The sequence below is a fragment of the Perognathus longimembris genome, chromosome 6 (assembly GCF_023159225.1).
Source record: "Perognathus longimembris pacificus isolate PPM17 chromosome 6, ASM2315922v1, whole genome shotgun sequence".
NCBI classification, from domain to species: Eukaryota; Metazoa; Chordata; class Mammalia; order Rodentia; family Heteromyidae; genus Perognathus; species Perognathus longimembris.
Window position 1 is genome coordinate 62,767,341 of NC_063166.1, and position 144,179 is coordinate 62,911,519.

General features: G+C 41.9%; 1 protein-coding gene across 4 annotated transcripts; it reads right to left on the reverse strand.

The window, feature by feature from the left end:
- Positions 1-23,344: 23,344 nt before the first annotated feature.
- Positions 23,345-85,726, reverse strand: Shld1 (shieldin complex subunit 1). Of its 4 annotated transcripts, none has more exons than XM_048348832.1 (3): positions 85,633-85,726; positions 78,459-78,643; positions 23,345-24,581 (listed from the first exon to the last, which is right to left on the reverse strand). In XM_048348832.1, exons 2-3 carry the CDS (start codon positions 78,634-78,636, stop codon positions 24,139-24,141), a joined length of 621 nt encoding a protein of 206 aa, XP_048204789.1. In that variant the 5' UTR covers positions 78,637-78,643; positions 85,633-85,726; the 3' UTR covers positions 23,345-24,138. The 4 variants fall into 4 exon arrangements, with proteins under 4 accessions (XP_048204789.1, XP_048204788.1, XP_048204787.1 ...); XM_048348831.1 differs by lacking the exon at positions 85,633-85,726 and adding an exon at positions 83,228-84,578; XM_048348830.1 differs by lacking the exon at positions 85,633-85,726 and adding an exon at positions 81,372-81,882.
- Between the last annotated feature and the right edge of the window lie 58,453 nt (positions 85,727-144,179).

Genomic DNA, 144,179 nt, shown 5'->3' on the forward strand with positions numbered 1-144,179 from the left:
ACCATGTGCTGTCTCCTTGTCACTTCTTTCTAGGGTAAACACCCACATTACCAAGTTTACGTCATCTTTCCCTTGAAGACCTGATTAACATCCCATTTATCAGATCCAAAAGTGTAGAAGTGATTTGCAAAAAACGTGTTCAAGGTGCTAATGAATGCTGGGAGGTTCCAAACTGGAATTATTATTCCTGGAGCTATTTCAAAACAGCCTAAAGTGTCCATGAGTAGAATTTCAAAATCAGTGCAGAGGATCTAAGGGCATGCTTCAATTAAGAACTTTCTCAAAGCCTGGTGCCAGTGGTTCATGTCTGAAATCCTAGCTACTCAGGAGGCTGAGATATGAGTATCAGGGTTCAAAGCCAGCCTGGGTAGTAAAGTCCATGAGGTTCTTACCTCCAGTTAACCACCAAAAAGCTGGAAATGGAACGGTGACTCAAACAAATAGACAACAAAACAACAAAAAGACATCAGACTTCAAGATACCTCTTAATATAAGAGCACATGGATGTTCTTTCAAGTCACTCAGGAAATGTCAACAGGGTGTATGCATATTAGACAGGACAAAAGCATTTTTGCATTAATACACATTCCAGCTTCTCTCTGACACTACCAAGTTGCCAGAGTCACTACTGGCATACCTCAGGTTAAATAAGCCCTATCCATGGTCCTGAAAGAATCTACTCTCCTCCCAGAGAAGAGAACCATTCTGTCTAGTAGGATTGTGGTTTTCTATCTATCCAAGGCTTGTCATGGACAGCACATCTACTTACACACCTGAAGGATGAGCATGAACCCGCTGCAGTGAATGCTGAGTGTTCCCTCACAGAACCCTTTGGACATTCACATTCTATGCACACCAGCCTCTCTTCCAACTGGCAACATTTATACCTTTAGGCTCAATGACTTTATCTAGTGGTCAAAGCCTATTCTGCCCATGCATACAGCAAGCTGAAAGGGCTAGAGAATTAGTAACCTCCCAGTTGCTACCATAGCTACAGATGGATGGGAAAATTGGTAGTTAAATGCCCCAGCTCCCACACTCCATGTGCAGGACAGCTCTGAAGCTTACATTCCACACAGGCTCTCAGAGGTGCCCCAGTTGCTCCTCCTAGTGACTAATTTGACAATGTACCTCTTATTGGATCCCTTCTCTCCCCTCTCTCTTATCCCCATCCCCCTCTGCAGATAAATTACTTGCACTTGAATTTGTACTTCCCTGTATTTCTGAGAGGAACCCTAACTAGATATGCAGGGTGGTGGACAAATGCCCTGAAGGCCCTTTGAGCTCATTATTTACCATGTTGAAATCTGTTAAGTCAAGTAGAAAGCAAGGAAGACAGAGGCTGCCAAGCACTCTTACTTCAGCCCTTAAAATTCAAGGACATCTCTTCCTGGTAACAAAGAAACTCCATACCTTTGGGAACAGCTGCGATAGTGTCAGCTCTGGCTTCATGTTACTTAACCACACAATACCACTCCCCATTATGGAACCTGAGAGCAGAATTTTCGCTGTTGCCTCACTGTATCTTCGGTGTACCCATTCATCTCTACCCCAGCCTTTTATATAGCAGTGTGGACTACTTTTAAGTGGGAGTCTAATCACGAATGGAATGTTCAGAGAAGTTTTAATGCTCTGGGAAGCTAATGTGCTCCCACTGAACATCTGAGCAAAAGTCAAGTGGACAAATTGACTTTGGGTTCTCTTCCAAAAACTGGGCAGGTAACAGTTACAGAGCCACTGAGATGGAAGAAGAAACTGTTTCCTCTGCAATAAGGTAGACGCCTTTGCAAAAATAAATGAGTGCTGCTTTTGAGGGGTGAAATGCATTTGAGGGAGTGTGATAGAAACTTCTTCCATTGGTAATTCCTATTGGCTACTACTGTGCGCTAACAGATGTTCAAGTGCAGAACTGGAGTGAGGTCATGGGACCAGTTGTGGATGGTTATTTAGCATCCAGGTGTCCTTCCTATAATGATGTGGGTCATGAGGGGATGCAGCATTTACTTCCTGCCGGAAGTCAAGACAGATGCTCTATGCTTGGTCCTTGGCTTTTGAAGGACAACTATATAATCTACAGGCAGAAAATCAAATGCTCCCACCAGGACTTTTTATTTAGACTCAGAAACAAGCTAAGAATGCTATAGCAGCAGTGGCACCTGGTTCCTGTGCTCGGCTGTAGCAATTGGCTCAGAGTGGCCCCAAGGCCAAAATTAGGAATTTTGACTATATTCCTGATGCCCAGCTTTCTGTAGATCATGCCTGATTTTAAAGCCTAAAAATACAGTTGGGTGCAGATGGCTCATGCCTATAATCCTAACTATTCAGGAGGCTGAGATCTGAGTATCACAGCCCAAAGCCAGCCCAGGCAGGAAAGTCTGTGAGACTCTTATCTCCAATTTTTAAAAAAGCCAGAAATGGAGTGGCTCAAATTGTAGAGGGCTAGCCTGAGTACAGCAGCTCAGGGACAGTGCCCAGGTCCTGAGATCAAGCCCTAGACCAGCAAAAGCAAACAAAACAATTCTAAAATCTACCCTACAGGTTCATTCTGTTAGCTACCCACTGTCCTTCTCTTAAAGTCAGCCAGATTCTTACTCTCATCTTGACAACCCAGAGCCCAAACTGGGGCAGAAGTTGATATTTCATAATATTTGATGTCTCCCGTGGGCTCATGTCCTTGGAGCACCTACATGGTTGTTGGGTCATTTGTCTCCTTTGTGTCAGGGGATGGGCTGCTTACTTACTAAGCTTGCTTTCCTGTTCTATGTTTCTACAAGAAGTGCTGTTTAGTGAAGGCTCAAAGCTAGTGAAGGCTCAGTGATGGATAGGAGGCATTCAAAAGTATGTCATGGGCTGGGGATATAGCCTAGTGGCAAGAGTGCCTGCCTCGGATACACGAGGCCCTAGGTTCGATTCCCCAGCACCACATATACGGAAAACGGCCAGAAGCGGCGCTGTGGCGCAAGTGGTGGAGTGCTAGCCTTGAGCGGGAAGAAGCCAGGGGTGGTGCTCAGGCCCTGAGTCCAAGGCCCAGGACTGGCCAAAAAAAAAAAAAAAAAAAAAAGTATGTCATGGTGTGAAGACCACAGATGCATCTGGGCCAACCACTCAACTGTTTTAAGTGGCTATTATGTATGCCTGGGTTTCAGAACAGGTGATTATACCTAGTAAACGGTTCCAAGGGCAAGAAAACGAACAATTCATTGACTACCAGTCACAGGGGACCTCTCTGTGACTCGATCCATTTGGCACAAAGAGAATCAGAGATGAGAAGAGAGTGAGAGGGACCAGCACTTTCCACACACAGAGAAATGGAAATCGTTTAGTAGCTCTGAAAACAAGCATGGGGGTGATGTGGGGTGTGGCTTTTAACATGCATAGATTGTGGGGATTCTTTCTTTTGGGGGGACAGAGAATCATTTCTATTTAAACTTATTCATAAGCAAAGAAAAAGTCACATTGTAGCACAATGCAAGGAAAAGAAAACAACTGATTGTGGTAATGAAGCCTTTCATAATTGATGGTAAAACAATCTATTTGGAGAATGGTCGTGAATCAGCTCTTAAAGGAGAGCAAGACTATTATAGGGGGTTGGAGGTGTGGCTTAGGTCACAGAGCACCAGCCAATGAGCAAAAGCAAGTGCCAGTACCGACTTCAGGTCTCAATCTCGTGCAGGAAAAAAACACAAAAGACTACTATAGTTTTAAAGATGCCATTGAGATAATCAACCAAATGCAGTGGTAAGTCTTTACTTAAGTCCTGATTCCAATAGCCTAACTATCAGAAGGCATTTTTGAGATAGCTACGAACAAATGAGCATGGCAGAAATATTAAATGATGTAAACAGGAATTATTGATGATTTCCTTGGGAGTATTAATGGTTTTCTGATTGTTTAAAAAAAATTTAAAGACCTTATCTATGAGAAACACATGCTGAATTTACAGATGCAATAAAATGCCTGGAGTTAGTTTTAGAATACTCCAGTGCAGAATGATTTCAAGTGTGGTCTATGCCCCGAGGCCCATTTGCAAAATGCGTACTTCTGGCTGCAATGAGTGCAGACATTGACAGTGAGTATTTCGGAGTTGTTTTAAGCCCTTGAAGTTCCACAGCTTCTGAACAGTACCTTGTGAACTGTCTCTTGACCTGTACAGAGACTAGCTTGTGATGTCAAATTTGCACAGTAAGCTATGTGAGGCATGAGCATGAGCTGTGTACCAACTGGCTGGCCTATGACAAATGGATCACCAAACCCAAGGGTTCCTGAGCTTTAGAAGAAATGTGTTATTGTGTACACACACGTGCACATGCACACACACATACACACACATACACATACTCCTACCTAGGGAGGAAGGCTGACAAAAAAGAACAAGAATCTATTGCTTGTTAAAATTAGGTGATGAGCTCATAATACAATTTTCTCTGCTTTTATGAATATTCAGAAATCATATCAAATGATATAGTAAAAAACATGTGCATGTGTGCGTGTGTGCATGTGTGTGTGTGTGCGTGTGTGTGTGTGTGTGTGTGTGTGTGTGTGTGTGTGTGTGTGTCCATCCTGGGGCTTGTACTTTGGGCCTGGGAGCTGAGCTTCTTTTGCTCGAGGCTAGAGCTTTACCACTTGAGCCATAGTGTTAGTTACTTCAGGCTTTTCCTGAGTAGTTTGTTGAAGATCAGAATCTTATGGAGGCTGGGAATGTGGCTTAGTGGTAAGGCGTTTGCCTAGCATGCATGAAGCTCTGGGTTTGATTCCTCATAAACAGAAAAAGCCAGAAGTGACACCGTAGCTCAAGTGGTAGAGTGCTAGCCTTGAGCAAAAAGAAGCCAGGGACAGTGCTCAGGCCCTGAGTTCAAGACAAAAGAGTAGAAGAAAAAAAAAAGAATCTCATGGACTTACCTGTCTGGTGTGACTTTGAACCACAATCATCAGATTTCAGCATCCTGAGAATTACAAGTGTGAGCCACCAGCACCTGGCACTTCTGAGCAGTTTTTGCTCAAGGCTAATGCTCTACCACCTGAGCCACAGTTCCACTTTCAGCTTTGTAAACAAGCTTGCCTGAAGTGGCACAAGTGATAGAGTGCTAGCCTTGAGCTGAAGAGCTTAGGGACAGAGCCCAGGCCCAGAGTTCAAGCCCCACAACTGACAAAATAAATAAGTAGATAGATGATAGATAGATAAAAAAATAAGCTTGCCAATTAAGATATTTGAATATATACTTTTTTGGGGTGGGGGGAGGTGTTAGTATTAGGGATTGAGCTCAGGTCCTGCACTTACTACACAGACACTTTACCCCAGGGCTGTGCCTCTGGTTTCAACTGTTGCTGGTTATTTTGAGATAGGCCTCCCCTCCTGGACAGTGTACACATTGAGCTATTTGTTGGAAAGGGGTCTAGAGAATTTTTGTGTCCAGGCTGGTCTGGGGAACTACGATTCTCTCAATCTCAGACACCCTAGTAGCCAGGATGAGAGATGTGAGCCACTGGCACCGGGACTTAAATGCATATATTTATATATAAACACACAGTATAGTTGTGTGTGTCTTTCAAATAAAATAACACAGAAAGGACACACAGAACCTATAACTCACATGAGGCTTAGAAACGATATTTTAAGTCAAACTTCATTTTACCCAAGAAGTTTTACGTAAGTAAACAGTAATTTGCCAGAGCATGAGCATGGTAAGCTTTTATTATATAATAAAGTCTGATTATATAATGAACTCCTTGAGGCCATGGATCCAGTGAGATGTTGCTTCTGTGTCTCCATAGCACTCAGCCCACGGCTTTGTGGAGTAAATGGTGCTTAGTAAATATTGTCAATAGCTGAACTCAGGAAATGAACTGTCATGGAAAGGATTTTAATTCTCCATGCTGCTTAATCAATTCGAAAACCATTCTCCCAAATCCACCTCCGAGATGTGTCACAGAATGGTTGAGTTTGAAGGGGATTTGGAGCAAACTTAATGTCCTCATTTTGCTGAGGCAGAAATGAGGTGCAGGCAAGTTAAACGAGCCTCTCTGAATACCCTGCTTGTTAATGGTTGCATTTTTGCCTTTCATGTCTTTTTGGAAGCTGCCTTCCTCCATGATGGCTCTCAGAGGGTATATACAAACCTCTCTCTTGCTCCAGCTACTTATTCTTAGTTTTAAAATTACACAGCAGCCAGGTGCCAGTGGCTTACAACTGTAATCCTAGCTATTTAGGAGGCTTAGATCTGAGGATCATGGTTCAAAGCCTGCTGGGGTAAGAAAGTTTATTTCAAGAAACTACCTAACATCTGGAAGTGGAGCTGTGGCTCAAGTTGGTCGAGCATTAGTTCTGAGCAAAAGAAGCTTAGGGGGAGCCCAGGTCCTGAGTTTAAGCCTTGGGACTGGCACAAAAATAAATAAAATAAAATAACAGGAGCTGGGAATGTGGCTTAGCAGTAGAATGCTTGCCTAGAATACATGAAGTCCTGGGTTCGATTCCTCAGCATCACATAAACAGAAAAAGCTGGAAGTGGCGCTGTGGCTCAAGAGGTAGAGTGCTAGCCTTGAGCAAAAAAGCCAGGGACAGTGCTCAGGCCCTGAGTTCAAGCCCCAGGACTGGCAAATATAATATTATTAATAATGATAATAACAATAATAATAAATAATAATATAGTAACATGGCTTCAGTTTTAGGATAGAAAGAAGTTGTTGAGCTGGCTGTACCATGCTGAACAGAAGATTTTTTTGTAATTTATTTATTAATTAAACAAAAATTTTTTGACAAGGTGTTGTGCAAAAAGGGTACAGTTACATAGTAGGGCAGTGTGTACATTTCTTGTGATATCTTACACCCTGTTTTTCTTTCCCTTCCCTAGGTCAGGTAGACATATATACAATACACAATGTACCAAGAACATATACAGTAGCCCCGTGGCCTACGCCCAAGAAAATTCACCTAGGACTTTAAATGTAATGTCGACATTAGACAATATGTCGACAGTAGTCTTATATGAACGTACATACATAGCTTTTGAGCTATTGTATTCCACTGAGAGGTCAATTTTTGACCTTTATATGTTGAGTAGTTGTTTGGTTTTAGTTACATAATGTTGGGTCGCTGACCCAATCCTGTGGGAAATACCATTTGACAAGAGGTTTTTGGTTTCACAGACCTGGTCTCTACTGTCTCTCCGTCACCCCATCTTAACAGTCATATATGAGGGAGATCATGCCCCTTTGTTTTCTGTGTTCTAGGCTTGTCTTACTCAACATTATTTGTTCAAGTTCTGACCATTTCCCTGCGAATAACAATATTTCGCCATTCCTAATCGCTATGTAGTATTCCATATTTTTTGGATCCATTCATCTGTGGAGGGGCGTCTGGGTTGATTCCTTATTTTGGCTATTGTGAATTGTGCAGCAATAAACATGGAAGTGCAAATGTCTTTTTGATATCTTGGGACCTGCTGTTCAAGATAGATGCCTAGGAGTGGTATGGCTGGGTCATAGGGTAGGTTTATATTGAGCTTTTTGAGAAACCTCCATACTGTTCTCCAAAGTGGTTGTACTAATTTGCACTCCCACCAACAATGGAGAAGGGTTCCTCTTTCCCCGCACCCCCTCCAGCATTTGTTGTTGCCTGATGAACAGAAGATTTGAGTATGGATATATTCATGGCATGATCAGTTTTACCCAACACTGGCCCATGATTAGATTTGATAAAATATTCAGAAACAATCTATCAGGGGAGGGAAATGTACATGTGCTAATACTTAAAAAGGTGACCCTGTGGCTGGGAATGTGGCATAGTGGTAGGGTGTTTGCCTAGCATGTACGAAGCCCTGGATTTGATTCCTCAGTACCACATAAACAGAAAAAGCTGAAAGTGGTGCTGTGGCTCAAGTTGTAGAGTGCCAACCTTGAGCAAAAGAAATTCAGGGACAGAGCCAGGGCCCTGAGTTCAACCCCCAGGACTGGCTGCCCCCCCCCCCAAAATAGATGCCCCTGATTTGTCAGATAAAAAGGGGAAATCCTGCCATCTCAGCTAGGAATTGGAGGCCCATAGGCTGCATTAGGATGTCAGGTCTAGCCTGGGTTAGGGAGAGAGAGGGTGAGGGGAGGGGGGTGAGAAAGAGAAAAAGAGAAAGCACGAGACTATCTCAAAAATTCAAATGAATAGTTGGGTAGAGGTCTGAGACAAGAGAAGGGGTGGAATGGTCTGAAGGTTCAGGGCAAGGATATGGAAAGGGCAGGACATCTGGCTTCTGTTTTTTAGATGAATTTGGGCCATGCTTCATCCTGTTGGTATTAAGGAGCTTGAGAGGTTTTTGTGGAGGAGGAAATGAGATCTCATTCGTGATTTGGGAAGATCAGTGTGGTGGCAACGATACGTGGGAAAGGCTGGGACAAGAGAACCTGGAGGATATTAGAGAGATGAAAGCCTGACGCTGGTGATTGCAAGTAGCAATGACAAATGGAAGGTTTTTACGGGTTGGTTTGTTTGACTTTAGGTTAAAAACACCTTGCTAAGCTAAGCCAGGCATGTTTTACAGATGAGGAAACTGAGGCACAATAAATCGAAGTAACATGCTCAAGTACACACAATGACAAAATGGCAGAGTCAAAATCACAACAGGAAGTCTGGCTTCACATCTCCTCTTTGAACCACCACTCTGTCCTGAAAGATAGTGAAATATTTATAAGTAAAAGTCATACTAAAGCCAGGCACCAGTGGCTCATGCCTGTAATCTTAGCTAGTCAAGAGGCTGAGATCTAAGGATCGTGATTCAAAGCCAGCTCAGCAGGAAAGTCTATGAGACTCAGATTCCCAGTTAACTACCAAAGAGTTGGAAGTGGCACTGTGGCTCAAGTGGTAGAGTGCTAGTCTTGAGCACAAAAGCTCAGGGACAGCACCCAGGCTCTGAGTTCAAGCCCTAGGATTGGCACAAAAATAAAAGTCATAATGAAATGTGACTATCATTGAGAGATTACGGATATCCAGGGAGAATATTAGCTGGTGGGGAAGCATCTATATGTGGATTTTTAAGATACACGTGGTTAAATGGATTTTTCTTCTGGGGCTGGTTTTGAATTGTGATCCTCAGATCTCAGCCTCCTGGGTAGCTAGGATTATAGATGTGAGCCTGGATGACCTGTTTTATTTTTTGAGACTGCGTCTTACTATGTAATCCATGCTTGTTCCAGACTTGAGACCCTTCTACCTCTACCTCCAAGTGCTAGGATTATAGGCATGTGCCTCCATTCCTGGTACTAAACTTTTTGTAGTTTAAAATTTTTGAACTTTCAGTTTTTACATAGGTTTATATTAATAATAGAGATCCTGTGCATTCTTTTTAAAAATTTTTATTTATTTTGCCAGTCCTGGGACTTGAATCAGGGCCTGAGCACTGTCCCTGGCTTCTTTTTGCTCAAGGTTAGCACTCTGCCACTTGAGCCACAGCGCCATTTCTGGCTGTTTTCTCTATATGTGGTGCTAGGGAATTGAACCCAGGGCTTCATGTATACGAGGTAAGCACTCTTGACACTAGGTCATATCCCCAGCCCCTGTGCATTCTTTACTCACTTTGCTCAACAATGTCATGATATAAAACTATAGTGTAATATCACAACCAGGCTCTCGCCATTGATACAAACAGATTCTATTCAGGTTTATCAATTTGACTTGGACTCATTTGTGAACCCAACTACAATTTGGCAATATGTGAAGGTTTTTATATCATTCTCGTGCAGAACAGTGATGTTGATTAATTATAAGGTCTGATTTTATTGTTTTAAAGAATAATTTGGTTTTGTTTGTTTTCATTGATTTTCTTCACATCTATTTTTCCCAGGTTCATTGGTGTCTAATCTTATTTGCATTGTTTCCTTTTCTTTGCCACTCCCAGGGCTTGAACTCAGGGCCTGAGCACTGTCCCTGGCTTCTTTTTGCACAAGGCTAGCACTCTACCACTTGAGCCACAGTGCCACTTCTGGCTTTTTCTATATATGTGGTGCTTAGGAATCAGACCCAGGGGCTTCATATATATGAGACTAGCACTCTACCAATAGGCCATATTCCCAGCCTGTTTCCTATTTTTTGCTTAGTTTGGCTTTATTTTTCTCTTATTCTCACTTTTTTTTTTTTTGTCTTGGGGCTTGGACTGGGGCCTCGGCACTGTCCGTGAGCACTTTTTTTTTTTTAATTGTCAAGGTGATATACAGAGGGGTGACAGCTACATAATAAGGTAGTGAGTACATTTCTTGTCATATTTGTTACACTCTCCCTCATTTTTCTTTCCCTTCTCTAGCTCAGATAAATATATATACAATATCCAATTGTTGTGCCAAGTCGCAAAACCACCACCAAGAAGACCACCGAGACTCAGACATTCCGAAATGCAAAAGCAAGGCAAGGCTTTATTTAAGCGAGCTGCAACTCGGGCCTCGTCCTACCCACCGACACAGCGGAGGTTAGGAGGGAGCCCCGATCTGTGATTACACAGGGCTTATAAAGGCAAAGAACAAAGTTACAACAATCAGGTGTTCAAGCAAGCAAGATTAGGACACAGGTACAAATCTGATTGGCTCAGGGTTCGAGGCATTCTAGGGGTGGTCAGAATTAAGCATTCCCAGCGGTTAGAGTTCTAGACGGACTGGGCCCTAATGGGCTTGTCCTGGGTCTGCTCACAGGGCCTACTTATCTCAGGTTCGCGTGGTAAAGTGGGGTTAGCGTGGTAAAATGGGGCCTGACTTCAAAGTCTGGCACTTCACAATGTACCACAATCATATACAGTGGCTATAGGGAATTCACCTAGTACATTAAACATAATGATAGCAATAAAATCCTCCTGTTTCCATCTCTTGGAGTTCATTTTGCTTAGCTTCATCTTATATAATTATATGTACATAGCTGTTGAGTTATTGTGATCCTCTGATAGGTCTATCCTAGACATTTTTATGTTTATTTAGTAATTGTTTGGTTTTAGAGACATGATGTAAAGTCGCTGACCAAAACATGTAGAAATACCATTTGAAAAGAGGTTTGTTATTTTACAGACAGGATCTCTGCTGCTCGCGCCACCCCACCCACCCCCACCCCCCGCCCTGAACATCCACATAACCTGAGCACTTTTTGCTCAAGGCTAGCACTCTATCACTTTGAGCCACAGTGCCACTCCTGGTTTTCTGGTGGTTAATTGGAGTTAAGTCTCAAGGATTTTCCTGCCTGGGCTAGCTGAGAAACACAATCCTCAGGTCTCAGCCTCCTGGTTACGGTGTGAATTATCTGTGCCCGGCTTTCTCTCACTTCTTAAAGTAGTAATTTATAGATTTTCTTCCCTTATTTCTCAGGCAAGCTCTACTACTATAATTTTCCCATTCAGAACTGTTAGCTACAACCCACTGTTGTCTTCTTTCCCTCTGTTTTCACTCATTTCTATATCTTTTTTCTCCTTTTAAGACTCTGTCCTTGGGAATTAATATTAACTGACAAAAAAAATAAATGCCCAAGAATGGTATTGCTTGATCGCAGGGTATCTACTCTAAATGAACAACAGGGAAAGATCAGCAGCTATTTCAGCCTTCCTTAATCTCCTTATTGGTTCCAATTCTCTTTTCTTTGATTTTGAAGGAAAAATACAGGATTACAAATAAAAGCAATTTTAAATTTATTTTTATTAAAAAAAAAACTCTGTCCTTGGCTTGTGGATTTAGAAGTTTGTTGTTTAATTTGTTTGGAAGTGTGCTGTCTAATTTCTGTTTGACGATATCTGTTGTCTTCAATCATCCATTTCCAGCTTGCTTCCATTACAGAGCCCTTTGGGGAAGTTCTGTTGGGATTTGAGGGGGTGACTGTTTTCCAGAAGGATAGTAGCTAGTAATCAGGAGCCCTCCCGTGGAGGCGGGGTTAGAGAAGGGCAAGGAATGAACGACTGTGGAATTACCTGGGTCAGCTTATAATTTCACTGCACCCTACAAATGATAAAGCATTTTTAGGCACAGATCGTATGCATATATATATATATATATATATATATATATATATGTCATTACCTTAAAAACCTCAGAAAGACTGAGACATAGCAATCATCTAATATCTATAATTTGTAAATTAGGTAACTCAGGTTCAGAGAGGCTGAGTGACTTGTCTGAGGGTGCACAGAACAAGCCAGATCTCACACATCTTGTCTCCAAATCCTATTATCTTGTGCCTTAGCTATGTCCTGGGTCCAAAAGATGGGAGCAAAAGGAAGCAGAGGAACTGGAAGAAAAACAAATAATAATTTAATAGTTGTATGCACGTGTGTGTGTGTGTGTGTGTGTGTGTGTGTGTGTAGTGGATTTGTATACATTTTTTTTAAGGTAAAGGAGACTTGGAATCATATGAGAGAAAAGGGGGAGGGGAGGGCAAAGCAGAGTGCTGATACAGGATGGCGAGGAATGTGAGGATTAAGCATTATTGCATCCTGGCTGTAGGGTGCATTTTACACGCAAAATGTTCCCCGTAGCCTTTAGAGAGCCTGTGCTGTCAAGCATTAAGAAGGATCCCCAATGGGACTGGCAAAGGCAGCTAAGAAACTTTCAGTATATAGAAGTAACATTCCTCTGAAATAAGGCAGAGCACTTCAGGCATATGATGCTAAGCCCCAGTGCTGAAGGAAGCAGAGAGAAAATAACCCAGGGCAAGAGTGTTAAATCTTGTCTTCATGAATGCACCCACACAGACAGCAATTGGAAAGGATTCGCTTGGGGGAATTTGGAGAGTTCTTTGTTTGGTTGCTGGTAAAACCAATATCTCTGATGCATAGCTCTCAGGGGCTTACAAGAAGGGCGATGAAAGAAGAAGGCCTGTGGATTTCAAACAAGCAAAGAGCCCACAAGCATATTTGATGTGAGAATCATTTATGCTTAAGGGACTATGGTTAGGATGGCTAAAATTTCTTCTCCCACTGAATGTGAGCTTGCTCATAAGCCCTGAGTTCTCAGATACATGGTGGCATGGAGTGGGCAACTTTCCCCTAGGGAAGAAAGCCACACACGGAGACATGTGCTATGCTATGAGGTGAGCTGAGAGCCCAGGACTGGAGGGAATAAGGAAATGAGTCCAAACACAGCAAAGAGGGAGCTGGTTTGACATTTATTTGGATGTTAATAAACTAGCTATGCAAATGAAATTGGTGATATCGGATTCATTTTTCTTCTTGTTTAGAAAAAGTAAATTACATTAAGACATTTTTATGTTTAAATCTTTTAGTAGACATTGAAGTGCCAGACACGTGAACCCCATTTTAGAATTAAACCCTGAGCCAATCAGATTTGTACCTGTGTCCTAATCTTGCTTGCACACCTGATTGTTGTAACCTTGTTCTTTGCCTTTATAAGCCCTGTGTAATCACAGCTCGGGGCTCCCTCCTAACCTCCGCTGTGTCGGTGGGTAGGACGAGGCCCGAGTTGGCAGCTCGTTAAATAAAGCCTTGCCTTGCTTTTGCATTTCGGAGTGTCTGAATCTCGGTGGTCTTCTTGGGGGTGGTCTTGCGACTTGGCACAACATTTGGGGGCTCGTCCGGGATAGCCCCAGAGACCCCGAGATCCCAGACTCCGAAGGTAAGAAAACAGCGCTGTTCATTTGTCTTGTCCTGTCTTTTGCTTATACTTGTAGGGCGCGAGTCAGTTTGGTTTTTGGCCGGACCAGGAGGGCCTCCTAAACGAGACTCAACCCGCCCACCTTGTACTTGGGTCTGCTCCTTCTGCTTATCTGGCAGGAGGTTGTGGGCCAACTCGGGTCCACTCCTTCTGCACCCTTGCAGGAGGTTGTAGGCCAACTCGGGTCCACTCCTTCTTGCAGGAGGTTGTGGGCCAACTCGGGTCCATTCCTTCTGCACCCTTGTAGGAGGTTGTGGGCCAGCTTGGGAGATCTCCAACTCGTAGCTTTTCTTGTTCTCAGGCCTGTGTGTTTTCCTCCTTTTGTATTAATTGTTTTGTTTTTTGTAGCCCTTTGGACTGAACATCTGATCAGAGCTATGGATAACGTTCTATCTTGAGGACCTCCATCTAGCCCCCTAGACTTGATCCTAGCTCACTGGAGGGAGGTTAAGGAGATAGCTGTACTCACCTGTCCTCCAGGGAGGAAGCACGGAGGAGGAAATGTTTCCCGCTCCATACTCCCCACCCCAGTTAACTCTACAAGAGGAGGACTCTGAGGAAAATGTTTCAGCTGTGCCCTCCACTCCGGAGGGTCCTGCCCAGTCAACTCGCCGGCGCCGACAGCCCAGGACACAGACGCATCAGCCCCAAGTCCAAGTCCTGACCCGCAGCCGCCGACGGGGTGGATGTAGGGCCAGCCCAAGCCACCCACAGGTGGCAGGGAGTGACCTCACCATGCTGCGCTGTCATTTCTGTGTTGTTTGTAAGTCTAACAGTCTCTTTTGTGTCAAACCTGCATAGCTCATTGGAAAGATGTAATTGCCATTCCAGCTTCTTTGTAGGTTTTTTGTAACAGTTTCCAGCAGGCCCACAGAGAAGCACAGGTGATTCCTACAAGTTTGTCAAGATCTAATAATAATAATAATAATAATAATAATAATAATATCTAATAATAATAAGTTCCAGGTAAGAGAGCATGCTTAAAAACTACTTCTGTGTGGACCACCTTGTTGCTTATCATTGGAGTAAAGTGGCCCCTTATAAGACTCATTGATCTGAATCTGCGGTTCGAAGCCAGCCCGGGCAAAGAAAGGTCCCTGTGAGAGACTTGTCTCTAATCAGCCAGCAGAGTGCTGGGAACGGAGTGGTGTGGAGCTCAAAAGTGGTACGGTGCTAGTCTTGAGCTCGAGAGCTGAGGGACAGCACTCAGGCCCTGAGTCCAAGTCGAAATTCACTCCTCCTGGGACAAAAGTGATGGAGCATCCAGAGGCAGTAAGCCACTGCTTAGGTGGCAGAGATGGTGTCAGATCCTAGAGTCACTACTGTTGGCTTTTCAAAAGTTAAAGCCGGGAAGTCCTAGAAGAATAGTTCATAAGCATGCCTTTCCAATGCCCATGTCTGTCTACTGGGCAGGAATTTGCCAGTCATCTGTAATAATGGTTAGTAAGGGTAAGTTTGTCAAATGAGAGGATAGCACTGGGGACGGATTGGAAATTGCATTGTGCTTATAGACCCCAGAGTTCAGGACAGGTAAAGAGAATGAATCGGACTCTAAAAGAAACCTTAACTAAACTGGCCTTAGAGACTGGCACAGACTGGGTGTCACTCCTTCCTTTTGCTCTGCTTAGAGTAAGAAATTCTCCCTATCAGCTTGGCTTTACTCCTTTTGAAATAATGTACGGGTACCCCCCACCCATTATCCCTAGCCTTCAGACTGAATTGCTTGCTGATTTGGATAATGCTGAATTTTTGTGTAAACTCGATTATTTGCAGCTCGTGTACAAGAATGTGACCCCAACTTAAGGCATTATATGATTCTGCTTCTGTCCCTACCCCCCATTTATTCAGACCAGGGGACTGAAATCCTAAGAACCACGGTGGAAGGGACCCTAGACGGCATCGCCCCTTGGGTTCATTGCTTCCACGCCAGGCCAGCTGACCCCTTTGCCCTGGATGACAACTACCATGATGGAACATGGGAGGTCTCCAAGCACCCAACTCAGCCGCTTTGCCTTCGCCTCAAGACTGAGACTAAGGTTATAGGTTCCTGGCTAGGTAAGGTCTACGCCCCTGAGTCAGCCTGAAGAAGTTACAGAAGATGGATGATCTTCACCCATCAGCCCCCCTTTAAAATCAAGGGACCAGAGTTGTTTTTGGGAAGATGAGGCAGGATAAACTAGAGGCATGCAAAACAGAGGTACAGAGACTATTCTTTTAAGAAATGGTGACAGGCCCTTTGGTTACTACATTGGGCCCTACTGGCCCATGCCTTACCTCTATATCATCCCCTAGACATGCAAGCCATTGAAATGGACAGAATGGAGCCATGATTGGCTCCCAAGGTACCAAAAAGAAAAAGGGGGAAATGAAGTGCCAGACACGTGAACCCCATTTTAGAATTAAACCCTGAGCCAATCAGATTTGTACCTGTGTCCTAATCTTGCTTGCACACCTGATTGTTGTAACCTTGTTCTTTGCCTTTATAAGCCCTGTGTAATCACAGCTCGGGGCTCCCTCCTAACCTCCGCTGTGTCGGTGGGTAGGACGAGGCCCGAGTTGGCAGCTCGTTAAATAAAGCCTTGCCTTGCTTTTGCATTTCGGAGTGCCTGAATCTCAGTGGTCTTCTTGGGGGTGGTCTTGCGACTTGGCACAACAGACATCTCTAAAAACAGAGCTTGCCTTCTTTTGGTGTGTGTGTGTGGGTGAAGATACAAGGTGAGGGGACATTCAATCCATATGCTTATTATATTTCTCTGGTATAATTATGAAGGCCAGCTCTATAGTGCTGTGGGTATAGATGGATCAGAGACCCTGGCTGGTGGACAAGGAAGGGAAGGGGTGAAGAGGTGGTTTGGAGGGCCTGCCTGAGGGAGAGAGCCTCCAGGCAAAGGAGCTACATATAGGAGTAGGCCAGCACCCTTCACCAGAGAATTAAGTATGGGTTTGGGGGGCGACTAGCTTTTCTGCACTTCATTTCCCAGTCTGTAAAAGTGATTGATTGGGTAATGCTAATGTTTGAAAGCAACCAATGATTCTATCTTAAAACCTGTCAGTTAGGCAAGCGGCCTATGGGCTGAGGCCATCACTAACCCAAGAACAGTGAGGAGGGACAGGGGTAGCAACAAGGGCAGGTCTGTATTTTTAATGTTTTCTGCTCCTTACTTAATTACAAAGGTGATATCCAATTTCCTGTTAGAGGGCACATCTCTGTCAAGGCCAGATATGACCCAATCTTTCAACTTAAAAAAAAAATCAAACACATAAATTGAAAAATGGCAGCAACTTTTAAAGACTCTGAATCTTTATGATACACTGGGTGGTTGTTCATATTTACTGCCAATCAGCATTTCTTTTATGGAACACCTCTTCCTTTTAAGAGGTCATTTAAATGTTTTAAATTATCTTTAAGTAGCTGTATAAAGAAGCCTCGATTCAACATGACAGTGTGTGAGTAGAGTGCATCTTGATCAATGTCACCCCTTTCACTGTTCTCTCCATCTGTCTTAGCCTCACCCATTCCCTTAAGTTACCTAGTTCCTTACAGGTCATTTTCTAATTCATTGCTCAAGTTTAGTATTTATTAATGGAAGTTCTTCACATAGTATGACACTACACTATTGATTATTAATGTCTGTGGCACATTTTCTCCACCTCTGGCTCTTTCAATATTGGTATTGGTATATGTGTGTCTTTATATATATATATGTATATATAATTATAGTATATATACATTATATATATATATATATATATATGAGATAAGGGGGTCGCATAGACTTTTCTGCTTGAGCTGGTTTTGAACTGTGATCCTCATATCTTAGATTCCAGTGGCTCATGCCACTGGAAGCCAGCTTTTTTTTTTTTTCCAGTCATAGGGCTTGAACTCAGGGCCTGGGCACTGTCTCTGAGCTCTTTTTGCTCAAGGCTAGTGCTCAACCACTTTGAGCTACAGCTCCACTTCCAGTTTTCTGGTGGTTAGGAGATGAGTCTCACAGACTTTCTTTTCTGGGCTAGCTTCGAACTGGGATTCTCAGCCCTCAGCCTCCTGAGTAGCTGGGATTATAGGTATGAGCCACCTGTGCCCAGCATTTTTTTGACAGTACTGAGTGTGAGCACCAAATTGTCCTGAAAAATATTAAACCAATCAACCTTCCCATTGCTCCTAGTCAGGCAGGATTTACATCTTCCAACTCTTTACCACTCTCCAAAATACCAAAATGAAGAAACAAAACAAACCACAAAAGACATCTTACTGGTATTTGAAACTTCTGTTGCTTCCCTTGTAGCATAATTAAACATGATTTCATTTTTACACACTATTTTTATATATACAGATGGTCACTGACTTAACAAGTGTTCAAATTTTTGAAATTCATGATAGTGTGAAAGTGATATGCACTAAGCAGAAACTGTACTTCAAGTTTTGAAGTCTTATCCTTTCTTGGACAAGTGATGGGAGATACTCTCTTTTTTTTTTTTGCCAGTCCTGGGGCTTGGACTCAGGGCCTGAGCACTGTCCCTGGCTTCTTTTTTTTTTTTTGCTCAAGGTTAGCACTCTGCCACCTAAGCCACAGCACCACTTCTGGCCATTTTCTGTATATGTGGTGCTGGGGAATTGAACCCAGGGCCTCATGTATACGAGGCAAACACTCTTGCCACTAGGCCATATCCCCAGCCCCGGGGAGATACTCTCTTGAGAGGCCAGGCACCTGTGGCAAAGGATAGCTCCTCTCAATCAGCCACACGTTTATGTTCATGAGAGGAAACCGCTCTGCAGTGCCCTGTGTTGCTAAGCTATGATGTCTGACAGGTTATGTGCGTTCAATGCATTTTTCACTTAGAATATGTTCAATGGGTTACCAAGACAGAACCACATCATAAACTGAGGAGCACGTGTGTTTGTGTGTGTGTGTGTGTGTGTGTGTGTGTGTGTGTTTTCTCCTAACTTCCCCTTCTTATCCAAAGCCAGTTTGTGTCCTTGGCTGTCTTTTTAATAATTTAAAATGATAAGAATGTTGTTTCTTAAAGAAAAAGTATCTGTTGTATGAATTCCAAGTAGTCTTCCTACTTTCAATCTTGTTATGGCCTTACCTGTGTAAGAAGTTTTATGTTTTGTTTATTGGTTTTGTTTTTGTCGCCAGTCCTGGGGCGTGGACTCAGGGCCTGAGCACTGTCCTTGGCTATTTTTTTTTTTTGCTCAAGGCTAGCATTCTACCTCATGAGCCACAGTGCCACTTCCGGCTTTTTTCTATATATGTGGTGCTGAGGTCTCGAACCCAGGGCTTCATGTATACAAGGCAAGCACTTTACCACTAGGCCATATTCCCAGCACAAGTTTTATGTTTTGAAGCAGCCAATTTCATTAAATTTTTCCTTTCAACAGTTTTAGTTTGTTGTGGTTTTTCTGAAAAAGATCCTTAGTGTCTCTCTCTCTCTCTCTGTCTCTCTCTGTGCATACACACATACACAAGCATGTATATGTAATATGTTTAAATATACTATTCATATTTTAGCTAGAATTTTCTATTATTTCTATTTTTTACTCTGAAATTTTCAAATCTTCTAGAATTCATTCTGTTTTTTTTTTTTTTTGTTTGTTTGTTTTTTGCCAGTCCTGGGCCTTGGACTCAGGGCCTGAGCACTGTCCCTGGCTTCTTTTTGCTCAAGGCTAGCACTCTGCCACTTGAGTCACAGCGCCACTTCTGGCCATTTTCTGTATATGTGGTGCTGGGGAATCGAACCCAGGGCTTCAAGTATACGAGGCAAGCACTCTTGCCACTAGGCCATATCCCCAGCCCCTAGAATTCATTCTGATGTAAGATGTGAATTCAGCCTTTTTTACTCTTTCCCCTTTAGTGAGGAGTTAATTATTCTAAGAAATCTTGCTAACATCTCTTACCTTTTCCTTGAAGATTTTGTTATTATTATTTTTGTTGTTCTTATCATTATTCAGTTCTAGGGGTCAAACCCAGGAGGTGTTTGTGCTAGGCCAGTGTTCTAGGGAATATACTCATATATTCCCTAGCCCCAGCTTTTGTTTATATGTATCTGTTTAGGGACAGAATGTTATTTTTGAGGAATCTATTTCTGTTCTGTTGCTGCTTCACTTATGGTGGGGTTAAATTATTTTAATTTTTGATAAGGCTATTTTTTTTGCTTTTTAAAAATAACCTGCATTGTGGCTGCACAATAGAGAGACAAAGATAGATAAGAGTGAATCCAATGGAATTACCCTTAAGTAATCCAAGAGTAGGGTCATGGGAGACTATAAGATGAAATGGATAGAATCTATTCTATTTCCAACCTCAGTCATTTCAAGGTATTGAATATTTAGTTTTTGAAGTATCTATACGTTACCTGCTCTATTAATTTTTTCAGTCTACTTTAAATGTATTTAATATTCCTGTTATGCTCATCCTACACAGCATCTGTGAATGCACGGATTAGGGGCAATTGTTGTATTTTTTTTTTCTTTTTTGGCCAGTCCTGGGCCTTGGACTCAGGGCCTGAGCACTGTCCCTGGCTTCTTCCCGCTCAAGGCTAGCACTCTGCCACTTGAGCCACAGCGCCGCTTCTGGCCGTTTTCTGTATATGTGGTGCTGGGGAATCGAACCTAGGGCCTCGTGTATCCGAGGCAGGCACTCTTGCCACTAGGCTATATCCCCAGCCCGTATTTTTTAACTCATGAAATGAATCAGCTGGCAATTAATAAACACTGTCTGTGTGATGCCTAAAGTGTATGGGCTACCAGAACCTTGAGAAAATGTTTCTGAGCACACTGCTCTTTTAAGGTTTGCATAGGAAAGCCTTCATTAGAAGGGGACCCCTGGGTTGCATAGCAACACATATAGGTCAGGCAGGATACAGGTTGCATTGGTAGCTGTGGTTCATGAAAATCAAGATGTCCACTCTAACAATGTAAGCACCTTCCCCTGTAACTATTATGTAATCAAATGATTTAAAAGCTTTAAAAATGTTTCAAGTATTGCTATATTTTTTGTGCTAATTACTGCTACTATGGTCTGTTTCATGTACTCTTTTTTTCTTATTTTGTTTTTTTTCCCCTTAGCTTTATATATATATATATATATATTTATTTATTTATTTATTTATTTATTTATTTATTTATTTATTATCAAACTGAATTACAGAGAGGTTACAGTTTCATACATTAGGCATTGGAAACATTTCTTTTTTCTTTTTTTTTTTTTTTGGCCAGTCCTGGTGCTTGGACTCAGGGCCTGAGCACTGTCCCTGGCTTCTTTTTGCTCAAAGCTAGCACTCTGCCACTTGAGCCACAGCGCCACTTCTGGCCATTTTCTGTATATGTGGTGCTGGGGAATCGAACCCAGGGCCTCATGTATACGAGGCAAGCGCTCTTGCCACTAGGCCATATCCCCAGCCCTAGATACATTTCTTGTACTGTTTGTTACCTTGTCCCTCATTCCCCCTCCCCCTCCACCTTTCCTTCCCCTCCCCCACCATGAGTTGTTCAGTTAATTTACACCAAACAGTTTTGCAAGTATCATGTACTCTTAAATAGGTTAGACAAAGAGGCTGGAGGAGTAGATCAGTGGAAAAGTGCAGGTTTAGCATGCCCAAGGCCCCGAGTTCTGAAAATAAAACTAATGAAATGAATCATACTCCACAAATTTAAAATACTTCCTAGAGTTTGATGCTTCTCTAAGGAAATTCATCCTCACCAAGGCCCTGGAAGGCCTGAAAGGGGCCTCAGATGATATCATAGGCCACTCACAATGTTCAGGGGATGATAAGACCTCTTAGAATTTATCTGTAGGCTGAAATTGACAATAATGCTAAAGGCCAGAGCCTCTATAGCCTTATCTCTTGGTCTTTATTAAAGGTTTACAAAGATAAATGGAAAATGTTATCCTATCCTCACAGAGATCTAATTAAGGAACTCCACAGCAGGGAATCAAATATCTTGTTCTGATCTGTCACAAACACTTACTCAGATGCAAGTTAAGTACACAGCAGTTTTACCCAAAGGTAATTTTGGCTTTTAGTCTTTCACACTCAGCTTTCAGAGTCCACGCTGAACACCCTCAACAATGATGTTAATGAAGGTTACACATTTGCTGGCAGTAAAATCTCCCTGAGAAATGGCTGCTTTAATCTCAATAGGGGATCCAAATCACTTGTATGTTTTGTCCCTGTGTGAGTATGAATGTGTGTGTCTATGTGCATGCGTGTGCACCTGTGTGCCAGTCCTGGGGCTTGAACTCAGGGCCTGGGCTCTTTCCTTGAGGATTTTTTTTTTTTTTTTTTGGCTCAAGGCTACTGCTCTACCACTTGGGCCACAGCCCCAATTCCAGCTTTAAAAAAACAAACAATCAAAAAAACATTGTAAGGGGCTGGGAATATGGCCTAGTGGCAAGAGTGCTTGCCTCATATACATGAAGCCCTGGGTTCAATTGCCCAGCACCACATATACAGAAAACAGCCGCAGGTGGTGCTGTGGCTCAAGTGGCAGAGTGCTAGCCTTGAGCAAAAAGAAGCCAGGGACAGTGCTCAGACCCTGAGTCTAAGCCCCTGGACTGGCAAAAACAAAAAAAAAACAACAAAAAAAAACCATTGTAAAAATAACCCAGATCCCTTCTGTGGGTAGCCATGGAGATTAATTTCAAATATTTAATTGGTGAGATGTATTAAAAAGGACAATGTTCTTCAAGGGCATCGAATAATATGACTCACATTAAAAACAACAACAACAATGAACCCACCAATTTTGTTTATCCTGTATGTTTTCAATGATAAATCCCACTGGTTTCAGGATTGGTGGGGGGGGGGGGGGTGGTGACTGTAGAAGAGGCAAATGATTACCTATCAGAAAAGTCTTATTTTCTCAAGTACCTCTCCTTTCAAAGGCCTGTTCATCCTTAGTTTCCTGTCATGGAGATTCCCTTCCAGTAGTGCATCTGCCCTTCAATTTGGAAGAGTTTCTTACCTCCGATTCTCCCTGAACTGAAAGCCTGAGGTAACCTTTTCTCTGGACCAAAGTCCTCAGAGAGGGCACATTCCCTTTTAATGTGCACTTTTAGGATGTCTCATTTGCATAATCTGCTTTCTGGAAAGCTTGTGGAGTCTTATGCCAATTAAATTTCACCGCAAGTTTCTCCAAATCTACTTGCATGGGGTTGGCCAGCTTTTGCTGTCTCCCCCCCACCTCCTCCCCAAACTAGTGGTATGACCTAAGTGGAATTTACCTAAGACGATACAAAGCTTCCAATTACAGTTTCAGAGAACATGGTGCCAGGTGATGTAATTCTATCAACAGAGTTTCAAACCAGGGTTCAGGACATGACCTGTGGAGCGGAGCATCTGCCAGTGTAATCCTGAAGCAGCTATTTAAAGATCTCCCTGGCAAGGCAGAACACAAGCCTGGAGGATAGGGGAAGAACGGCAGCCAGGCCTTGTTCTGGGCAAGCCACTTGCTGGAAGCAAGAAAAGGGCAGAAGAAAAAAGTACTATGAGGAAGAAGGGCTCTGCCTGAGTAGGCTCCTTACTCTCACTTTCTTTTTCTAAAAAATTAATTTACTTTATTGTTATTATCAAGGTGATGTACAGAGGGATTACAATGACATGAGTCAGGTACTGAGTACATTTCCTTTCGTACAGTGTCGTCTGTTCCCTTGCTCTCTCCCAGTCCCTCCCTCCTGTCTCCACCCACAAGTTTCAGCAGTGTCCAGTGAGCTCCATGGCTGCATTTTCCCTACCAATTTCCCTTTATTCTCATTTTCTTCAAGCACAGATTGACAGGGCCACATGATGTCAGCCTGCAGATCATACCTGTGCTTAGGTACTTGTGGCACACAATTGTCTCCTTGTCTTTCACATTGTCATCTGATGGAGGTGCAGAAATCTTTTGAATTTATGAAGTTTAGATGCTATTTTATGGCCCAAATATCCCTCCCATAGGTACTTAAAATAAATCAGAGAATTCTAACTGTGAGAGTTGCCAGTGATAGGATTATGCTTTCTGTTGTTTTAGGGCCTAAGTTCTCTATCACATCATCACCATTTTACAAGTTGGTAGCTACACACAATTTTATAGACTTCAAAAACCTCATTTGCCAGAGGTTTGTTCTCTTAGGTAGGGTTCTCCCAGGGGTAGACAGTAAATCAAGGATTCAGATATAAGAGGTTTATTAAGGAAAGGCTCCCTTGAGATACCCGTAGATGAGTAGAAAGAGGAGAAGGAGAAAAGGGAGGAATCCTGGCCTGGCTCCCAGGGACCACGGGTATAGACTGGGCTTTGGATTCCCAGATGAGCCAGCCAGTGGCCTTGGCCAAGCCAAGTGGTGGGGTAGCATGGAAAGTGGGGGACCACAGGGTACTTGTTATGGATTCTTTGGCTCTAGAACTAGGTCACAGGTGCCAGCCTTTAACTATAGACCACTTATCTTTGGGCTGGGCACAAATAGCTGGCAAGAGACCCTCAGGGGTTCTGAGGGAGGCATCCATGTCACCTGCAGTACTGCTTGCTCTCAGCATCAGCACCAGTTACGGGTCTTTCATCACACTCTGCTTCAAGAGATAACGAATGATATCTTTTGACAGCCCTGGGGTGGGCTCTTCATCATCCAGAGAGGCATCTGCTGCTCCCAGAGGGTAGAAGTGTGTGTGCTTGGAATGCTTCTGCAAGATTGAGCAGCCATCCTGGTTGAGGATGACCTGTGCCATCTGGAAGCAGCGGAGGGTATACTTCTGGCTCTCCTGGCCCTTCAGTTCAGTGATTTTCTCAGACAGGCACTGGCAGACAGATGCAGAGCGTGGATTCCCAGAGGCTAGCTGCAGATGTCCAAACACATCATAGAATCGATCTAGGGATTTCCGGAGTCCAGCATCCTCTTCATTAGTCTCTGCCTGGCCTTTCAAAGAAGGGTCTGGCCACAAGTTCTCAGAGGTCCAGGAGTCCTTCTGTTCACTATTCAGGCTATTGTTGCCTGCAAGATAAAGCACATTCCGATACTTCACCACACAATGAAAAATACCAGAAAGCAAGACAAGAACAGATGATGTGGGCTGGGAATATGGCCTAGTGGCAAGAGTGCTTGCCTCATATACATGAAGCCCTAGGTTCAATACCCCAGCAACAAATGTAGAAAATAGCCAGAAGTGGCACTGTGACTCAAGTGGTAGAGTGCTAGCCTTGAGCAAAAAGAAGCCAGGGACAGTGCTCAGGCCCTGAGTTCAACGCACAGGACTGGCAAAAAAAAAAAAAAAAAAAAGAACAGATGATGTCTCTTTTTCAATGCAATATGCATACTGCTCCTGAGTGACTGGCTGTGGGAAGAATCACATGATTCTATAATCTGTCCCCACCACTCTCCCTTCCTTGCTCCTGACAAGAATGTCCTATAACTCTAGGAAATGGAAACAAGAGGTTTTTACTTTTTTTTTTTTTTTTTGCTGTTTTTGTTTTCTTTCCTTTTTGTTACTTATAGTTTGTATATTTTTGGGAGCATAAGGGGAGGCACAGAAATGGAGGGACAAAGGGTGAACAAATGCAGCAGTTGAACTCACTGAACACTACATTGAAAATGAACTGTACAACTTGTGGGTATGGGATAGGAGGGAAAAACATGGAGAGAGCAAGAGTGAGAAAAAGGGTAGCACTATTCAAAAAGAAATGTACTCTTTACCTGATTTATATAACTGTGACCCTTCCCTACATTGCTTTTATGATGACAATAAAAAAGAATGTCCTACTTGAATACATCAGGGGTTCTTAACTTGGGATCCCTGTATTAAATTCAGGATGGCTGTGAACTTAGGTGGAAAACCCTATTTATTTTCACTAACTACTTCCTGAAAGTAAGCATTTCCTTCTATGATGAATGTAGGCAACAAACCACAGTATTAGTACCAGTCCCTGTGACCTGGTTACCAATGGATCACAGCTTTTTTATATCACATAGAGTGTGTTTAAGATATATATATATATATATATATATATACACACACATACACACATATGTATATATACATACATATATACATACATGCTTAAGGCTGTGCTGTAAAATGAATTATGTTCCCATTAAATTCATGTTTCGCTGAAACTCTAAACCCTCTTGTGACTATGTTTAGGAAGGACCTTTAGGAAGTAAATAAGGTTAAATGAGCTCCTAAGGAGAGGTTCTCATCCAATAGGGGAAGGGATAGGGGAGGGAGGGGCAGACAGATTCCAGCTCTCCATGTGCAAAAGCAGAGGCAAGACCATGAAGAAGACTGTCCATAAGTCAGGAGAAAAGTTCTCCCCAAAACTAACCATGCCAGTACCCCAGCCTTAGGTGTCCAGCTTCTAGAACTGATGCTTAAAGTAGTTATGGTATTTTGTTCATCAAGCTGAAAAGACTAAGATTACTTTGAAATTACCATTGCCATTAGTCCTGATAATAAATCCAATTACTGATGCAGTTATTTAAAAGAGCATATTCAAAATTTGAAAATTAAACCTATTGAAACTGTTGTAGGAAAGGAAAGGGGAAAGAGATAGAGGGGTGAGTTTGATTGGGGTATGTAATATGTATGTAGATAAATGTTGCAATAAAACCCCATCACTGAACTGAAGCCCTTGAATGGGTGGATGGAGAGGGGAAGGAGATCCTTTTTTTCTGGTTCTATATCAAAGAAACAGCAGAAGAAGACTTTCTGGCTTATATTCTTCACAAGTGCCAAATTCATGAAAACCAGGAGACTAAAGACAGACATGCAACGTGTGTTTTGGTTTTGGTTTTTGCCAGCCCTTAAACTCAGGGCCTGAGCACTGGTCCCTGGCTTCTTTTTGCTCAAGGCTATCACTCTACCACTTGAGCCACAGCACCACTTTTGGCTTTTTCTATATACGTGGTGCTGAGGAATCAAACCCAGGGCTTCATGTATGTGAGGCGAGCACTTTAGCACTAGGCCATATTCCCATCTTGCAACACATGGTTTTGAATGGCTTATTTTTCAATAAAGTGTTTTACTGGAACAACTGGACCATTGTGAATGGTATCACAATTAGATGGTAGTGATGTTCTGCTACTCAGTTCCTGTTTAATTCTTTTATATAAGAGAATGTCATTGTGATGAGAAAGACATTTGTTTCCACAAACAGCATACATAGAATTTCAGGGGTAAAAAGCATCAGGTAGATAAGTCACTCAAATAATTCATGAGCATGATATTGTTCTAATTTTTTAAAGAAAATTCCTGGAGAGATAATTGCTATAACTTTCTACTTTAAAGTAAAAAGTGTGTGTGTGTGGGGGGATACCATTGGCTCACACCTATAATCCTAGCTACCCAGGAGGCAGAAATCTGTAAATCACCACTCAAAGCTAGCCTGAGCAGAAAAGATAATCAAATTCCTATTTCCAATTAACCACCAAAAAGCTGGAAGTGGAGCTGTGGCTCAAGTGGTGGAGCATCATCCTTGAGTAAAAGAGTCAAACAAGCTATCAAGGCCCTGAGTTCAAGCCCCAGTACACACACAAATACCTAACCAATCAAAAAAAGTCTTAGCCCAGGGCTTGGAAAGTAGTATTTGCCTTTTAATGGTGTTGCTGTTTAAAGAAAGGAGTGAAGACTGGGGCACACAATGGCAGGATGAGAGATGAGAGGTTCCTTGCCATCTCACTTCCCACAGATGATCTGGTCAGAGACAGGAGGATGGGGACTGAGAAGGACAATGGGAAGGGAAGGGAGAGCAGAGAGATTCTTAGCAACAATGCTGGGGAAGTTGGAGAGTTCTTGAAATTTTGAAATTGCCCACCTGACACAGACAACCATTTGTATGAACTGTCCAAGTAGCATGGTATGTACGTCTAAGTAATTGGCCAATACATTTAGATATACTGAAGTGTGCGTGTGTATGTGTGTGTGTGTGTGTGTGTGTGTGTGTGTGTGTGTACATGTATATGTGTGCGTGTGGATGCACTGGTCTGGGGACTTGAACTCAGAATCTTGGTGCTGTCCCTGAACTTCTTTGCTCAAGGCTAGCACTCTATCACTTGAGTCACAGCTCCACTTCTGGCTCTTTGGTGGTTAATTAGAGATAGGAGTCTCATGGACTTTCCTGCTTAGTCTGGCTCTGAACTGAGATCTAGCCTGTCTCCTGTATTCTACATGCAAATGTCAAGCAGACTGCAAACCATCTTCAAAGAAACAACCCTTCCTTCTTCAAAAGGACTGTGACATATGGCTTGAGTCATTTAATGTAAGTTATTTTGAATACTGCCTCCAGTCCATTTCAGCCTTTAATTCCCTTTCAAAAGTGCTTTACAGCAAGTCCTAAGCTTTTCCTCTAATGGCATGCTGTTGTGGTCTTTGGAGTGTCATTCTTTCTTTACCAGCATATTTAACTGATCACTTTTACCTCCCTGGTGCATACCTAGATGGAGAGAAATGTTGGGTCTTCCCTAACTCAGTTCCTGCTCAGTGGTACATTCTCACCACTGTGTTCAAATCCCACTCTGCCTGTTGATTTATAGGTTTATAGGGTTTTCAACTAAGAACAGTCATGTCTACCCTAGGGTAAGTCTGAAGAAGTCTTTGTGTCAGAGATAACAAAGTGCTACTTTGGTGACTGAAGTCCAGGATATACACATCCCACAGTGTGCACAAGGCAGTCCCAAACAACAAAGAATCATCCTTCCCCAAAGTGCTGATAAGATCCCTCCTCTCCCCACTCCAAAACGGGAGATGAACACTGACTCAAAGGATGGATTCTGGAAGGAACTGGAAGTGAATTCTGAATCCCTACTGTGCTGTAATTGGGTGACTTGCCTTGAGCTCCCCAGGGAATCTTTGCTATGAATCCCCCTTCCTTGAGTACTACCTTTCTTACTACTACCCATGTACATGGTGCATTTCCCCTTCTCTGACTTTGAGATGCACCCCTCCCGCCCCAGTTCCATTCCCAAAGATTCTTGTATTATCTAAACTGGGAGGAGCTTCCCTTCATATTTCCATATGCTTTCCATCAGAAGTAGGATTTCTTTAGAAAGCCTAGTTGATATCATGACTTTGCATACATTGTTTCAAGGTAAGCTATTCATTAGAGCATACACGTATTACTTTTTCCTTTGCCCAGAGAAAAGGATAACAGATATTTTTCATTCTCATACAAGTGAAAATACTTTTATTTTCAGGAGGTGCAAATGCGAATTCAGTAATTCAGGACATGAATTCAGTAATGCAGGACAATCGATGAAGTTGGAACATTTGAGATTAATGGCTGTGGTTTGTGAGAGATGCCATTAGCCAAACCTCAATGGCTGATGGGTGATTCTTCCAGAGAATTTTACAAGGCTACTTCTGTGGTTAATAAATGCACAGCAGGTTTTTTTTTTTAAAATATCTCTGTCAAACATTTTAGCCTTTAACAAGTTGCTGCTAAATGGATTTGAAATTCAGAATTCTGTCTCCTTCGTGCATCTGTACTAATTGACGCCCACCTTGTCTTGTTTGTCCAGAGTTCCTTCTACCACAAGTAGCTAATTAGAGAGATCTGTGATTCAGGGCTGTACAAGGCCAAAAGAACAGAAGCCTTACTTTTAAAATATGAGAAAGCATATTTAAAGCTGGGTGCTGGTGGCTCATACCTGTTACCCAGCTGCTCAGGAGGCTGAGATCTAAGGATCGAGGTTCAAAGCCAGAGTGGAAAGGAAACTCTGTGAGATGCTTATCTCCAATTAACTACACACACACACACACACACACACACACACACACACACACACACACACACACACACCAGAAATGGAGCTGTGATTCAAGTGTTAGAGTGCTAGCCTTGAGGGGGAAAAAAAACAACCAAAAAACTTAGGGACAAGTCTAGGCCCTGAGTTCAAGCCCCAAGACCAACATACACACACATACACACACAAAAAAAAAAAAAAAAAAAAAAGAAAGGAAGGAAGGAAGGAAAGAAAGAAGGAAGGAAGGAAGAAAGAAAGGAAGGAAGGAAGGAAGGAAGGAAGGAAGGAAAGAAGGAAGGAAAGAAAGAAAAGAAAAGAAAAGAATTCCCTTACTGTGGTTGTACCCCTGCTACCACTATATCTCATCTGAATACCCTGGATTCTGTTTGTACGGGTATTAGAACTGGGGAAGGGAAAAGGAATATCAAAATTGAGAGACAAAGGACAAAAAGACAAACTATTCCAAAAGCAATACTTACTAAACCATTTGGGGTAAATCAACTGCACAACTCTTGGGGGGAGAGGGAAAGAGGGAGGGAGAAGGTGGGGGAAAATGAAGGAGGAGGTAACAAGTTGAACAAGAACTGTACTCACTGCCTTACATATGAATCTGTAACCCCTCTGTACCACACTTTGACAATAAATAAAAAAAGATTACAAAAAAAAGAGAAAAGAAAGAAAAAGGAAAACACAGGATTTTTTTTTTAATTTTTGCCAGTCCTGGGGCCTGAATTGTCCTGTGGCTTGGGCACTGTCCCTGAACTTCTTTCACTCAAAACTAGCACCTTATCACTTGAGCCACAGTGCCACTTCCAGCCTTTTTTGTTTATAGGGCACTGAGGAATCAAACCCAGGGCTTTATGCATGCTAGGCAAGCACTCTACCACTAAGCCACATTACTAGCCCACATAGGATCTTAAGAAAGAAGGAATACATGGCTTATAAGTGTCTTTCTATGTTATCTTGATGGGAGCTGTCCATCTGACAGGGTGCTGTACAACACATTCTTAAGTCCCCAGGCCCAGCAGCATTGTTTTGTCTGCTGGAGGTTCCCAGGGTTGCATGTGCCAGGGATGTGTCCTGGTCATTAATAGTCATTTATAATCACACTTTTGATGCACCACTTAATTGTGTGATGGAGTCAGACTTTACAGAGGCCTCACACAGCCCTGAGCTTCCACAGGCAACAAACAATACCATGTTAAGTCTATCAGAAACTAAGGCTCACAGGTCAGAGGTATGCCTGCTGGGCTGCAACTTCCTGCTGTGGACATTATTTTTCTTTTCCTTCCTAACTTTTCTGTTCCTCTTAACCCTGCTACCCACTCCACAGAGGAGTGAACAGAATCACTGTCTGCAGCATTACTGTGAGAAACCTTGTTTTTTTCCCCCCTGGCCCTTGAATACATCAAGCAAGCTCCTCTTTACATTTGTTCTTCTTCATGTGGGTAAGTCAGGGTTTTATTGTTGTTGCTATCACAAATTCCTGAGAGAAAACTTAGAGGAGGAAAGGTTTATGTTGGCTCCATTTCAGAGGTTTCAGTCCACAGTCAGATGGCTCGATTGTTATGGGACCATGGTAAGGCAGAACACGATAGCAGCAGAACTGGGTATGTAGTGCTAGTGGCAGACCACTTGCCCAAGTGCGAGGCTCTGGGTTCAATTCCTAGTACTATAGGAAGAAGAGGGAAGAAAACCCCAAAAAGCTTGTGGCAGAGAAAAGTTCAAAGGTATGCGTCTTATGACCCCTTTCGTCCAACTAGGTCCTGCTCTCCACAGTTCCACTACCAACAGTCTATTTAAATCTTGAATCCACCAATGGATTCAAGCATTGGTTAGGTTAAGGCCTTCATGATCTAATCTCCTCAAACCAATCAAATACATAAATACTTTCTTCACTTGTCTGTTTCCCTTATATTCTTTTGATGTCTCTTAAAATTTGATCTTTTTCAATGAGCTTTCAGTATCAGTCAGAATAGAACAGTTTATGCTACATGCTATATAACAAGTAAGCACTAGATCTCAGGGCCACCAAACAACAAAGGGTTAATCCTCATTTGGCAGAATTGTGTCCCACTATAAGTATACAGATACACAAATGGACCTGATCACCCTGAGCAGTACCCCTGGACCCAGTTTCATGGAGCAGCTGCTGTGTCAGCATAGCCAATTGTAACAACAGAAGGAAAAGGAGCCTGGTGAAGCAGGTGGTGGCTGGAGAAGCACTGCCACTGCTGTTCACCTTTCACTGACCAATGTGAAGTCATATATATGCTTAAGTCCAATTTCATAGGATGAACAGGGAAAAGTATCCTGTAGGGAAAAGCAGAAGGTACAGGTGAACAGCAATTTGTTTACTACGTCTTCCATGTAAAACTATATTTCCCATTTTTACCATAGCCAAAAAGTAGCAGCAATCCAGAGTCTCATAGTAAGGGAATAGCAAAACAAATTGTGGTGTATGCGCACAATGGAATAACATTCAGCCTTTAAAAGGAAAGATGTTCTGAAACTGACTATAGCATGGATGAATCTTAAGGACATTAAGTGAAATAGGACAACCACAGACAGTATGGAGTCTCTAGAGCAGTCGAGTTCACAGACACCAACTACCATCATGGTTACTAAGGCTAAGAGTGAGGAAAATGGGGACTTGTTAGGTGATGAGTAGTTTTAGTTTTGAAACTTGAGAAGTCGTTTGGAGATTGGTCGACAACAAGTACACTTAGCACTAATGAACAACAGGCTTTAAAATGGCTAAGACAGTAAATTGCATGTTACTACAGTTTAAAAAAAAAACTGCATGTTCCCCACTCCCCTATATCTGTCTCCCTTTCCTGCCTTACATTTAGCATATATATATATTTTTATCCCCCACTCAGGGATCTTTGTCTCTCTTGTCACCTGCTATATCTTGAGAACTAAAAAGGTGCTTAGCACAAGGTCAATACTCAGCTCATGAATTATTTTTTTCTTTTATTTGATGAGCTTCATTTTCAAAGACATAATTAGGGCTGGTGTAGAGTACTTGTCTATCATGAGCAAGGCCCTAGGTTCAATCCTCAGCACTTCCTGAAATCAAAGAACAAAAGACTTCTTGTTTCAAGGAAAAAAATTAAACTTTATTACTGTGTTTAATAAATCCAAGCTCAGGCTGAGAATATGGCCTAGTGGTAAAGCGCTCGCCTCATATGCATGAAGCCCTGGGTTCAATTCCTCAGCATCACATATATAGAAAAAGCTGGAAGTGGCGCTGTGGCTCAAGTGGTAGAGTGCTGCCTTGAGCAAAAAGAAGCCAGGGACAATGCTCAGGCCCTGAGTTCAAGCGCCAGGACTGGCAAAAAAACAAAACAAACAAACAATCCAAGCTCCTAGGCCCTAGTAATTTGTGAACTGAAGAAATGAGTGAATGCAATTGTCTGAGACACATAAGCAACTCAAGTATGAGTAGCTAAATTCCTACCTATTCCCAATCTGTGTACTATGCATGGACACTTCCTAAAGACTGACATGGTTTAAAGGGAGAAAAAACCCTTTATAATAGAAAAGTAGGGAGTTTCATATACTGTAAGAAATGGTGACTGGATAGCCATATACATCAACCTCTGTGCTGGGTGAAATAGCATTCACTAGTCAAATGTGCCTACTGAGTACCTATAACATATTACAATGAAGACGTAAGCACAACATCAAATCAGATCTCAAAGATTTATTTATTTTTATTTATTTATTTTTTTTGGCCAGTCCTGGGCCTTGGACTCAGGGCCTGAGCACCATCCCTGGCTTCTTCCCGCTCAAGGCTAGCACTCTGCCACCTGAGCCACAGCGCCCCTTCTGGCCGTTTTCCATATATGTGGTGCCGAGAGCTTCATGTGTAGGAGGTAAGCACTCTTGCCACTAGGCCATATTCCCAGCCCCTCAAAGATTTATTATATAAAAATAATATAAAAAATACTGACTGGACCGAAATGAAATGTTAATTAAATATGCCGAGTTAAAGAAAATATGTTGTAAAAAATAGTTTTTATTATGTGTTTAATTGTGGCTGATAGGAAAATTTAAGTGATGTGAGTGGCTCAGATTATGTTTCTGTTGTTGGATGGCTGATCTAGACTTTCTTTAGAGTTGTGATCTAAGAAGGCTTTGACTCCATAGTTACCTTTCCTGGAAGTTTATGCTGAAATTCTTGGAGATCAGGTAACATTCTAAAGGCAGCCAGGATGAAGATTCACAGTGGCATTGTATCAGACCATTTTGGTTGCTATAATTAAATGCCTGAGGCTAGATAACTTGATAAGAAAAGAGCTTTATTTATCGCATAGTTCTGGAGGTTCAAGGACCCATATCTGGTGATAGTCTTCTTGCTGGCAGAGATGGTGTAAGGTATTACATGGCAAGAGATGGGAAGAGTGAGTGACTCTGTGTGTGTGTGTGTGTGTGTGTGTGTGTGTGTGTGTGTGTGTGTGTTCCTGCCTCTCTCCCGCTCAGAAAACCACTAGTATTCAATTATAGGGGCTTCTCCATGAAGACTAGTCTATTCCTAAGCACCTTCAAATGGCCCCAACCTCTTAATACCATAGTCTATAAATTATGTTTCCACCCTCTTTACCCCTAGTCACTAAAGGAATTAAATTTCAACCCACGAGCCCCTGCATAACAAACTCAAACCATATCTAAACTGCAGCAAATGTGTTATCCCACCCTGTTCGGGAAGCATGAGATGTCCACAGATGCTCAGGTGCTGCATTGTCCTCCTCTGCCAGTTGCCCCTGGAGACCACTCTTGCAAGGAGCCCAGATGTCTCTACTTTCCAGACTCAATCAATGATTATAGAACATTTACCACCCGCGGCATCGGGTTTGTTCCAGTGATAGCTGGCTAATGCCCAGGAGGCAAATGCTGAGTAAAGCTGAGATGAACAGGTGATGCTGAGGCCTGAGGGATGTGTCACTTCCAGTCAGATAAGATGAGGAAGGAAAGCACACCAGCTGGGGGAAAGCCAGAGGAAGGCCTGAAGAGAGCAATGTCCAAAGGCAAAGGGTATAGTAGTCTGGTGGGGGAAAGGAATTCTTAGAAGGCAGATTGGGTTAGAGTCTTGAGGGCTTGTGTGCCTGGTGGACAAACCAAGTAAACGCTGCTTTTGTTTTGTTTTGTGCTGGTCTGGAGGCTTGAATTTGTTTTTGTGCTCTCAAGTGACTTACGTGCTTAGTGGGCCTCAGTCCAGTTTTTCTGCTGGTTAAATGGATATAAAGTCTCTTGGACTTTTCTGCCTGGGCAGGTTTCAAAGCACATCCTCCAAGTTTCAGCCTTCTGAGTAGCTAGGATTATAGGCATGAACTGCTGGCATCTGGCTGTAAACACTGCTGGTAACCAGCCAACTTCAGGCCATTTCTTACTGAAAAAGTATACTATTATTACAGTGATGAAGCCTTACTAGGGCAAAGGGAGAGGCGAATGGTCCTAGTTCATGCCTATTGTCCAAAGAGCATCCTCTTTCCCTCTGGAAAGAAGGGTCACACTGCTCCTTCCATGTGTATATGCACAGGGACACATTACACAGAGAACCTGGTGCTGGAGGTACACAGGAGACAGTCCTGCCTCACATCATCACAACAGTGGGGGCGGGGGGCTGGGAGGGAGCTGAGGTTGAGCCTGGAAATGGTCCCAGCCCATGGTATAACTATGTAAGTGACTACAGATTTTGTTTTCTGTTAAACCTTAGATTTATTCTACTCCTCAAGAGCCTTCTGTTTATTCCTGGTAAATAATGACCTCATTCCCTCTACCTCATTCACTCTACGCAGCTGCATCTCACTTGATTCCTCTTTCTGGTTTGTCCACTGTTCCCTGCCCACCCCCCCATCCCCTCTCCCCCACCCCTCCACCTCTGGTGCCCACCATCCGCCATGTAATAAATATCAGCCTTGGAGTTCTAAAACATCTTGTATGCTACCTTAATAATAACAAAACCAACCACACACACACACACACACACACACACACACACACACACACACACACACAAAATCAACATTGTCCTTAGAGCAACCAGGCAACCCAGTTTTTGAATTTGCAACTGTTCCTTTAAAGAATAAATTTCACAAATCCCTAGAAAAGAGGATATCAAGATATCAAGATATTTAATTCAAATTAACACTTCAAAGGGATGTCTGGCTTAGTCAGGTGCTTTTGAAGCCACAGCCAGAGACCATACTTGTTTACATCTGAAAGATAAAACTGGATGAATCACCCAGAAGGAAATGGCTTTTGCTTGTCACCCTTTATCCTAATGACAAATAGATGCAATGTGCAAAGGACAGAGTCTTCTGAGAGGCTAATATTAGTTGGGGAACAAAATGAAGGCAGGGAAAAAAAGCAATGATTATGTGACCTGTAAATAGCTCACAAATTAGGTGTGAGGGAAATCTGATATAGCAAATGTTCTGATTTACAAATTCTTATTTTTATCTTGGCAAATGTTACATTTTTGCTAAGAGATTAACATGATCTAGGAATCATAAGCTTTAACATACAAGTTCATAGTACCCCCCAACTGACAACTGACATACTGTCACATTTATTTCAAATCTGTTCTCTTATTAAAGATTTCAATTAAGTTAGCTGTTCCTTCATTGATATTAATTTATTTGTCTCCTTCTAGCCCATTATATATTTTATATATGAGTTATAAACTTACATGTAAATAATTTATAGACATACATATATATTATATTGTTGCTTTGTGTGTGGTGGTCACTTTAATTTTGCTTTAATTTTGTTTTAGTGACAAATCCCAACCAAAATAGCCCTCATAAAGTCAGCTTATCACTACCAAATGGTGACAATACTGCATTTCCATGCTATTTAATAAAGAAACCGTAAAGGATTTGGAAGGCATCTGACTCTACTGGCCCATATTTTCCATACCAAGTCTCCAGAAGCGCCAAGTAAAAGGATTTCACAATTCCAACATGAAAAGTTCTATTGGCTCACTCATTTTCTTAAGTCCCTGTGATCTTAAGATGGCTAGCCTTTGGCATATTAAAACCAGTGATAGATTTATCTGCTGGCAATGATAGGCCAGGCAGGGGAGCTCAAAAGTCTCCCTAAATGATTTAGATAAGGAAAGTTTACCAACTACCAGCTTAGAACATAAAAATGCTAAATAGCTCTGTGTCAGTGGCTCACACCTGTAATCCATGCTGCTTAGGAAGCTAAGTTGTGAAGATCATAGTTCAAAGCTAGCTTGGGCAGAAAAGTTCATGAGACTTTTACCTACAATTAACTACTAAAAAGCTAGATGCCAAGGTGTGGTCCAAAGGGTAGAGCACTATCTTTAAGCAGAAAAAGCTACAAGACAGCAACCAGACCGAGTTCAAGTTCTAGTACTGGCAAGCTTACCCAAAGTGCTACGCAATCGTCCTCATTGCTGAGATTGAAGTTCACCCAGAAGTTTCATTTAAAACAGCCTGTTTTTACATTTTGTCATATAAAGGAGTAACTAAATTAAAGGATTAGAATTTTATTTAAGGGCTGGGAATATGGCCTAGTGGTAAAGTGCTTGCCTCATATACATGAAACCCTGGGTTTGATTCCTCAGCACCACATATACAGAGAATGGCCAGAAGTGGCGCTGTGGCTCAAGTGGCCGAGTGCTAGCCTTGAGCAGAAAGAAGCCAGGGACTGTGCTTAGGCCCTGAGTTCAAGGCCCAGGACTGGCAAAAATAAAATAAAATTTTAAAAAATTTAATTTTTTGGTGGTGTTGAGGATCCACTGCTGGGAAGAGCCCATGGTGTTCCACATGCTCTCAGCCCTACAGATCATTATTTGATTCCTTAAATAGTCAGGAAGATTTTCTGGCTCAACTCTTCTCATTTTCTGGCCTAGACCTTTATAGCCAGAGCTGGAAGAACTGTGATTCCCTGACCCTACCCATATCCTAGGGAACAATGTCCTCTGGGAAAACAGCTCTGGGCACCTTTGCCCCGGAATCTAAACACAGGACAAGGGAACAGGAGAGATGGTTTCTTCTAGAAACCATTTGGAATTTGGAGCTTCATTGAAACACCAAAAGCAATTGTTTAAGATGTTTCTGCAGTAACAAGTTGAACAAGAAATGTACTCACTGCCTTACATATGAAGCTGTAACCCCTCTGTACTTCACTTTGACAATAAAGAAAAAAATGTTTAAAATGTTTTTTTCTCAAAAAAGTTTTAAGCTTTCATTTCATATAGGACATTTCTGTGGAGTTATTTCATATCCTGGCCTAGACAGTAAGAGCTCTTGTAAGCAGAAAGGGAAAGAAAATGATTTGGATATTGGTTGCTATGGTAACACTGCTTTTTTTAAAATTATGACTGTTGACTTCAGTGCAGTTAAACATCAGCCCCTAAGATAATATTTGAAACATTAACCTTAGTTATAAGACAAATACAAGCACTCTAAAAATGATGGTTGGCAAGAGTTATTATAATAAAACTATAATAAATGAATGCTTGAAATACCATAGTTTAATTAATACACACTAAAAAATGAGTGACAAGGGCTGGGAATTTGGCTTAGTGGTAGAGTGCTTGCTTAGCATGCATGAAGCCCTGAGTTTGATTCCTCAGCACCACATAAACAGAAAAAGCCAGAAGTGGTGCTGTGGCTCAAGTGGTAGAGTGCTAGCCTTGAGCAAAAAGAAGCCAGGCACAGTGCTCAGGCCCTGAGTCCAAGCCCCAGGAGTAGCAAAAAAAAAAAAAAAAAAAAAAAAGAGTGACAAGAATAGGCTTTTTTTTGGCTTTTTTGGTGGTGGTGGTGGGAGCAAAAGGATATTATTGAAGTCATTTACCTGCATGTATGAAAATAGAACAATGAAACCTGTTGAAATTGAGGAAGGGGAGATAAGGGAGTGTGACAGGTAGCAAGTTTGATGAGGATACATTATATATATTTCCATTGTTTATGATTAGAATACAGTATCTGAGGTATGCAGTATATATATATATATATATATATATACATATATATATACACACACATTTCTATTGTTTTTGGAAATGCTACAATGAAACACCTACCCTCACAACTAATATATGTTTATTTGTTTGTTTTTGCCATTCCTGGGGCTTGAACTCAGGGCCTGGGCACTGTCCCTGAGCCTCTCTATGCTCAAGGCTAGTGCTCTACCACTTGAGCTGCAGCACCATTTCCAGTTTTTTCTGTTTATGTGGTTCTGAGGAATTGAACTCAGGGCTTTATGCATGCTAGGCAAGCGCTCTACCACTAAGCCACATTCCCAGGCCGTATGTTAATTTTTTTTAAGTTTAAAAAACAACAACATTGCTTGAAGTGTTGCTAGACACATTAAATTTAGCAGGTAGATTGTTCCTGGGCTTGGGGAAAGCCAAAACACAATCCATTTTTCTTAAAGAATGGAGGGCTCCCACAGTCCACCCATACCACAGGAAAATAATTGGTGATTTTAACATTTAAAGAGGTACAGAACAAAAGTCCTAACAACACAGTTCCTTGCAGTGCTGACATTTGCAACAAGATTTCTCAAGAGAAAAAGTAACATCTGTCACAGGAGAAGTCTGACATTTCTATACTCAGCAGTTTTTGCTAGATGTAATAGTAATAGTACCAGTGCCTAAACTTGGTGCCTCAAGTTCTTGCTCAGCAACTGGTGTTCTTTTACTTGAACCATGCTTCTAGTCTAGCATTCTGCTGGTTAGCTGAAGAGAGAATCTCTCAGACTTTTCTGTCCCAAATCTTTGAACCTCTGTCTTCCAGGTTTTAGCCTCCTAACTAGCTAGCTAGGATTACAGGTGTGAGCCACTGGCACCAGGCTGCATGCAAATTTTTGTAAGCAGGCTTTACTCCCTGTCAATCAAGAAGTCGAGAGTTGAAGTATACACAAACACATCAGAATGTACTTCTACAGTTCACTGTTACTCCTTCACCCTTGTCACTGCAGTTTAGTGGTGGAGCACATGCCTAGCATGGGTGGTGGTAGGGAAAGAAGTCATCTCCCTAGGGAGCAAACTATTATTTGTAAAATACTGACTCAGCTCAGAGCATGTCAGGAATTGTCTTCACTTCTTCTGGAACCTTCTTCTGAGTGTCTCACTGGTAACAAATCTCCATGCTGAGGTCAGACTTGCTTTTTTTTTTTTTTTTTTCTGTAAGCGCTTGAACTCAGGGCCTGGGTACTGTCCCTGAGCTCTTTTGCTAAAGGCTAGTACTCTACCACTTTGAGCAACAGCTCCACTTCCAGTTTTCTGGTGGTTAGCTGGAGATGAGAATCTCATGGATTTTGCTGCCTGGGCTGGCTGTGAACCTCAATCCTCAGATATCAGCCTCCTTACTAGCTAGAATTATAAGCACGAGCTCCCAGCTCCTAGTGTAAGAATTGCCTTCATGAAAAATCTGGTAAGTAATGTGTGTGCTTGAACAGGTAACATCATACAGAGTAAGTTAAAAGCACAGTTTATCTATGAAGGGAGCTGATTTTCTTATGTTTCATAAGTTAATTTTAAGAGCAATCTTCACAAAAGAATTCCCAAAATCAGTTCTGTGCAATGCCAGGCAGTGCAGCTTCAATATGTACATACACTCAAACTGTTGCCCTGTAAGGTGAATTGAATTTCAGGCTTAATAAGTACTTACAGTCATGAACAAAAATCTCAATATTTTTGTTATGACCAATTTGCTAGCATGGATTTTAGGTTGTAGAAAACTTGAGCTATAGCCAGGCACTGGTGGCTCACTCCTGTAATCAATCCTAGCTACTTCAGGAGGCTGAGATATGAGGATCAGGGTTCAAAGCCAGCCCAGGCAGAAAAGTCTGTGAAACTCTTATCTCCAATTAACCTCTAGAAAACCAGAAGTAGAGCTGTGGCTCAAAGTGGTAGAGCACTATCCTTGAGCAGAAAAGCTCAGGGACAGTGCCCAGGTCCTGAGTTCAAGCCCAACAAATGACAAAAGAAAAGAAAGAAAAGAAAAGAAAACTTGAGCTATGTGACCTCGAGCAAGTTACTTAAAATCTCTGAATCTCATATCCTCACCTACACAATTGGGGTAATAGTAGCTTTTATTGCTTGAAGCTGTTATAAGAATTAAATGATATATTAGCATAAAATCTAGGACATATAAAGGCTCAAAGAATAAAATATATTTAATAACTATTACCATAAAGTTGTTATATCTATCTGTTAAGATGTGTGTCATTTAATATCTGGGATTTTAAAAAGTAAATTATGAATGCTCTTGTATTTCTATGCAGTGATAGATGCATGTGAGAAGCAGAGTGCAGATGAACAAGTATTTACGGTGACCGTAAGGAACATCACCTCTGCCAAGAGCTCCAGATCCATCCTGATAGCCGCAACAGCAGGGATGAATCACAACCAGCATTATGCATCGCACAGCCATAAGACTGCCTACAGAGGGGTCCCAAGTGCACCCACTAGGAAGCAAACATAATCCCAGTGCGGGTGGATCAGCAGGTGCCCCAGTGTGGGGGTGTCAGAGAACACAGAAGCCCAGGCTGCTAGAGTCCTCAGCTGTCCCCAAACATATGCCCCTAGGGGAGCCAGCACCAGCCTGTGGGTAGGACTGAAATGACTCAATTCCGAGAGTGACAGTGGTATCAGTTGAGAACAAGACAAATCAGGTAAAGAGCTTTGGGAAAAAAGTCTGGCCTTGGACTCATAAATAAACTGAAGAAGGCAAAACAGGTTGGGTTTTCTTTCATGTTTTCTTTCACTTCTTAGTTTAATGTTGTGAAATAAGGCAGCAAAGATCTGGCCTTTACAAAATGACTGCTAGCTGAGTCAGAATTGCAGTCATGAGTTAATTTAAAATGGCAAGATGAGACTTGGAAACACAATGACAATAGTTATGAGACAAGTCTCTACCCTTCTGGTACCCATTTGCAGTTGAACTTGAGAACAAAGCTTTGAATCCTTTCTTTCTCCATCCTTTACTCCCTCCCTTCTTTCTTTTTCTTCCCTCCCTCCCTTTCTCCCTTCCTGCCTGCCTGCCTGCCTTCTTTTCTTTCCTTCTTTCTTCCTTTCACCAGTAAGGCTTGAACTCAGGGCTATCCCTGAGCTTTTTCCACTCAAGGCTGGCTTTCTACCACCTAAGCTACAGCTCTACTTCTGGCTTTTTGGTGGTTAGAGATATGAGTCTCATGGACTTTCCTGCCTTGGCTGGCTTCAAACACAATTCTAAGTAGCTAGAATGAAAGGCACAAGCCACTGACTCCTGGAGATCTCAGTTTCTTAAGTGATCATTAAAATGCTAAATTTGATCTTAGCCAGTTCTCCCATATATCCAAAGTTCATTCTTTTTTTTTTCTTTCTTTCTTTTCGCCAGTCCTGGGGTTTGAACACTGAGCCTTGGACTCAGGGCCTGAGCACTGTCCCTGGCTTCTTTTTGCTCAAGGCTAGCACTCTGCCACTTGAGCCACGGCGCCACTTCTGACCTTTTCTATATATGTGGTGCTGAGGAATTGAACCCAGAACTTCATGTATATGAGGCAGGCACTCTTGCCACTAGGCCACATTCCCAGCCCCTCAAAGTTCATTCTTTAAGAGTACTTAAGGGCTGGGAATGTGGCTTAGTGGTAGCGTGCTTGCCTAGCATGAGGCCCTAGGTTTGATTCATTAGTACCACATAAATACAAAAATAGATTAAAAATTTTTTTAAAGAAAAACAAGGGGCTGGGAATGTGGCTTATCAGTAGAGTGCTTGCCTAGCACACATGAAGCCCTGGGTTCGTTTCCTCAGCACCACAAAAACAGAAAAAGCCAGAGGTGGCACTGTGGCTCAAGTAGGAGAGTGCTAGCCTTGAGCAAAAAGAAGCCAGGAACAGTGCTCAGGCCCTGAGTTCAAGTCTCAGGACTGGCAAAAAAAAAGAAAAGAAAAATGAGTGCTTAAAATAGAACAATAGTCATAGCACCTATGTGAAAGAGCTATATGGAAAGAGCTATATTGAATCTTGGAGCATTTTATTTCTTTGGTGTCATGAGCCTGTTTAGCTCACCAAGGGGGGTACCTTTCCTTCAAATAGTATTCTAATGCTAGACTTTTATCCAGGATCACATGAGACTACCTTCAAAATATAGTTCAAGTCCATTCTATATTTTATTTCTCAAATCCCATTCCATAATAAAACAATTTTGTAAAGTTATTCAACTTCAAAATTGTCTTAGGTTGATTTGATTTTTCTTTAAAAAATGTAGCCAGATATGGTAGTACACACCTATAATCTGAGTACATGGGAGACTGAGGCAGGAAGATCTCAAGTATTCATGTGCATATGAATATATATTCATATGTATATATTAAGCTATATAACATGATTTTATATATATATCAATATAGATGTATTATGTATATATACACATACATACACAAATGCTCTTGATGTTTTGCAGAAGACTTTTTCCCCCCCTCTGTAACCCACTATTTCCATTTCCTTCTCAAGCAATTAATAACTTTATCTTTCTAATTCAGCCCACACCTGCTACTCTGGTAGCCTCTGAGCCCCACCCTTGTTTGAAGTCATTGGTCCACAGAGCAAAATAGCTGATCAAACACTGCTTTGAAGAAAAAGAGAAACTGATTACTCTTGCTCTCCCATGATACTCACTGCCTTTGAAGAATGAGTATGCAAAAGCTTCATTTGAAGAAAGTAATTAAGCTTTCTTTTGGTCAATAAGCTATGTCAATCAACAGAAGATAAGCCCAGGCAGAAGTTAGCATTGTGAAGTTATTACGAGTAACTCTGGCTTATCAATAATTGTAGAATTTTCTATTACCTGAGGCCCTCCTTAAATTCATTTTATTCCATGTACAGATACATAAGCCTATAAAGGAGTACAAACTTGAAGGGAACTATGGAGAAAAAAAACTAGAAAAATAACCTAATTATACAGGCCATTCTAGATGATTAAATTTTTCTAATTAGCAAGACTTCTAATGCACTTGGAACTTTATCTCTTAAAATGAGCCTCCAAAATCCATGCACACAATCCATCTTCCATGAACATTTCTTGATGTAGGTAGTGGTCATGTGGGTATGTACAAATGTAAAAACCCACCAAGCCATAATACAACATATCTGTGCACTTCAGTTACATAAAGTGTAGCTCAATTAAAACATACCTGTATGGGGCTGGGGATATAGCCTAGTGGCAAGAGTGCCTGCCTCGGATACATGAGGCCCTAGGTTCGATTCCCCAGCACCACATATACAGAAAATGGCCAGAAGCGGCGCTGTGGCTCAAGTGGCAGAGTGCTAGCCTTGAGCGGGAAGAAGCCAGGGACAGTGCTCAGGCCCTGAGTCCAAGGCCCAGGACTGGCCAAAAAAAAAAAAAAAAAAAAATATACCTGTATGGGGCTGGGGATATAGCCTAGTGGCAAGAGTGCCTGCCTCGGATACACGAGGCCCTAGGTTCGATTCCCCAGCACCACATATACAGAAAATGGCCAGAAGCGGCGCTGTGGCTCAAGTGGCAGAGTGCTAGCCTTGAGCGGGAAGAAGCCAGGGACAGTGCTCAGGCCCTGAGTCCAAGGCCCAGGACTGGCCAAAAAAAAAAAAAAAAAAAAAAAAAAAAAAAAAAAAAAAAAAAAATATATATATATATATATATATATATACATATATATATATATATATATACCTGTACATACACACAGAGTATATGGAATAGAAATTAAGTTTTCCCAGATGGTTCTAATGTTGTTACATTGATAATCACTATCCTAAGGCAACTAGAACAAGTCTCTACTGGAGTACACCAGTCAGCAAATATGTTTCAGTAAATAGATAAATGAATAAGTGAATGAATGGATCAAAAATGAATAAATATCTATGTTATGCAAGACTGTAGGTATACAACTGACAGGCCAGAAAAAGCTTCCAAAATTAAAAAAAAAAGCCAAATAAATTTCTAAGCAGTTTAAATGTTGTGCCTTATTATATCTTGCTGTGACTTAGATTAATGGTCCCTATTGGTCCATGTATAATTCCAGGGGTCATTTGATTGGGAGCTGGAGAAACCTTAAGAGGTAGGGCCTTGTGGGTAGTCCCTATGTCACTGGTGGTAGGCCCTTGAAGAATATTGTGTGACTCTGGTCTTTCATCGTTTACTTGCTTCCTGCTCACGATGTAAACACTTGGCTCCATGATATGTTCCCATCATAATGTGCTACTCTTGCCAGAGGCCCAAAGAAATGAGGACAGACCTATGAGCCAAAATAAACCTTTTCTCTTTACAAGGTAATTGCTTCAGATATATCATTATAGTAACAAGAAGCCAATACAAATATCACTAAAACTCTATGAGGTAAATTGACTGGTAAAGGTTTTTGATATAACCAGCAAAAATCACAGTAGCTATTTTAAGCAGAAAGAAATAAGGAGTTTAACACAATGGACATTCTGTTGGGAAAATTATACAGACTTGAGGCTAAGCTTTTAGGAAGTACTACTCAAATTATTCAACAGCACTGGACAGCCAAAGGGCTTCTACTTTTACCACTAATAGGAACCTAACGAAGGAACCAAAAAGTGCTGTTAAAAACTTGGTTCGACTATCACAATTATTACCAAGATCTAAAACTTCTCATTCAGGAATCTGCCTGATGAATTAGGAAGCCATCAATAGATACACTTGCTAGTTCCAGGACCATGCTGTTCCTGCTAGTGTCTACAGTGGCTAAAAATTAAGGTTCTATGGCTGCTTCTCTTCCTATATAATCTAGACTTGAACTCAAGGGTTTATGGGACCAAGTTCTACTAGCAGACCTTAAATTATATCCAGAATGCCAGCTGTGAGGAATTTTGGGAAGGGAAAGTTCACATCCTCTATAAAATATAGTCATGCCAGAGGGTAGATGATGCAAACTGAGGCAAAGATTGGAAAAGAAAAAATAATGCTTCAAAGACATGCAGCTATTAAGTGGTAGAGCCAGCAATCAAACTGAAGAAGCATAGTCTCAAGAAGCTATAAAGCACTTGAGAATATTAACAGCACACAGGTGAGCTCATGGGAAGAAGTTTCCAGTCCTGACACATGCAAATTTTTCTACTCATAAACAGCAACTTAATTACTGTACTCATGAATCCTGATATTACTCCTAGGAGTTTAGTCTCAAACTTTCTCATCTTCAAATTCAAAGATATCAATTTACTTGACCATTTTATTTTTGGTGTAGAAAGTATTCTCAAGTATAATGGAAGCAGAGGGAAGGATCCAAAAGAGGTACAGCCTCACAAGGTGCCTAAAGGCATTCATTCCCATTTGCATTAAAAAAAAAAAAAAAAGCCCCAGGGTTGGGGGTGTGGCCTAGGGGTAGAGTGCTTGGCTAACATGCATGAAGCCCTGGTTTGGATTTCTTAGTACCACACAGATAGAAAAAGCTGGAGTGGCACTGTGGCTCAAGAGACAGAGTGCTAGCCTTGAGAAAAAAAAAAAAAAGGCTCAAGGACAATGCCCAAGCACTGAATTCAAGGCCCAGGACTGGGCCTTGAATAGTCCCCATCCCAGATCCTTACACTATTTTCATCGCACAAATCCAAAGAATCCTACAGTTATTTTAGTCCTATCTAGTGTGGCATCTTCCTGATTTTACTTTCTTCAATTAATTTGGAAAACTATGTTGGGTTCAACAAAAATAGTCATCCTCTTTTGGAAAAGTGACCATTATCTAGGGCTTATGGACTGGGAATCTCGAGAGGATAGCTTGATGGATAGTCTCAGTTATCTGAGACTGTAATTTCACACATCCTCACTAATGTTTTGCATATCAACCTGCCTATCCATCTATACACCCATACAAATACATATGTGGGTGGGCACTGGTTGCTCATGCTTGTAGTTCTATCTATTCAGGAGGCTAAGGTTTGAGGACCACAGTTTGAAGCCAGCCTAGGCAGGAAAGTCTGTGAGACTCTTATCTCTAATTAACCACCAAAGAGCCAGAAGTACAGCTGTGCTTCAAGTGGTATGGCACTAGACATGAGTAAAAAAGCTCAGGGAAAGTGACCAGGTCCTGAAGTCAAGACCCAAGACTGCCATCAAATATAGATGTTGTATGTGTATATATGTATGTATGTATGTATGTATATACATATATCTCACTAACACTTGGTTAATCAGAATAAAACATTAAGCTATTCAAATTAAATATACCAGTAAGTATAAGGCTATGAGGAGAGAGAAGAATGAGTACCAACTTATAGGATGGAAATGTTGAATGCTCCCCACAAAGGAGCTATTTTTTTACTGTTGTTTTGTTTTTTGTTTGTGCTGGTTCTGGAGCTTGAACTCAGGGCCTAAGCACTGTCCATTAGCTTATTCTTGCACAAGGCTGACACTCTACCACTTTTGGACACACCTGCACTTCCAGCTTTTGCATAGTTAATTGGAATAAGAATCTCACAGATGCGGTGGATCATTTGTTAAGAATGCTAACCTTGAGCAATGAAGCTCAAAGACAGTACCTAGGCTCTAAGTTCAAGCCCCAGGAGCTCCCCCGCCCCCCACCCACCTATGTATGCACAGAACAAGAAAGCAGAGTCATAGCATCCAGAAAGATTATAACAACTTTACCTTTTTGAATATTTCCTTTATTTTAGGCCAAAATCTTTTCTGAAATTCTTATTGTCACAAATAAATAAATGTTTTCTTTAAAGGAAAAAATAAAAAGAATCTCAGGAGATTCCTGCCCAGGATGGCTTAAATCTCAGCCTCCTAAGCCACTGCCATCTCCCAACATGTCAACTACTTATGTAAGGTAATTCTGAATTGACATCTTTCTGGAGGTGGAGGAAAGAGAAAAATGCTTCGATATGCCAAGTTATAACTTTAAATCTGCCAGTTTGTGAAGATAAATATTTGCTGCAGATTAAGTACATGGCAGAGGTGCATCATTAAATCAAAGTAATTAAAAATCTCAACTTAGTATCACATACATCTACTCAATTTTAATAAGCCTACAGTCTCAACACTATGAGCCATATTCTATCTGTCTCCATGGTGCAGCAGGAAGTGACAAATGATTCTAGCATGACTTCTCACAAGGTAAGTCTGAGTTAATTACTCTGTGTGCAACTGAAAATGGATTTGGTTAAAAATGAGCCTGCCAGACAAGTTCATTAACCACATATTGAATAAAATTTCCTACTAATCAAATGTATATTAAACTATATCTGTAACATGTACTCATGAGAAAGGCTGCTAAAAATTTTAGTTAATAACTAATTTTTCATTTTATCAACATAATAAATGCTTATAAATTTTAAGTCAGATGAGGCAACTGAAACCCCTTTGTATAATTATTTAAGATAATTTAAGGATTATATATAAAAAGAAAAAGTTAGATGAGGCTAAAAATCTTACAGTGAAAAAGAACAGTTTTTATCCCTTCTACTATTTTTTTTCTCATTTCTCTAGTCCATTTCAACTTACTGTTTTAGTTTTTAAGGTATTTACATGTCTAGACTGGCACTGGTGGTTCACACCTATAATCCTAGCTACTCAAGAGGCTGGGATCTGAGGATCTCAGTGTGATGTCAGCCTGGACAGGAAAGTTCATGAGACTCTTATCTCTAATTAACAACCAAAAAGCCAAAAGTGAAGCTGTGGCTCAAATGGTAGAATGCTACTAGCCTTGCATATAAAAGCTCAGGGACAGTGCCCAGGTGCAGAGTTCAAACCCCAGGAGGGGGGTGCACACACACAAAGAAATCCTTTTGTGTCTAATTAACATGCTTATATGATAATAGATAAGTTTTAGACATTATATGTAGTATCCTATTATGGAAGGTAAAAATGTAGGATTCAGACACACAGGCATCCCTTCTCCATTCTACACATCAATTGTTTTATTAAAGCAATACTAAGGCTGGGAGTGTGGCCTAGTGGTAGAGCGCTTGCCTAGCATGCAGGAAGCCCTGGGTTCAATTCCTCGGTACCATGTACACAGTAAAAAAGCTTAGGGACAGTGCCCAGGCCCTGAGTTCAAGTCCCAGGCCTGGCAAAAAAAAAAGCAACACTAAGTGTTTATATTATTATAACTATGTAAGTATTAATCACTAAGAAATGTACTAAGGATATTTTCTTTATTTACAATATCATAGCAAGTAGCTATTTTTCTTTTGCATTTGTTTTGCTTTGCTTTGTAACTACTACCTCAACTCTACCAACATCCTCCAACAGTCTTTCAGTGCCTTTATCCACATGTCAAACTGTTAGGATAAACCTTCAGTTCATGAGCTCCTCCTGAGAGCTTTCTATCCTCTTGCTCCAACTTACCTGTCTTCAGTTCCACAGCTATAACTCTGCTCTTTATGTATGTGTGTGTGTGTGGTCGTACGTGTGCATACCTATGCACACCAGTACTGGGGCTTGAACTCAGGGCCTGGGTGCTGTTCGTCAGCTTTCTTACTCAAGGCTGGTGCTCCACCACTTGAGCTACAGCTCCATTTCTAGATTTTTGCTGGTTAATTGGAGATAAGAGTCTCATGGACTTTCTTATTCAGGCTGGCTTTGGTCCTCAGATCTCAGCCTCATGAGTAGCTAAGATTACAGTTGTGAGCTACTAGAGCCTGGCTCAAATTATTTTTTGTAATACCTGATAGCAGACCCAGAAAATCACTATTGATTTCCTTTTGTTTAGTTAACCAGCCAGGCCAACAGTTATGTGAACATTTCTACCACGTTCAACCCTGGCTTTCTAAGGGTTCTGAAAAAAATAATGCATGCCTTGTAAACCTTATATTAGACTCTCTCAGAATATAATGTAAATCTCTACTGTTTCAATTAAACCAACACGTACAGTTTGTATTGTTGAAAAAATCCAAAGCCTAAAAAACAAAACAAAACCCAACCAGCCAGTTGTCAAGGCAACAAAAAAAAATTAAAATATGGCTTTATCTCAACCACTACCAGATTCAGAAACTGAAGGTTTACTTAACTCTGGTCAATCATTTTAGTAGATGGAGCATGAATGGGGCATCTGCAGCATGGAGTAACTTACTTAGAAAAAGCTAGTAAAGTGAAAATGAATTCTATGGTTTATAGGCTAAGGTAGGGAACTATATTCTTTACTTAAAAATGTTTCTGCGGGCTAGGAATATGGCCTAGTGGTAAAGTGCTTGTCTCATGTACATGAAGCCCTGGGTTCGATTCCTCAGCACCACATATGTAGAAAAAGCTGGAAGTGACTCTGTGGCTCAAGTGTAGAGTGAAGCCTTGGGCAAAAAGAAGCCAGGGACAGTGCTCAGGCCCTGAGTTCAAGCCCCAGGACTGGCAAAAAAACAAAACAAAACATGTTTCTGCAACTCTTCCTTCTCGACACAATACGGCAGAAAACTTCCATCTATTTACTTGACACTAAATGGTCATTACCAGAAGGTCAAATAACTTACTGGAGAGTTTCCAGACCCTTCTCCTTGACTGTCTATAATTTCAGAATGACTCAAGAGTTGGCTTTCAAAGCCATCTGTGCTCCTCTATCATATACTCTGCAGAAAGCTCCAACACTCAAGCACTGCCAAGCAAATTCCTGATTCTCCCCTTCTCTGTTTCCTCTACCTGGAAGCCTTCACAGCTCCTTAGGGACCCCATCCCTGAACTCCTCCCCATAAAGGGGGTGCTCAGTACATAGTATAAGCAGCTCTTATATCCTACTCAAAGACTGTTTGCTTTCTTAATCAACTCTATTTTAATGGCAGGGCCCTTTATAGTGTCTAGGCACAGGGCTATGCTAAGTATGTTTTAGTGAGTGAGAAAGAAATAAGTGTTCTGTCCTGTTTTTTTAAATGCTAAATGACATCCCAAATTACCATCCACATAATCAGCAAGAAGAATCTGGAAAACTGGTGACAGAGTAGGAAAAAAATGTATCTGAACCCAGCTGGGTTGGTGATTTGACTGTTGAACATGTCTCACTGAAATGTCCTCCAGATGTTAGATGGTGTTTGAACAAGAACAACAATAAAAGGGGGGGGGATCTCCATTTTTCTAACAAGCTTGAGAGTTATAGGGGGCAACTGCAGATGCAGGTCTCAATGTGGGCCTTCAAATTCACATATTGAAATCTTAACCCCAGGGTATTAGGAGGTGCTCTTTCCACCATGTGAAGACACATCTAGAAAGTGTCATCTGTGAGCCAGAAACTAAATCCTTACCACCAAATATGTGGCCAACTTTGACCTTGATCTTCTTGGCTTCTAGAACTGTAAGCAATACATTTCTGTTGTTTACAAACCATTTAGCCTACGGCACTTTGTTATAGCAATCCAAATAGACTAAGACATTGGGTCCAACACATTAAACATCTTTTTATAGCAGACCCTTACACAACAGTACCTTGCTCACAGAATTAGAGGATGGGACAGAGCAACACCAAGAAGTTCTAGGTATGCTGTATGCATCGATGTACACTGAAGTTCTATGTACACCTGTCAAGTTTTTCATACAAGGACAATAAAGTGGTTTTAACCTTTTAAAAGAGAAAGCTATTTCACCCAATGTACTAGTCAAATTAAAATGCAACCCTGTAGCATGAGTTTGTGATTTCTGCCTGGGTCATTTACAGATGGAACCTTTCTTAGTTCTTCCCATTCATGAAAACTCCATACCAGTAATTTTTCAAAAACAAACAAAAAACAAAACCCCTTCGATTTCCAAAGTTGTATTAGGGCTGCATTTCCAGCACATGGAAGGATGGCCTCCTGCAGGCAGCTGTTCATAACACAAGGAATGGTTTCCTTATAACAGAGTATGCCTTCCTGACAGTAAGCAGACATTAATATCACCACGATAAACTCACCCTCCAGTACACAGGTGGGTCCTGACAGTCACAAAGTCAAAAGAAAGGAAACACAACCATCACCTGAAATTTTGTTGCTCAGTGCTGAGGACCATAGAACACACCAGATGCTTAGGATTCAAAGAGACATGACTCCCAGATAACATGAGGTAACTGAGCATAGTCCGAGGGTAAGATTGACCAGAATGGTAAAAATACAAATCAACACTATATCTCTTTTGTCTTTTCTCAACCACTCTTCTGTCTCTCTGTCCCTATCTGAGTCTTTCCAACAAATGTATACATGCACTTGTGCACACATAGTGCACATGTACACACACACACATACCACACCATGCCACAGAAAGCATAGTATCACCTAGATAAACAGTTCAGAACAAGCAACAATTTAAAGCAACATGGTAAGGCAGAAGCCTAGAGACAATGCAAATGTCACAATGCCTTAAACCACTACAAGATAAACAAAACTATGTATGATTATTTTAAAGGTCAAGGGGACCCAGTCTATCAATGAATAATCTAATTTAAGGAAGTCATTTGAAAATTACAGGAGTCTAGAGTAGCATATAGGGACAAATCTCAGAGAAATTTGGAAGGAAAAAAAACCTGAACAAAGTCAAGAAGAGATGACTATGCCAGGTACTGGTGGCTTACACCTGTAATTCTTGCTACTCAGGAGGTTGAGATCTAAGGATCATAGTTTAAAGTCAGCCCAGGTAGAAAAGTGAGATTATATCCAATAAACTACTCAGAAAAAGCTGGAAGTTGTGTTGTGGCTCAAGTGATAGCTAGCCTTGAGCACAAAGAGGCTCAGGGTCAGTACTCAAGCCCTGAGTTGAAGTCCCAAGCTGGGGTTTGGCGGGGGGGGGGGGGGGGCAGAAGAGATGCCTAGGAATCTATTTAAGGAGAACCTCAAGAATCTATTTTTAGGAGGTAATGGGGAGAGTTCAAGCACTAGGGTTTGTGAGGACCCAGGAATCACAGGCTCTAGGTCAGAACAAAGAGGCCAGATCAGCCACAAATGCTAGCCTCCTACTTTGTGGGTTCAAGAACATGAAAATTAGTGTGTTGAACTTCCCAGAAATCCCAGTAGAACCAAGATTGTAGGGCAGAGTCAGGGATGATGAGAATGCAGAATCTAAAAGCTGCTGCTTTCAAGAGAGATTTAGGATGAGCATTAGTAAGAAGCACAGTTCTAAAATTTAAAAAAGAAGCACAGTTCTATGCTAGAAGAGGTTAAAAGCCAGCTCTCAGCCTCCTGGGTGGTTAGGGTTATAGGTATGAGCCACAGGTACCCACCTAATCACTTAATTTTCACAAGCTAAATACACCTAGAACAGTCAGTCTTGAAACCCAGAACCCCAGCTCCTCTTGGTCTCCCTTCCAATGAGGCTCCTACAAGAGTTACCACCATGTTGGGTTCTGTCCCCTACATTGCTTTGCCTACATTCAGTGTGTACATGGAATCAGAAAGTACAAGCTCTTTGGTATCTAGACTCTTTCACTCATCTTCCTGTTTGTTCACCTTGAGAGGAACTGCCATTCTGAGGAAGCATCACCACATGCTCCATTCTATGGGGGACAGGCATTTGGGTAGCTTCCAGTGAAGGCTGTTATCATTAACACCACCATGTCCCTCCAGGAACATTTTAATGGGAATAGAGCTGGGAGTGAGAGCCGTGCATGGTGAAATATGCATATTTCCAGCTTTGGGAAATACTACAAATGGGTGTGATAGCTTCTCTGAAAACTAATGTCCAGTTCTCCTTCTGCATGCCTGCTAACAGTGGTATCCTTTGCTAACAGGTACTAAATCTGATCTTCTGTCACCTAGGATTAAGAGCCCTGTCCAATCTATTTCCATCTACTTAAAAAACATTAATTCTACAGATATTGCCAAGGCTATGGTTCCTGGAGAAGCATCTATTAGACATGAAGGACAGAAGAAATTATATTGTAGTGAAAAGTAAATTATATTATAAAGGACAAACTGCTTAGTAAAACATGATATCATTACAATTAACTTCAAAATAAATCCAATTATCCATATACATCCAACCACTCAATGGCAAATTAATGAAAAAATATGTCAGTATTGAGCTTTTAATTGCTTCTGTTACAAAACCCACAAACTTACGCTTAGCTTATCAGGCAGACAAGAGGCAATTAGTGGCAAAAGATGTGTGAGTACAAACCTTCTAGAACACAGCTCCAGATTAATCTTCCCCAAGTTGATTAAGACCATCTGACCTTTTTTCCACCAAGTTTTCATTTTAACTATCCTGGACAATCCTTTCAAACTAAGTGATTTTCCTTCTTCTGTTTTAATCAATAGCTTTCCTAATAACCCCAGTTTGAAAGCTTCAGAAGGGCTCTGTTATCTCAAATGGCAAACTTAATTTCCTTTCCATAAGGCTTTTTTTTTTAATATTCAACCTCTGAAAATAGCAGATGAAAAGATTATTAAACAGTGCAGGCTTAAATAAATTAAGGCTTCCAGGCTATGTTGTTACTTCCTGTTCCCAAAAGGTAATCTTCTTCAGGTTATTAAACATCATTTATGGCCTTTAAAAAGAACTCCCTGAAGTCTTCATTAATAATAAAATTTTGTTAGCCTACCACAATAGTGAATTATAATATAATATCAATTTTCAATTATACCTATTCTAAATTACTAATAGGTTTGAGCTGGTCCAAATGATCATAGAATATATTTTACTTGGCATCACAAACTAACAAGCTACAAAATAAGCCTAAGTGGGACGGATGAGAACTAAAAGGAAAATAATTATGAAAGATTTATTATATATTATATGCAGTTCTAAGGCCTGGTGATTACATGAACGCCACAAAAATGGCCCCACATTTACGAAGCTAAAGTTCTAGATGATAAGTAAACCAAGAGAAAAACAATTCTACAGATGAATCCTAATAAATGACATCAAGATACTCTCAAAAGATTTAACAGTGGCTAAATGGGAGTGCAGGAAGTGATATGGGGGAAGGGCATATCAGAAGTTACTTGGTTGTGTACATGTGATACAGTTCATGAGTGTTAAAAATGCTGAATCTATGGGCTGGGGATATGGCCTAGTGGCAAGAGTGCTTGCCCTGTATACATGAAGCCCTGGGTTCAATTCCCCAGCACCACATATATAAAAAAACAGCCAGAATTGGCGCTGTGGCTCAAGTGGCAGAGTGCTAGCCTTGAGCAAAAAGTCCAAGGCCCAGGACTGGCAAAAAAAAAAAAAAAAAGCTGAATCTACTGCTCATAACTAACAGACTTTAGCTGGCCAAATGCTATTTATCTCAACATCAGTTATTTCAGTGCAACTTATTTTTTGAGCACCCATTTTTATTTCAACTACTTGGAGGCTCATAAAGGAAGGGAAAGAGCTACATTAATCTCCCCAGACAGGAGTGCATGACATAATCTACAGGAGAAGCAGTCTCACAAAAATGACCAGCAAGAGCACATATATCTAATGACATATGACATATGTCTAATGAATATGACATATATCTAATGAAGTGTGCACAGTCAGCGACAAGGAAACCTGACTCAAAGCACAAATAAAGACTATTGGGGCTGGGTATTTTTGGCATTTCTCCAGGCCTAAAAAGAGGGCAGGGAACTCCTGGGAAAGGGAACAGGCATGAAGGGGTGAAGAGGGATGCAAAGGTCATAGTTACTTGGTGAGCAACTTGCAGACTAGCAGAGTTGTAAAGGAAGAGACTAGAGCAGTCTTGCCCTCTTGGCCATCTGTGTGGATAAGTGAAAAACAGAAACTTGGAGAAAATATGGCTACTTATACAACCTCTACATCAATGACAATATAATCTTGTATAGGTAGCAGAAGGGTAGTAATCTTCAACTAAACAATTATATCCAAGTAAGTTCTTTGTTCTATAAAACCTTAATTATGTTCCTAAGAAAGCACATTATTTTTAAAAATGTATTAAGTAAAAGGATACTTGTGGTTGCAGAGATGACAAAACTAGGTAATTTTTTCCAGTACAGTTTTGACAATAAAATTTTGAGTCACTCGGGGTGCTGGTGGCTGATGCCTGTAATCCTAGCTATTCAGGAGGCTGAGATCTGAAGATCACAGTTCTAAGCCAGCCTGGGCAGGAAAGTCCAATTAACCAGCGAAAACTCAAAAAGTGGAGCTGTGGCTCAAGTAGTAGAGCACTAGCCTTAAGCAAAACAAACTAAGGGACAGAGCCTTAGCCTTGAGTTCAAGCCCCAATATCTGTGCGTCGTGCATACACACACACACACACACACACACACACACACACACAGAGAGAAAAAAAGTTGAGCTATATTTTGTTACCATCTATAAATAATAAATAGCTTGATCAAAGACCAACAAAAGAGAACCAACAATAAAACCTGGACAGCATAGAAAAATAACTTGCAGCCAAATTCATACCCACTAATGGTAAAGAAACTCCACTGCCGCCAGCTGGCCTCCAGCGAGGCACAGTGCCAGGATGTCCCTTGCACACAGGCAGTGCTTCCTTCCTCTGGGCTCAGGGCTCAGGGCTCCCTCTGGGTGCTCACATCATAAGCCCATCACAGTGGTCCAGAACAATCAGACTCTGCTCTCCACTCGGTCAGTGGCCAGTTCCCACAATAGTCAGTTCTCAGAATGAAAATGTATGCTATAAGAAGAATACTAAATAATAAGGTTTAAGGTCTTTTACAACAGATAAGATCCTGAAAGCAACAGTGTTCTGGGAAAAAAAAATGAGGAAAATTAGTGAGGGCTGCTGTATCCAGGTAACCACATCCTAAGTCTGGCTGCCTTGAGCCAAGCCATCATGCCTGTTAACATCAAAAATACTGTTCATGGCAATGTCTTTTATCTCCTTAAGGAGAAGGACAAGATGGAGAAAATGCTCCAGATCCCTATCTTTCTTTGGGTTGCCAAATGTTGCAGCCTAGCCAAGACTGCAATAACAAGAAGAATCCAATAACAAGCTCTTAGAAACATGGTCAGGGCCTGCAGCCACACAGGGGGTATTTGATAACAGTGAGTGGCTGTATGAACTGGCCTTGACCTCATTCTACTCTTTCTGAATATCATCACACTGGGTTCCACACACAGTCACAACTAGGCAAGAGAGAGAAGAGGTCATTGCTGCAGTTGTTCTTAGCATTAAAGGCCTGTTGCCATGATTACTTGCACAACCCAGCTTTTACAGGCATCTGGTAGATAACATTTGCTAATTAGTGATATTCTATATACTCATATTAGTGGATATAAAAAAAAGTAGGTACAAACTGAAACTTGTTTTAAAGAAATGTACCATCTTTTTTGGGTACAGAAGAAGGTGAGATTTAATAAAGTATTTTGAAAGGGACATGGGTAGGCTAAGTAATTCTGTAGTTTTGAAAGGAAAGCTAAGATCTTTCATGATTACAGTGGTCAAGATATGTATATAAACCCTAAGAATCAATCCACTTTAGATTTTAAAAAATAATCTATGGGCTGGGAATATGGCCTAGTGGCAAGAGTGCTTGCCTCATATACATGAAGCCCTAGGTTTGATTCCTCAGCACCATATAGATAGAAAAGGCCAGAAGTGGTGCTGTGACTCAAGTTGGCAGAGTGCTAGCCTTGAGGAAAAAGAAGCCAGGGACAGTGCTCAGGCCCTAAGTTCAAGCCCCAGGATTGACAATAAATAAATAAATAAATAAATAAATAAATAATCTAAATGTTAGGAGTTGGAAAAGGCAATATAAATTTAAGAACCTGAAGTAAAACTGACAAGAACAAACTTTAGTCTACATTGTAAAAAACTAAAGATTTTTGTCATAAAATTGTTTCCTGGATACTGTTTTTTTTCATTTAAAAGTCATCCTTCACCTTCTCACTGAGAATGAGATGATGTAGGAAGTATACTTTGTGGTCTGTTGTTTTAAGCTCTGTCCCCATAGGTGGCACCTGCGCCATCCAGAGCTACCAGTGGTTCTTGTGTAATTCTTCAGTTATGGTTGACAGAGAAGAGACTTGATTATCAACATCTTGCTCCATTCTATTTTAAGTAGTGGCTCTGAAATGGTTTCTCTTTTTCACTGTGACATTCTACTGCTTGTTCCCCCTGAAATCTGACTTTCTTTTCTTTGAACTAAGCTGCATTTCTACCAAATGTGGCCATGTGACTAAGTCATCTTTGCTGGAATGCAATCAGAAGTGACACATGCCCCATCCCAGAATGTCCAATAAGACAAGCAGTTCACTCTTCTTTGTTCTTTGTGGTTGTCTGCCTGGTGTGAATAATGATGAGGCTAGGAAGCCGCATGGTGGAAGGAACCTGGGTACCTAAAGAGGGTACCACCTACCTGCCTAGGAGTTTTATGTGACCAAGAAACGAATTTATATTGTGGGGGGGGGGGGGGGAGTGTATTCATAGTCTAGTCTAGAAAAGCTAACAAAGTTTAATAAAAGAATAAAAACATGTTACATTAGAAAGTTAATAATTACCAGTTCAAAATTCTATTCATCAATTTCCCCAGCTAGACATTTGGAAAAAACTGTATAGAGACAAGAGGGTCAGTGGTTGCTAAGGGTTGAAGAAGAGAGAAGGATGAGCAGGTAAAGGAAAGAGACTTTTCAGGACAATAAGACTATTCTGTATGATATTTGTTGTGGTATGAGTATGAAATATCCCTCTACAGTCTCATGTTTTTGAATATTTGGCCCCCAACTGGTGGTGCTGTTTCGGAAGTCTGTAGAAACTTCAGGAGGTGGGACTTAACATGGAGGAAATAGTCTCCTGGGAGTGGCCTTTGAAAGCCACACCCCCATCTAGGTTCCTTCTGCTTCTGGTCTGCCTCTGCCCCATTTTCTTGCTGTCATGATGTTCTTCAGAAGAGCATGGGCCCAAGCATGCATAGATGGAACCCCTGGAAACCATAAGCCAGATTAAATCTTTCCTTCTTTAAGTTCTTTCTGTTAGGTACCTGGTCACGGTGACAAGAAAGAATAAAAACAAGCCAGGTGCTGGGGTCTCATGCCTACAATCCTAGTGACTCCAGAAGCTGAAATTTAAGGATCATCTAGGCAGGAAAAGTCCATGAGATACTTATCTCCAATTAATCACAGGAAGCCGGATATGGATCTGTGGTTCATGTGATAGAATATTACCCTTGAGCAAAAAAGCTCAGGGTAGCACCCAGGCCCTAAGTTCAAGCCTCAGGACTGGCATGGAGAGAGAGAGAGAGACAGAGATGGTGGATATGGTGGATAAAAGTCATTTTATATTTGTACTAACCCATAGACTGTGAGCTACTAACAGTGAGCCATACTGTACACCATGTACTTTGGATGATGATATGTCAATGTAAGTTCATAGATTATATCAAATAGACCACTATAAAAAAATTCTGTGTTGTCAAGATGATGTACAGATGATGTACATACTTAAGGTAGTAAATACATTTCTTGTCATATTTGTTACCCCCTTCCTTATTTTTCTCCTGCCTTCCCTCCCCCCAACTCATCCCCCCTTGCTTTCATCATTTTTTTAAACCTTCCCAATGATGGACATAGTCATTCTAGTCTACAATGCTTATGAGCTCTATGAATATTAACAATAAAACAATTCCTTCCAGGTCAGGTGGTATGTACATTTCTTTCCTTTTGCTTAGTGTAATCAGTTCCTTCTTTTTCTCTCATTTCCTACCCCCCCGCCCCCCTCCCCGCCCTTGAGTTGCTTAATTTGCTTTCATCAATGTCCATTGCAGCTGATGGAAACCCTCTACCTCTACTGTACTTTTTTTTCATCCGCTTTCCACTGATTCTGTGCCCTCCTCCCAACTTCCCTTAGATGTGCCTAAGTATACACCATACATGAGGTAAATAATATAGGGTCCTCTAAATACTATAAGACTAATTAAGAAGAGGTCCTTTGCTTCCTTATCTTTGCAGTTTTTTTCAGTCTGGATATTTTAGGTACATATGAATTAGTGTTTGGGTTCTTACTTTTTGGTGTCTTTCTCCCAAGACTGACCTTTTTTGGTCTCTGTGAATTGGTATCTTGAGTCCTGTTTTCTTTGTTATGTCTCTCTGTTATTTAATTAAGAAAGTGAATTTTAAATTTAATTTAATTGTATTCATTTTCATTGTAATGTCCTTACATAACTTGTGGCTACCACATAGCATAGACTGCCCAAGAATCTCATGGTTATTCAGCTCAGAATGGAAATGGGATAACCTAGATCCTATTTCGGATACCTAGCATACATAGCATATCATTTACATTTTCTATCTTGAAAACTTGGGTTAGAAGCAATAGCTGGCACTTTAGTGGTTTCTGGCCTAACCACTCGAATGTAAGGGTCCTTATTTCCAAATGACTAAAAATCTCCTTGCATAGAATAAAATATAAGACATTAATTGTTCCATGCCTTCTCTTACTGTCACTGGTTGGTGTGTGTGTGTGTGTGTGTGTGTGTGTGTGTGTGTGTGTGTGTACATTTCAGAGTACTTTCCTTTAAATATTGCCTAAATAATTCTACTATTTAGGAGTAACTCCGAGCAAATAATGTGAGAAGACATTCTAGAGGCAGGCAGCAAATGTATTGAAGATAGAATCATTTAAATTCACAATGGGTGATATGGATGACAATACAAATGATTAACAAAGGCATTTTTGGGTAAGATTTTCAGCATAGACTGTTCTAGTAATAGTTCAACAAATGAGTTACTGGGAAACAAAAAGAACTGATTTATATTTTACTTCAATACTGCCTGAAAGTAAAAACCTTATTTCATCTTTAAAGCTTTAAAAAGTTACTCACCTAAACTATGCAGGCTTAGCATTAAGGTAATTTTACTTATTCATTTGTATTTGTTTTTGCCAGTCCTAGGGCTTGGGTTGGGTGCTGTCCCTGAGTCTTTTTAGGCTCAAAGCTAGTGCTGTGCCACTTGCACTATGGCATGACTTCTGGCTTTTTCTGAGTAGTTTATTGGAGATAAGAGTCTCACAGACTTTCCTGCCTGGGCTAGCATTGAACTACGATCCTCAGACCTCAGCCTCCTGAGTAACTAGGGTTACAGGTGTGAGCCACTGATACCCAGCTTATTTAAGGTAATTTTTAAAAGTTATATTTCATATTATTACTATGAAGTTAATATTTGTGAACATTTATAACGTGATCATCTTTCAATAAAACCTTTATAGATTAAATAGGTTGTCAACACTGGGCTCTAGTTGCTCACACCTGTAATCCTAGCTACTTAGGAGGGTGACATCTGAGGATCACCAGCCTAGGCAGGAAAGTCTGTGAAACTCTTATTTCCAATTAAGCACCAAAAAAAAAAAGTCTGAGTGGAACTGTGGTTCAAGTGGCAGAGCACTAACTTTAAGCACAGCAGCTCAGGAACAAGCCCTGAGTTCAAGGCCTAGGTCCAGCACACATACACAAAGTTGACAGATACTGGTGGTTTACACCTAAGCCTAAGCTACTTAGAAGGCTGGTGTTGAAGCCAGTATGGGCTGACAAATCTGTGAGATTCTTATCTCCAATAAACTAGCACAAAGCCAAAAGTGTAGCTCAAGTGGTGAAGCACCAACCTTGAGTGTAAAAGTTGAACATGAGCATGAGGCCCAGAGTTCAAGCCCTAGTAAAAGCCAACAATAAAGAACAAAAGGTCACTGTGGCTATGGCTGTAAACTTCATCAAGAAGGGTGGGTATAGACAAATTAAGCAAAGCTTTCACGGTGTTTTGCTATAAAATGGAATAAAGAAATGATGCAGGATCCAGAAAGAATCAGAAAATATTTTTTTAAAAAAGATAGGAACTATTATATCATCTTCTATGTCACTGAGAATGAGCCAGTGAAGAGAAAAAAATCAATACTGCAGGAGGAAGGAGGTAATTGTAAATATGATGGTCGATATTCGTGATTGGGAGACAGGAAGTGGGATTAATAGAAGGCCAGCATTCAGATAAGAACACATTAGGGGCTAGGAATGTGGCCTAGTGGTAGAGTGCTTGTCTAGCATGCATGAAGCCCTGGGTTCCATTCCTCAGCACCGCAATCACAGAAAAAGCCATAAGTGGCGCTGTGGCTCAAGTGGTAGAGTGCTAGCCTTGAGCAAAAAGATACCAGGGACAGTGCTCAGGCCCTAAGTCCAAGCCCCAGGACTGGCCAAAAATAAATAAATAAATAAATAAATAAATAAATAAATAAATAAATAAAATCCTCTATCTAGTCACTTTCCAGTTTTCCCTAAGAAGAGCTGGGGATATGACAAGTGGTATAGCTCTTGCTTAGCCAGTGCAAGGATCTGATTCCTGCCAAACCCCAGTCCCAACAAAATAAACCAAAAATTTCCCAGGAACTCTTCCTATTCAGTGAGAAAAGTACTCATGTTCAACAGTAAAGTAGGATAAGGATATTTACAAAGAATTCACATGTTTAGGGGCTGGGAATATGGCCTAGTGGCAAGAGTGCTTGCCTCATATACATGAAGCCCTGGGTTCGATTCCCAAGCACCCCATATATAGAAAATGGCCAGAAGTGGCGCTGTGGCTCAAGTGCCAGCCCTGAGAAAAAAAAAAGAAGCCAGGGACAGAGCTCAGGCCCTGAGTCGAAGGGCCCAGGACTGGCCAAAAAAAAAAAAAAAAAGAATTCACATGTTTAAAAAGATGAATGGGTGGGCTGGGAAAGTGGCTTACTGGTAGAGTGCTTGCCTAGCATGCATGAGGCCCTGGGTTCAATTCCTCAGTACCACATAAACAGAAAAACCTGGAAGTGGCGTTGTTGCTCAAGAGATAGAGTGCTAGCCTTGAGCAAAAGAAGTTCTGGTATGGGGCTGGGAATATGGCATAGTGGTAGAGTGCTTGTCTCCTATACATGAAGCCCTGGGTTTGATTCCTCAGCATCACATATATAGAAAAAGCCAGAAGTGGCACTGTGGCACTCTCTGGCAAAAAAAACAAGCAAACAAAAAGAAGCTCTGGGAAAGTGCTCAGGCCCCAAGTTCAAGCCCCAGGACTGACCAAAACAAAAACAAAAAAAGATGAATGGTCATTGCAAATGAAAACATTGTATTTTGTCTATAGAGAAAGAGGATAGATCGTGGATATCAGGGGTTGGGTCAGGAGGACCTGAGCAGGAAGTGTCTGTGCTATAGCACAGAGTTTCAGTTTGGGAAGATGAAAAAGTTCTGGGACTGGGTGGGGGGAATGGCTAAACAATTTGGTGAGTGTATATAATGACACTATATACTTAAAACTCATTAGTACTGAACTGGGTGTAATAATGTACATCTTTAATCCCAGCATTCAGGAGGCTAAAGCTAGAAGGACTTGCAGTTAAGGCCAGTCTGGTCTATATAATGAATCTGACAACATCTTAGACTATGTAGTGAGTATGTATCTCAAAAACAAAGCAAAACAAAACAAAAAAAGAACCAAAGGCAGGTAGATTGGAGCAGTGCTAGAATTCATGGCTGACATTTTGGAGGCCCAGGGTTCAAACCCCAACATAAAACAAGCAACAACAATAGCAGAAAAAAGATACATATATATGAGTAAATCACAGGAAAATAAAGATGTCTAACAAAATTATATGAAGTAATGCTCAACTTTAGTAATAATGACAGAAAGGCAAATGAAAACACTGAGTTGTTGGTTTTGTTCTCATACATTTGTAGCATTTACTTTCAGGGAGTTATCAGAAATTATCTGAGGTATTTGGAAATGTACATGTTCTTTGATATAACAAGTCTTATTCTGGGATCCTGCTTGAAAGAGAGAAGAGCAGAGGAGTATGGTTCTGTTCTGTTAATTAAAAGTGACACTTGGGCTGGGAATATGGCCTAGTGGCAAGAGTGCTTGCCTCATAAAAGTGACACATAAATCATAAAAATGGTAACAATGATTCACTCTAGGTTTCAAAAAGGTGACTATAATCCCAGTACTCAGGAGACTCAGGTTGGCCTCAAATCTTATTTCTTTTCTACATTGCTTTTATTTATTAATTTTTATTTATTAATTTGTGTGTGTTTATGTGTGTGCATGCATACACACATGTGCACACGTGCTGGTACAGAGCCTGAACACTGTCCCTTAGATTTTTTTCACTCAAAGCTGGCACTCTATCTCTTGAGCCACAGCTACATTGAAGGTTTCTTGGTAGTTAACTGGAGATAGAGTCTCAGGGACTGTCCTACATGGGGTGGCTTAAACCTCAATCCTCAGATCTCAGCCTACTGAGTAGCTAGGACTACAGGCATGAACTGTTGGCTTGGTGCCTGGCTACCCAGAATTCCTTACCTTGGAAACTATAAGATGATCAGCATGTATCATTTTAAGCCACTTGGTTTGGTGGCAATTTGTTATGCCCAAGAAGTAACCAACTCTTTATTACTCCACATTTAATGTGCTATATATAAAAAGCACAAATTTTACAGGTTAAAATTTGTTTTGATCAAAGACTTGCATGTAATTGTTAAAGCCTCATGACTATTGTTTAAAATGGAGGGACTCAGAGTTTTTCTTCTCAGCTGATTAAAGTAAAATGCTGAAGGGTTTTTCAAAGGACTACAAGTTGCTGCCGTATGTCAAAGGTGGGGAAGCTTTGAGAGAGCTGCCACCCCAGCAGGCTGTCCCTGAGCTGTCAGCTGGGAATCTTTTGGGCAGCTCTAAGAGCCCTAGACCTAGAACAACTCATCAAACAGCCTGGCTAGCTTTGTCATCCCTGGGCTCTTTGTTCCAAAACATTTAAATCAAAGATGCAGGCTCAAGCTTATGTCGAACCCAGACATGAAAAAAACAAGACCAAAGGAGATGTTGATAAAATCTTTCCCTGTGAAACAGTATGGCCAGTGGGCTTGACTATCATTTCATATCTATAGGAAATAATACTTTATTTTATGAGCTTTCCTTGTCTTTCACAATTGTTCTTTTTAAAAACTTCTCCAAGGCAAGGCACTAGTAGCTCAAACTTGTAATCCTAACTACTCAGGAGACTGATCTCTGAGGATTGTGGTTTAGCCAGCCTGGGCAGGAAAGTCCATTAGACTCTTTACTCCAATTAACTACCAGAAAACCAGAAGTGGTGCTGTGGCTTAAAGTGGTAGAGTACTAGCTTTGAGTTGAAGAGTTCAGGGACAGCTACCAGGCCCAGAGTTCAAGCCACATGATTGACAGAAAAACAACAACAACAACAAAAACACCTTCTCCATGTGAAAATATTATTGTGAGAAAGAAAATTTTGGGGGCTCACTTCTTGAGTTCTATCACTGGGTAGTAAACTCCAAATGGCAGAAACTTCATTTAATTTACACTTTGTTATTGAAGAGCTAGTACAGTACATGGTAGGTACTAATTAACATGTAATGAACAAAGGCGGTGAATTTGCTCTCTAACTCTGAAAGCCTGTCAAAGAGCATCTTTGGTCAACTGGCACCTGTTGAGTGCACTAGCTGTGAGGGGAAGAGTGCAAAGGAAGGGGTGACATTGTCTAAAAAGAAATGTACTCTTGCCGAGCTCATGTAATCCTAGCTACTCAGAAGGCTGAGATCTGAGGATCACGTGTTGAAGCCAGACTGGGCAGGAAAAGTCTGTGAGACTGTCATCTCCAATTAACCACCAGAAAACCAGAAAACCAGCTGTGCCTCAACATGGTAGAGTACTAGCCTTGAGCAAAAAGGCTCAGAGACAGTACCCAGGCCCTGAGTTCAAGCCCCATGACAAAAAAAGTACTCTTTACTTGACTTATGCAAGTGTATAACTGTAACCCCTCTGTACATCATCTTTATAATAATTTAATTTTAAAAAATAACAGTGTGGCATATATGTAAAGACTTTCAAGTCCTCAATGCATATCCACAGAAACACAGTATTAGGCATAAACACAAAGGTACGTTTTTCTTAGCATGTTATATGATTTTCAAAACTTCCACACAGTTCCAACACTGCCTGAAATCAACAAGCATGAATTTAGTACTTCATGAAGGCAAAACAATTACAAAGATGAGCATTACAGTTAAAAAGCAAAGTTGTATCCAGGAGCTGGTGACCCAAGGCTATAATTCTAGCTACTCAGCAGGCTGAGATCTGAGGATCATGGTTCAAAAACCAGCCTGGGCAAGAAAGTAAAAAAAAAAAAAAATCAGAAATGGAGCTTTGCCTCAAGTGACAGAGCACTGGACTTGAGCATAAAAGCTCAGACAACACCCAGGCCTTGAGTTCAAGCCCAGGACCAACACACACAGACACACAGACACAGACTCCCTCTCTCTCTCTCTCTCTCTCTCTCTCTCTCTCACACACACACACACACACACACACATACACACACATACACACACATACACACACACACACTGCACACAGAGCAAAACTGGAACTGGAAATAACAGATAAGGGCAAAGGTAGAGTTTTTTTTACTTTTCTTCAAATTAGTATCTTCAAACTCTTTTTGGGTATTGCATTTAAAGTCAGAAGAAAATAAGTGGTACTCTCCTGGGGTGGAAGGATGTAGAAAAGTGAAAAAAAACATTAGTCAGTTAAGTCAACAAAAATCAGTGCAGAAAAACACAACACCTAACAGTACTCCTAATGATCGAGGGCACAGGCTTTGAGATCTATAGATTGGATTCAAATCTCGGCTTTGCCACCTGTTAGTTACGTCATTGGACAGGTCACTTTGCTTTCCTGGGCCTTGGTTTTCTTTTCTGTAAAATGAGACACAACTTGAGAAATTCATGTATAAATTCTACTGGGTCTTTTGCTCAGCACGAAGGCTGGAGCTAGCTCAAGTAGAATGGGAGAGCACCTGCCTAGAAGCAGGAGACTCTGAGGGTCAGATGACTGGCAAGTGGAAGAGACAGATTTGATACAGTATGGTTTTAATTCCCAAATACATGTTCTTTTATCTACATTCGGGGGCCAGAGAGAAACCAGTTTAGTTGTAATCTTAGTACATAGTACTAATCCTGGTGGATAACTAAGGTGAGTGTTCTCAGTAACAACAACAAAAAGTTAAATGAAATTGTGAATTGGTGGCTCATGCCCCAAATCCTAGCTACTCGAGAGGCTGAGATCTGAGAATCATGGTTCAAAGCCAGCCCAAGCAGGAAATTTTATGAGACTCTTATCTCCAATTAGGTACCAAAAAGAGCTGGAAGTGGAGCTGTGGCTCAAACGGTAGCATATTAGCCTAGAGAGAAAAAGGAAAGAAGGAAGGAAGGAAAGAAGGAAGGGAGGAAGGGAGGGAGGCAGGGAAGGAGGGAAGAAGGAAGGGAGGAAGGGAGGGAGGCAGGGAGGGAGGGAAGAAGAAGGGAGGGAGGGAGGGAGGCAGGGAGGGAGGGAAGAAGGAAGGAAGGAAGGAAGGAAGGAAGGAAGGAAGGAAGGAAGGAAGGAAGGAAGGAAGGAAAGAAGGAAGGAAGGAAGGAAGGAAGGGAGGGAGAGAGAGAGAAAGAGAGAAAGAAAGCAAGCAAGCTCAGGAACAGTTCCAAGCCCAGAGTTCAAGTGCCATGTCAGATACCAAAAAAGAAAAAGAAGAAAAGTTAAATGGATTTCCATAGGTTCTGTAGCCAATTAGAAGCAATAACAAGTTTAGAACTCCTATCTCCTAATTGCCACCTAGCCTAATGCTCTTATCATCTCATCATAATATCATTGGTCCCTTAGGTTAGTTACTCTGAGTCTAGGATAGTCTATTATAGAACAATTCAATATTTGGCAAAAGCATAATATGTGATACACTAGGTGTGCCCGAAAATTAGAATTGCGATGAGATCAGTTTCTGATATCCCTGGGCCCAGTCAGTGGGGTTTCATAACCTCAGCATGCCTGGGATTGGGCTGGATGGTTGTTTAGAGGGTGGAGGATAAAGCTGTGGGAGATGGTCAGGGACATTCTTGGCCTCCACTTACTGCTTCCCAACAGCACATTCAACGTAGTAACACCCAAAAATGGAGTCCAAACTGTGCCAAGTGGCTCCTGGGAAGCAAAATTGCCCCTGCGTGAGTTTCCTACACAAGTGAGGGCAGTTTCCAGCTGAAGCTGCAGAGGGCAGACTATGCTGGGTCATTCTTGAGCTCTGGGAAGTGGGGACTAAGCAACTTGAGATAGCCAGCCTTTCCTAGCTGGAAGCTGCTAATCAAAGACCTGGCTATAGAGTGAAGGACACTGGGAAATAGAGGATTTAAATCAGACTTGGGCTCTGAGCAAATAAATCTAATTGGAAGGATTTACTTCAGGTCACTCATATCGACTGATACTGTCAAGATTCCCTCTATGCAGCAGTTAGTATTCCTTTTGTGGAATGAAAATGTTTCCTATTTTTGTGTAAACATGCATAGATTCTTTCTACTATTTGGTTCTTTAGTACTTTTTTTAAAATCTGTCATTTTATTCACTTATAAATAGAGCTTTAGAAAGAGAAGTCCACCCCCAACATTTCTCACCTCCCCCTGTGAGAAATGAGTTATTTTTTCAGTTTCACCTCTGGAAGCAGTGCTAATGCTAAGTGTGCCACAGCTCAGTGCCTGTCACTACAGCAACTAAAAACGCTACTGCAACCCTTAAATTCCTACGCATGGTGTAAATGAACATTTACCAGAAAGTAACTCCTAAAAAATAGGATTAACAAAACTGGCTCCTAAATACTTCTACTATCCATAAACGTATTTCTTGTACTTTTTTTTTGGTGTCGGGCTTGAACTCAGGGACTGGGTACTGTCTCTGAGCTCTTTCACTCAAGACTAGCACTCTACCACTTTGAGTTATAGGATGATTAGAGGATCATGGTTCAAAGCCAGCCCAGTTAGGAAAGTCCATAAAATTCTCATCTCCAGTTAAGCTCCAAAAAGCTAGAAGTGGAGCTGAGTGCTAACCTTGAGCAAAAAGCCCAGGAACAGAGCTCAAGCCCTGAAATCAAGCCCCAGGATTGGCATGCGCATGCGTATGTGCATGTGTACACATGTGTACACACACACACACACACAGAATAAATTACTAAAGCTCAAAATTTCTAGGCAGTCACTACTTACGTAATATTGGAAGAAAATTATTTCCTCAAAATTAAACCAAAGCAAAAGCATTGGTTAATAAAACTGACTTTATAAAAACGTAGTAAAATCTCTGTACATCAACAAACCATGGCATATTTATGTTTAACTCTGCAATCTTGGAGACAAACTAATGGCCATTAATAGTGGGAGAGTGTATTTATACTCTGGGGTATTATGCACACGATCAGAGACCATGGTGCTGCTATCATAGGATGGTTATATGCTGGAGGCGTAGCTCAGTGGTAGACTGCTTGCCTAGCATATGTGAGGCCCTCACATAGACCCCCAGCACCACAAACAAGACAAAACAAAACAACAACAAAATAATACAGACCATGAATAGCCAAAATGATTTTGAAAAATAAGAACAAAGAGAACTCACACTTCCTGATTTCAAAACATAGCTACAGTAACCAAAACAGTGTGAACTATCATAAATAACAGTGAAGTCAAGAAAACCACAAACAAACTCTCATTTTATATTTATGGTCAAATGATCTTTAACAAGAATGCCAAGATACTCTATGGAGAAAAGATCTCTTTACCAATAGTTTTGAATATCCACATGCAAAGAATGAAGTTGGACCCTTATCCAGTATCATTTATAAAAATTAACTAAAAGGGGGAGGAGGGAGGGGGGTATGAGGGACAAGGTAACAAACAGTACAAGTAATGTATCCAATGCCTAATGTATGAAACTGTAACCTCTCTGTACATCAGTTTGATAATAAAAATTTGAAAAAAATTTAACTAAAAATGGATTGAAGATGTAAACATAAGCACCAAAACTGTAAAACTTCTAGAAGAAAACAATGTGTAGACATTGACATAGGACTTGGCAATCATTCTTGCATGTGACACCAAAAGCACAGGCAACAAAACCAAAATGGCTCTAAATTAAACTTAAGCACATTTAGGTATCAGAGGGCAAAATCAACACAGTAAAATGGCAACCTACAGAAAGAGAAAAAAAAAATCTTTGCAGACCACATATCTGACGACAGGTTGATAGGTAGACTATACAAATATCTACAACTCAACTACAAAAGCATGAATAACTTGGGCAAAAGACTTCAATAGTCATTTCTCCAAAGATTATATATGGTCAACAAGCACATGAAAAGATGTTCGGTATTACTAATTCATCAGAAAAATCCAAGTCAAAGACACAGTGAGATATCCCCATGAATATGGGTGGGGAAGAGGGGTCTCAGGATCAAAGGGCAAAGGGCTGGCACTTGTTCTGTTGGCTCAATCTGATTTCAGATGCTTCCCGATCACCTGGGTATCACTTAGCAGAGGAAGAAAATCTCGAGCCCAGTTGAAGACTCTTCCTGACTGCCAGCTGCTAGGCCTTCCTAGTAATGTTGAAAGGACAGTCAGTCAGTCCTGGGGAGAAATGAGTCTACACGGACCACCTTCTTGTTACCAGGTTGTAGGTCATGGTGAACTGGATCTGAGTGACTTTCTTCAGTTGGGTAGCAGGACATGTGACCCCCTAATGCTATGTTGTGCTTTAATCCTGGGGACCCAACCCAGTTCATCATCTCACAACATCTCCTGTGGTTCTCTTGCATTTCCAGGGTGTGGATATGTACAGGATAGCTCAGAGACTAGAGGTCACAAAAGATTTTGCTTTCATTTTTGACTATTTGCAATGGTACTATTCTTGCTATATAGCCCATTCTGGCCTAGAACTCACTGGCCTCAAACTTGTGATGCTCCTGCCTCAGCCTCTTGAGTGATGGATTACAAGCATATGCCACCACATGGAACAATTTTTTTTCTAAGTCTGTCCTTCAATGTTACTTTAATCTTATTTTTAAAAGAAAATTTAAATTCTTTGTCCTTATCTCTAAACTGTTTTTCAGTAATGGGGATTGAACTCAGGGTCTTTTAGTTGCGATGAAATCAATGTACTACTTGAGCTGTGCTCCCAGCCCTCTTTGGTCTTATCTTTGAGAAAAAAAAAGCATCATTTTTACTTAGTAAACGTTCAAAGAATAATCATGCATCACCATTTGTGTATATATGTTAGATTGCCACCAACCAGGCAGGATAAATAAAGTCTCCTTGAATTATGTAAATATGTGTGCACTAAATATACCTAATAGTGGTGACCTTAAGACAAATTAGTTTCTTATATTTCTGGGATAGATGTTGTTTCTTTTTATTTTGGGATGGTTCTGGGGATTGAATTCAGCACTAATCTCCTTCAGGTTTTTGTTTTATTTTGATTTTTGTTTTGGTTTGTTTGATATAGGGTCTCATTAACATTTACCCAGGCTGGCCTCAAACAGCAATCCTCTCATTTCTGCCTCTCAAGTGCCTAGGATTACAGGTGATTATCACCATATTCTGTCTAGCTTCTCTCAGTTCCACTGTATAAAATAATTTTTCAGAAACTTTCCATTTTATCCCCTTGAGCACAGAATCCTACACAAACCAGAGAAGCTTGGTGTAGCTCAGTGGTAGACCTCTAGAGACCCAGGGATGCATCCCCAATATTTCAAGGGGGGAAAAACATTCATACTTTTAAATTCTTTTACTGAGAAGGGCTCAAGTGTATATCCAGTGGCCACTAGAGGACAGTAAAACCAAACTCTGCGGTATAAGTCATTATCAGAAGCACTAGAGGCACTGTGTGATTAGAAATGGTAAGGAAAGTCAGGTCTCAGTGGGTGGCTTCTCTTCTAATTCTAGCTACTCAGGTTGATGGAGAGTATCATTCAAAGCCAGAGTGGGCAGTAAAGTCTACACAACTCTCACCTTCCACTAAACAGCAAAAGGCCAGAAGTGGAGCTGTTGCTCAAGTGGTAGAGCACTAGCCCTAAGCACAAAAGTTAAAGGACAGTGCCTAGGCCCTGGGTCCAAGCTCACTACCAGCAGAAACATACACACACACACACACACACACACACACACACATACACACACGTATGAAATAAATAGAATTTTCAGAGAACAAATATGAGAAATAGGAGTAAGCATTTGCCAAACCAAGCCAGTAATCCTAGATATCTGGGAGGCAGAGAATGGGAAGATCATGATTTGAGGCCTGAACAGAAAAGTCTGCAAGATCCCTCACAACCTGTAACTGGCCAGAGTGGCCAGCACCTGTCATCCCAAGCTATATAGAAGGCTGAGATCAGAGGATCAAAGTTCTACAACAGCCCAAGCAGAAATATCCACAAGACTGACTCCAAGGAAGGTAAGTTGGACATGGTAGTGCATGCCTGTGATCCCAATGAGAATGGAAACCTAAAAGTAGGTAGATTGTGGTTCAGGTGTGCATAGGCAGGAAGCAAAAACATATCCTAAAAATAATCAGTGATAAACAGGCCTGCAGGCATGGCTCAGCAGTATTACACCAGCCTAGCAAGAATAAGGTCCTCAATTCACATAAAAATGAAGAGGAGGAGGAGAAAGAAGAAGAAAAAGAAGAAGAAGAAGAAGAAGAAGAGAAGAAGAAGAAGAAGAAGAAGAAGAAGAAGAAGAGAAGAGAGAAGAGGAGGAGGAGGAGGAGGAGGAGGAGGAGGAGGAGGAGGAGGAGGAGGAGGAGGAGGAGGAGGAGAGGAGGAGGAGGAAGGGGAGAAGAGGAGAAGAGGAGGAGGAGAGGAGGAAGAGGAGGAGGAGGAGGAGGAGGAGGAGGAGGAGGAGGAGGAGGAGGAGGAGGAGGAGGAGGAGGACAATGGCAATGACAACAATGAGGAGGAGGAGGAGGAAGAAGAGGAAGAGGAGGGAAAGAAGGAGAACAAGAACAAGAAAAGAAGGAGGGAAGGGAAAAGAAAAGAAAAGCAAGCATTTACTCTTAAATGTTTCCAGGGGTGGGAGGTATGGTTCCATTGGTAGAATGCCAGCCAATGAGCAAAGTGTCAGGTACTGAATTCAACACCCTGTCTTGGACCCCCCCCCCCCCAAAAAAAAAGTTATGCTCCCATAATCTGGGTTTTATAACTTCAAGCATGTCAGTATTTATATATCAAACACTTCAGGGAAGGGCTTGGGAGTGTTGCTCAGCAAAAGATTGTTTATCTAGAATGCACAGCCCTGGGACTGATCCCATTCCCACACACTCAAAAATTAACTAACACTACCAGGAAGCAAAAGAGCAGTCACTCAGTAGACAAAGAACAACTGCAAAGGGCAAAGAGTCACCAATAAGAATAATTCTGGAGCCAGGTGAAAAATCTGTTCTAGGTAGAAAAAAAGGGTTTCATCCATTACAGTAAACAGAGTCATCTGAGTTCCTAGTTGTTTCTTCCCTAAGTTTTACCAGAATAGGTGATTTATTTCTACCTGGTGTAAAACTAAACTGAGAAGGCAATGCCTTCTCTCCAGTAGCCTGCAGTTTGAATGCCTTCCACAATGGAAAATAAAGATTGAGAGCTCACAACACCAAGCTCCATGAGCAAGAGGCAGAGTTGCCCCTGAGAAAGTGCTGATCTGTATTTGTCCATATTCAGAGTTAGCAAAAAGAAGCTAGCAGTATTAAAGATTAAGCAAAGCTAGCAGTATTAAAGATTAAGCCTTCAATGCCAACACTGAAGGCTTACTGCTTCCTACATGGCACTTAATCATTTGTGGTGTTTGAATTTCTTTAAAGTCCTGCCTTTGAAGTCAGCCTGGCCCAGATCTGAGTTTCAGTCTTCCAGCGTGCCTTGGGAAACATATTAATATATAACCAAGCTTTCTATGGCCCTCTTTCCTCATAGAGAAAATGGGTACCATGATAGTATTTATTCTTGGAAGTGGTAACATACAATAAATGGCAAATGTTCAACCTTTCTGTTTTTCCTTAATTGGGTATCATCATGTCTTTTTTAAATTAATTAATTAATTTATTTATTTATTTATTGCCAGTCCTGGGGCTTGAACTCAGGGCCTGGACGCTGTCCCTGAGCCTCTTTGTGCTCAAGGCTAGCACTCTATCACTTGAGCCACAGCACTACTTCCAGGTTTGTTTGTTTTTATTGTCAAACTGATATACAGAGCGGTTACAGTTTCATACTTTAGGCATTGGATACATTTCTTGTACTGCTTTTTTTTTTTATTAGTTTATTGGAGATAGGAGTCTCACAAGGACTTTTCTGTCTGGGCTGGCTTCGAACTGTGATCCTCAGGTCTCAGCCTCCTGAGTAGCTAGGATTACAGGCATGAGCCACTGGTGCCTAGTTTCATCATGTCTTATGAAAGGGTGGTAGTAGGGGTGATAAGGGTTTGACAACATTAATCAAATTGTTTTCTCCCACTTTAAGGAAAGAGGGTTGAGTGATGAGTCATGAATGAAGGCCCACTTGGAGTTGCTGCTGAGAAACCAAGTTTTATGGAACTACAAAGAGATATCATATGAATTATACAGAAGAAAAAAGACAAACATACTTTTCCTTCAATATTAAATTCCCTAGATGTAATGCCTAAATATGCAAGTTATAAATGGCCTTTGAAGACTGAGATACTAACAGATTCCCACAGAAAAATAGGGGAGCATTGAACCATTATTTACTTTAAAACTGCCAGCAAGGGCCTTTAATCATCAAAGACTTATTGTGTTTAACATTCAAATATGCTGTATACATTCAACTCATTTCCTCAACAGTGTTCTCAGGCAGAATTTCAAGTTTAAGGAAAGGGCTGAGATTTCCTGTATCCGTATTGCAATGTCTAAACAACTTCAGAGAAACTCTTTGTCCTAGAATTCACCTTGGGTGCTCTCCAGGAAACAAGGTTCCACAGTCCTGAAGAGGTCACAGGACCTATGTGGAGTTCCTCTCACTACAGCAGTATACTGAGCTGCACCCAGGACACCTATGACCTTGCTTTTGAGAGGTTTAACTCAGATCCTTTATGGCTTAACATGGCTCTTCCATTTGGTATATCTATGCTTCTCTTGAGCCCAGAAGCAAATGAGAAAGCAAAGAAAGAATCTCACAGGTGAAGTTCCTCAAGTCTGGACCAGGGACTGATAGATGGATTCAAATCAAGAGCCTGAGGAGTGGACTGGAGTTGATCAGGGAGGAGAAAGCACATTCCGCGGAGGAGGAAAGGCAGTTAAGGCATTAAGGTTTGGCTCAGCCTAACATCAGGAGTAGCAAGCCTGTGTCAATGAGTAGTTAGATACCACCAGAGGCTTGTGTTCAGCTGCCGTGCACCTGAGCAGCCTTGCCAGTTAAAATATTTTGAACAAACCCTGGCCACCAGATTTCAGAGGATCCTGGGAATTAGGCAGAGGAGCTTTGACTGCAGCTGGTGGGAAAGAACTACATGAAAACATCTCAGAGGATATAAACAGAGGAATGTGATGGAAATGGTGTCCCAGGACACTTTATCTCACCAGGAAGGGCAGAGAGGAGGAGTTTCACAAACTTACCCCTGGCTGTCCTGACGTTTTGTTTACTCCACCAGCCCTTCAGGAGAGGTGGCTGCCCTGTAATTTCAGGACAGGCACGTGTTTATTAAGATATATTATGACCCACCTGTACCTGCCTTTGTGTACCAGATTGAACTGATCAAGGCTTTTTAGGTTTTTCTTATCAACCTAATGGGTTTTTTTTTTTTAAAGTGCTCTTAAGACTCAAGCCTCCTACCAGTAATATCCTCCACCCAGGCATAAAGAATGCACTAGTATAGGTACTGAGGGCTCATGTCTATAATCCTAGTTATTCAGGAAGCTGAGACCTGAGGATCACAGTTCAAAGCCAGCTGGAGCAAGAAACTACCAGAAATGCAGAACGTGGAGCTGTAGTTCAAGTAGTAGGGTGCTAGCCTTGAGCACAAAAGCTCAGAACAGTGCCTAGGCCCCGAGTTTAAGCCTCAGAACTGGCGCACACACACACAGAGACACAGACAGCCAGATACACACACACACACATACACACACACACGCACACACGCGCACGCGCGTGAGTTCACTAGGCAACATTGGATACATAGGACAGAGAACTATCCACTGGGTTTGGTGCTCCGGGAAGATCATCAGCATCTGAGCAAAAGAGGCTTAGTCCTAGGCTTGGGGGAGGGAGGCCATGTACCCGAGAATAGAGGAACAATCATGTGATGAAGCAGAAAGAAGAAGTAAGACTGGAGTATAACCCATGAGACCCTGGGTTCAACCTGGAGGGGAGTGAGGAGGTGGGCAATAATTGATTGAAGGCAACCTCTTTACAAAGAAATCTAGTTGAGAAGAACAAAATACAGCGAAGCCATAGCTAGAGGCAGCTGTGAGGCGAAATAGGAAATCTTTACAAAAGTGAAGTTTAAGCCTGGGTCTACATTCTTGCCACCTGGCATTTGCAGTGGTCCCTAGTGCCTCCTAAAACCAAGGCTGGCTTCTCTCACCTACCGCCTTTTCAGAGGCTTGGACTATGATTACCAACTCCAACCTTGAAAATGGGACCAACTACCTGCATGTGCCTGCTACTTGCTTGGATTTCTGAGTTCTCTCTCTGGCTGCCCTATAGCTACAGCAAGCTGTACACTGATGATAGTAGGCTTAAGAAAGAAAAAGGCAATTGTGTAAATATTTAATGCAAGCCTGAGATAAGGCTTTGGCTAGAGCTATGTCCATAGAGTAATGGAGATAGAAGCCAAACTAGTAAGTAGGTTTTAGGAGGAAATGATGACTGAGGAATGACTTTTTTTTGCCAATCCTGGGGTTTGAACTCAGGGCCTGGGCACTGTCCTCTGAACTTCTTTTGTGATACTGAGGAATTAAACCCAGGGCTTCATGCATGCTAAGCAACTACTCTACCACTAAGCCACCTTCCCAGTCCAGGAACGACATCTTTTAAAAGTCTAGAGAGAACTATGTAACTAAGAGATCTTAAGTCAAGACTTGGGTATTCTTTTAAAGATGGGCGATATTACAGTGTATCTGCATGAAATGATCAGGAGGAAAAGGAAATTGAGGGCTGGGGATATGGCCTAGTGGCAAGAGTGCTTGCCTCATATACATGAAGCCCTGGGTTCAATTCCCCAGCACCATGTATATAGAAAAGGGCCCAAAGTGGCACTGTGACTCAGGTGGCAGAGTGCTAGCCTTAAGTAAAAAGAAGCCAGGGACAGTGCACAGGTCCTGAGTCCAAGGACCAGGACTGGCAAAAACAAACAAAAATAACAACAAAAAGGGAATTGATGTGGAAGGGGATTGCAAAGACAAGGACAGACATGAAGATGAGGAAGAGAGCAGACAGGGGACATGGAAGTAGGAAGAAGGAAGTTGCTTGTGTGTAGTACAAGCATGTTCAGATTCTCTTCTGTTTCTGCTTTATTTCTTTCTTATTTTCATTATTCATTTATTTCTTTTTGCAGTACAAAGGTTTGAGTCAGATCCTTGAACTTAGTAGGCAGGTGCTTTATCATTTTAGCCCTATATCCCACTCCTTTTTACTTTTGGTTATTTTTCCAATAGGGTCTCACATTTTTGCCTGGGACTAGACTGGACTATGATCTTCTTATTTATGCTTCCCATGAAGCTAGAATTACCACCGCTCCCCTATTTTTATTGGTTAAGATGGAGATCTCACTAACTTTTTACTGGCCTCAACTTATGATTCTTCCAATCTCCACTTTCCAAGTAGCTAAGATTACAGGCATGATCTATTGTGCTCATACCTATTTCTGTGTTCTTAATCAAATAGACCAGATCATCATCTGAGAAGCTAAAAGAGGAGGCAATGTAGTTTGTAATGAGAAGACAAGAAATAGTTAGGAAGGTGGGAGAGTAAGCACACTAGAAAAGTGATTTGTGATAGACGGAAGGGTCCATTGGAGCAGAGAGCAGACACTTAAAAAGAAGGTGGTCAATATGCGCTATGGACTAAATGTTTGTGCCCTCTTCTCCACTAATCTTCAAGCTCATGTTTAAGACCTAATCTCCAATTTGATAGACTGTGGATTCTCCTATGTATACTTGCTACATAGGCATATGCTACCATATACAACTTTTTTTTTTTTTTTTTTTGCCAGTCCTGGGCCTTCGACTCAGGGCCTGAGCACTGTCCCTGGCTTCTCTTTGCACAAGGCTAGTACTCTGCCACTTGAGCCACAGCGCCTCTTATGGCCGTTTTCTATATATGTGGTGCTGGGGAATCGAACCCAGGGCTTCAGGTACATGAGGCAAGCACTCTTGCCACTAGGCCACATTCCCAGCACCCATATACAACCTTTTTTGTGTGTGCTAGTCCTAGGGCTTGAACTCAGGGCCTGCATGTTATCCCTGACCTTTTTGGTCAAAATCAGCCCTCTACTACTTGAGCCACACCTCCACTTTTGGCTGTTTTTCTTTTCTGGAGATAAGAGTCTCAAGGACTTTCCTTTGCTGGTTGGCTTTGAGCCATGATCCTTAGATCTTAGCCTCCAGAGTAGCTAGGATTGCAGGCATGAGCCACCAGCACCCAGCTCACATACAACTTTTGTTGGTGAAAATGGTATCTTACAAACATTTTACCTGGGCTGGCCTTGAACTCTGCCTGTCTCAGCCTCTCAAGGAGCTACGATTACAGGTATGTACTTCCACACTGGCTTCAGATTAATAAAAAATAACAAAGTCTGAGCACCCATATGTGGCAAATACAATAAGTATATCTTTCCCTAAATTAAACCTAACCCTCATGGGACAGTCCAATTGGCATTTTGTAGATGATTCTGAAACTCAGGGGGGTTAGAAACATGCTCCAAGTCCCACAGCCAGCAAGGAACACACCAACTGGATAACTAATGGGAATGAGATGTGCTTTACAACTAGACATGGTTACTACCTGACTGAAATGGGGAATGAACATGAAATACAAATAATAAGAGATTTTTTACTGATTTGGTTAAGAAAACCTGTAGAAAAGTTGTCATTTAAATCCAGACTGTTTTTTGTAATAGTAAGATCTCTATTATTATTATTACCCATAACACATAACAGGCTCACACTGCTATTTTCCAAAGTTTTAAAAGAACAACACAAAACACAACCCTACTCTTTCCAAGTATTCTCCAGCTTCTGAATGCATCTGGATGGAGATCAATCAGAAAGGAACCCAAGATTACAAAGAGACCTCCAGGAAAGGGCTCCTCCTGTAATTCCACCAGAGAGGTTATCCTTTGAAGTCTCCCTTCATCACTTTGCCTGGGTTAAGGTATTTTACTACATAAGACAATAAATGATCCCTTTGAGATCTGCTATTGGGAGAGGGAAAAATGAACACACCCCTGTTTATCAGCTAGTTGTAACATTGGTTTGTTTCTAACTCTGCTTCTTACCTGGATCCACATCAGAAGAGTAAGGAAATGAATGGGCTTCCACAGAACTAAGTGCCTCGCTGTTGGCCTCCTGGCTGGGTCTCTGTAACACATAATCTCTTAGGTCGCAAGCTGATGGTAAGTCCAAAGCACAGCTCTCCCCTGACTGGCTGTCTGGAGTGGCTTCCTGGGCTGCCATAGTCCAGCTATGGGGGAAAAAAGCACTATGAAGCAGGAGCCTTCATGAGTTCTTCATTGAAGAACCTTAAAGATATTTTCCCTGTTATTAATGGTTGTCATTGACTTTACTTTAGATCCAGTATTTATCACCATGTCTTCTATTTGGGGGGGGAGTATTTATCACCATGTTTATCTGTGACATAGTATCACTATGTATTCCAGGCTGACCTCAAACTCATGATCTTCCTGTCTCTGCCTTCCTGAGTGCTAGAATTACCAGCATGTGTGACCATGCTCAGCTACCACATTTTCTTCACCATTAAGAAAGACTTTCAGGGCTGGGGATATAGCCTAGTGGCAAGAGTGCCTGCCTCATATACACGAGGCCCTAGGTTCGATTCCCCAGCACCACATATACAGAAAACGTCCAGAAGCGGCGCTGTGGCTCAAGTGGCAGAGTGCTAGCCTTGAGCGGGAAGAAGCCAGGGACAGTGCTCAGGCCCTGAGTCCAAGGCCCAGGACTGGCCAAAAAAAAAAAAAAAGAAAGACTTTCAGTTGAAAGAAACCACTAGTAATTTCAGCTGAAAAATAGGTCCTGTGTCTAAAAATGGGAAAGGTTTAATCATAGAGCAATTCCCCAGGGAAATACTATATAGATCTATAGTTCAAGGGTTCTAAGAATATGTGCTGAGAAGGAAAAATGTATATAATGTTAAATGTAAATAGGTTTTAGGTAGGGCTTTGTTTTATAAAATACAATACTGTGTAGGGTACTGGTGACTCACACCTGTAACCCTAGCTACTAAAGAGGCTGAGATCTAAGGATCTGGGTTTGAAGTGACACTGGGAAAGAAAGTTGGTGAGACTCTTATCTCCAATACACTACTCAGAAAAAGCCTGAAGTGGCACTGGGGCTCAAGTGGTAGAGCAAGAGGCAAAATATTAGAAAGCGTAGGTAACAAAGGAATGTCAGTGACTATCTGCGATGAGAGATTACAGGTGACCTGTATTTTCCCCTCTGGCCTAGGAGCCTGTTGATTAGGTGATGTACCAGGCTTGGTGCCAGGTACTGGGAATACAAAGGTTAGACCACTCCTTTCAAAGAGCTCATAGTGTGGGGTGATACAAACACATGTTACACAGCAAGTTAACCTAAGTGTCATGAAATATTAGGAGTTTAAAATAACAATCAAAGCCAGGTGCCAGTGGTTCACTCTTGTAATTCTAACTACTCAGGAAGCTGAGATCTAAGTATCAAGGTTCAAAGCCAGCCCAGGAAAAAAAAAAGTTAATGAAACGCTTATCTTTAATTAACCACCAGAAAACCAGAAATGGTGCTGTGGCTCAAAGTGGCAGAGCACCAGCTTTGAGCAAAAGAGCTCAGGGACAATGCCCAGGCCCTGAGTTTAAGCCCTACTACTGAAAAAATAAAGAAATAAAATGACAGTCAAGGCTCAGCCATGCACTAAGGAACTAGACAGAGCCAAACTCTGTGGTCTTAGCTGGACGGGTGTGGTGCCCACCTCCTCTTTCATCAGCTCTGGCATGGACAGCAAGGCCTCACTGCTGCCAGTAACCTAGATAGAAACACCCTCTAGCTGAGGGTTGCTTGGCTCTGGATACTTCAAAAGTGGCTAGCTGGGTTCAACGATTGAGTATTTGCTTAAAACTAGGTATTCCCTACCCCTCGGCCTATAGCTACCAGTGGGGCACTGAATTCTCAACTGGAAGACTCTCCAGCCCCATCCCCTCTATGGAGTAATGATGGACCAAGGGATATCCTGGACACTCTGCTCATTAATACATTGCATATAGCCAGTATCAGGCATCATGAGTGCCACCACGCTGAGGAGTTACATGGTACTACCTGCAAATTTGGTGGACAGATAGCACATGACTGGCAGGTCAGAAGCCTGCTGAGTTCTACAGAAAGCAATTTTACAGAAATGCATAAACCTGTCATGCTCTAGGAGAAAGAACATATGAAGTAGTCCAAAGCCCCGTGGGTCAAGAATAAGGGAGAGGGCTGGGGATATAGCCTAGTGGCAAGAGTGCCTGCCTCGGATACACGAGGACCTAGGTTCGATTCCCCAGCACCACGTATACAGAAAATGGCCAGAAGCGGCGCTGTGGCTCAAGTGGCGGAGTGCTAGCCTTGAGCGGGAAGAAGCCAGGGACAGTGCTCAGGCCCGGAGTCCAAGGCCCAGGACTGGCCAAAAAAAAAAAAAAGAATAAGGGAGAAACTAAGACAGTATTTAAGACTTCTTCTCAACCCACAAGCTGGGTGTGACGGCATTGCATCTGTGATTCCCAGCAACTAAGGAGGGATAAGTAAGTGGATTGTAGTCTGAGGCCAGCTCCTGGCAAAAATTCAAGATCCTACCTGAAAAAATAAAGCCAAAAGGGAGTTGTGAGCATGATTCAGCTAGTAGAACATGAGCCTGGAGAGCATGAGGTCCTGAGTTCAAACCCTAGAACTGCCAAAGGAAAAAAAAGACAGAAATAGATTGAGGAGGATGTAGTACTCCAAATTAAGGAATACTAGGCAGCTGTCCAAACAGAACTTGAAAGATCTCAAAGATATGTCTAAATAAAAAAAATTCAGAATAATGTGAACAGGGCAAGAGTTCCCATGTACTGAGTGCTTACTTGAGCAGCCTGTGCTAAGGGATTCATTTGCAGTTAACTCTAAGCAGCAGGTCATCCTATGATCCTATTTCCAGTCAGACCCACATACACAGAGAAGTATCTCACCCAAGGAAATGTCTACCAAAAGCAGCACCACAGGAAAAGCCCAGCCTGAAGGACCTCATCTCCTATGCCTGTGTCTAAGCAGCCTCTAGGCTACAGCTTATGCTACCCAAGGAGGCAAAGACAGAAAACAGAAACAAATCAGTATCAAAGGCTGGCAAGAACTTTCTAGTCTGAGGACACCCAGTCACACACTGTTGTGGACATTCCCTTAGGCAAAAGGTGAGCCAAGATATCAGCTGATTGCTCCTGAAAGGAGGGGAATGATCAAGGTCCCCAAAGAGCAAGAACACCCTGTCTTTTCACATGTATTAGCCAACCAAGTCTGAGGTTTCACCAACTACTTCTGCATTAGGCTCTGGCTCCCCCCTCTTCCCCTGTTACCTAATAGTGCTCTACAGGTTTCTGGAAGGGAATAAGCAGATCTTTGGATTATATCAGCATATCCTGCCAGCCTTTAAAGATGCCTTCAAAGAACCAGGGATAGTCATGGCATGAAAGGAAGCCTTTTCCAAAACAAAACAAATGGTGTGCTGTTGTCATAGCTTTATTTTTAGATTCACTTGTATTAAATGCTAAACACATTCCATTTCAAACTGTTTTGAAAATAACAACAAAAACTTACTACAGAATCATTATCCTTTCCTTTTTTTTTTTTTTTTTTTGCTAGTCCTGGGGCTTGAACTCAGGGCCTGAGCACTGTCCCTGGCTTCCTTTTTGCGCAAGGCTAGCATTCTACCACTTGAGCCACAACACAACTTCTGTTCATGTGGTGCTGAGGAATCGAACTCAGAGTTTCATGCATGCTAGGCAAGCACTCTACTGCTAAGCCACATTCCCAGCCCCCCTTTCCTTCTTTTTATGTTTGTTTTTGGTTCCCTAAGCTTTTTTGCACTAGGCCAGTGCTCTACCCCATAAGTGACAGTTCCATTTCTGTTCTGGTGGTTAATTGGAGATGACAGTCTCACAGACATTCCTGCCCAGGCTGCCTTTGAGCCCGGATCCTCACATCTCAGCCTACTGAGTAGATAGGATTATGGGCCTGAGCCACCACTAGCACCAACCCCCATATCCTTTCTATTGCAAAATAAGTACCTAGCATCTCTTACTAAGTGGTTGTGATTTGTTTAAGAGAAAGCAATGGGATAGAGGAGGCCCTCCCTGTGATCTGAAACAACCAGGGCAACAACTATCCTTTGCCCCAAATCCTTTTTATTTTCTTGGTCATGGGGCCATAACTCTTAGCCTGGGCACTGTCCCTGAGCTATTTTTGCTCAAGGCTAGTGTCTACCAGTTTGAGCCACAGCTCCTCTTCCAGTGTTCTGGTGGTTAATTGGAGACTTTCTTGCTGAGGGCTGGCTTTGAGCCATGATACTCAGATCTCAGCCTCTTGAGTAGTTAAGATTACAGGCATGAGTCACTGACACCTAGCTGCCCCAAATGTTTTGATACATGGTTCAAGTTCCTTTTCCAAAAAGTGCTAATTTTCCGTGTGTGTGTGTGTGTGTGTGTGTGTGTGTGTGTGTGTGTGTGTGTATGTGTGTGTGTGTGAATGCGCTGGTCCTGGGGCTTGAAATCAGAAACTAGACACTAACCTTGAGCTCTTTAGCTTGAGGCTATTACTTGTACCACTTGAGCCACAGCTTTACTTCTGGGTTTTTGGTGCTCAATTGGAACTTTTTCTGCCCAGGACCCATAGGTATGGTATCAGTCTCCTGAATAGCTAGGATTGCAGGTGTAAGCCACCAGCATCCTGCTTCAGTTACTCTGTTACTTTGGGAAGGTCCAGTCCTCTTAGGTGCATGTTGGGTCAGTAAGTACTGTGTATACTCAGTTATACACAAGGACCCAAAACTTACCTAAATCCCAACTCTCTGCTTATTGTGAGGAAGTCTCCAGCCAGCCAGCCAGCCTCTCTGAGCCTCTAATTCCCCATGCACAAAGGAGAACCATACTCCTTCCAGAGCTTGGCATGGTACAGGGCAGGATCTCAGTCCTAAGGATGGTGGTCTTGCCTTCCCTCCTCAAGCCAGAGGCTAAGATTAAGAGGCATCATTCTATTCAGAGGCCTCTACTCATCAATCAGCAAATTATTAGACTGGACTTGGGTGTGAGTCCAGCAGACACAGTAATGATCACCCACAATCACAGTCCTAGCACTGTGGTAGAGGCGGAGATCTGCCCTGTCCTCTATGATAGTCTGGCCAGGGGGTCCCCCCCTAGGAATACATACAGGGGGGCACTAAATTCCAGGACCTATGTTCTGGATCTGTGGCTCTCCTCTACCAAGCAGTAGCCTCGCCTCCCACAGAGGAGACAAAGCTTAAAGGAACTTATGTCCTTCCCCTTCTCCCCAGAAAAGGCCCAGAGACCCAAGCCTTGCAGAAGGGAGGGACTGAGGCAGATGGCTGAGCCATTCTCAGCTTCCATGAGAGCAGACTGAAGGGCAATGAGGCAGCTAAGGTCAAGATGGAAATTTACTTGCTTTAACTTCATACAGCCCACAATGAAAAAGATCATTCAGATAGCTGCCGCCATATCTGATGGCTGAATAAACCATTTACATTGATTTTTAAAAAAGCTGTGACTCAAGTGTAGCACTAGCCTAAGGGTAAACATATCAATAGACCAATGAAAAACTGCTAGTCTCAAGGTGAAATCATACTTATGAGCAATTGATTTGTCACTCCAAAAAACAGCTTGGCAGTTCCTCAAAAGATAAAACATTGAGTTATACTTTGACCTGGCAATTCTATTCCTAGGTGTAAGATAAAAACATGTCTCTCTAATAACTTTACACAAATGTTCATGACAGCTTTACTCATAAAAGCCCCAAAATGAAAGATGTTCATCAAGTGATTGACAGATAAACATGAACTAAGCATTCAATGGAATAATGTTCGTCAGTAAAGGAAGTTCTGATACAAGCTCAAAGGACAAGCTTTGTAAACATCATCCCTAGGGAAAGAAGCTAATCACTTATTGATTCCATTCATGTCAAGTGTTCAAATTATGAAGCTATAGAACAGAAAGTTGGCTAGTAATTTCGTTGGTGGGAGGGGGGTAGTGTTGAATTAAGACTGAGTAATCCACAGTATTACTGTGAACAAAAGGATTGTTTTGTCAGGCACCTGGTGGCTCACACCTGTAATCCTAGCTACTCAGGAAGCTGAGATCTGAGGATTGAGGTTTGAGGTCAGCCCAGGCAGAAGTCTGTGAGACACTCATTTTCAGTAAACTACTCAGAAAAAGCTAGAAGTGGCTGGCTCAAGTGGTAGAGCACTAGCCTTGAGCTGAAAGAGGATCAGGGACCATGCCCAGGCCTTGAGTTCAAGCCCCAGGATGGACAAAAAAAAAAAAAAGTATTGTCTTTGGGGTGATAAAAAAAAAAAATATATGATCTAAAATTAGAATGGGTGATGCAGGCCCAATTTTGAAAATTTACAAAACTCACTGGAATTTTATACTTTAGACAAATTTTAGCTGTATGTCAGTGGCTCCACCTATAATCCTAGCCACTGGGTGAGGGGGTGGTGGTGATATCTGAGGATTTTGGTTCAAATCCAGACCAGGGAAGGAAAGCACGTGAGCCTCTTCTTCTCTCCAATTAACCACCAAAAACCCAGAAGTGGAGCTGTGGCTCAAGTGGTAGAGCACCACCTGAGTGAGAGTGAGAGGTCCCGAATTCAAATCCCACTGTCAGCATAAAAGGATTTGGGGGGGAGGGTGGAAAGGTAAATTTTGTTCCGATTAACTTTCCCAAGAAGCAACGGCACTCACTGGACACTGTGTTGAAAATGAACTATACAGCTTGTGGGTAGAGGTGGGAGGGGAACAATGGAAGAGGGAGTGAGGAAAGGGGTGACATTGTCCAAAAAGGAATGCACTCTTTACCTGACTTAGGTAACCGTAAGCCCCCTGCACCTCACCTTTATAATCGTTTTTGTTTTTTAAGTTTCACAGGAATCTTACATTTTAATAAAGAAAAAAATAATAAAAGGAATGAGACCCGGAGTTTGTAAGTTCCAGAGATTCCCAAGGCGGGGTCCGCAGCGGCCCGCGGTCGGGGTGACAGGGTGGGGGTGGGGGCCGGAAATGGAGCTGTGCCTGAGAAAACCACCATAACGTAATTAGGACGTTATGGAAAACCATCGAGTACCCCGCGGCGGCCGCCTTACCGCACCTCCCGCCTCCCTTCCCACGGCACTCCCGAATCCACGGAGAAAGACGCCCTAAAACCGCCGGCGGCCGGGGCTCCACTCACCGGCCTGCAACTGCAAAATCCCGGAACCGGAAGCGCTCGCCGCCATCTTTGTTGTGGGAAAAGTGAAGTTTGAAAGGAAGTCATTGGCACCAACCTGGCCGCAGGCTAACAAGAGCAATGGGAGACACTAGCAGCCATCTTAACTGAGGGCATTGGCCCAGTCTCGGGAAGCTTGCCAGACTTGGGTAGTTCTTGCGACTTCTAGAGACTTTGTGTTTGGTGGACCCTAAAGGAACAGGGAAAATAGTATGTCAAAAGCTTAATGTCTGCTTGACTTATGAAATGGTAACCCTTCTGTGCAATATCTCTTTTTAAACCTTTTTTTTTTTTCCTTTTTAACTGTTATTATGAAGGTGACATGCAGAGTTGGGAATGTGGATTAGTGGTAGAGTGCTTGCTTGCCTGTCGTGCATGAGACCTCGGGTTCGATTCCTCAGTGCCACATAAAGAATAAATAAAAGAAATAAAATTAGAAAAGGAAAAAATTATTTTTAAAGGTGATGTGCAGAGGGGTTACAGTTACATAATGTACTCTTACAAAATGTACAGTTATAATGTACAGTTACAAAGTGTACTCTTTTTTTTTTTTTTGGCCAGTCTTGGGCCTTGGACTCAGGGCCTGAGCACTGTCCCTGGCTTCTTCCCGCTCAAGGCTAGCACTCTGCCACTTGAGCCACAGCGCCGCTTCTGGCCGTTTTCCATATATGTGGTGCTGAGGAATCGAACCGAGAGCTTCATGTGTAGGAGGCAAGTGCTCTTGCCACTAGGCCATATTCCCAGCCCGTTTTTTTTTTTTTTTCTTTTGCCTTTCCTGGGCCTTGAACTCAGGGCCTGTGCACTGTCCCTGGCTTCTTTTTGCTCAAGGCTAGCACTCTGCCACTTGAGCCACAGCGCCGCTTCTGGCCGTTTTCTGTATATGTGGTGCTGGGGAATCAAACCTAGGGCCTCATGTATATGAGGCAGGCACTCTTGCCACTAGGCTATATCCCCAGCCCCCAAAGTGTTCTCTTAATACATTTCTTTTTGGACAATGTCACCCTTTCCCTTACTCTCTCACTTTTTCCCTCTCTGTACAACATCTTAATAACAATAATAAAAATTTATACATATATATTTAAGCTGTCTACATTTGTTTTTTAAGTAAAGAAGCTGGGAATGGTGTCACCTAAATGATTAAATCTTGGTGCTTGGGAGGCTGAGACAGGATTATGAATTGCCAGCCAGTGAAGGTTACATAGGGAGTTCTAGGACAGCTTTAGCCACACATTGTGATCTTATTTCAGCTGGAGAATGAATTAACAAAAGAGGTCAAAAGTATTTTAATATATATCAGTGTCTTTAGGTAGCTATACACAACTACTAGAATTGCAGAACAAGCTGTTAGAACAAATTTAGCTTAAAGATCTAAAAAGGTCTGAAGGAAGTAGAAAGGAATAAAAAGTGGGTTTATTGGTTCAAAGCTAATTTCCTTATAGGATTAAAACAGAGGACTTTTTTTGTTTGCTTTCACTGTCAGGGTGACTGGAACTGTTGGAAAAACAGATACATTCCAAAGTTTCTGTAAGTGACATTTAGCACAATTGACCTCATTTTGGTTTAGTCTGGTGTGCTGAAGCCTATTGCAGGGGGATATGTCCAAAATGCTATTGTTTGAGAAGACTTAAGGTGTTTTTCCTATTTAATTGTCTTCTTGAAGAAGCCCTGTATATTCACAACCTTTGATAGATGCCTATGTTTGGAGAAGAGCCTGCAAAGTAGGGCTGCTGCACTTAGAATGATTGTTAGGGCTTTTTGTTTTGTTTCGTTTTTGGGGATTTTTTTTTGTGTGTGTGTGTAGGATTTTTATTTATTTTTATTTTTTTGCCAGTCCTAGAACTTGAACTAAGAGCCTAAGTGTTGTTCCTGAGCCTTTTTGTGCTCAAGGCTAGCACTGTACCACTTGACCCACAGCTCCACTTCTGGCTTTTCTGAGTAGTTTATTGAAAATAAGAGTCTTACAGCCTTTTCTTCCCAGGCTGGCTTCGAACTGTGATCCATAGATCATAGTCTCCTAAAGAGTTAAGATTATAGGTGTGAGCCCCAGCACCCAGCTAAGATGAATATTTAAAATAATACTCTCTGGCTAACCACTTATCAGCTGCATCTCTATCCCAATGTTATACCTATACACTTTTCTTTTTGTTAAATACTCCATGTTTTCCCTATCTTGCCTGAGGGTTTTTTATTTTTCCTTACAACTTTCTTCCTTAGGAACACCCTTTGTCTCCTCTTTGGTCTTTGAAATTCCTCAGATCTCAACTTTAGAAGATTCTTCATTCAGTGTTCTCCCCTGACTCCTCAAATAGGAATTGGTGGCTCCTCTTGGGAAAACTCACTTTCCTCCATTTACTCTGATTATTTTAAATTCCATTACTGTTTTCTTCTGCTTTTCCCATAAAAAAATGTGTCACAAGGGCAAGGACCTGTGCTATCTCTTGCACATTTCTATTGCAGAGCACAGCTCAGTGACTCAGAAGGAGTTGTGAAGAGGCACAAATAGTTAAGTGACTCTCCCATATATTCCCTCATTCCCCAACCACATTCCATTCCAAGATTACACCCTCCAAGAAATCCTAAAGCATGATTTTATAACCTATTAGTGGTGAAGCAAACCTTGAAGCCCTTTACCTTCATCACATTTGGTTGAAACAATTTTCATAGCTATGTTAATGCTCACGTATTCTTCTGTGATATTTCTATAACGAGACTTATCTTTCTTATTGGCTTCTTGGAGTTAATTTCTGAAATCTAGAGTAACTTTCTGTGTCATGTAGCATGTTTCTGATTGGGGAGGTTTTTTTTTTTGTGGGGTGAAGGTGTTGTTTTGTGTGTATGGTGTATGTGCCTGTCCTGAGGTTTGAACTCAAGACCTCTTGCTCTTGCTTGACTTATTTGCTCAAAGTTCGTGCTCTACCACTTGAGCCACATCTACACTTCTGTACTGTGGTTCTAACCACCCTCTTTTACTACCTTCATTGAACAAGAACTGGAGATTAATGGAAGTAATTATCAAAACAGAATCCGTGTGTGTGTGTGTGTGTGTGTGTGTGTGTGTGTGTGTGTGTGTATCAGTACTGGGGCTTAAACTCAGGTCCTAAAGCTCTCACTTAGCTCACAGCTGGCACTCTCTCATTTAAGCCACACTTATAGTCCTAGCTCTTTGTTGGTTCATTGGACATAGGACTTCCCCAAACTGGCTTCAAACTTTGATCCTCAGATCTTAGTCTCCTGAGTGGCTAAGGTTGTAGGTGTGATTGTAGGTGCTCAGGGACAGCACTCACCCTGAATTCAAGCTCTAGGAATGGCCAAAATAAATAAATAAATAAATGGAATAAAATTTATCTTAAGTGCAGCAGGCACTAGTGTGCCTGCTTCAAAACAGAATCTTGAATCACATGGGTAGATTAGGAGTAGCACATGCCTGTAGTACCAGCATTCAGAAGACTGAGGGAGAAACAGTTGAGTCTAGCCTAGACATTGTAGTAAAATGCTATCTAAAAACAAAAACAACAAAAACAAAAACATCCAGGCACTAGTGGCTCATGCCTGTAATTCTAGCTACTCAGGAGGCTGAGATCTTAGGATCAAGGTTTGAAGCCAGCCCAGACGGGAAGGTCTGTGAGACTCTTATTGCCCATTAACCACCAGAAAACCAGAAGTGGCATTGTGGTTCAAAGTATTAGAGTGCTAACCTCAAGAGAAAAAGCTCAGGGACAGCATCCAGGCCCTGAGTTTAACCCCCGTGACCAACCAAAAATAAAAAAAAAGGAAAAAAAAAAAGAAAAAGAAAAAGATTAAACCAAAACTAAATGGGAACAGGAGGGAAAAACTGGGAGAGAGCAAGGGTTGGGGGGACATTTTCCAAAAAGAAATATACTCATTATCAGATTTATGTAACTGCAACTCCTCTGTACATCACCTTTATAATAACAACAAAAGAAATAGAAAAACTCTTATCTCTACAGAAGCAGAAAAATAAAAGATTGTTAAGCTTAGTGCTAGTGGCTACACATGTAATCCTAGCTACTCAGGAGGCTGAGATCTGAGGGTCATGGTTCGAAAACAGCCCAAACAGGAAAGTCTGTAAGACTCCTATCTCCAATTAACTACCAAAAAACTGGAAGTGGAGCTGTGGCTCAAAGTGGCTGAGTGCTAATCTTGAGCTCAGGGACAGCACACTGGACTTGAATTCAAGCCCTAGGGTTAGCACAAAAAAAGAAAGAAAGAAAAGAAAAGAAAGGAAGGAAGGAAGAAAGAAAGAGAGGAAGAAAGAAAAGAAAAAGGACAATAGAGTTTGTTGAATTCCAAAGGTAAAGTATATATTTAGATTATTTGTTCTTTTGCCATTGATTATATAATATCTGTGAAAATTGATCTGTGTTACAATTTTGTATTTGTATTTCACGGCTGATTTTTCTGCCATAAAGCTAAGCCAGTTAGTTTAGCCAAATCTCAACAGAAAGAAGTCATTTTAGTTGAAAGGTCAGACTTGCTCTTTCAAAATCGGATAAGGTTATGTGAAATTATCTTATCTTTCTTTGTCATGCTGAACCTTGATCTATGTAATTATTCTCATTTGAGGAACTGGCTTTTAAGAAGGAGAAAAGAAAAATACCACAAAAGTTCAAGGGTTGCATAACTAATGAACCTTAAGGCACATTATGACTTTTTCAATTGCACAGTATTCTAACCCTATAATGAAGTAATGAGTTGGCAATCAAAGGAATAAGGTCAGATAGACTGGGAGCCTTCATCTACAGAGAAATATCTTTTACCAATCAGCTGGCTGTGGTCCTTCTGCTCTACCCATAAAGGAAGCCTGGGTAGGTGAAGAGAAGCTTTTCCAGTGCTAACAGTTCAGAGTCCTTGAGTACTAAGGCCTGTGAGCTGGCAGAACTAGAGGCAGATAGATCCAGGCTCTGAGAGATGGAGGAGTATTGCTCCAAACTTGACTCCTGCCTGTAATCTTAGCTACTTAGGAGACTGAGGTCTGAGGTTCACTATTTCAAGACAACTGGGCCAGGAAAGTCCCTGAGATTCTAATTTACTAGCAAGAAGCTCAAGTGGAGATGTGGTTCAACTGGTAGAGTGCTAGACTTGAGTGAAAAAGCTCAGGAACAGTGCCCAGACCCTGAGTTTGAGTCTAGGACCAGAACAAAAAGTAACAAATTATGGATTAACAGTAAATATACTTTTATCTGTCAATTAAAAAATATTATACCCAAGCACCGGTGGCTCATGCCTGTAGTCCTAGCTACTCAGGTGGCTGAAAACTGAGAATCAGGGTTCAAAGCCAGTCCAAGCAGAATAGTCTCTGAGAGACTCTTATCTCCAATTAACCAATCAAAAACCAGAAAGAAAGCCATGGCTCAAGGCAGTAGCTTTGAGCAAAAGAGCTCAGGGACAGCACCCAGGCCCCAAGTTCAAGCCCCATGACTGACAAACAAAAACACATATAATATGTTATTACATATTATATATACATATATAATAGAAATTCTTCTTCAAAGATACATGATTTCACTGTATTTTTGTATGCACCTATCCTGAGGCTTGAACTCAGTGCCTGGCTGTTGTGTGAGCCATTTTGCTCAAGACTAGTGCTTTAGCAGTTGAGCTACAACTCTACTTCCATCTTTTTGCTGATTAATTGGAGATGAGAGCCTCGTGGACTTTCATGCCTTGACTGGCTTTGAACCATGTTCCGCATATTTCAGCCCTGTCTGACTTCAAATTTGTGATCCCCTTCTCTCTGCTTCCTGAGTGCTGGCATTACAAGCCTGTGCTACTGTTAGAATATATTAGACTTTACCAGAAACCACATAGGCATCCAGGTACAAAAGAACAAAGGAAAGGTTTATTAGCAAAGGGACTGGCAAGACCCCTTCTCATAAGGGAGAAGTGAGAAGAAGTGCTGTCTGTTGTCCAGGATGACCTATATAACCTAGGAGGTCTTGGAAGCAGGGATCCTAGTGTGGACATGTGGACAAGGGGCTTCATCATGGCGGGCTAGGATTTATGGCTGCTATCCAAATGGTAGATAAGGGGGCCTGCAGCTGCCCAGGCCTGAAAAACACTCTAAGGGCATCTTGTTGCCTGATATGGTTATTATTACCCCAAAGGAATGCCATCTCAAGGTAAAGGGGGTGTGTGTTGATTATTTACTGCCCTCACCAAATGGGCCTGGTGTTGCTTAGGAAAGGAGCATGTTAAGCTATGGGAGAAGAGGCTATTGGGCTTATAGCTACCACGCCTGATATTCTCAAAAATAGTGTCTCACTGGCTGCCCAAACTGAACAAATACATAGGGGACTTGTACTTGCCTAATGGAATTTGCCAGCAATATTGGCTTCAACTGGTTGTTATTGTATGTTTGTGTGTGTGTGTGTGTGTGTGTGTGTGTGTGTGAGTGTGTATGTGTGTGTGTGGTATACAAAGCCCTTTATGTTTATTGATTGATTGATCTTATAAAGGTGATATACAGAGAGGTTACAGTTACATAAGTCATGCAATGAGTGTAGTGTCACCCCCTCCTTTATTTTCTCCCAGTTTTTTCTTCCCTCCCCACCCCAAGTTATATAGTCCATTTCCAACATAGTGTCTAGTGAACAACTCAATCAATAAATGGACTAAGGACTTTGTTCTTTTTTGTTGTTGTTGTTGTCAGTCCTGGGGCTTGAACTCTGAGCCTGAGCACTGTCCCTGGCTTCCTTTTTTGCTCTAGGCTAGCACTCTACCACTTGGGCCACAGTGCCACTTCTGGATTTTTCTATATATGTGGTGCTGAGGAATCGAACCCAGGGCTTCATGTATTCGAGGCAAGCACTCTACTACTAGGCCATATTCCCAGCCCCTGGACTAAAGACTTAAAGAGAGACTTCTCCAAAGAAAAAAGAACGGCTAATAGACACAGGAAGAAATTCTCAACATCTCTGGCCATAAAAGAAATGCATATCCAAACATTGGGATTCCACCTCACCCCAGTTAGAAAGATCATGATCAAGAAAATTTCAACTAGATTTATCAGTAACTTTTAAATCGCCAAGTGATTTTGACATCCTCATCTTTAATAATGACCCAGTATGACTTAAACTACAGATTCAAGTACATCAAGATGATTGAGTGCCATGGTCCTCCTCTCACCGCCACACACTATGACCTGTGTAGGATGCCTGAAGTATGCAGTGTACATACCTGTGCAGGTTGTGTGATGTCCTCAGCCTGAACTTCCCCTTTTAACTAAAACTAGCATTTTTCACAACCCTGAAAGCATTTGAATAATGAATCACAAAGTTGTATACATGTTTCACATTTTTTCTGGCCAGGCACCAGTGGCTCACACCTGTAATCTTAGCTGCTCAGGCTGAGATGTGAGGATCAAAGTTCAAAGCCAGTCCAGGCAAGAAAGTCTATGAGACCCTTATTTCTAATTAACCACCAAAATATTGGAAGTGGAGCTGTGACTCAAGTGGTAGAGTGCTAGCTTTGAACAAGAAACATCTTAGGGACAGCACCCCAGCACCTGAGTTCAATCCCTAGGACCAGAAAAAGAAAAAAAGAAGAAGAAGAAACAACTTGAGATGTATGCTTCTAGGTTTTTCAATCCTGATAAGTGTATTCCTAAGTCATCCTGGTAACTGGGAAGATCTTTGAGAGCGTTATACAAAATCCAGCAGGTATGAGGAAAAGAGTGAGGGTTTGACAACATACAAGATGTGAAAGATGCCTGTTATAGTTTGACACTGATGTGTCCCCACAAAGGCCCATGTACAGAAGGCTTGGTGCCCAGGGAAAGCAGAGTTAGATATGAGGCTTTGGAGAAATAAATGGATTATGAAGGTTTTCACTTCACAAATGGATTAATCCATTGATGGATTCGTGTGTGTGTGTGTGTGTGTGTGTGTGTGTGTGTGTGTGTGTGTGTGTGATGGGGCTTGAAATCAGGGCCTGGGTGCTGTCCTCGAGCTCTTTTGCTCAAGGCTAGAGCTCTACCACTTTGAGCCACAGCTCCACTTCTGGTTTTCTGGTGGTTAATTGGGGCTCAGATTCTCAGGGACTTTCCTGCCCGGACTGGCTTTGAACCACAATCCTCCGATCTCAGCCTCCTCAGTAGCTGGGATTACAGGTACAAGTCACCAGTACCTGGCTGGACTTATAATTTTATGGCATTATTGGAAGTGTTAGGAAGTGAGGCCCAGTTGTGCATCACGAGAATCATGCCTTTGAAAGATACATCATATCAACTGCAGGCTCCTTTGTCTTGATCATGCTCCTTTCTGTCTTCTGGCTGTCTTGAACAGTTACACATGTTTCCACTATGATGTTGTGCAGAACTCACAGGACCAGAAACATGCAAGCAGCCTGTTATGGACTAAAGCCTCTGAAACTGTGAGCAAAACAAATCTTCCTCCCTTGAGTTGTTTCCACGGGGGAATTTTGTTGCAAGGATGAGCCACTAATTTATTTATTCCTTTGGTTAAATTCAAAATCATTATAATACTGCTAATGCTTTCTAAGCTTGGTAGAGTTTCATGGGTAGTGCAAAAGGACACTAATTACCTGCATTTCCTTATTTTATTTTTATTTACTTTATTGTTATTACAAAGGTGATGTTCAGAGAGGGATTACAGTTACAAATTTTCATATTTAATCCTTGGAACAATAAGGCACTACTGTTATGCCCATTTTACAGAATAGCAACTGAGAAAAGAAACCTTTTACAGAAGAGAAACTGAGACATAAAGAATTTAATGAGCAGTGACAGAGTACATAAGTAGCCAAAGGAGTTAAAAAGGCAGTAAAAGACATTGTTGTGCCAGGTCACGAGATGACCACCAAGAAGGCCACCGAGACTCAGACATTCCGAAATGCAAAAGCAAGGCAAGGCTTTATTCAAGCGAGCTGCAACTCGGGACTCGTCCTACCCACCGACACAGCAGAGGTTAGGAGGGAGCCCCAAGCTGTGATTACACAGGGCTTATAAAGGCAAAAAACAAAGTTACAACAATCAGGTGTTCAAGCAAGCAAGATTAGGACACAGGTACAAATCTGATTGGCTCAGGGCTCGAGGCATTCTGGGGGCAGTTAGAGTTAAGCATTCCCAGTTGTTAGAGTTCTTGACCGACTGGGCCCTAATAAGCTTGTCCTGGGTTTGCTCACAGGGCCTGCTTATCTCAGGTTCATGTGGTAAAGTGGGGTTCGAGTGGTAAAGTGGGGCCTGACTTCAAAGTCTGGCACTTCAACATAATTTGTGAAAGTGCTATTACCCCCAAAAGGAATCCTAATTATAGCTATCAGTTACATCTTTTTGTTTATTTTTGAAACAGGGTCTTTCTGTTTAGCCCAGCCTGGCCTTGACCTTGAACTCATAAGCCTCCTGCTTCAGCTTCCTGAGTGCTGGCACTACAGGCATGTGACACAACACCAGTTTATAGCTTGGGTGTTAAATGTCCCCTAAATGCCTATATAAAGGCACATAACACCATTCCTGCCTCTAGCTTTCTTCTTAAAATTTGATTATCTCAGGCATATTGTCCCAGTGAAGAAAAGCTGACCAGCACAGTTACTATTGTCAGCTTTAGAAAATGATTTAAAAGTAAGTTTCTTTTTATTTTTTTATTTCTTATTTTTTAATTTTTTGGCCAGTCCTGGGCCTTGGACTCAGGGCCTGAGCACTGTCCCTGGCTTCTTCCCGCTCAAGGCTAGCACTCCGCCACTTGAGCCACAGCGCCGCTTCTGGCCGTTTTCTGTATATGTGGTGCTGGGGAATCGAACCTAGGGTCTCGTGTATCCGAGGCAGGCACTCTTGCCACTAGGCTATATCCCCAGCCCTCTTTTTATTTTTTAGGTACAAGACTGAAATTCAAACTTGGTACCTGACATTTTGTCTCATTGGCAAGGTCTCTACCAACTGAGTCACACCTCCAATCCCTAAAAGTAAGTTTTAAAGAAAGAATTGTATTAGTGCATACTGAAAGAATTCCTCATGAATTTCTTGGCTTTCTCTTGTTTTCCTCTTTCTCTTCTCTCTTCCTTCCCCCCCCCCCCATTCCAGTCCTGGGACTTGAATTCAGGGCCTGGGCACTGTCCTTGAGCTTCTTTTGCTCAAGGCTAGCACTTTACCACTTGGGCCACATTTCCATATCTTGCTTTTACTTTTTGTGTTGTACTGAGGAATCAAACCCAGGGCTGCATGAATACTAGGCAAGCACTCTACCACTAAGCCACCCTCCCAGCTCGTTCTTTCTTTCTTCCTTCCTTCCTTCCTTCCTTCCTTCCTTCCTTCCTTCCTTCCTTCCTCCTTCTTTCTTTCTTTCTTTCTTTCTATCTTTTTTCTTTCTTTCTTTCTCTCTTTCCCTTCCTCCTTCCCTCCCTCCCTCCCTTCCTCCCTCCCTCCCTCCCTCCCTCCCTCCCTCCCTCCCTCCCTCCCTCCCTTCCTTCCTTCCTTCCTTCCTTCCTTCCTTCCTTCCTTCCTTCCTTCCTTCCTTCCTTCTTTCTTTCAACATGGTCATACTATAAAGCCCAAGGCTGATCTAGAACTTCATATGTAACCCAGGCTAGTCTCAAATTCATCATCTTTCTACCTTTGCTTTCCAAGTGCTGGGGTTATACATGTACTCTGCCACACCCAGCTTTATGGATTATTTGTTTATTTATTTATTTTTGTCAGCATGTGGCTTGAACTCAGGGCCTAGATGATGCCCCTGAGCCCGTTTGCTCAAGGCTAGTGACCTACCACTTTGAACCACAGCTCCACTTCTGTTCTCCTGGTTAATTAGAGATAAGAGTCTCATGGAATATCCTGCCTGGGCTGGTTTCGAACCATGATCCTCAGATCTCAGCCTCCTGAGTAGCTCTGATTACAGGTGTGAGCCACTGGCATCGGGTGCATTATTTCTTTAAAAACACTGCAAGGACTGGGAATGTGGCTTAGTGGTAGAGTGCTTGCCTAGCATGCATGAAGCCCTGGGTCTGATTCCTCAGTACCACATAAACAGAAAAAGCCGGCAGTGGTGCTGTGGCTCAAGTGGTAGAGCACTAGCCTTGAGCACAGAGAGGCTTTGGGACAAAACCCAGGACTTGAGTTCAAGCTCCAGGAATGGCAAAAAAAAAAAACAAAAAAAAAAAACAAAAAAACACTGCAGACAGCTTATGTTGATTAACTGTCGCTTGAGAGTCTCACATTTGCAAGCTGGTGAAATAGTTTTCTTAGATAGGAGAGAAAGAGAAAAGCAAAGATTTATTAGGATGGTTTTACAAGGGAGAGACGGCAGATGGCTAGACAGGAGTAGAATATTGCTGCTGCTTCACAGCCATAGTGCCGGGGAAAGGCTTTTATGGAGTAACTTTGGGTTTTGCTGATTGGCTCTCTCTTTCATGGACCTTGATGAATGGTCACTTCTTTCTCAAGCCATAGCTTGAATTTCACAAGCTCAAATGTTTTGTACACATAGCCCTATCTCGTTTCACCTGGCTCTTGGCATTTTGTGCCACTATATTCCATAGGAAGGTGCTTTGCTCCACAGGACCCAAGTCCTTTGTACATTTTAGAACCATTGCTTGTCTGTGCAGTTGGAGAGTCTCATTGCTGAATTGGCTTATTTAAAGAAAGAGAGGGGGGAAATCCCTAATAAAAGTAGAAAGAAGGAGAACTGTGTAATCATGAAACTTATATGCCTCTAGACGATTGATGCAGAAAATAAACATCCCTTGCCCTGGCTTGTTATCTTAAATTGGCTCCTTTGTTGTGGATGGCTATAAAGATTCTGGAGAGAAGCAAAGTGCTAACCTCATGTCTACAGTAGAACCCTGAGTGGCCAAAACTGGCTTCTGCTGCTCCTCTAGTCCCAGCAATAAAAAGGAGGTAATAAAACCAATCTTGCATAAGTACTTGAAGGCAGAAGATTTACAAGATGTATTCTCTCTCTCTCTCTCTCTCTCCCTCTCTCTCTCGATGACAATAGCGCATTCTTATAATCCTAGCTACTCAGGAGGCTGAGATCTGATGATCATGTTTCAAAGCCAGCCCAGCTGGAAAGCCTATGAGTCTCTTATCTCCAAATAACCAACAAAAAGCCAGAAGTGGAGCTGCAGCTCAATAGATAGAGCACGAGCCTTGAGTAAAAAAGCTAAGGAACAGAAAACAGGCCCTGAGCTCAAGCCCCTGGACTGGCACAAAAGAAAGAAGGAAAGGAAGGAAGGAAGGAAGGAAGGAAGGAAGGCAGGGAAGGCAGACAAGGAAGGCAGGCAAGAAAGGAAGGCAAGGAAGGAAGGCAAAGAAAACAAGCAAGCAAGAAGCCTAATCTCCCTGTACTACCAAAAGGACTGTACTTTCAAATCCATTATCTCTGAGAAGTACAGTACTGCTTCCTGATCACATTTATTATAAATCCCATTGATAATATCTATTATAACTCAACACTCATTATCAAGAAGTCCTTGCAACTGCCTGGAACTGTGAATTTCCAAAGACTGCGAATCTGTTTCTGAAGCTTCAAAAACCAGGCCAACCTCTCAAAACAGTATGAAGTGGGAATTATAGGAAGTCATCATTTTTGGACTAGGTTCCAGCCTTCGGTCCCCCACCGACTTGGCTAAATTTCAGATGAGTCGATTCACATTTAAGCTAGAGCTAAGCCACGGAAGCACTCTTCTAGTCATCCAAGAAAACAGGATTAAAGACAGAGAGAGCAGCACATTTCCCCAAAGGGCCAGTTTCATTTGGCACCATAAAGAAGTTCATTCTGTCATAATCCTCACACATAAAAGGTGACCTGAAGTTACCTGGTGTTATTTTTTTTCATTGCTCTATCTCCTTCCTTGTACTTAAGTAAAAAGTAAACAGTAGTCTAGCTTTTGTTCTGGATCTGCTTTCTTCAGGCCTTTCTTGTCCATAAAACCAACCTCTGCTTTATGGAATGAAGTGCTGACAGATTCTACAGTTGATAATAAAGTTAATTTAGAACGTTAAGCTAAAAGGTTGTAAATTTGAGCTAGGTGCCAGTGGTTCATGCCTATAATCTTAGCTACTCAGGAGGCTAAGATCTGAGGATTGAAGTTGAAAGCCAGCCCAAGCAGAAATGTCTACAAAACTCTTATCTCCAAGTAACCAAACAAAATGCTGGAAGTTAAAGTGTGGCTTAAGCAATAGAGTGCTAGCGTGCTAGCTTTGGGCAAAAAAAGCTAAGGGACAATGCCTAGGTACTGAGTTCAAGCCCCAGTACCAGCACACCTGCACACACACACACACACACACACACACACACACACACACACACAGAATCCCTTTAAATTATGAAGAGTCCCTCTTTCCAAATGGGAAGACTTTCACATTAGCTCTCCACAGTAGAGTGTTGGGACCTACAAGCGATGCCTCAGGGAGTCTCAGAAGGCTCCTCAGAAAGAAGACAGAAACCATCTTGCTTGAAATGAGCCCTATGATTCTGAGAAGTATCGGACTTCCAGGTAAATATATCCCACATAAACAAGGCCAGGCTGACCATCTGGCCTGCCAACTACCAGGAAACCTCAACATGGGCTGGGTTCCCTTTGACATCACTGCTCTCCCCACCCTGAAACAGCAGCGGCTGTTTCCCAACAAACAGACGCCATGCAAAACAGATGGGTGACTCACTGTCACCGTTTCTCTCTTCTGGTTTGAGGCCTTGCAGACAGACCCAGGGAGCTGGGTTTTGCCTATGAAATAGATGCAGGTATTAGCTTTCCAGGCAGGACTTCTCTCATCCCCACCCACAAAGATTGGCCTTTTATTTTACTTCTCCCCCCTTTTTTGACAGTATTGTATTGTCATTACAGATATTCTAATCTTTTCCATGAGGAATGAGTCAATATTCTGCTCTGATTAAGACTTTCTCCTCATGTTTTTCCCCCATTGGCAAAAGAACTTTCTATGTGCACATTTTTCTTTTACCATGTAATATTCCATCTCCTAAACTCTAGTCCTGAAGTCCAGTCCTACCAGCCCTGAGATACATTTCCATCCCTTTCAGTGTGTGTGTGTGGGGGGGGGAGGGGATTGAGGGTGTATGCCAGTACTGATGCTTGAACTCAAGAGCTTGGGTGCTGTCCTTTAGCTTTTTCACTCAAGGCTGGCATTCTACTACTTGAGCCACAGCTCCACTTCTGGCTCTTTGGTGGTGGTTAATTGGAAATAAAAGTCTCAGACTTTCCTGTCCCAGGTGGCTTTGAAAGGAGATCTTCAGATCTCAGCCTCCTGAGTAGCTAGAATTACAAGGGCTGGGCAAGTCTGCACATGTAATGTACAGACTGAAGGATCTAGGACTGTAATCTGAGGAGTAGAACACCTGTTTAGCACATGGTTCAATCCCCAGCATAAAAACAATAACAAAATCTTTGTGTGATTGGGTGTGGCAAGGAAGAAGCTCACAAATTGTAGGTGTTTGAATGTCTGATGTACCCAGTGGAGAGGCTAACAACCCACCCCTTTCAGAAAGTCAGAGATTAGTTGCACTAGGACTTTGTACTTGAGTAAGAGTTTAGTCACCTTATCATATTAGAAAAAGCAGTGAAAACATCTGCTGAATTACAGGACAAGATAAACGTAAGGGGGTTGGAGGCATGGCTTAGTTGGTAGAGGACTGGCCAATGATCAAAAATGAGAGTCCCATTCTCGAGCCAAAATCAGTAAAGAAACATAGAGTTAGTCTTCTGACAGTAGTCCCTCAGATTCCTCTCTGAAACTTCTGGGATTCTCTGGCTCTTTATGTCTAACATCCTTTTACCTGTTGAGTTTGATAGATTTAATTTGTTGAATATAATATTTGTGATTTAAATTAAACTGCCTCATGCTCGCTATCTCTTCTATTCCTCCTTCATTTTGGATCTGGTCAAAAGAAGAGAGACTTCTTTGCTGAGAAAACAATAAAAAGTCAAATATCTCAGTTCTTAAGAACTAGCACTGAAAAGTCACTCATGGGGGCACAATAGCTTCTTTGTAGATCCCTTCTCGCCAGCTGTCCTCATTCAAAAGGGTCTGGTCATGGCCCTGGTCATGCTCATGCCCCTGCTCAGCACTGACTCCTCCCTCTACCATAATTATTTCATTTTTTTTCTCCTCTTCTCACTTGCTGATTTATTTCCAATGCTACTAGGTCTGTCTAGCCTCTACCTATTTCTAATCTCTTCTTGAAACATCCTCTTTGCTTTTAGAGACTCACTGCTCTAGAACCATGAGCCAAATAAATGTTTATTCTTCATAAATTATCCAGTCTTAGATATTGTGTTACAACAACAGAAAACAGTTTAAAATACCACCTTTCCCTGTAGTCCATCCAGCCCAGCTCAGCCTCTGTGTGTGTGCGTGCGTGTTCACGCATGCATGCTGGTCCTGGAGCTTGAACTCAGGGCTTGGGCACTGTCCTTGAGCTCTTTTTGCTCAAGGCTAACACTCTACCACTTGGAGCCTCTTCTGGTTTTCTGGTGGTTAATTGGAGAGAAGAGTCTAACAGACTTTCCTGCATGGGCTGGCTTTGAACCATGATCTTCAAATCTCAGCCTCCTGAGTAGCTATGATTACAGGCTTGAGCCACCAGCACCTGGTTTCAAAATGTTTTTAAGAGCTAAGCATGGTGACATACACCTATAATCCCAGTCCGTGGGAGGCTGAGGCAGGAGGATCATGAATTTGGGACTGTCTTGTTATGGAGAACTCACAGATGTCTCAGCCTGGGGTAACTGTCCATTTTTTAAGTGGTTCTCAAGCATGAGCATGCATCTGAACCCCACTGGAGAGCTTATTGAAACAGATCCCAGGCTTCCCTCCCCAGTTTTTGACCCAGTGGCTTTAGGGTACCACTTAAGAATTTGCTTTAGTAATAAGTTCCTAGAGAGCCACTGCCTCTGGGGAGGTTTTCTTAACCTTGTCATGGGGATGGTTTAAGCCAGGCAATTCCTTATCATGGACGTGCCCACCTGTGCTTTCTAGGTATCTATAGCACCCCTGTCCTCCACTCATTAGCTTTCAATTAGGAGTCAAGGATTTAGTTCAGTGGAAGATCATGTACCTAGCAAGTTCAAGTCCTTGAGTTTGGTCCTCAGGTCTGAGAGAAAAAAAAAAAAAAACAACACCACACTAAACAGAACCAAAACAAATCCCAAGGCAACTAGATTTCCATTAGGACAAAAACGTCTTCCAGAGTATGAAATTGCCCTAGGTTGAGAACCAATGTGATGAAGTCATTGGACAGCCATGAAATTTAGAGATGAAAGAAGATGAATAGATGTCAGAGACCTTGATTTTCTATTCCTAGAGGGGATGACTGCATGGCACTTAACAGGTGTTGGTTAAAAAAAAGAATGAATCTTCAGGGCTGGAATTAATAACTCCTAGCTAACCCTAGCTACTCAGGAGGCTGAGATTTGAGGATTGTGGTTCAAAGCCAGCCTGGAGAGGAAAATCTATGAGACATCTATCTCCAATTAACCACCAAAAAATTGCAAGTGAAGCTGTAGTTCACGCTATAGAATGGTTTCTTAGAGTACAAAAAGCTCAAAGGATAGCAGAAAAGCTCAAAGACAGTGCCCAGGTCTTGACTTCATACTCCAGTACCAGTACTTTGGGCGCAGGGCACGGTACAAATGCTCCCCAATAATAGTATCCTATCAGGAGCTGCCTGACATTCAGAGGCCTGACAGGCAGATTTGGAACCCTGGCCGACTGCAAGTAGGAGTCACCAGGTTTGAGGAACTGGTGCCACAACCTGCCCTGTTCATACATATTTGCCTCTCCCATCTCCTTCCTACTGCCCTGTATCTTCTCTAAATCTTCTTCTCCCACTAAGGTAACTAGGGACTAAATTGTTCCTTTTTAGAATGTCTGGGCCCACAAGCACCTAGTTCTATGTGCTCCCCTGGCCTTTAGGCCAGGTATGGTAAGTGCTGGAGGGTACAGTAGTTGAAGTCTTGCTGGTCACCTGAAGGGAGATTACTAACCACTGGCCTTTCCAGGCTATGGAGAAGGACATTCTTATGAGGGGTGTAGTAAAGCAGAACTTTCTGGCTCCTTGAGTAATTTTTATGATGCTTTTCTGGATTCATTTTATGATGCTTTTCTGGCTCCTTGAGTAATTTTACAATGCTTTTGTGCAATGTGGAATTAAGTAGCTGAGCCAGCTTGAGAGACATAGAGGCACTTAATGAGGCACATTTCATAGACTAGGAGTGGGATATAGAAGGGCTTCCAGAAGGCAGGGTGCCTAGAACAGGAAGCCAGCTGCCAGCTCTGATTCTCTTGCCCTTTCTCCTCACTTCCTGCATACTGGCTTTCTCTGCTTAGGGAGAGAGAGTCTCATGGTATAAACTGGGCCCGGTAGCTCTGGGTAGTAAAAGGAGACTGTGGGAGTCCATCCTAAAGAGACAAGCAATCACTAGATATACGGGGCTGTCTTAGACTGGGTTCATGCAGAAGCAAGCTCTAAATTAAGGATGTTGCTCTTTTTCTGTTTCCTCTTGTTTTGTTTATATTTGGGAGGGTAAGACAGGTGCACAGAAAAGGTGGGACAAAAGGCAGACAAATACAACAGTTGTACTCACTAAAAAGTGAACATGGAAAATGAACTGTACATCTTGTGGGTGGGGATAGAAGGAGAAAACTGGGAGAGAGCAAGGGAAGGGGAGGCATGGTACAAAAAGACTTGTACTCATTTTACCTGATTCATGTAACTGTAACCCCTCTGTATATCAACTCTACTGTAACAATAACAGTAACCCATCTGTATATCAACTCTACAATAAAAATAAAAAATTTAAAAGAATGTGAGTATTCATCTATTTGGGAGAAAGCTAAGAGAATCCATAATCTAACTATACCCTCATCATTCTCTCTGATCACAGGCCAAGACTCTCCATCTACCCAAGTCTCAAGAAGCTGGATTCGGGCTGAGATCTGAGCATCACATTTCCAAGTCCTCCCTGCAGACAAATTTGAGAGACCCTTATTTCCAATTAACCAGCAAAATGCCAGAAGTAAAGCTATGACTCAACTGACAGAGCACCAGCCTTGAGTAGAAGAACAAGAGTACAATGCCCTGAGTTTAAATCCCAGTAATGGCATTAAAAAAAAGGAAAAAATGTAGGTTAATTTCTTTGGGCTGGTTGCACACTGCTTACAATGAACCTTCTAAATTATAGCTGTAAACAGGTACTGATGACTCACTTCTATAATCCTAGCTACTCAGGAGGCTAAGATTTGAGGACAGATGTTCTAAGCCATTCCAGACCCCCAAAAAGTCTGTGAGGTTCTAATTAACAAACAAAAAGCTGAAGTAGAGCCATAGTTCAAGTGGTAGAGTGCCAGTTTGAGTTCAGAAAGCCAAGTAAAAGTGCAAAGCCTTGAGTGTGTAAGCCCCAGTACCAGCAGAAAAAACACCAAAACCCATTAATTTAGTACTATGAATATACCCTGTAGTACTAGTGATATAACACTATTAATATAGCCTTGACTTATTTGTTTATTTAATATTTTCAGTGCTGGTAATTGAATTTAAGACCTGTGCATTCCAGGCAAGCATTCTACTATTAAGCTGCAGCCAGCTTGCATCCTCATTTTAAAAAGGAAATTGAACCTCAGTTATCTAAAAACAAAACAAAAAACCCAAACAAAACAATAAATTTGTCCAAGATCATAATGAGTGGCAACGTCAGAATTTGAACCCTGAACTCTGGCTACAAAGTTCATGCTCTTGGTCATTATAATACATTGCTAATAAGAGGTGAGAACAAACCACAGGTGCATTTGGTCCCTGTCCTTGGCTCACCTACCCTCTAATCAATAGTTACAAGCAATGATTCCAGTCTTTTGTACTTAATTCAAATCCAAGTGGAATTAGGACATCGTGTTTTGGTAAACCCGCTAGAACTCACTAGATCTGGTTTGCACCACATTTTCCAGTGCAGCTGTTGGTTTTTCAGAGGGCTGCCAAGGCTTACAACAGTCATACCAGAAATATGTGAAGGGTGGGTATGTCTAACTCTTCAGAAACATCTGAGTTAAAGTGTGAAGGCTTAGATTGGTCCCTCAAAAGTAGTCTGTCATTCCATCACATCCCTCATTATAACTTTTTTGTACCATCTTGGTGATTATGTGTTTATGTCATAGACCAAGGGAGAGCGCTCAGATAATTACAGGTTAACATCACTTCACTTGGATTATCAACATTAGCTGGCTTGTTTGCAACACTCTTCTTAAACATCTTCAACATTCCTTTACCATCACCATTCCTACTACTAACCACACACACACACACACACACACACACACACACACACACACACACACACAGTCGGAGACAGAGAGGTAGAGACAATATATTGCTGATTCTCACATCTGAAGATGGAGTCAATTTTTTAGTGACTTGAATTTGGTTGGGCTTGGGTAGGTAAATTACTTGGTCTAGTAGGATATTAGAAAATGGGATGCAGGTTTGAAATATACTTGTTCTGGAAGCTCTTTCTGCCACCATGTAAGCCTCAGTCTTACCAGTCATGTCCTTCAGGGGTCTTCACTGTCCCGCTCTGGCAGAACCTCCTGAGTTGAAGATTACAGATGGCATAGTGTGCTGGGTATCTTCCAATTTGCCCTCTAGATCCAATCTCCACTTTTCTGGTTCTCTCTTTGGTACTGGGACTTGAAATCAGGGTTTTTCACTTACTAGAGAAGCACCTCTACCACTTGTGCCACATATAGCCTCCTCCTTTTATCCACTCTTTTCTGGGTCCTAGATGCTGATTTCAATGGGCTACTTCAATGATCCATTGCCACTGGCTTCCTTTGAGTTTACTAAGAAGAATTCTGCCAGAGGAAAATAAGACAATAGAATTTATTTTCTTGAAGTCTTTCCTGAAGATTGCTCCAAATTGGTTATGTCATTCTGCTGGAAGCCAGAGCTAACAAGATGCAATTCTTTAGCTGTTCTCTATTGGGAAATAGGCTGGACATTAAAAATGGGTACTAGTTTTCCTTAAAAGAAGACCTGCTGTCTATGAAGACCTACTGCTCTCAACCATTGGTTGTTGTTTTTTTATATATGTAAGCTGTCAAGAACCCTAGGCAAGACGAATGCACCAATATCCACAGTGTTACTTTATTCTAAAACAGATCATATAATCAATTCCCATTTCCTCCAAAACTAACAACCACCACATCCAAACAGTCAAAAGCCCAGGATTAAACAACACTGGGTTCTTCTGGTCCAAGTGCGTCATGTTACTGAGGCTGCCAAGTCCCTGCCGAACTGTCACATGTTGCACTTGAATAACCCATCCTTTTCTGAACCTTTGCCCAGCTCTGAACTCTGGGTACCCAATCCTTAGCACAAAATCTGTAGCACCTTTGTCAGAGATGATGCTTTATATAGGCTCTGCTCCCTTAGCCTCTCTCTGTGACATGTAGATTATATATTCATCATATTTAATTTCAAATTTGTTGCCCAAATAGAGTATCCATCAATGTTATTAGATGCTTTCTTTTGCATCTTAAATTCTTTGGAACAATTAAAGACAGAAAAGAGGAAGAGAGTATGGGTGTCTGGTTGCTTATCCCTGTAATCCTAGATACTCAGGAGGCTGAGATCTGAGGATCACAGTTCAAAGCCAGCACAGACAGACAAATCTGAGAGACTCTTATTTCCAATTAACCATCAAAAAGCCACAAGTTGAAGTATGGCTCAAATGGTAGAGTTCCAGCAATTAGTAAAAAAAAAAAAAAAAAAAAAAGCAAAAAAGCTCACATAGCAGATTCTGCTTTGTTTCATTTTGGTTTTGTGTGTGTTTGTTTAGAAACAAGATCTTATTGTATAGACCAGGCTAGCCTCAAATTTTCTCTGTAGCTCAGGCTGATCTCATACTCATGAGTGCTAGGATTAAGCACTGTAGATTCTTTATGTGAAAGCTCAGAGTTCCCAAGGCAGGTGTTTCAGTGAGTATGGCAAGAACCACGTGTGTGTGTGTGCATGCACACATGCATGCTGATCCTAGGGCTTAAACTCTCAGTCTCATGTTCTTGCTTAGCTTCTTCCCTTAAGACTAGTCCTTTGCCACTTGATGTACACCTCCACTTCTTGCTCTTTACTGGTTACTTGGAGATAGGAATTTCATGGGGTTTTTCAGCCACTTGAGCTCCACATACCTCTACAGGAAGTAGAGTAGTTAGTCGGATATAAGAATCTCACAGACTCTTCTGCTTGAGCTGACTTTGAATTGCCATCTGATGTTGGTTTGCTCCATTGCTATGGGTTTATGATAAGGTGAAGTTCCATGGGGGTAGAGGCTATGCACCTCATAGTGGACTGGAAGCAGAGAGAGAGAGAGACAGAGACAGAGACAGACAGAGGCAAAGAGAGAGACAGAGACTGATAGAGACAGAGACACAGAGAAAGACAGAGACAGAGAAACAGAGAGAGGAACAGGATCAGATCCAGCCCCCAAGGATATTATGAATCCACCAAGGATTCATATTAGATCAGAATCCTCATGATCCAATCACTTCCCCAAAGCCTATCAGTTGGAAAACAAACTCTTAACACATGAGACTTCCAGTGATGTTTCTGATTCAAACCACAGCAGCATATCATAACTTAACCTAGACCTGGTCCTATCCCACTGGGGATCCTCTGAGAAATTCGATGAGGTACTACATGGAAGGAGGGAGAGGCTGAGATGTTCACACACTGTTGTGGACTGAATATCTGTACCTCCGCTGCCCCTTCAGACACTGAAGCTCTAACCTTCAATATGGCTGTATTTGGAGTTGGACCTTTAAGGTTAAGTGAGATTACAAGTATGGATGATATAATTCAGATATTTATAAGAAGAAACAACAAGAAGGGTGCAAATGGCTTATGCCTTTAATCCTAGCTATTCAGGAGGCTGAGATCTGAGGGCCACAGTTTGGGCAGGGAAGTCTGTGAGATTCTTATCTCCAATTAACCACCAGAAAACTGGAAGTGGCGCTGTGGCAATAAGTGGTAAAGCACTAGCTTTGATAGAAAAAGCTCAAGGACAGGGCCCAAGCTGAAGAAGACTATGATAGAACCCCCCCCCCCCCCGCCCCGCTTCCCCATACAGTGAGGAAAGGCCATTTGAGGATATAGCCATGTGTGGCAGCTATCGGCCAACTAGCAATTATCTGCAACTGAATAAGCCAGGATATTGGTCCTGGGCTTCTGGATTTCAGAATCATGAGAAAAATAAATTTCTGTAATTTAATCCATGAAGTCTGTGGTAAAAAAATAATTGTTTTTCATAACAGCATGAAGAGACTAACACATGTACTATATTCTACTCTCATTGGTTGAGGTTTTCCCTTGAGGGTATTGTAACAGACTTGAGGTGACAAGTTTTGTCAGTACATCTAGAACTTTCCTCCCTGGCTGCAGACAAAATCGGTAGAAAGCCAAGGAAATATGGAAAAATCACACTGTCTACTGTGCCATTGTTTTCCATCTTTAGTTTACAAATACTGCTATTGACTGTCATTCATATGACACTTTATACATTATATCATTTTCTTAAAGGATTACATCAATTTACTTTCCACTGGCAACTTACTTTCTTTCCACTGTTCTCCACAATCTTCCTGACATTTAATCAGACATTTGGATCTTGGCAACCTCAAAATAGAACACAGCATCACAGCAGGATTTTTATTTGCAAACTCCTTTAACTCAGTGTAATGGACTGTGAGGCAAAGGTGGTGAAAAGGAAGTCATCTTGTATCATTGGCAACCTCTGCTCATGTGTCAGATCTTCATATCAGAGACATGGCTATGATGTCTTAGGCCTTGTTGAAGCAGGAAGCAAATCTCCATAAGCAGAATCTAGCTCAAGGATTACTTGAACTCAGTGGTAGCCATGGTAATGCTAACAGTGTTAATGGAGTCAGAAGAAGTAGATTCATAAGCATCAAAGATTTTCTTTGACTAGGTCTTTAGGTATGTAATTTTTTTTTGTCTATTGTGACACTTGAACTCAGAGCCTGGGTGCTGTCTCTGAGCTTTTATGCTCAAAGCTAGTACTTTATCACTTTGAGCCACAGCACTGTTTTTGTTTTGTTTTGGTTTGCTTGGTTCGTTTGTTTTTCTGGTGGTTAATTGGAGCTAAGGGTCTCATGGACTTTCCTGACAAGGCTAGCTTCCAGTCACAATCCTTAGATCTCAAACTTCTGAGTAGCTAGGATTACAAGTGTGAGCCACCAGTACCCCCTTAGGTATATAATTTTTTTGGGTCAATTGTGGGGCTTGAACTCAGGGCCTGGGCACAATCTGTGAGCTCTTTTGCTCAAGGCTAGTGCTCTACCACTTCCAGCTTTTGAGTGGTTAATTGGAGATAAGAGTTTTACAGGGACTTTTCTGCTTGGGCTTCAAACCACAATCCTCAGATCTCAGCCTCCCAAGTAGCTAGGACTGCAGGCATGAGCTACCAGTGCCTGGCTAGATTTGGAATTTTTTTCTCAGTTCTGGGGCTTGGGACTCAGGGCCTGAGCACTGTCCCTGGCTTCTTTTTGCTCAAGGCTAGCCTCTACCTCCTGAGCCATAGCACTACTTCCAGCCTTTTCTGTTTATGTGTTACTGAGGAATCGAATCCAGTACTTCATGCATGCTAGGCAAGCACTCTACCACTAAGCCTCATTCCAGGTCCCTAGATATGAAATTTTTTTTTTTTTTGCCAGTCCTGGGCCTTGGACTCAGGGCCTGAGCACTGTCCCTGGCTTCTTCCCGCTCAAGGCTAGCACTCTGCCACTTGAGCCACAGCGCCGCTTCTGGCCGTTTTCTGTATATGTGGTGCTGGGGAATCGAACCTAGGGCCTCGTGTATCCGAGGCAGGCACTCTTGCCACTAGGCTATATCCCCAGCCCTAGATATGAAATTTTTAAAAGACAGAATTTCATAGTTCAAGCCAGCCTCAAACTCATACTCCTCCTGCTGAAACAGGTAAGAATTGCCAAAGGACCGCAGGAAATAGAAGACAAACAGATTCATAAACCAAACACTTGTTAGAAGCATGATGTTGTTATATACATGTAAATTATCTGAGAAGCCACATATTGAAGGATTGAATCTTGGAGTTTTTATTAGAGCATCAGCAGTCTGAAGGCAGCCAGTTGTTACATAGCTGTGAGAACTTGGTGGCTTACTTAGATCTTTCCCTTACTTCATTACCTTACTCTCTGCTTTCTCAATCAGCCATCAGTAAAAAGACCCTCAGCCAGATCATAAGACCCAGACCAATCCATGAGTCCAGGACACTAATTCAAGGTTAGGCATGCCATTAAAAACAGAAGAAACCCAAAAATTCCTTGGATAAGCCATCATTCAAAGTTTATGCACAAAAGATGCACACAGCATCTATTGAAGGTGTGTCCATTAATAATGTGGGTTTTTTTTTTAATAACAAAATTTTAGGTCACACCAGAAAATCAGCAAAAGGCTGCTCCTCCCTTTAGTCCATCTAGCAGCCAGTTTAGTCTTCTTGGCTAAGAAAGTCAAGCTGAAATGGAGCTGTGGTGATGTGGTAGAGTACCGGCCTTGAGCAAAAAGCTAAGAGACTGTGCCTAGGCCTTGAGTTCAAGTCTCACTGCCAGCCTAAAGAAAGAAAGAAGGAAGGAAGGAAGGAAGGAAGGAAGGAAGGAAGAAAGGAAGGAAGGAAGGAAGGACAAAAAGAAACTCATCCAAACTGAGTTTAGATATTAACAAAGGAGTCTTAAAGGTAAACGCCAGTGGCTCCTGCTTGTTATCCCAGCTACTCAGGAGGCTGAGATCCAGAGAGGATCTTTGGAGAGAGATGCGATATCAGCCCTCTGAAGCATTTCTGAGACTGCAGTTTGTTCATTCCTGGAAGTCTCTGTAGGTTTCTGGCCCAAAGGATCACCTTCTCTTTCTTGACATATCTAATTCAGTCTTTGTTTCACACTGATCACATTACTGGGGTATTCTATTTTAGGTTAGCTTTGAACAACTTGGTAGATTTGTTGTTGCTATTGAGACAGAATTTCACTATGTATCCTTGAACTTGTGTTGATAAAGGGCATGTATATATGTATTGTGTGTATGTGCCAATACTCAGACTTGAACTCAGGGCTTAGAAGCAATCCCTTACCTTTCTTGCTCATGACTGGCACTCTACCACTTGAGCCACAGCTCCATTTTTTTTTCTGGTTAATTGGAGATAAGAGTTTCATGGACTTTCTTGCCTGGGCGGGCTTCAAACTTCCATCCTCAGATCTCAGCTCTTTAAGTAGCTAGGATTAGGTGTGAGCCAGTGACACCCAGCATATTTTTAAAGCTAGCTTATTTTTGTCATATCCTATAGTGGAATATGAAATTAATAAAACAATGGCACAAATCTGCAAAGTATGGTAACACATGCCTGTAATCCCAGCAGCTTGAGCCCCATTTGAGTCTCTGTGGTATCCGAAGCCACAAAGGGCTGGGGATGTGACTTAAATAGCATAGGTTTTGCCAGCAAATACAAGGATCTGAGTTCAAACTTCAATACCAAAAAAGTAAAAACAAAACAATAACAACAAAACACACAAACTCAATTACCCCAATTTAACTCATGAATCTGAATGTGGTGCAGGATAGAATAGGAAAAATAAGGCATGGTGAATGGTAGGCAGGAATTTAGATGGTGTATTTTAGAAACACAGCTCCATTTTCTTTGTTCTAACCCTGGTACTCCTTCATAAACTGCAGCATTAACACAAGGAAAAAGAAAAGAGCAAGAATAGTTTTATCCATCTGACCTTGCCTCCTGGCCCCAAACCATTAGTGTGCTCTGAAAACTGAAAGAAGACCCTGAACCCAAGTGGCAAAAGTGGAACACCAAGAGTGATTAGGAGCAAAGGTAACACCTATCATTCATTGCATAACTTTAAGTCAGACCCTGCATATATCATAAAAATACATCCCCATGTTAAGAAGTTCAGTATATTTCACTTTGAGCACCCAAACTCTGTGAGAATGTGCCTCTGCTTTTCTGCTTGCTTGCTTACTCAATAAAATTCACCCACATTTTCTTACCATTGCGACTTGTCCAGAAATTCCTATTCTGTGATTGAAGTCAAAGACCCTAAGTGAAGAGTCCCTAATTTTTTTGTTTTTGTTTCTGCTAGCACCACATTTATTCAAACTGACATCAATGGCTTCTGTCAATATATGCTGAGACATGCATAGATGGCAAAGAAATGTTAGACCAACTCACACTGAGGAATATTCCACAAAGAAACCAGTTTCTCTTCAAAATGCCATGCGATTAAACACAGAGATGCTGAGGAACTGCCGCCCTACACTGAAGGAAATGAACAACACCATCGTGACATCTATAAGGATTCTCTACTTTTAGAGGGAGGACAAGGGACACACAGAGAACTCTAACAGGCCATATTGCTATCTGAGAGACACAGCATTGCTATTCACTAGGTCAGGGGCTCAGATGTCAGAGTTGCTGCTCTCCATTCACCGGCTGGGAACCCTTTCATCTTTCAAATCAGATACCTGAAAAGAGGCACCTTCTAGTTTGATTACCTCCTGAGTCAAGAGTGTCTCTCCAAAACAAAGAACAACAAGCCAAGTAGAGAAGCAGCTGGCAGTGCTTTCAGAGGTGCTCTTTACAGCAGACTTGGTTTTTAACTCTTGCTGCTGACTCTTGCCAGCCCTTACTTGATCACTTCAGTATCCTAGTTTGGGTCTCAAGGCAGAAATTCAAATGCAAGAACTTTATTTGGCAGATGATCCAGAAGTGGCTATGGAGAGCAGAGGGGAGAAAGCAAATGAGATCAGAAAGGGAAGGCAGACACAAAAGAGGAGATGGGCAGGGTGCAGGTGGCTCTTGCCTATAATCCTTGCTACTCCAAAGGGCTGAGATCTGAAGATTTCTCCAAACCAGCCTAGAAAGGAAAGTCAATGAGACTCTTATTTCCAATTAACTATTAAAGCAAGAAGTAAAGCTGTAATTCAGATGGCAGAGTGCCAGCTGTGAGTGGAAAAGTCAAGGAACAGCACCTAGTGATGGAAAACAATGAAACTGACTTAAACTGCAAACACTCATTTCCCCCTGATTGCCATCTTAAAACTGCCCTTGCTGCAGACCTCTCTGAACCTTCTCCCCTTCCTTCCCTCTCTCCAAACATATCCTGTCCCTGTAAAAGAGATAACTTGTGAACTGAGGACCAGACTATTTGTTGATATGTCTGCTAAAAACAAATACTGTAAAAGATTCTGTCTCTTCAGGAAAAGCCCCTTCCCCTTCCTGCCCCACTGCCATGACAAACTACCCCAGACCCCTGCCCCACCTGGCTTTACTCTCTGCCTAATAAAAAGAAACCTTAAGTGGGGTGTCAGTGGCTCACTCCTGTAATCCTAGCTACAGAAGAGGCTGAGAATCACAGTTCAAAGCCAGCCGGGGGAAGAAAAGTCCATGAGACTCTTTATCTCCAATAAACTACTCAGGGAAAGATGGAAGTGTCATTGTGGCTCAAGTGGTAGAGCACAAGCTTTGAGCACAGAGAGACTCTGAGACAGAACCCAGGCCTTGGGTTCAAGCCCCAGAACTGGTGAAAGAAAAAAAGAAGGGAGGGAGGGAGGGAATCTTAGCTGTAAGGAAATTTGCATTCTTTCTTCTCCTGCTGGACTGAAGAACACTTGGACTCTTTTCTCAGATTTGGAGTCCAGTAAACCTGTTGGCCTGTCAAGATTGCCTCTGCCCTTTTCTTTATTCATACTTCTGGTATTCAAAATATTTCCTTAATGTTCCTTACATTTGGTGCCCAAACCTGGGACTCAAAACCCAGGACTTTAAACCTAACCTCTGATTTCAAGTCCTAGTATCAGCACAGAAAGAAGAGGAGGAAGAGGAGGAGGAAAAGAACAGCTAATACAATATATTTCCTATAAGCCAGCACTAAGCACTTTAAGTATGTATCTCACTTCTTTAATCCTTAGTGTAGCTTTATTTTCTGCATGGTCTTTAACTCATTTTTGCCAGATCAAACGTCCTTTCAGAGTTCTTACTTAAAGGTAAATAAAAACTTCCAACATTTCCCCAATGCAGATCCAATCATTTGCTGGAGCAAACACCTGCTCATTAAAGCTTCAGAGCCCAGCCAACAGAAGAGCAAAGGCGGGCTGACACAGCTTCACTTGAGTCAGACTGAATAAAAATTGGCCATGGCCCCTTTAAGTGTGACTGATTTCAAATGGATGCTTCTTATCCTTTGCTGTTTGCTCTGGCTTAATGTCACCATTTAATTATGCAAAGAAAGGCCTGAAAGTTTTTCCTGTAGAAGATGCAGCTAATATCTTACTTACATCCACTTTAGTGATGAGGTTCCCAGATGGAGGTAACAGAAATGTCAGTGGTGTGACATTCCTGGGAGCCATTCCCTCAGCTTGGCAAGGAGAGCCAGACTTAGGTCTAGAGTTATTTGGAGCCTGTAGTTAGTTCCTCACTCACTGTAGCCATATGTCAGAGAACTGACTGGAGACCCTAGGCCAGTGACCCCTTTGATGCGAATATGAATTCGCCCTGACTAGCACAGGTGTGTCTGTGTTCTGGGAAAATTCCTAAAATTTGGAGAATCTCAAATAACTTGCGGATCAATGTCATCATATTAGCACTCTTTCTCTCCCTCCCTCCCTCCCCCTACTTTGTTTCTCACTCTTTTAAAAAGCTACTACATATAAGGAATAAAAGAAAATTAGTGATCACTTCATTTAAGAAAGTAATGTAACTTATCCCCTTAGGTAGAAGACCAAAAATTTAGGTACAGATTATTAGCACCATAAACACAGGAACCAAGTTTATTTTAAGCCACGTGTGGGTGGCTCATACCTATAATCCTAGCTATGCAAGAAGCTGAGATCAGAGGTTCCTGCCAACCTGGGCAGGATTTGTTTTTAGTTTGTTTGCTTTTAGTTGTATTTTTTGTTGTTGTTGTTGATGGTCTTGGGGCTTGAAGTCAGAGCTTGGGCACTGTCCCTGAGGCTTATTTTGCTCAAGGCTAGTGCTTTACCACTTGAGGCACAGCACCACTTCTGGCTTCTTTTTAGTGGTTAATCAGAGACTAGTCTCCTAGATTGGACTCTCACCTGGAAGCCAAGGCTGGCTTTGAACTACAATCCTCAGAACTCAGCCTCCTGAGTAGCTAGGATTACAAATGTGAGTCACCAACATCCAGCTCTGGTTTTGGTGTGACACAGAGAGAAAGGGGGGGGGAGGAGGGGAAGGGAGAGGGGGAGAGGGAGACGGACACAGACATGGACATGGATGGACAGACAGACAGAGTGCTGGTCCTGGGGCTTGGACTCAGGGCCTGGGCAGTGTCCCTGAGCTATTGTGCTCAAGGATAATAGGCTAGCCCTTGGAGCTACTGTTCCATTTCCAGCTTTTTGGTAGTTCGTTGGAGATAAGAGTCTCATGGGCTTTCCTGACCAGGCTGGCTTTGAACCTTGATCCTCAGTGGGAGAGCCACCAGCCTTGAGTGAAAGAGCTCAGGGATAGCACCCAGGTTCAAGCCCCAGGACTGGCACAAAAACAAAAAGGGAAAAGAGGGAAATGGCTGGGTATAGTGGTACTTGTCTATAATTTTAGCTGAGGCAGAGGAATGGCAAATTCCACGTGACCAGCCAGTTCAAGGTCAGTCTAGGTTATAGTCTAGAATCTTCTTCCTTCCCCTATTACACACAAAAGAAGTAAAGAAAAGTATTTTATCTTTGACCTTTTAAACCAGGGGTGAGAAATGTTTTTTTTTTCTGCCAAGGGACATTTATATATTTATAAGTTCATTCATGGCCCATACCAGATTATCAATACAGGCAGATGGCTGCAGGCAGCTGTGTGTCTGTCCCATACTTTCTATACCAAGTGGACTAGAGGTGCTCTTACAAACTTTTTTACTAGGCTGACTTTAGTCATCAATCCTTCTGACCTTCACCTCCCAATTAGCTGGAACCACAGGCATCTGTCACCGTGATGGGCTGTTTATTTGTTTGCTTATAATACTGGGGTTTTAAACTCAGGGTCTTGTTCTTGCTAGACACTCTATTATTTGAGCCACTCTCCTAATCCCTAATTGGTAACTTTTAATGTCCATATTAGGCAGAAATGTGAAGATCAACTAAGTCTATCAGTGAAAGGACCTTGAAGACTATAAAGTGAAAGGACCTTGAAGACTATAAAATGTTGGGTTAGGATCATTTGTTGAAATGCAAATTGGATTTTTATGTTTCACATATTTTCACGTGTAGCCACCATTCAGTGAAAACAGCTGTTCCTATTGTCAGGCGAAGAGGTCATTAAAGCTGGGGGGCGATGAGCAGCTTGAGGAGATCCTCACAGACAACCCCCCCACCTCCGCTGTCATACAGGGTGGCTGTAATGGATGCAGTCAGGTTCCACAAAGGGCTGGTCTCAGAACACATTCACCCATTCCCATCAGGAGGCCTGGCCTCTGATGGCTGGCTTGCCCCTGTGCAGTTCCTAAGTGTCAGATGTCAAAGGGCCAATTGCTTCAATTCAGGGCAAGCCTGAAAGGCCACCCCAGTGTCAGATGTTTGAATGAGATCAATGGAAACACATATTATAGAGGCTTTGCAGCTCAATATCTCCATCTACCCAGTCCTCCCTCAAAGGCATTGTTCTGGAAACACACCCCAATAAACTTCCTGCAGGCAAATCACCTTGAGCCAGCTTTCCCAAGTAGGCAAAGGGTGCTCAGAGGGCTAGATCCCAATCCTAGCTCTCTGCCAGTACCTAGAAAGGGGAGAAATTTCCTGAGAGGGCAGCATACTGTAGCGGAAGGGGGTTCTATGCTGCCCATTGGACCCCAGGGAAATGATCAGATTTTTCTTAAGCTCTACATTTTTTTGCCTTCTGTCTGGTCTCTCTTGGCCATCTTCTAAGGGATGTCCTTGTTAACCAACCAAGAATATATGATACACAGTGGACATTTGCTGGGTGTATGGCAAGGTTCTGGTTTTTCTCTAGACATGCCTTCTGCTTTTGGGGCTCAGAGCACAATGTTTCTAGAGTCCACTGTCCTTGTGTTCCCTTTGGCACCTGAATAAATTCCCAGGGTTGTTGCCAGTGCTGAAATAAACAACCATGACCTCAGCATGAACCGAGAGAAGAAAGAAGATAACCTTAGACACCCTTTCCTTCCCATGTTAGGTACATGGACCTTTCAACATCTGACCCAATAGAGTTGCATCTTAAGATATTTCTAATCCTTATCCTTATGTCTTAGGCTTATCCCCCCGCCCCCACCCCAACCAGCCAAGAAAGCCATAATGGGGACAGTCATGTGTGCAGGCAGATCTCATTAGTGGGAGATGATTTTTGTGACAGGAGTACCAAACAACTAGATGGATACTAGCCAGTCAGAACATGTGACTGTTAACTAGCTACGCTGGTTCATATGGGTAGGGGGTCCCCTTGTGCAGATTAGCCTCACTAACTCTCCATGAAAGTTACCATGAAGAGCTGAGAAGCATTTATTCAGGTGCTGAGTTTAGCCCCAGTACTATAAACTAACTAACTAAATAAATAAATAAGAAAAAAAAAGTAACCCTGAAAATGATGGGATCTTCTGAACAGCAGAAAGAGAAAGTAGGAAGAACAAGACAGAGCAGAGAGAAAAGACAAGAGAGCTATGTTGATGAACTGGTTATAGCTCTGGGCAAAGGAGGTTCCATTGGTGGAATCTTTGGAGGAGCCATGGAGAAAGCACCTGGGAAGGGTTGGAGTTGCCAACCTCTACCCATAAATCCCAATCTCCATCAGATGAGTTGCTCCTAGGGCTGTTAACCCCCCTGAATTTTCTGGTTGCACCTGCATTTGGCTCAGTGGATGGGCTTCTACTGTCTTAGAGAAAGCAGAGGTGTTTCCATGTATGCTTGATAAATCATGTTGGAAAATATGAGGAACTGTCCAGTCCAAGTACTCTGAGAAAGGGGACTGAGGAGGAGCATGTAGGATATGTCATATTATACCACAAACATCTGCTACCAATGCCAAACAAAAATATAAAGAAGCCTTGAGTTCAATCTCTAGCACCACAAATAAACATACATTCATTTTTTTTGCCTATATATATATATACTTACCTACTTAAATATACACATTTCATGTATATTAAAATACACATAAGTAAGTGATAAATGAAGCTGAGAATAGCTGTATGGTGTATGCCTATAATGCCAGCACTGGGGAGGCCTAGGAAGGATTGCAAGCTCAAGGCCAGTATGGGATACATAGTGAGACTTTGCCTCAAAAACAGTAACAACAGAATACCTAACAAATGAAGTGTTAGGATATGGTAAAGGACCTAGACCTTTACCTGTCCCATATTCCCTTCCTTGGGGTATCACTTTTCTCTCTTTTCCATTGATATTTGTTCTATGTGACAGGCAGAATGTTAGCACCTCAAAGGTGGGGGGGGGGGAATGTGGGGTACCCCACATCTCAATCCCCGGCAAGGGCCAGGGCTTTTTCCACTCAACAGGGAAATCCTTCTTCAACTGGATTATCGATTTCCTCAATCCACTTATAAGGACTTTTTATTTTATTCTCAGTCATGGGTCTTGAACTCAAGGCCTGCACACTGTCCCTGAGCTCTTCAGCTCAAGGCTAGCACTCTACCACTTTGAGCCACAGCTCCACCTACAGTTTTTGAGGGGTTAATTGGAGATAAGAGCCTCCAGGAACTTTTCTGCCTGGGCTGACTCCAAACCACAGTCCTCAGATCTCAGCTTCCTGAGTAGCTAGGATTATAGGTATGAGCCACAGGCGCCCAACCCCAGTCATAAGGACTCTTGGGACATACTAGACTACTGAGGTTGCAGCAAAGTAATAGCTGTCAGTATAAACAGCTATTGACAGACAGTAAGTAATAGCTAATTCTGTGTGAGATTCTAAAAAACCAATCCCAGAAGTGATGCACTGCACTTTCAACCAACTATCCATTAACCAAAACACAGTCCTATGGTGGGCAGCGAAATGTCTGCTCCATCATGGGAGGAAGAGGAGATGATTTTGTGAACAAGAAAGCAGTCTCCACCTCTAGAGGTTGGCTATGAAATCCCTCCCTTTGGAAGAACTGGGGTTTTTATATCCACACCAATAGATTCACCATAAACTTTTTTTTCAAATTTTTATTATCAAACTGATGTACAGAGAGGTTACAGTTTCATAGTTAGGCATTGGATACATTTCTTGTACTGTTTGTTACCTTGTCCCTCATACCCCCCTCCCACTTTTTTTTTTTTGGTCAGTTGTGGGACTTGAACTCTGAGCCTGGGCACTGTCCCTGAGCGTTTCACCTCAAGGCTAGCACTGTACCACTTGAGCCACAGCACCACTTGCTATAAATACAATTCTTTAGAGAAGATCTGCTCAAATTCTGATTTTCCAGTGTGACCACACTCCCTTGAGTTCCTAGACATACAGTAGTGTGTACGAATACCTTTGTTCCTTGGGGTATATTAAGGAAGAGGAGAGAAAGGCAACCACTGAAGGGTAACTAGAGTACTTTCAGAAAACTCCAGGGGGTTTTCCACCCACATTCACTCCCCTGTAGACAGAGAAATATGTTCGCAAGGAAGCATGGCTCATGCCCACTGAAACATAGCTGTTGACAGGGTAGGTGGAGTGGACAAGGGACTAAGGCCTGTGGATGATCATCATACTGGCATGCACATCAGGTCATATGACTTCTCAGAACACTTGGTTTAGATAAATGGGTTATAGGAATTTATTATTAGATAAGTGGGCATATGGCACAGTCAGATTATGAGGCCTTACACTACAGCCAAAGTTCAACAAAGATAATAAAAACGTATCAAATTATACTGGTCACTTTTTACAAAAATACAGTTCACTTTGGTGGCCTGGTGACATTACTAGACCCCTTCCTAGAATATAATGTTTTAAAGGCATTTAACAAAAATACATAAGAATACAAAGGAAGACATTTATATTGAGGTTCCCCTATCAAAATATCTTTAAAACAAATCTAATACAGACAAATGTTCTTTAGCTAATTCATCTGTTAATTGATGAGATGACCAAAGGAAAAGTCCAATTTCAGTCAGAGTAAATACAGAATGATAGAATGATTCTTTTTTTTTTTTTTTCTTTTGAGCAGTCCTAGAGTTTGAACTCAGGGCTTGGGCACTGTCCCTGAACTTTTTTGCTCAAGGCTAGTTCTCTATCACTTTGAGCCACAGTGCCACTTCAGGTTTTCTGGTGGTTGATCAGAGATAAGTGTCTCATGGACTTTCTTGCCTGGGCTGACTTAGAACCTTGATCTTCTTCTCAACCTCCTGAGTAGGTAGGATTATAGGTATGAGCTACTGGCACCAGGCCTCTGAGATTTTTTGGTTTTGTTTTTCTCCTCCAAGGCTAGCCCTCTACCACTTGAGTCACAGCTCCACTTCCATTTTTGGTGCCAGTGGCCCACAATCTTAGCAGCTCAGGAGGCTGAGATATGAGAATCATGGTTCTGAAGCTAGCCTGGGCAAGAAAGCCTATAAGATTCTTATCTCTGATTAAATACCAAATTATTAATAATAAAAAATAATAATAACGAAGCTGTGGCTCAAGTGGGAGAGTGCTAGCCTTGAGTATAAAAGCTCAGGGGCAGCGCCAGGCTCTGAGTTTAAGCCCCAGGACTGGAACAACAACAACAAAATTGTTTCAGGCTTGGAATGTGGCCTAGTAGTAGAGTGCTTGCCCAGCATACATAAAATCCTGGGTTCGATTCCTCTGTACCACATAAGCAGAAAAAGCCGGAAGTGGCGCTGTGGCTCAAGTGGTAAAGTGCTAGCCTTGAGCAAAATAAGCTAGGGACAGTGCTCAGGCCCCGAGTCCAAGCTGCAGGACTGGCAAAAAAAAAAATTGTTCCATGGACTTTCCTGCCTGGGCTGGTTTTGAACCTCATTCATTAGATCTCAGCTTCCTGAGTAGCTAAGATTAGCACAGAATGATTTTTTTTCTAATGTAAGTGAACAGGTCTCTTGAAATTTATTCACAGACTCATTGACATCCACAGGTCCTCAGGTTCACTATCCCTAGATTATGGTTCAGTATTCCCTAAAAACAAGTCCCCATTTATCTATTTTGTGCCACTACTATGGCTGGAACTCAGGGCCTTATGTTCTTGCTAAGCATTTTTGCTCAAGGCTTGAGCCACATCTCCATTTCTGTTTGTTGTTGTTGATGATGATGATCAATTGGAGATTAATTTAAACTGTGTTTGACTCCAGCTGAATCAGTTGGCCATTTCTTTTCTCTATGTTTGCTTGTTTACTTTTTTAACTTTGGTGGGCCTAGGATTTGAACATGGGGCCCTGTGCTTGTTTTGCTTGCTTGCTCTACTGATAATCTACCACTTCGGCCATGCCTGTAGCACTAATCATTGGCTATTTCTCAAACAACAGTGTTCCCGTGATTTTGGTGCCTTGGCAGGCATGGCTGTTTCTCTGCCTGAAGCAGCTTTCCTGAGTGTCACCTGCTGACACCCCCCTCCCCCCCCAGCCCTTACAGTAAATGTTCTCTGTGCCCCACCTAACCCATATCCTTTTCACCTCACCTGTTCAGTGCATACCGTGAATTCCAACTCACAGCACCTGCCAATTTTTGCCTGAGAGATTTCTGGAACTGCTGGCAACTGTTTTATATACACACATGTCGCAGGCCATAATGCCATGAAAATTAGTGCCCCAAAGAGAGGCTCTTAAGCAATGATAATACATTTGATGTATAACCTGCCTGCTCCCCATGTCCTTTGAATTAGATGACCTTGAGGCATGATCTAGTTGCCTTGCAGCCTCAGAGGGATTGTGCGATAGTTGCTTTGATAATTCCTCCCCCCTCCCAACACACACATTTTTTTAAAAATGATGGTACTAAGGTTTGAACCAATGGTGTGTGTGTGTGTGTGTGTGTATGTGTGCGTGTGTGTGTGTGTGTGTGTGTGTGTGTGTGTGTTTCTGTCTGTCTGTACTGGGGATTGAACTTAAGGCTTGGGTGCTATCCCTTAGTTTCTCACTCAGGGCTGGCACCCTACCACTTGAGCCATAGCTTGACTTCTGGCTTTTTTGGTAATTAAATGGGAATAAGAGACTCACAGACTTTCCTGCCCAGAATGGCTTCAAACTTCAATCCTTAAATCTCAGTCTCCTGAGTTGCTAGGATTTCAGGCGTGAGCCACCAGCACCTGGCTTTAAACCCAAGTCTTGATCTTAAGACTGTTACAATAATAGATTTTCCACTTTCCTTTCTATTTTGGTTGCTTTTTTTGTTGTTTTTGCCAGTCCCAAGGCTTGAACTCAGAGCCTGAGCTCTGTCCCTGAGCTTCTCTGTGCTCAAGGCTTGAACCACAGAAACTCTTCTGGATTTTTCTGTTTATGTGGTACTGAGGACTCGAATCTAGGGCTTCATGCATGCTAGGCAAGCACTTTACCACCAAGCCATATTTTCAGCCCTATTTCTGTTACTTTCTTATTGTGTATCTATCTGTCTTCAAATTCCCTGTGTCACACTACCTTTATTAGTATGAAAAATATCACCAGGCTCTACTTCTGCATGATTTTATGGCCCACACTCTAGATCTGCTGATGCCCAGAGAATCAATGCTTCTAAATAGAGGTGAGCTGTGCCAGCTCTTGGTTTCCTCACAGTTTGAGAAAAACAGTTCAACTATCTAAATAAACTTCATGCTAAGGTCATAGATTTTCATTTCCTAATTTTCAATACTGCATTCTGTGGCTTCCTACTCCTCCTAGGCCTCCCCCACCTCCACCCATACCTATTCTATGCTTGAGAGCACTGGTAGGAGACACATTTCCTCTCCTTCATAAGCAAAGTTGTTTACACTCCATGTTCTTATTTTGTGACACAGAAATCCAGTAGACACGTTTGCTCCTCATGCTCTATGAGCTATGTATTTCCAGCTCTGGTCACACAAAGAAATAAACAGGAATGCACACCACAGGATTGTTGTACTCCTGAATAACCTGTGTCTAAGCACAGAATGTTGGGGTTCAGTGAGCCATAAATATTCCTTCCGCTTTCAAAGAAAGTATCTCAGAGTGGTAGAGTCATAGCTAATTTAATTTTTTCTACTTTTTGTAATTTCCCCAAATTTATTCATCATAATGTTTTACTGTTATACTTACAAATACATAAGAGGATGTGTTTTTAAAAAGTCAGTAACTTGAGTTAGGCATAGTGGTACATGCCTGTAATTCTAGTGCTTATAAGGCTGATCTCAAGCTCAAAGCCAGCCTGGGCTACCCTGTCTCAAAAAAAAAAAAGAAGATATTTAGAAATGAAAACCTATGATTTCAACTGTATAGCAAAATGTATTGCAACCAAAGCCCTATAATTTGGTGGAATAATGATGCCCTGAAAAAGTATTTGCTACATATAGCCTGTCGCTTCACTTACCAAGAAAAATTAATTTTTTGCTGTAACCATTGTCTTCAATTTTTTTTATTATCTTTAAATAGTTGTAGATGGCTGGGAGGGAATGCAACTTAGTGGTAGAGTGCTTCCCTAGCACGCATGAAGCCCTGGGTTCGATTCCTCCGTACCACATCAACAGAAAAAGCCAGAAGTGGAGCTGTGGCTCAAGTGGTAGAGCAATAGCCTTGAGCAAAAGAAGCTCAGGGACAGAGCTCAGTCCCTGAGTTCAAGCCCCAGGACTGGCAAAATAATAATAATAATAATGATAGTTGTAGGGTTTCAATTGAACAATCCATTCATAGGGCTGGGGATATGGCCTAGTGGCAAGAGTGCCTGGCTCATATACATGAGGCCCTGGGTTCAATTCCCCAGCACCACATATACAGAAAATGGCCAGAAGTGGCGCTGTGGCTCAAGTGGCAGAGTGCTAGCCTTGAGCAAAAAAGAAGCCAGGGACAGTGCTCAGGCCCTGAGTCCAAGCCCCAGGACTGGCCAAAAAAACAAACAAACAAACAACAATCCATTCATAATGCATCTTGATTAATGTGACCCTATTTAATTTACTGTCCTTTGCTAATTGTTATTTTTTTAATCCCATGAAGAATGCAATATTGCTGGGCATCAGTGGTTCATGCCTATAATCTTAGCTACTCAGCAGGCTGAAATTATGGTTCAAAACTCAGACTCTTCTCTCCAATTACCCAGAAAAAATCAGGAAGTGAAGTTCCAGCCTTGGGTGAAAAAGCCAGAGTGCAAAACTTGAGTGAGGCAAATTTTATTTCTTCTAGAAAGATAAATAAAACAAACCATATCGTCTTAGGACCAAGAGAATTATTATGTGAGACATAGTGGTATCAGAGATAAAGATTCTTAATACAGTACAAATTCAAGCATTAAAGGAAATTTATTTCAAAGGTCAGGTGAGGTGGCATATACCTGTAATACAGAAGGTATTGAAGGAAGAATTGAAGGCTTGGAGGAAGAATTGTGAATTTGAGAACAGCTGGGCTACTTAAGGAGATCCTTTCAATCAATTAATCAATAAAATTTAAAATAAAAGGCAGGCTACAATTCGATTCATTGAATTCAACTAGTGATTGTAAAAAAATATTTATCATTTTTGTTTTTCCTCCCATGACCACTTTATTAGTCCTCCTTCTTCCATTGGTACTCCCCTCCCCTCAACGATCTTTAACTAGTGATTTTTGATTACTGTGATTACAAAAGACATCAGACATTCTTCATAAAAATGTTATCATTGGGAATATCACTGGGAATGTGGCTTACTGGTAGAGTGCTTGCCTAGCGTGCATGAAGCCCTGGGTTCGATTCCTCAGCACCACATAAACAGAAAAAGCCAAAATGGCACTAAGGCTCAAAGTGGTAGAGCATTAGCCCTGAGCAAAATGAGCTCCAGGATAGCACCCAGTTCCTGAGTTCAAGCCCCATGAGGAAAAAAAAAGGAAGGAATGAGTGAATCAGGCTAGGAATATGGCCTAGAGGTAAAAGTGCTTGCCTCGTGTACATGAAGCCCTGAGTTCAATTCCTCAGTACCACATAAACAGAAAAAGCCGGAAGTGGTGCTGTGGCTCAAGTGGTAGAGTGCGCCTTGAGCAAAAAGAAGCCAGTGACATTGCTCAGGCCTTGAGTTCAAGCCCCAGGACTGAAAAAAGCTAAACAAAACAAAAAAAGAATGAGTGAATCAATAGAATTTACCATATATATATATATATATATATATATATATATATATATATATTTTTTTTTTTTTTTTTTTGCCAGTCCTGGGGCCTTGGGACTCAGGGCCTGAGCACTGTCTCTGGCTTCTTTATGCTCAAGGCTAGCTCTCTACCTACCTCTTGAGCCACAGTGCCACTTCCGGCCTTTTCTGTTTATATGGTGCTGAGGAATCGAACCCAGGGCTTCATGCATGCTAGGCAAGCATTCTACTGCTAAGCCACATTCCCAGCCACAGATAGATTTTGATTTTGCAATTGTCCTTGAAAGTAAAACAAATAAACCACTTGTAACAGGGAAGAGGGAAGAAAGTTTATAAAACTGCTTTCAAGTATAAATACCTTATATATTATTATATAATTATGTCAACAAGTATGTTGTGCTTAAGTGCACAAAAGTTATGGTCAGTATACATATTATCATAACAACATCTATATTATCTCCCAAATAACCCAACATTCACCTTACATCTTACTACCAAAGCAAAACAGTTCTACAGGTACTCTGTGTATGCGTGCGTGCGTGTGTGTGTTGTGCCTGAAAGGAAATTATCCCAGAAGACCACAGACCATGGACAAAGTCACAGAGAGCAGAAGAATTTATTGCCAGCAGAGCCGGCAAGGCCAACTTCCCATAAAGGAGTAAGGAAAATAGTGCAGGAACTGTCTCCCAGGGGGACCTTTATACCCTCAAATGGGTAAGGTGGGAGGTGCCCCATCTGCCCCTCAGCTATCGCCAACAAGGGCGGAATCACATTGCCAAGGACAGATCTTATATCTGGGCTGGGGCTTTCTATAAGCTTACAGTGCTGCTCTTGGAGCTTGCATGGGGACTGTGGACTTTTTCTGAGTTGTTGTTGTTAGGAAAGTGGAGGAGAAAGGAAGGAACAGGCCAGACTTGATCTCAACAACAGTCTAGGACAGTTTATTGCCAGCAAGGGGCAACAGACCTTCCCTAGGGTATGGAGGTTTATGTAAGGAGATGGGCTCAGGAACGGGGTTTTATGGGGTCTAGCAGGAAGGCAGAGGTTAGTGTTGTAGGGAGCAGAGTTGACTCCATCTTGACTAGGAAAACATGGTAGGAAATGTTGGGGGGAGTAGAGCTGACTCCATGTTGATTATTAGGTCAACCTGACCCCAAAATTCTGCTTCTGTAAATGGTTTGCTTAACTTGTTTGTTGCTTGTTCTACCCCCTGCGTCAAGTCCCTACATCTGTGCTATGCTTTGACCTTTGTAAACCCCAATTTGAGGACTGCTCGGGGTCACGGTGGCAGTTCCCAAGTCTGCCCTGTGTCCCTGGCCGGTCAGCCTGTTTTCACTGTCACGGTTTCAGCTTCCAAGTCTGTGCTACGTCCCTGGCTGGTCAGTTCGTTTTTTGCTTCCCCAATAAATCCATCTTTTTGCTTGAGACTGTCTCTGAGTGGTGAGCTCTTGGAGGGACGTGGAATCTCCTCCCTCGAACAGTAAAAGACCCACTAGGTCAAGGGAGGTACAGGGCTTTTCTGTTGGCCCCCAATGGAATATTTATAGCCAGGTTTAGACAGATTGACCTGCAGAAGTCAAGCAGTCTGCACTTAAGGCCTGCCTTGTATCTGTATGCACCTAGGAAAACAGCGTGTGTGTGTGTGTGTGTGTGTGTGTGTGTGTGTGTGTGTATCTTTCTTCTTTTTTTCTGTTTTTTGGTTGTTGTTTTTTTCATTTGTTTGTTTAAGGCTAGCATTTTATTTTGAGCCACAGCTCCATTTCCAGCTTTTTGGTGGCTAATTGGAGTTTCAAAGACTTTCCTGCTCTGGCTAACTTCAAATGGCAATCCTCAAGTCTCAGCCTCCTGAGTAGCTAGCATTATACCTGGAGGATTTCACCTAAAGCTGTAAGCCACAAGCACCCAGTGCCTAACAGATAATGATTTTTAAAAATACAAAATATATTTTTAAAAATACTTGGTGATTGGAAGTAGGGGACAAGTGACCGAACACTTGCCTAAGCAAGCACAAGGCCTTGAGTTCAAACCCTAGTACTGACAAACAAAACCACTGGGCGGGCTAGAATTGTGTACTTGAGCCTATGAGGAAGGAATCTATGTGAACTGGATAATTACTTTGCTCCAAGGAAAAATGCTTCTTCCACTCATCTAGAAAAGCATGTGTCCTTCCTCTCAGGCCCAAGGGAACAAAAGCAAGCATTACCAGAGCTACAAAGGGAAATGTCTGAAGACAGAAGTAGAGGACAAAAAAGAAACGGTCATGAGCTAGGTGAAGTGGCTCACACTTGTAGACCTAACTACTCAGGACCTGAGTTCAAGCCCCAATACTGTTCAGATTTTTCTCTTTCTCTCTCTCTCTCTCTCTCTCTCTCTCTCTTTCTCCCCCACTCCCTCACTTCAAACAGATTTCAGCATCCTACAGTAATTCTGTTATCAGCCTTACAAATTCGGAAGTAAATTTCACAACTTCCCTAAAACTGTTCTGAAGTTTTCTTAGTAACCTCTGGTATACTTTGATGGCTATCTGTCCTCCAGTGTATACATCACCTGGTCTCCATCCCTTACTTTTTCTGTGTAACAGTCCTGAGGCTGCCTCTGAGCTTTTTTGCTCAAGGCTGGTGCTCTGAGCCTCAGCTCCACTTCAGGCCTTTTTTTTTTTTTTTTGCTGGTTAATTGGAGCCAAGAGTTTCACAAGCCTTGATCCATGATCCTCAGATTACGACCTTCAGATTTCAGCCTCCTGAGTAGCTATGATTAAAGGCATGAAGCATTGGTGCCCAACTTTCATTACTCATTCTGAAGCTGAAAGAATAGTGTGTATTGTTTGTAGTAAAAGGAAAATTTTGATGGCGTAAAAGAAAGGTCAAAGTATTGACAAATTCCTGTTTCACAATATTAGAGAAGTGATTTTCCTTTTATATAGCTCTGTTTATTTGTTGTAGAATAAATGCTCCTCATCCCTGTCAAATTCACTTGTGGAAACCTAATTCAATGATATTAGGAATTGAGGCCTTTGGGAGGTGAACATGTTGTGAGGATGGAGCCCTCCAGAAAGAGATTAGTGCCTTTGGTGACTCTTAACCCTTGACTCCAGATAGCTGCTATGTCTCTCTCTCCCTTGTGAATGAGAAGCAGAAGTTTATGAACCAAAAAACTGACTTTCAGGGCTGGGGATATGGCCTAGTGGCAAGAGAGCTTGCCTTGTATACATGAGGCCCTGGGTTCGATTGCCCAGCACCACATATACAGAAAACGGCCAGAAGTGGCGCTGTGGCTCAAGTGGCAGAGTGCTAGCCTTGAGCAAAAAGAAGCCAGGGACAGTGCTCAGGCCCTGAGTCCAAGGCCCAGGACTGGCCAAAAAAAAACAACACAAAAAAACAAAACTGACTTTCAGGAGACACTAACTCTTCAGGGACCTTAAACTTGAACGTCTCAGCCTCTGGAACAAAAATAAATTCCAGATGTTTATAAACCATTCTGTTTATGATATTCTCTTATAGTCATCAAAACTAATGAGATAGTATTTAATAATCCATTAATGGCAAGTTATAGTAAAGCGTTTAGAGATGACCAATACCTATAAATTACATTCTCTGGCTTGTTTGTTTGGCAATGATCAAAACAAAGAATACCAGACATCTATTTGTCTTTTATAGCGGGGGGATGAGAGGGAGTGGTAATGAAGTTTGAACCCAAGGCTTTATACTTGCTAGGCAGGCACTCTATCACTTAAGTCAAATTACCCCACTAAATCTCTTCCCAAACTCAAGCTTGAATGTCTCAGTCTTCAACCCAGAGGCAACTCTTATACTGTGTCTAAATTATTGTCCTTATACTAGTTTATGTATGCATAAGCATTATATATATATGTGTGTGTGTATATCTATCTATATCTATATCTATATCTATATCTATATATTTAATGCAAACTTTCTAAGAGCTGCTGTTTCACACCTTGTTTTTCTCACATGGGAAAAAAATTCTCAGGGCTCATTCCATAACTGGCTGGTGTTTCACTAAGATTCCTTAAGGGTGACAAGAAAACATGGGAAAGAAGACTGTTTTAACTTGTTTTCTTGCAAAATGGGTTGGCAAGTATGCCTTTATTAAACTACGCAGGAGTCATCCTGACATTCAGGAGGTGCATTTGTGGGAAACACAAGAAGTAGAAGAAACCAACCAAAGGCTTACCTTGTAAAGGCCACAATTTCACCTTCAACCTTCATCTGAGCTTTGAGATCACCATGCATTTTCCAGAACTTCAAGATCACCTTTGGAGTTTATGAGACACAGGAAAGTAAAGAACCTATGTATATATATGTGTGTGTGTGTGTGTGTGTGTGTGTGTGTGTGTGTGTGTGTATAATTTTATTGTTGTTATTAAGGTGTTGTACAAAGGGATTATCATCTCACTCTCTCTCTCTGTCTCTTTTGACAAAGAAGGTCTTGCTATGTATATCAGACTGACCTTGAACACTTAATCCCCCTGCCTCAGCCTCCCAACCTTAAAAGGCACCTCCTCTCTCTTCTTTCTGTCTATCTATCTGTCTCTCTCCCTTCCTTCCTTCCTTCCTTCCTTCCTTCCTTCCTTCCTTCCTTCCTTCCTTCCTTCCTTCTGTCCCTCCCCTCCTCCCTCCCTCCATCCCTCCCTCCCTTTCTTCCTTTCTTCTTTCTTTTCTGGCAGGACACCATGTGAACTAGAGTTTCAAACTTTACCCCAGCTACTCAAGCCAGGCCAGAGAGAAAAAGAAAAAAAGAAGGGGAAATCCGATTAAAAGAAGATAAAATTGGCTTCCAGTCTACTTTAGAAAGTGTCATATGAGTAATAGGTGTTATTAGCAGAACAGAACAGTCTACTATAATCATCATTATCATCATTTATTTTGCAGCTCTGGAAATCAATTCTAGGGCTTTGCACATGCTAGGCAAGAGCTCCACTTCTAAGTAACAGCCTCAGGCTCCCCCCTGACATTTTCCCCCTAGTACTGGAGCTTTTTTCTTCTTCTTCTTCTTTATTGTCAAAGTGAAGTACAGAAGGGTTACAGTTTCATAAGTCAGTGCATACATTTCTTATCCAACTTGGTACTTCCTTCCAAATTTCCCCCTCCCCATTTTCCTCTCCCTCTTCCCCATTTTCCTCTCCCCCCCATGAGTTGTGCAGTTGGTTTACACCAAATGATTTTGTAAGTATTGCTTTTGCAATGGTTTGTATTTTTAACCTTTGTCTCTCAATTTTGGCCCTTTCCCTTCCCTAGTTCTAATACACATATATACAGTATCCAGGAGTACTGGAGCTTTTGAACTCCAAGTTTCCTGCTTGCTTGGTTTGCTGGCTTAGCGGGTGCTGTCCCAGTTGTGCTATACCTCCAGCCTTTATTTTGGAAATGGAATCTTGAAGACTTGTTCAAGGGCTGGCTTTCAACTTCAGTCCTCCAGATCTCAGCCTCCTGAGTAGCAAGGGTTATAAGCCCCTATTTTGTTTTGTTTGAGATAGTTTTGCTTTGTAGCTCAGATGACTTCAAACTCAAGATTTACTTGCTTCTTCACCTCATTAGATCTCCATTTTGCCAATAGAAAAGTAGAAGCTTAGAGACAGCTGACATGGTTTACCCAAGTTCTAACAACCAGGAAGTGTTCTATGCTGTGAACTCCAACCTCCCTAGTTATGGAATTACAGGTATGTATCATCATGCCTGGCTCTTACGCCTTATTCTTCTTAAGTAATGCTTATCTGTTTCCCTCTTGCTGAGAAAATTGCCCTTGTACCCCAAACAGACATAAAACACTTTTGCAAAGCTGAAGAATTGTTCAAATTTCTTTGGTGAAGTGTTTGGTCTTCTGTATATCTTAAGGTCTAAAGTTAAAATCCGGGTTGACTTTCCCTAGGGGTGTGTGTGTGTGTGTGTGTGTGTGTATGTGTGTGTATGTGTTGGTCATAGGGCTTGAACTCAGGGGCTGGGCATTGTCCCCAAGCTGAGTCTATCTTGCTGAGTCTATCTTGTCATGCCAAATCTATAGAGCTTCCTGAATCTTCTGAGGTACTACCTGCTTTGTAACAGCATGGGTGAACTATAGTTTATGTGCTCATTCTCCCATTCTTAACATTTATGTTGTTTTCAACATCTGTGACTCATGCTTCTTCTTGTACCTGGCCTTTTGTGTGTAAGAGTCAATATTCTCTGGCTAGACAGCTGTATTTGCAACTACTTGATCATGGTTTGCCCTGAAAGACCTCTGCCAATTTTCAGTTCTATCAACAGTCTGTATCCTCCAAGATACTGTTTAGAGAATGTGTTTAAAAACTCTGGCTGTCACCAAATTTTTTGTCATTGTCATTGTTGTTTGCTTTTGTGTTGATCCTGCCTGAGGCTTGAACTCAGCGCCAGAGCTTTTTTCCTCAAGGCTAGCTCTCTACTGCTTGAGCCAAAGCTCCACCTGTGGCTTTTCAGTGGTTAATTGGAAATAAGAATTTCACAGACTTTTCTGCTAAGGCTGTTTTCAAACTGCAATCCGCAGATCTCAACCTCCTGAGCAGCTAGGGTTACAGGCATGAGCCACCTGCACTTGGCTCTATAACTTACTTGTTCATATCTGCAGATTTTTTCAGACACTCAAGAATATTGCAAGGAAGCCAAGCCTCTTTAGGTCTGGTCTGGAAAAGTATTAATTAAGGAGACAATTCCAATTGGTGATGCTTCTTCCTTCTCTCAGGTCAAGGTGAGAGCAAGTTGGTAACCTAGAGGAGCATGAAGCACCCCATTTGTCACCCTCTTGTAACAAAAACAGACAGCCTTCCCCCCTGGGCTCCAAACCTCCTTCTTTTCCAGGCCCCAGCTGAGCACATGAGTGCCAAATGAATTCTCTTGGGTCTCATTTGCTGTCCTATTGCAGGCAAGAGAAGCTGAACACAAAGTTTCCATTGTTTTCAAGAAGTACTGACTGAGCTCCTGAAGTTGTTAGAAAAATATAGCACATGCCACTGAAGTTAAAGATGGGGGACATTTTTTTAGTGGAAAAAGAATGTATTTTACTTTTTTAGTAACAAAGGAATGTTTTACTCTCCAGTCCAATTACTATGTTACTGTTTGTGTAATGGTTCAGAAGAAAAGAAAATTAACCATTCATTCTTCCATTACCACTTATTTTTATGTCTTCAATGCCATCCAGCATTGCGTTGATTTTGTTTGTGTATGCTAGTACTGGGGCTTGAACTCAGATCCTGGATATTGGCCCTTAGCTTTTTTGCTCATGGCTAGCACTCTACCACTTGAGACACACTCTACTTCCAATTTTTTTTTATTTTTTTTTATTTTTATTTTTTGGCCAGTCCTGGGCCTTGGACTCAGGGCCTGAGCACTGTCCCTGGCTTCTTCCCGCTCAAGGCTACCACTCTGCCACTTGAGCCACAGCGCCGCTTCTGGCCGTTTTCTGTATATGTGGTGCTGGGGAATCGAACCTAGGGCCTCGTGTATCCGAGGCAGGCACTCTTGCCACTAGGCTATATCCCCAGCCCTACTTCCAAATTTTTGATGGGTAATTAGAAATAAGAATCTCAAGAAATGTACTCACTACTTTATTATGTAACTGTACCGCCTCTGTACATCACCTTGTCAATAAAATTTAATTTAAAAAAAAAAGAAATAAGAGTCTCAGGATCTTTCTTGCCTGGGCAAGCTTTGAACCAAGATCCTCAGATCTCAGCCTCCTAAGTAGCTAAGATTACAGGCATGAGCTCCCCTCAACTCACTCAGTGTGGAGCAGATCCTCTGCTAGTGACTTTCACATTACAACCCTAATGTTCATTTCTGTGAAATCTCCAGTAATTAAAGCCATGAAGAGTTAAGCTTAAAGACACTGACAGTCTGTAAGTTAAAGGCAGAGCAAGGCATTGAAAACTCTACTTCCTACAGTTACACTTTGTGGGTAACCTCAGAGACTTGCTCTTAGAAGTGATGTGCTTGGGGCTGGGAATGTGGCCTAGTGGCAAGAGTGCTTGCCTCGTATACATGAGGCCCTGGGTTCGATTCCTCGGCACCACATATACAGAAAATGGCCAGAAGTGGCGCTGTGGCTCAAGTGGCAGAGTGCTAGCCTTGAGCAAAAAGAAGCCAGGGACAGTGCTCAGGACCTGAGTTCACGGCCTAGGACTGGCCAAAAAAAAGAAGTGATGTGCTTGCCATGGCTAGTGTGCTACCACTTGAGCTACGCCACCAGTCCAGCATTTTGCTAGTTTATTTGAGATAGAATCTGGAAGACTTTTCTGCATGGACTGGTTTTAAGCCACAATCTGCAAGTCTTAGCCTTTTGAGTAGCTAGGATTACAAGCAAGAGCCGCAGGTGCCCAGCTACTGTTCCTTTTTTCACGGTACTCATTGAGTCCCTCCATCTCATAATAACATCTGTGGCAGACATTTCTGGCACCTCGACTATAATATGGCTCTCATAATTCACACTAACTGCTGATGAATGCAAACATTTGGGCATTCTACCCCCACCAACTTCAGGGTGTGGCTGGGAATTAATACCTCTGGGAATAGCTCTCCGCCAACAGCTAGCGAACCAGTGGGTAAACATCAGGGAGCTCCTCCCTGTCAGGTGGGACAACTTTGAGATTTGGTCTTTGAGTACTCTGAGTACTGTTAGGACTCTGCAAAGGTCCCCAGCAGGTTTGAGCCTCAGTAGACCATTTTATCATAATATATTTAGAATATGTATAATCTATTATAGTATATATAATATATTATATAACTATGACATAATTATATAATATATTATATTATGTAATGAATATACATGCATATAATATAATGTAGTATGTGTGTGTGTGTGTGTATGTGTGTGTGTATGTGTGTTGGAGTTTGAACTCAGAGCCTGGGTGCTGTCACTTAGTGCTCTCTTGCTTAAGGCTGACACTCCCATTTGAGCCATAGCTCTACTTCCAGTCTTTTGGTGAGTAATTGGAGAGAAGAGTTTCACAGACTTTCCTGCCCAGGCTGGCTTGAAAAAGATATCCTCGGATTTCAGCCTCTTGAGTAGCTAGGATTATAGGCATGAGCCACTGGAGGTCAATGTTTTGTTTTGTTATATTATTATTATTATTTTGCCAGTCTTGGGGCTTGAATTTGGGCCTGTTGCCTGTTCCTGAGCTTCTTTGTGTTCAAAGCTAGTGTTCTACCACTTATGTCACAGTGCCACTTCTGGCTTTTTCGGAGTAGTTCATTGGACAGGAGTCTCACAGACTTTCTTTCCCAGGCTGGCTTTGAACCACAATCCTCAGATCTCAGCCTCCTGAATAACTAGGATTACAGGTGTGAGCCACCAAGTGCCCAGCCCTTTTTTTTAAAAAACTGAGGGTAAGTACCAGGATTTGAATTCAGGATGTTGTCCTTGCCAAACCTGGTGCAGTACTACTGAGCCCTAGCCCTAGCACTGTTTTTTTCATTGGTTATTATTATGGTCATGTCTTGTTTCCTTCCTGGATATGTGCCTGAGCCTCCATCCAACTACTTTTAGGCTTCCTGTTGTCTCTGGGATCATAGGAACTTGCCACCTTGCTCAACTTCCCTCCATGAAGAGAGAGTCACATGGACTTTTCTGCCCTAGCAGGCTGGCTACCATAGCCTTCCCAATCTCCTCCTCCTGTGTAGCTTGGCATGACAGGCATGAGTGACTCTCCCCTCCTATGAGTAAGGATAAGGAAGCTACTGAACTTTTCCTTCTGGCCTGGCCTCAAACATCCATCCTCCCAATTTTAGCCTCCCAAGTATCTAGGATGGTGTTCATATGGAAAGGAAGGGGAAAGATTTGTCTCTCCGGTGACAACACAAGATCCATCTCAGTTCAGGGCTTAGAGACCTCTCTGAAAGTTGGTCACTGGCCTGGTGACATGTTTGTGCACCTACAGACTGTGTCCTTATGAGACATTCTGTACCCAAAACAGAATCTAGGTTTAAGTGAATTCTTAGATCTCCCCCCACCCCCACCCCCACCCTCCTACCACTCTCTAAAAATATCTTCTCAGGAAATCTATGTTTTTTTCTTGAACACAATATGCCCTGGTTTGAAATCTGAAAGACAAAGGTATTGCTGCCTGGGAGAGAATCTGAGCTTGTAATAAAAGACACAGATAAAGAACTCTATGAAATTACCTTCCTTGCCCTCAAGTGTACATAATACTTCCCTACCCAGACTTCTAATTCTCTACACTGAAAACATGGAGCGGGGCTTTGCCCTTGAAATTTGGTGACAATGGAGAGAGAGAGGCAAGACAGTGTCCCACCTGCCACTCTAACATAGAACATGCCTGAGAGAGAAATGCTACAGAGGGGAGAGACTAGAACAGGATTTATATTTCCATGCTGGCAGCTGATCACAGGCAGTCTTGTTTAGCAAAGCTGCTTCTGTGGCTGTTACCATGGGAACCACACGTGGTTAAGTTGTTTATTGGATGCAGCTTCCGTGAACAGAAGCTGGGTTGGGGTTCCACCCTGACTTCAAGTGTCTCAAAGCTGGCGAGGTATTTTCTGTCGATACAGATGTTTTAAATGCTGGCACTCCCCATGCACCTGAAACAGTCGAGAGAAAAGGAACATGGTATTTGTAAGATATTAATTATTTTGTCATGAAGAATGTGGCACATTTGCCAGGAGGCAGTTGTGATTGCAAATGTCCTTCCTGTATGTGTGCCTTCTAAAACTTACATCACAGTGTAAAAGAGAGCCTTTCAGAGATCACCAAGGCCCTTCTTGATTATAGGTTTTCCTCTTTCCTGATGGTGCTGGTTCAGAAAAACATTCATCATCACAGTGGCTTCTTTGTACCCTTTCCAAGTTCTTCAAATTCTCATTTGTTCAAAGTGGACACTTTTCTAGTGAGAGTCTACCCAGACATGGCATCTCCTTAGCCACTCAATGAGGTGTATCATCATTGTTTCCTCCTGCATCGGGCCCTCTTCATTACTCACACGCCACACATGGGTGCACAGCTGCTACTTAGAGATTGAGTGTCTGGGATTCTTTCCAGAAACGCCCTACAGTGGTCAGCGATGGAAATTAGCACATACTGAATGGTTAGCCGCACGCTAGAAGTTGGAGCAATGGTGTCCAAAATGCCTGAGTGCACACCTGGAATCTGCTTCTTGGACAGACATCTTCGTCTGTTTTCTGTTGTTCATAAAACAATATTTCAGACTTGGTAAGGGTTTGTTGTTTGTTTATTTGGTTGTTGTTATTGCTTGTTATTTTTGTCAGTTGTGGGGCTTGAACTCAGGGACTGGGAGCAGCTTTTCCGCTCAAGGCTAGCACTCTACCACTTTGAGTCACAACGCCACTTCTGTTTTTCTGGTGGTTCATTGGAGACAAGGGTCTCATGGACTTTCTTACCAGGCCTGTCTTTGAACAGTGATCCTCAGACCTCAACTTCCTTAGTAGTTAAGATTACAGATGTGAACCACCAACATTCAGCTTTTTTTTTTTTAAGGAGGAGTATTTGGACTCATGGTTCCAATTCAAGACTAAAGGCCCATGGGGCTGGGAATATGGCCTAGTGGTAAAGTGCTCACTTCATCTACATGAAGCCTTGGATTTGATTCCTCAGCACCACAAATATAGAAAAAGCCAGAAGTGGCACTGTGGCTCAAGTGGTAGAGTGCTAGCCTTGAGCAAAAAGAAGCCAGGGACAGTGCTCAGGCCCTGAGTCCAAGCCCTAAGACTGGCAAAAAAAAAAAAAAAGATTAAAGGTCCACATCTGGTAATGACCTTACTGGGAAAGTCCAAAGGTAGTACAGAGGCAGGGATAGTGCCAGAGACCTAGCCTAACTAACTTCTTTTAAAAAGTCAATTTTATTTAGTTTTTGTTTATGTGGTTCCAAGGTATTGAACCCAGGGCCTCATGCATACTAGGCAAGTACTCTATATCACTAAACCACTGTCCCAGCCCCACTAATTAGCTTTTATAGTAGAGCTCCTATCCAGATAATTCACTGAAATCTGTGTGCTGGTGGCTCATTTATGTGCTCCTAGCTTTTCAGGAGAGTTGAGGTCTGATTAATTGCTGTTTGAAGCCAGTCTGGGCAGGAAGGTTTTTCTCCAGTTCTTACTACCTAATCTCCTAAATGCTAATGTTACAGGTCCATGCCATCACATGTGGCTAGAACTGTTTTTCTTTTTCTCTCTCTCTTTTCTTTCTCTCTTTCTTTCTTTCTTTCTTTCTTTCTTTCTTTCTTTCTTTCTTTCTTTCTTTCTTTCTTTCTTTCTTCCTTCCTTCCTTCCTTCCTTTCTCTCTCTCTTTCTTTCTTTCTTTCTTTCTTTCTTTCTTTCTTTCTTTCTTTCTTTCTTTCTTTCTTTCTTTCTTTCTTTCATTTTTCTTCTTGCCAGTCCTGGGGCTTGAACTCAGGGCCTGAGCACTGTCCTTGGCTTTTCTTTGCTCAAGGTTAGCACTCTACCATTTGAGCCACAGCGCCACTTCTGGCTTTTTCTGTTTATGTGGTACTGAGGAATCGAACCCAGGGTTTCACGCATGCAAGGCAAGCACTCTACTGCCAAGTGTTATTCCCAGCCCCAACTGTGTTTCTCTCTCTCTCTCTCTCTCTTTTTTTTTTTTGCCAGTCCTGGGCCTTGAACCCAGGGCCTGAGCACTGTCCCTGGCTTCTTTTTTGCTCAAGGCTAGCACTCTGCCACTTGAGTCACAGCACCACTTCTGGCCATTTTCTGTATATGTGGTGCTGGGGAATCGAACCCAGGGCTTCAAGTATACGAGGCAAGCGCTCTTGCCACTAGGCCATATCCCGAGCCCCTCAACTGTGTTTTTCTTTGAGATAAATTTACTCTGAGTATACTTAATATGCAAATGCTTCCTTCTGCAAGTACTCCAGGTTCATGATACATTTTGTAGTAGGTATTACTATTTTACAAGGGAGCTTGGCTTCGAGAAAGTATGCTTTGAGACAAGAAAGGAAGGGCTTTACTTCAAGCCACTCTAGACAGCAGTGTCACCTCAGCAGACCTCTCTTTGGCTACTGAGTGCCTCAGATTTTTCTTTTTTAAAATAAGAGGGCTTCATGATTAGAGATTCATTATTTTAATCTAAATTCCTTCCTCCTGCTAACATGTACATACCACTAAGTGTATTGTCTGAAACCGTTATCAGGCCACAGATGCTCTGATGAATTTATTCAAGAATAGGCTTTTATGGAAAATAAAGAACTAGAAGGGGTCTGAATGCAGGACTACCAACATAAATATAAAGCTCAGAAATAAAGCTGAGAAGGCCAACCTTTTTAGTTAATTGACTTCTCTTAGCTAATAAAAACTTTTTATAAACACACTTTTTATAGGGTTAATTGGCTAAGAGAAGCAAAAGCAAAAAATGAAGTTTTGAAAATGTTGGCTTATCAAGAGAATTAAGAAGTCACCAAGAAGAGTTGAGATTTAATATTTCCCCTATTGACAAAGAGATGCTACTGGGGCCGGGAATATGGCCTACTGGCAAGAGTGCTTGCCTCGTATACATGAAGCCCTGGGTTCAATTCCCCAGCACCACATATACAGAAAATGGCCAGAAGGGGCACTGTGATTCAAGTGGCAGAGTGCTAGCCTTGAGCAAAAACCCACGGACAATGCTCAGGCCCTGAGTCCAAGCCCCAGGACTGGTTAATGAAAAAGAGAGAGAGAGAGAGAGAGAGAGATGCTACTAATAACATCATCCTTGGGTTTCTTTCTTAGGTTGGGGTGTGATTACCAGTTATCATTTAGAATGGGAAAATTATTTTCTTTCAGTTACCCCTTTTAAAATGTTTATCTGATGATCATTTTCTCATTTCATCATTGGCCAATGTAGAAAAATTCTAGTTTGTTTACTCAACTCTAAAATAAAAGATGGTTCAAGGCAGGCATCAGTGGCTCATCTGAGGATCATGGTTACAAACCAGCCTGGACAGGAAAGTCCTTGAGTCTCGTAACTTCAACTAACCACAAGTAAACAGGAAAAGGCACTGTGACTCAAAGTGGTAGAGTGCTAGCTTTGAGCAGAAGAGCTCAGCAAGGATAATGTCCAGGCCCTGAGTTCAAGTCCCACAACAGACAGAAAATAAAGTAAAATAAAATAATGATGGTTCAAGGGGGTAAAACACATATCTAGCAAGCATAAGGCCCTATGTTCAAACTCCAGTACTGCTGAATTACATAAATGATAAACTATCAAATAAATGTGTGGGTGAGTGAATTCTTTTCATTTCATTTATTTTTGTTAATTAATTAATTTTTGTGCTGGCTTGAATTTAGGGCCCAGACCCTGTCCCTTAGCTTTTTTTTTTTTTTCCTCAAGGCTTAAGCTCTTGAGCCACAGCTTCACTTCTGGCTTTTTGGTAGTAAATTACAGTGAGAACCTCGTGGACTTTCTTGCTCTTGCTGTCTTAAAACCTTGATCCTTAGATCTCAGCCTCCAGAGTAGATAGGTTTATAGGCATGAGCCACCAGCACATGGCTTGATTTCATTTATAAATTATGAACATTAGAAGTTCATTAGTTTCTTCTAGTTCCTACATATATGAATCACATGTCTTGCCTTACTTTCTAAAAGTAGTAGTGTTTGCAGCAGGTCTGTGCCACCAGAACTTGATGTAAGAAGGTACTTTGCTTAAGCAAGGTCAATTTGTCTGACTCATGGAGTGTGGAAACACATACTGTCTCCATTGTTGAGTAATGAAAGGGGAGCCGTGTCTTATGTCTCACCCCATTTTAGCTGTGTTTTGTGTCTCACCACATTTTATAGCTTCTTTAAGAAGTTCACCAGACACTGTGAATTAGAGATAGAATGGATGTAATTTGCTGCCCAGAATTTTAACTGGGTGGCCCAGTGCAGCCTTGTATAAACAACTCGTTTTAGAAGCAGCTGAGAAAATGAACTTAACAGATAAAGACTGCTTAGCTGGTTTAGGAAAATCACTTAGCCCAATCATCTGATCCTTATGGCTAAAATAAGAATAAGAATTAGAATTAGCCAGGCATTGGTGGCTCATGCCTGTAATTCTAGCTACTCAAGAGGCTGAGATGTGAGGATCACAGTTCAAAACCAACTCAGGTAGGAAAGTCCATGAGGCAGTTATCTCCAATAAATCACCAGAAAACTGGAAGTGGAAACTGTGGCTGAAAGTGGTAGAGTACTAGCTTTGAGCAAAAGAACTCAAGGACAGGTCCTGAGAAAGAATAGAATTTTTTTTTTAAGTTTCTGGGAAAGTAGCTTCAGTACTGGAGGACTTTCCTAGTTTCCACAGGCTGTGAGTCCCATGTCCAGTACTGCAAATCATCATCACCATCATCATCATCATCATCATCATCATCATCATCATCATCAGTTTATTTTGCTATCATTTAAAATTTTTATTTTTTATTTTTTAATTTTTTTTTTTGGCCAGTCCTGGGCCGTGAACTCAGGGCCTGAGTACTGTCCCTGGCTTCTTTTTACTCAAGGCTAGTACTCTGCCACTTGAGCCACAGCACCACTTCTGGCCATTTTCTGTATATGTGGTGCTGAGGAATCGAACCCAGGGCCTCATGTATACGAGGCAAGCACTCTTGCCACTAGGCCATATTCCCAGCCCCTCATTTAAAAATTTTAGTGGAAAAAACACAGAAATCATTTCAGCCCTGAATTAAGCGTTCTTCCTTATAGAAATAAATATAAACAACCAGGGCCATTTCCTCTGCAGTATTTCCTCAGGGACAGAAGTCTAGGATCTTTGACCCTTGTGGTAAGTGGTGACTCATTTTTCTATATGTAAAAATAAGTTTTCTTATGTGAAAAAGGTCTGTAAATACAGTCCTATTTCCTTGCAAAGCAAATTTCTTCCCAGTGAAATTTATCTACCCACGCAGTGTTTTCTGATTTGTTTTTTTTCTTCTGGTGCTGGGGATTAAACTCAAGGCCTCATTCATGCAAGGCAAGTGCTCTACCACTGAGAATACTTTGCTTACCCTATGATTTATTCTGAAGTAATTGAAACAGGTTTTGGCTTCTTAGGAAATGATTATATTCACCCAGTGGGATACACGCTTCCTTGTGAGATAGCATTTTAGGATCTGTAAATGGCCATAGGTGATTTATAGCTTTTATGAATGTGAAAAAACAGGAGCCCTGGTGGGCTAAGTTCTATGGAAAATTTGCTGTCAATTTGCACTCAATAATTTACCAAGAAAGCAGAAGTGATGCCGCTTAAGATACTAGAACAGAATTCAAATTCCTGAGTTAATTTTAGCCAGGTAAGTGGCAAATTCAATACTGTAATTATTAGATCTGTTATCATCTCAGTATATAAAGGACCCAAGGTCTTGCCATTGAAACAAGAGAGAATTGGTATTCTAAAGGGTATAGTTCCTAAATGTAGACATTTTCTAGGAAAGAAACTTAAAGTGCCAGCACATAGTCTGGAATTTCATCCATGCACTCATATTAGAGGTTTATTGTTATTATTTGGTTGTGGGACTTGAACTCAGGACCTGGGCACTGTCCCTGAGCTATTTTTGCTCAAGTCTAGTGCTCTTCCACTTTGAGCCACAGCACCACTTTCAGTTTTTCTGGTGGTTAATGGGAGATAAGAGTCACACAGATTTTCCTGCCCAAGATGGCTTCAAACTGCCATCTCAGACCTCAGCCTCCTTAGTAGATAGATTACAGGTGTGAGCCACCAGTTTCCAGCATTGAGATTTTAAAACAAGTGGTAGTGCAATTGTGTTTCAAGTGCAAGGCCTTGTGTTCTAACCTCAGTACCAGTACTTAAAAGAATTTCCAGGCACCAATGGCTCAAGCCTGTAAGCCTACCTACTTAGGAGACTGAGATCTGAGGATTGTGGTTCAAGTCAGCCTAGGCAGGAAAGTCCATGAGACTTTTATCTCAAATTAACGAGGAAAGATCCAGAAGTGAAGCCATGGCTCAAGTGGTAGAGTGCTATCCTTCTGTGAAAAAGCTTAGGAACAGCACCCAGACCCTGAGTCAAGCCCCAGTACAAGAGAAGGACACACACACACACACACACACACACACACACACACACACACACACACAGAGAGAGAGAGAGAAAGAGGGAGAGAGAGAGATTTAGACTGAGTTCAAATATTTTCTTACTCCATTAACACAGACTTTTGGCCTTAGAGGAGGGGAAATGGAGAAAAACAATGAACTCTAATGAGAAATACAGGAGATGACTCCTGCCGTGAGAAAATTCTTCCAGTGTCTACAAACTCAGCATGCAGCTGTGTCACTGAGGGCCATGACCACAACAAAACAGGAACTGAGTAGCTACACACTTTTCACTGAAGATGTTTCCAGAGTGTCCTTATTTTTAGTGTCACTTGCTTATTAACCGTATCTACTTTTAAGTATAAATGCTGTTGGCAATGACTGGTGACATGGGACAGGATTTTCAGGTAGGAAAGAGTTGTTTATGTGGCCTTTGATTTGTCTCAAATCCTGCAGGTTCCTTGCAATTTCTAATTCTTTTATTTGTGAAAAATTAGGCTGATCTTCTGACTATGGGACTGTGATGATGGAAAAAAACAAAAAAGAGTTTTTGGGAAGAAAAAAGAAGTTTAGAAGAACATAAAAGGAACAAAAAGGCTTCCTTCAGACACAATTGATCATCAAAAGGGGTCCATATGAAGCAGATGATAATCTAAGACCCCAAGGAAGAGAAAGATCCAGACCTCAGAACCAGCTCTTCCAGGAAGAGCTTCTAGGAAGAACAAACAGCATATGCAAAGACCCTGAGTTTAACTGGGCACTGGTAGCTCGCACCTGTAAGCCTACCTACTCAGATGGCTGGGATCCAAGGATCACAGTTCACATTGACAAATAAATCCTAGAGACTCTTATCTCTAACTGACCAGCACAAAAGCTGGAAATGGAGCCCAGCCTTGAGAGAAAATGCTAAAGGCTAGCATCTAGACTCTAAGTTTAGGCCCCAATACTGACCTTCCCCCTCAAAAAAAAAGTGTCAAGGCAAGACTAGCACGGTGAGCCAAGGAAAATGTCATGAAGTGAGTTTGAGAAGGTAGGTAAAGCCATTCCCCAAAGCAACACAGAGGGTACTGAAAGTTTATTTTTATTTTTTTGTTATTATAAAGGTGATGTACACAGGGGTTTTAGTTACGTAAGTCAGATAAAGAGCATATTTCTTTATGGACAAGGACAGTCCTCCCCTCACTCTTTCCCAGTTTTTTCCTCCTTATCTACTTTAAAAATAATTTTTTGAGATAGCAATCTGACCTATATAGCCCAGGCTAGCTTTGAACTTGTAATCCTTCTGATTCCAAAATTCTGGAATTAAAACATGTACCACTGAATCCACCGAAGAGTGATACATAGGCTGCTGCATAATCTGATTTTTACTTTTCAGAAGAGACCTGTTTTCTGTGTTGAGAACAGGTTGGCAAGGCAAGTAGAGAGATAGTGATAGAGGTGGACAGGTTTGCAATAGGCTTTGGAGACAAAACAAATAGCATTTTCTGAAGACTTGGAAGGAAAGAGCAAAGGAAAGAATAAATCCAGATATACTGAAAGTTCTCACTAAGGCAGCTATATGAGAGGTAGTGATCTTTACACAACAGGAAAGGCTTAGGGTGGGGTAACAGGTTTGGGAGGTGAGGAGCCAAGAACACTACAAGAAACATTGTGATGGCTGTGAATTTCCCACTAAGGAACATCAGGAAGGCCTTTTCAACACAATTGGCTCAAGTTCCAGGAAGAAACCAGGGCTAGAGACAAAAATGTTGACATGTTGGCATCTAGATGGTATCAGGATTGGAAAGGATCCTACAGAAAGACTGCAAAAGACAATAGCAAATATCTGAGCTCTGGTGGCTCTTGACTATGATCCTAGCTACTCAGAAGGCTGAGATCTGAAGGTCTCCGTTCAAAGCTAGCCCAGGCAGGAAAGTCTGTGAGAATCGTATCTTCAATTAACCATCAAAAAGCTGGAAGTAAAGCTGTGGCTCAAGAGGTAGAGTACCAGCCTTAAGTGAAAAAACTAAGAAACAGCATGGCTAGGCTTTGAGTTCAAGACCCAATACTGGTGTAGCTTTCCTCCCCCTACCTCGCCACTCCCCAGCCAGAGCACGTGCGCGCGTGCGCACACACACACACACAAAATAACTAAGATTCTCAATATTTAGAGGTTAGATAGAGGGGAAGAATGTATTCAGCTGGCCAAGGAGATGACAAACAGGAACAGCTAAGTGTGGTGATCCACACTTGAAATCACAACTAATTGGTGAACAGACACAAAAGCATGTAGGT

Coding starts and splice junctions, on each gene's coding strand:
- Shld1 (XM_048348830.1), bottom strand. CDS start 81,430: ATGAGGTCCTTCAGGCTGGGCTTTTCCTGTGGTGCTGCTTTTGGTAGA. Junction 78,644..81,371: donor TTTGGTAGACATTTCCTTGG/GTGAGATACTTC, acceptor TTTCCCCCATAG/CTGGACTATGGCAGCCCAGG. Junction 24,582..78,458: donor CTCTTCTGATGTGGATCCAG/GTAAGAAGCAGA, acceptor TTTATCTTGCAG/GCAACAATAGCCTGAATAGT.